Source organism: Oreochromis aureus, linkage group 3 (genome assembly GCF_013358895.1).
Source record: "Oreochromis aureus strain Israel breed Guangdong linkage group 3, ZZ_aureus, whole genome shotgun sequence".
Lineage (NCBI taxonomy): Eukaryota > Metazoa > Chordata > Actinopteri > Cichliformes > Cichlidae > Oreochromis > Oreochromis aureus.
This window is the reverse complement of record NC_052944.1, coordinates 60,034,625-60,178,803: the sequence shown is the minus strand read 5'-3', so window position 1 is coordinate 60,178,803 and position 144,179 is coordinate 60,034,625. Positions and strand designations below refer to the sequence as shown.

Sequence of the window (144,179 nt, the reverse complement as noted above, 5' to 3'; positions counted from 1 at the left end):
TATGATTTGGCACATATACTATAATCAGCAGATATACTATAACATAACAGAAATTCTACGACTTAGTAGTAATACTATAACATAACAGAAATTTTAATTGGGCACAAATACCATGATTTGGCACAAATACCATGATTTGGCAAAAAAATACCATGATTTGGCAAAAAAACTATGATATGGCAGAAATACTATGATTGGGTACAAATACTATGATTTGGCACAAGTACTATGACTTAGTACAAATACTATGATTTGGCACAAATACTATGATTTAGCAGAAATACTATGTTTTAACATAAATAATATCTTTTGACAGAAATTTCTGCTAAAAGGTACTATTTCTGCTTTTTAGCAGAAATACTGTAATTTTGCATAAATACTATGATTTGGGATAAATACTATGATTTGGCAGATATACTATATTCAGCACATATACTATAACAAATCAGAAATACCTCCACCTACTAGTAATACTATAACATATCAGAAATATCATGATTTGACACAAAAACCATGATTTGGATCAAATACCATGATTTGGCAAAAATACTATGATTTCCCAGAATTACTATGATTGAGCAGAAGTACAAAGATGTAGTAGAAGTACTTTGATTTAGCAGAAATACTATTATGGAGGAGTAATACTTCAACATGGGAGAAATATTGATACTGACACACAAACATACACATACACAGAGCACAAAGGGAACAGTGGCTGTTAAGAGTCTGGGCTTGGTATACCTAGGTCAGTTAAATTAGCTGCACCTGCTGTAATCAGCACTTACACACACAGACAGAGAGAGGTATAAGTTTTCTGCAGTGTATTTCTCACATTCAGGATTCACCTCGAACAAATGGCCATAATTTCCTAACCGTAGGGGCTAGAACAGTCATTCTGACATTGTTTTGTTCAGAAGAGATGGGGGAATCTGCAGGTCTTCATAATTCAGAGATAAAATATAAATTATTGAAGATATATGACTTGTAATACACTGTAACTGAGAAGAGACAAAGCAAAACTGCCTTGACCTGCCCTCAAACAACGTTTTGTAACTCTAAATCTATATGGAGCATCAAAATCATTCTTTCACCGTAAGAAACAGCAGGCTTTGGTGAACAGTCATGGAAATTTTCAGGTCTCTGTAGAAATCCATCAAAAAGATATGATGAGAGAAAAAAGTGCCTCATTTCTAGAGTTTGAAATCTGAAGAAATCTGAGCGAGAGACAAATTTCCTATCCTCAAACAAGTGTAATTCATGGCCAAACGGTAATAGGTGAGAAAACAATTCTTGAATTGTGAGCATCAGGGATATCTGAAGATATATTGGCACAAGCCTCATGTCTGAACTTTGTTTCGTTAAGGAGATATGACGGTTTGAAAATGCCTGTCAGCAAAAACATACCCTCTTAGATGAACCTTGGCTAGATGTAGAACAAGCACTTTGCAATAATCTAGAGATTTCAGATCTACCATTTATCAGCTCAAACATCCATGCTTCAAAAGCATCAACATCAGCTCCTCTCTGACAGCATGGTGGGAGTTTCTGAAGCTGACTGAGTCTTCATTAATCCCATGCAAACGTACACCTATCTGGAACAACCCTGACATATTACAAAACAATAATATGATAAACTTTTCAGATTGGAGTAGTAAAGGAATCAAATATTTAGAACATATACTAGAAGGAACAGAATTTATTTCATTTGACAGACTAGTTACACAATATGGGATCAACAAGAAAAGATTTTAGAATATCAACAAATTAAATCCATAGTAAAAAGAGATTTAAACCGGGTCAAGTTGAACTACAAACACCACCAAGTGTGGTTCAATTTCTTTCTCTTAAAACCCCAAATTACTATCCAAAATATACAGAATGCTTTCTAAAACAGATGAATCAATACCACTTCCTATTGCAAAATGGGAAGCGGATTTATCAGTTAACTTTGACCAAAACTTCTGGTCTCAGATTTGCTTAAAAACTTTTCATCTAATTAGAAATCCCAGTCTTCAATTAATTCAATACAAAATACTACATAGAGTGCACTATACAGGTCATCGGATGTTCAAGATGGGCTTTACGTCTACCAACAACTGCTCACACTGCCAAACCAATTCACCGGACAATTATATCCACGCACTTTGGTTCTGTCCACCAGTTCAGAAGTTTTGGCGTGAGATATGTGAAGACTTATCAAAGTGTCTGAAATGTAACATTCCAACTTCCCTTTAGTATGTTTGTTGGGCAGCTTAGATAATGTCACTCCGGAAAAGAATATAGCCCATATGGTTTTCACTGCACTATGCATAGCCAAGAAAACAGTCCTCATGAACTGGAAAATAAAAATAATCTTAATTCTAACCAATATAGAAATTATCTATTAGATCACATTAGTCTTGATACAGCCTCTGCCACCACATCAGATCAATTGCTCTGGGCTCCTTTGATCAGCTCCATCACCTAGTGGGGTGGGGGTCTTAGTTTGGTCCCACCTTCACTGTTGTGATTGGTGTGGGGTAGGGACAGGCTTAGGGCATCGGGGGTTCCCCGGGAGCATCTTCCTTGGGGGCTCAACCGGGGTAGCGGTCATGGCCAATTAGGGGCTCTGTTGGCTCTTAGGTGACGGTTTCCTCGTGGCTGCGTGCAGCAGGGCTAGGGAGGGTCTGTGCTGACGGACGTGGGTTACTGACCTGGTAGCCTGGCTGCCCCTGGGTGGGTCCGGGATGGGCGTGAGGTTCTGGGGCACTCCGTCTCTGGGCTGGGGCCCTGGCAAAGCCTCAGGGGCTTGGGTCCTGGTTGGTGTGTTGCCGGGATTGTGGGCGGGTGGGTGTATGGGGCCCAGTCCTGGCGCAGGGTGCCGCCTGTGCATCGAACCACCTGGGGGCTCTTCAACTGGTGGGGAGGTTGTCACATCCTGCAGGAGCCTTCCTCTCTTCAGGAACTCTCTCTGCAGGAGGGGAGATACAGGAGAGGTGGAGGAAGATCTCAGCCTGGGCGTCTATTGTCTTGTGTAGTCTGGAAGATGAGTGGATGATGGGGTGGGTGCAGTTTTCTCTGTGGTGGGGTCAGGTGGACTGTCCCGGGCTCTGTGGGGCCGGGAGGCGCTGCTCCACTGGGCCCCGGTCTGGATGGGCCTGGGCCCCTTTCCCTGGCGGGTTGCAGAGTATGGGGGTGCCTACTGGGGTCAGCGGGGAGCTGACCCCAGGGAGGGGTCACTTGGCCCTCCCTTCCTTCCCTCCCCATCTCCAGCTGCCTCCCTCTTCCCGCTCCACCACAATCACCCACACATGCAGGGCCTTGGGGTAGGGGTGTGTCACCAGGGTGCAGAGGAGACATCCCCCTCTGTCCCCTTCTGGCTGCCTCTGCCTCAATTTTATCCCACAACTTGGACATTCACATTACTCACACTCTCATTACACATACATATAGGATCTTGGGGTGGGCACGCTACACGGATTCCAATCACCATCAGGGTGTACACCTCACCCCCTGGCGTTGCTGCCCACCTCTCAATTTTAAATACACGTAGACATTGAGGGCTAGCAGGAGGGGCTATACGCTTACCTGCTGCTCTGGCAGGTAGCTCCATGCCCTCCTGGGTTTTAAATGCACCTTAGAACACACATACATCAACACTACATATGAGCGGGTGGAGGGAGGTTTGGAGTCTTCCTACACCCCCGTTCTCTGCGGCCTGCTGGAGCGGGGGGGCTAGGAGGAGGAGTTGGCCGTCCGACTGGGGTCTGGAATGTGGGGCCTCCCTGCTGCTGCGGAGTCGGGGCGGTCTGCTTCTCCCCACCGCAGGGAAAAAGGGTAACACCACCTGGGTCTGGGCGCAGTTTCCCCTCCAGGGCAAGGGTACCTAGACCCGGGGCTTAGAGTACGCTTGGGGAGTGTGATTGTGTGTACAGTGTCTCTCTATGTCTGTCTCCACGTTGGGTGAGTGTTGAGAGCATGAGGGTGGGAATAGATGTTTGTATCTGTGTGTGCCTGTTTGTCTGTGTCTATATGTCAGGTTGGGTATCAGACCCCACCTCTCTGGGGACATCTCAGGCCCTCCAAGGTTTGAGGCCCATCTCCCCCACCACTTCCCTGCCGGTGGCAGACGCCCTCAGACATCGGTGCATTGGTGGTTCTTTGTGTCCGGGGTGGGCGCCCAGGTACCCACCGGCTCACTCCTTGGAGGCTGCTTATCGGGCATGGAGCCTGGGGCTCGCTCGGGCCACTGGGATGGGGTGCCCTCGGCCTGGGGCTCGGTCACTCAGGCGCAGCTGGCTGCCGGCGGAGCTCACGGGCACGTCACTGCAACCCCCAGGCTTCTGCTCCGCGGCTGCTGAGTGACCCCTCATCTGGGACTCTCCTCAGCTCTTTCTGGGATAGTGGCGCTGCTGCCCTCTGTTGGTCTTCCTTGGTCTCTTGTGTTCTGGGGCCTCTGGATGTCTGGAGTTTTGATCTCCTCCATACCTGCTTCATGCCCTGGAGGTCGGGGCTGTGGCCCCCCACACCCTCTAGCAGATCATTACATGAAGGAACTTTTTTAAAAACAAAGCGTTCATGCTCACAGGTGTACACACGGGTGATCACACACACAAACCACACCCTTTTGAGCTCCTACCTCAAAGCACACTGTGCGCTGTCGATCTCATGTGCTGCACCATAATGTTTAATATTTAGTATTTACTGTCATATTCCCATATATCATTGTGATCTTGTTTATTACTCTTGTCTTCTTCTGCTTGCTTTTTTCTTTCTCAACAGGTGATCCAGGTGATCGATATGTATTTTTTTTTTTTTGTCTGCTTATTCTGTTGGTCTTTGTTTTTGCCCTTTTTCCCGTCCCTCTTCTCAGGTTTTTTTTTTTTTTTTTTTTTTTTTTTTTCTTTCCTCTTTCTTTCTCCCTTTCTTTCCACCAGTCAAGTCTGTCCCGTATTCAGCAAGTGAAAATAAAATAAACAATAAAAAGTGAATCAGATGGACCATTACGGCAAGGCTGGGATGGTCCATTTGGTAAAGTAAACCGTTGGGCATCTTTCTTTCGCCTTTAGACAATAATTCTGATGGCAAAAGAACCAAACGGGACAGGTTAAAAAAAAAAAAAAAAAAAAAAAAAAAAAAAGAAAATGCCTGTCATTAGAGAAATCCAGCGCTGATTTTGAACAAACTCTCCATTGACTTTCTATGGAGAGTTTTCAGACTTTGTGTTGCTCTGAGGAGATTTGCAAAAAATATGTAACTCCCACAACAATGATAGTGACATTTCCTGAAAGCCAGCAAAAATACCTACGTTTTGATGTATAATTTGTGGGGGTTGAGTGGAAATTGAGCGAGTAGCAAGAAGTTGTTCAGACATGAAGAGAAAATTCAGAACAGACCAGCCCTCACTCTGAGTTAATTGCATAGCAACCATAGCAACGCATGTATTTTCTGAAAAATCACAATTTTGCAACTGAAAACTTAAAGAGGTATAAGATTAAAACGGTAGAAGATCTGAAAAAGCTGAATCAGACAGGAATAGCCCAATAATCTGAGAACATTTTAAAGTTTGAATGGAGTTTCTAGGTGAAAGTATGAGGAAGTAGTTAAGTTTCAAAAACAAGCAAGTTTTAGCAGAATTGTGGAAGTTTTCCATTCATTTCAATGGGACAAATTAAAGGAAAAAAGTGTAATATTTTAAAAAGTATAATAGTAATAAACAGCAAAAGTCATAGCAGGAATTAGCAGAACGAGCAGAACAGTTTAGAGTTTGATCGGAGAAAATCGGCTGAAAACTGAGGGAGTAGTTAAGTGCCGAAAAACGTACGGAAGCAACTAGGTTATGGTGGAATAAAGAATAAAGAGAAACAGGAACTCAATAGTGTGGAAGCCCTTTTAGGGCATCCACACAATAAAGAGAAACAGGAACTCAATAGTGTGGATGCTTAATCAGCATCCACACAATAACACAAACACTAAATCCTCCTTCTCTTGTGCTGTTTTGTAGCAGTGTATACACCTGAGACTGTCACCTGTCTGTCTGTCCTGCACTCTCTCTGTTTCTTTCTCTCTGATTGTGGAATAAAAGTATGAACGTGTATTTATAAGTTACACTTGTGTTTGAATCCTGCAGCTTATCACACATTTGATTTCCATGTGTGACAACTGCAAGTGTCCAGAGTGAGGACAGACTGAGGGACCCACTGCTGCACATCATCTGTGAGGCTTTGCACCCCTGATGATCCACCAGGACAAACTCAGCAGTGTGTGAGGAAGAGGAGGAGGAAGAGCCAGCAGCAGCTGACAGATGGAGAGAATAGACAGACTGTTCCCTGTTTGTGAAGGACTGCTAGGAAAGTTTAGAATAACTAATTGTCTGTCCTGAATCAGTCTTATTAGGTAATGTTCAAATAATGTTATCATCCCAGTGTTTTCAGTGTGGGAGAAAGTACTCAGGGCCTTCAAGTTACACACTATGAAAGGCAGCAACAAGTTTAATATTCAGAAACCTAAAGTATGTATCAGCAGCAGAATGGAGCTAAAAATAAATGTTTGTTTCAGTTCTATGAAGCTTTGAGTATTTTGGATTAGTAGCACTGCTGTGTTTGTTGCATCATATTGCTGTAATTGTTTATATGCTTTATATATTCTGAGCTAAGTTGATCTATAGTGTTACATCATATTCTATAAGGATGTTATGTGTTTGTATACTTTCTGCCCAGTTTGACCCATTTAGCAGAAGTCAGCCTGTTTAAGGCTCTGATATCTATTCTGTATGACTTAAAGCAGTTATGACATGGTCTGATTTTCTCACCCAATAAATTAATATTTAATATATCAGTCTACTCTTCATTCTATCAGAAACAGTTATCACAGCTCGTACATTTTCTTTTTACACATATATATATAAGCATTGAGCCAAATTTAGTAATGCCAACATATTAAAAGAACAATGTTTGTCTCTTATATATAATACATCTGTATATACACTGTCAGAGATGCTTGTCTTTGAGTGAAGATTTAAGGTGATAGGAAATATAAATAACTGCTACTTGCATCTTTGACCCAGAGTTCAAGTTTATATGTATATATATATATATATATATATATATATATATATATATATATATATATATATATATATATATACATATGGACAATACATATAATATTGTCCATATTATATTAACATTACCACAGTGAGATGACTTTAGTGTCATGAACAACATTAGCTAATTATTATTTACTAACTAATCTTGAAATGACTGTTCAGTACAGAAATGAAGCCCAACTATCATGTTTTACAGTCCTGTGGTCTCAACTAATCAAAGTGATGTCATGACAAAAATGAATGACCAACAAAACATTTTTTCTCCTTCATTTCTGTCACACAAAGCTGTATGAAATGTTTCTCGCGGTTAGTATCATGGTTGCTAGGCAACCTGAACAGTGCGACGAAGGCTAGACCGTCCCATTTCACAAGGTCGTGTCCAAATTCATGGGCTGCATCCTCCTGAGGGCCCGGCCTTTGCGGTCTACGTGGGCTGGGTCCTCAGAAGGTCGGGTAGGCCGGAAGTAAACGGCTGTGAAATTGGACGGTCTAGCCTTCTGATTAACGTCACCGCTGTCTCGGTGGAGTTTAATCAACTCAGCTGTCTGCTCCTTGCTATGTAAAATAAAACAGTACACTGGCATAAATTCTCGACCATCTCACACTTCTGTTTAATCAGTTTTCTGTTTGACGTTTATTCAGCTGTGTGAAAACCACCCGGGGGATTAATAAAGTTTTATTTTATCTAATCTAATCTAATATCTTTAATCTCAGCCAAACCGATTTACTCACGAACAAATAAAACACTGAAAAAAGCCAAACAATATCATTTTTAGGTTGTCTAAGTGACTTATATATTACGTTTAACCTGAGTAGCGAAAGTCTGCGGTGATCTGAAAATGATGTGCCGGGAGTTGTGCCGTTCTCGGTGGCTTCAGTGACCCTCGAGCTCTCGGTTAGCTATCAAGCTGGTGGGTAACAGACGTCTCCCAAAACGTCGAAGCACTTTTGCAAATATGCAATACCTTGATAAACCGAGCAGATATTTGAAGTTTACACAGCTACATTCTCGCCTGAAAATATGTTAAAAGTTTATTTTGTGACCCAGAAAGATTAATAAAAGTAATTTTAAAACTTAGTAGCGGCCGCCATTGCCGGAAACTGGAGTTTGGCTGGGCCGTGCTATGAATTCTGGGATATGGTGGGCCACGAAGGACACACCCGACCCATCCTTCAAATTTGGGGAAAAGGAGGACGCATTTGTCGGCTCCATTCGGAGGAGTCTACGAATTTGGACAGCTTTCGGCGCGTCGCTGTGACGTAATCGGTCTACAAATGCGGCCTCAGGAGGATGCAGCCCATGAATTTGGACACGACCATAGTACGCACCGTACGTAGTACGCGTAGTGTGCGTACTTCAAGCGTGCATACCCTGAATTGGGACACAGCCCCCATACCCATTTCCCAGTGTGTACACTCACATGCATCAGGGGGGATTCCACCACACATGCCTAGGCTCCACAGCAAGCAGCTGTACCTCCACTAAAACAAAATCAAAGATACCTATAAATCATTACATAAAACACCAAAGAACTCAGTAAATGAGTTATAAAAGAAACAAGAACAACCACACACACTCTAAAATGCAACAACAATTTGTTTAATGATGATGAATGGACAACACCTCCCACCCCCTGCATGAGACTGTACGAGCACTGAGCAGCTCATTCAGCAGTAGACCTTTACACCCAAAGTGCAGGAAGGAGCAGCTGTCAGACTCTATAAAACAGATTTAATTTTTCACTCTACAACACTGATTATCCTACTCATCACCAGTTTAATTTTTCTCTGTACACTGTATATTTCATTAGGATCACCCCCCACCCCCCCCACATACTTGTGTACATATCTCTGTACATTTTTTTTATCTGTTTGTATAATTGCTTATGTATATAGGACTACCTTGTGTCTTTTTTCTATATTCCTCTTACTATAAGAACTGTGTAACACCCATATATCTCATTCATGGAATAATAAAGGTTTATTCTATGCTATTCTATTCTACTTAAATTGTTTCAAAACTCTGAGGCCTTGTATGTTAGCAGTCTTTTAGGGGCATGACATTTTTAATAGAAATGAAGAATACAACAGTGGACTCTGTCTGCTGTTTCGCTTTTTAGTGGGTAGGCCTCTGTCCATTTGGTGAAATAATCAAGAATGACACAAATGTACTGATTACCACAGTCTGTTAAGGCTAATTTACGTACAAGGTCAAACCCAACCACTTCAAAGGGATCTGTTACCTTCTACCTCTATTGGAGTGTATCATCTTTTTCCCTTAATATTGACCCATTTACGCTGGCATTGTGGACACCAAAGTACAGTGGAACCCCGACTTACGAAATTAATTCGTTCCAGAGGGTCTTTCGTAAGTCAAAATTTTCATAAGTCGAAGCACCTTTTTCCATCGCCTTTTGAGTGAGGCAATGCTGGCTGGAGACGAAGTTCTTGGTGGAGGCTGAAGAAAGCATATGTATGCATGCATACATACGTACGTGTACATGTACATAACATTATGGAATTTAATTCTAAACATTAAAACTAAAACTTACATTTACGTTAATTAATGTACGTACGTACACTGTGCAATGATATTTTTTAAATATTTTTTTAAACTCGCACATATTTATGCCTTATGCCAGCCCCATTATGAATGAACGATAGGCTAATTGCAAAGAAAAAGCACACGAAATGAGAAGGGTCTGGCTGCAGCCACTGGGGAGCTCCACAGTAACCGGAAACATGTGACCTCCACAGTAGGCAGTAGACCTCCACGACTGTGGAAATCTTGCAAGTGGATCGTAAAGGTTGGGACGGAGTCTTTCATGTATAAATTTGCCATTAATAATTATATAATTTTAGGAATCATCTAGTTTGCTTACACTGATTACGTTGGCACTTTGTTAGCGTTACAACAACGGTCATACCTCCGAAGTATCTAAACTTTAGTAAACAATGTGTACTTTTGACACCTCTGGTTAGCATTTAGTGATCAGTTTTAAACGTATTTGATTTTTGCTTGTTATGAACAAATTCACTTCACTACTTTTCACTATCTGTAACACCAAAGCACGTTGTTCCATTTACTGCATATTGCACTTTATTCATGTCTTTCATTCCACCTGCAAAAACATTGTAAAGGTCGTCACAAAGAGGTTTATATATGTATAAATACTAATATTCTCTATTCCATTCTGTTCTGCTTTTTTATTGCCCAGACTTTCATTAGCCTTTGTTAAATTGTCTGTTATATGTCAATAGATACGTATGCCACAAATAAAAGCGTATTGTAAATTATGTTTTTGTAAAGAATTTTCTCACCAAATCTCTTACATGCTAACTGTAATGTGTTATTTCTGCTAAAACCTGAACTTAAATGTGTATATGGTGTTTATCTGTTTTTCTCTCTGTTTTAGATGCACATATCAATTTGGAGTTCTGCCTCAAAGCCAGAATTGTAGGAATGCACAACATGTTGCAGAAGACTTTTTCACTGCCCTCTGTGCCCCACTTTCAGCCCTACTGTCAGGGCAAAGATTGAGGAGCATATAAATGGACACATTAAAAATGCTTTGCCTTTCAAAGGTATGTTGGTATTAAATATACCTCATAGTTAAAGTTATAAATATGCTCTTCTTTTCAGCACTTCTGCAGTCTCTTTGTTGACTTAAAAGTTGCTTTTCACATTGTACAGTTCAGTGCATTCATCAGCAAGAGAAAAAAGCGTGTTTTCCTTAAATATTTTTTTTTCCTGTTCACCACATTTCTTGACAGCTCTTGTGATCCACACCATTTTGCTTTCATTATTGAGGATGGCTTGGATGTTTTTGTTAATGTGTACAATCTGATTGTTAGATAAACTGATTGCATTCTATACAACTACATTTAAATTACATGTTGTTGTTTTTTTTTATGTGTGCCTATGCCAAGAGGCACACATATTACTATTCGTCGGATTTATTATTATGTGTGCCTATGACAAGAGGCACACATATTACTATTCGTCGGATTTATTATGTGTGCCTATGCCAAGAGGCACACATATTACTATTCCTCGGATTTATTATTCTTATTATTATGTGTGCCTATGCCAAGAGGCACACATATTACTATTCCTCGGATTTATTATTATTATTATTATTATGTGTGCCTATGCCAAGAGGCACACATATTACTATTCCTCGGATTTATTATTATTATTATTATTATTATTATGTGTGCCTATGACAAGAGGCACACATATTACTATTCGTCGGATTTATTATTATTATTATTCTCCAGTTTCCGCCTGAAATTTTGCAGCGAATCTCGCCCCGCAGTTTTGAGACAAGCTTCATATATGTTACCTCATTTTGTGCGGCCGGATCTGGAATGGTGTGCTATGACTTTTGGTCTTTATGAATTTTATAGTTTTTTAAATATTAATATTTTAGTGAAAATTTTCCCGCGCTCCTCTGCCGAACAGTTTTGACATTAGGGTTACATATGTTAGATCATTTTGTGCGGCTGGAGCTGGACTATTATGTCATGACTTTTGGTGTTCATGACTTTTATAGTTTTTAAATATTAATATTTTAGTGCAAATTTAGGCCAATTCATCTTTTGGCGCCAAATAAACAGACTTCATTTGTGGTGTGTTGGCTCTCTCTAGTGGTATGCCGGGAGTGGTACAGCCTGTCTACCCTTATTTGGATTACCGTAATGATGACAATTTCAACGGTGCGCACAGCGTCGCTGCTTTCAGGAGCCATTGGAATTTTTAAGGTTGCGCAAATCATTCAAAAGTTACAGTAATGCTTGGTGGAAAACTCAATATCCCACAATTCATAGCACGCCTCTACACAGCGTGAACAATGGCGGCCACCACTTCGTTTTATATGTGTTTTTTTATTCGTGTTTCTAGGTCACAAAATAAGCTTTTAAGATATTTTCAGGCGAGAATGTAGGTGTGTAAACTTCAAATATCTGCTTGTTTTATCAAGACATCCCATATTTAGTGACAGTGCTCTGACTACGTCGGTCCTGCCTGACAGCTAGCCGGCTACCTAGCTAGCTGCCGCACTTGGCTGCAAATGGATAGCGAGGGACTCTCTGTCGTTTCACCTCCCGGTCTCGCAAATGCTCGCATAGAATCGGAGTTACAGCTGGATGTGGAAAAATAACTGAGTTGTTTGGTGGTGGAGCTACAACAGAGGGCAGCTACCCACGGTGTGTGACAGAAAGGATATGCCGCCAACGAGACATATGAGGCCGGGCAGGCGATTGCTAACGCGGTGGTCAATCATGGATCAGGGAAAGCGAAGGCAGGAGCGTGAGGTGAACTGAATTTCAGGTAAGAAGTTATGAACTGCACTCTATTTGGGTCAGATATAAACCGAGTTTAGGTGTAGTTTATTTAGCAGCAGTTCTCTTATGTGTTGCTGATAGTCGGCTAGCTAGCTAGCGCCGCTAGCATAGTTAGCTCTCGCGCCGCTAGCAACCCTTCGTGAAAAAGCACCCAGGCTTGGCTTATATTGAGGCGGGTGAAACTCGTGTCAGCACCGGTCGCTCTCTATTTGGGTCAGATATAAACCAAGTTTAGGTGTAGTTTATTTAGCAGCAGTTCTCTTATGTGTTGCTGATAGTCGGCTAGCTAGCTAGCGCCGCTAGCATAGTTAGCTCAGCGCCGCTAGCAACCCTTCGTGAAAAAGCACCCAGGCTTGGCTTATATTGAGGCGGGTGAAACTCGTGTCAGCACCCGGTCGCTCTCTATTTGGGTCAGATATAAACCGAGTTTAGGTGTAATTTATTTTCGTTGACCTTTACAATCGTAATGCCACGGGAGTTTATATACAGCTGTGTGCGCACTAAGTTACTGACGTTGGACTTTATTTTATTCATTAGGGTTAGTTCATAGAGTTGCCGTGCCGTATAAACGGAATCGTCCCACATTCAGAGAAAACATTATGATTTATTCTGTCGTTAAGAAGCCTCCCTGTCATTCTCTCGCGTGTTGAAACGTCAATCATGAAACTGATCAATGATCGGCTGTTCGCTCTTATTTATCGCGCTAAACAACAGCAGCACGTTTAAGCTTGATCAGCTGTTGTTAGAATTCTTTTGATTTTAATTTCTAGTATCAGCTGATGTTTGCTGGAGCATGAAGATGAAATCAGGAGATGTCCTTACTGAATCATCAGAGCTGAACTGGTGATGGAGAAACAGGTTTACACTTTAGGTGACATGAATGAGTTGAAGGAAGTTATGAGTTGTTTCTGAGAGACAAAGACCAAGCTCCTTTTTGTGTAGCTGACAGCTGGTAACTGTGCAGGGGCGGATCTAGCAAAGCTTTTGGGGGAGCTAGGGCATTAACAGAGAAAGGTGGACACAAAGATATACTTTTCTTTCTTACTCTCATATAAAATATTTAGCTTTTATTAAATAGTTATCTGAATCTCACAAGCAAAGTTTGTATAATAATACACAGGATTGGCTGTAGACCATTGTTTATAATTCAGAACACTGTGTAAAAATAACAAAAACAAAAAGTGAATGCATGTGTGAAAAGTGGTCTATAATGTAATGCTTCAAAGCGTGTTCATGCAAACATTGTCGGGTCTGCCGTGGTACAATGGGACTTCTGCTCATGAACCTGTGTGCACAGCGTCTGCAAATCGGCGCTGTACAAAGTAACTTCATCTTTACACAAAACTGTAAGCTGTCATCTGTGAAGCGTGAGCGGTGTTTGTTTTTACCATAGTTCATGGTGGAGAATGGCTGCTCTTCTGAGTTTTGCTCTCTGTAGCCGTATGAATGGCAAACTACAGTGATTAGCAGCGGCATAGGCACACATAAAATTTCTTCTGAAATTTTCGCTTTCTAGTTATTATGTGTGCCTATGCCAAGAGGCACACATATTACTATTCCTCGGATTTATTATTATTATTATTATTATTATTATTATTATTCTCCAGTTTCCGCCTGAAATTTTGCAGCGAAACTCGGCCCGCAGTTTTGAGACAAGCTTCATATATGTTACCTCATTTTGTGCGGCTGGATCAGGAATGGTGTGCTATGACTTTTGGTGTTTATAACTATTATAGTTTTTTAAATATTAATATTTTAGTGAAAATTTTCCCGCGCCTCTCTGCCTAACAGTTTTGACAATAGGGTTACATATGTTAGATCATTTTGTGCGGCTGGAGCTGGACTAGTATGGTATACACTTTTGGTGTTCATGACTTTTATAGTTTTTGAAATATTTACATTTTAGTGCAAATTTAGGCCAATTTCCATAGAAACAGACTTTATTTGTGGTGGGTTGGCTCTCTCTAGTGGTATACCGGGAGTAGTACGGCCGAAATCTGTATGCTTGTTTTTAAACTCAATATCCCATAATGCATAGCACGCCTCTGCCGAGTTCAACAATGGCGGACACCTCTTCGTTTTAAACGTCTTTTATTCGTGTTTCTAGGTCACAAAATGAACTTTTAAGATATTTTCAGGCGAGAATGTAGGTGTGTAAACTTCAAATATCTGCTCGTTTTGTCAAAACATCCCATATTATATCTGACGATGTTGCCGGCTAACTAGCTAGCGTGGCTAGCGCCGCTAGCTAGCGACCCTTCGAGCACCCGGGCTTGCCTTCAGTGAGACTGCTGACCATCACCTGTTCGCTCGCCAACAGACTGTCTTAGGTGGACTTATTTTTCGTTTATATGGGCCGATGATGCTGGTCGATGTGGAAATAATAATTGAGTTGTTTGGTCTTGGCTAACGCGCAGCTACAACAGAGAGCAGCTATCTACCGGTGTGTGTCAGAAAAACATGCGGGAACGAGACATACGAGGCGGCGAGGGGACCGCCGATTGACCGGTGGTAGACCGTGGATCAGGGAAACCTAAGGCAGGAGCGTGAGGTGAACTGAATTTCAGGTAAGAAGTTATGAATTGCACAGGAGTTTCTATAGAGCTGTGTGCGCGCTAAGTTACTGACGTTGAACTTTATTTTATTCATAACGGTTAGTCCGTAGAGTTGCCGTACAAACGGAATCGTCCCACATTCAGAGAAAATATTACGATTTATTCTGTCGTTATGAAGCCTCCCCTGTCATTCTCTGGCCTGTTGCAACTTCAATCGTGAAACTGATCAACGATCGGCTTTTCGCTCTTGTTTATCGCGCTAAACAACAGCAGCACGTTTAAGCTTGATCAGCTGTTGTTAGAATTCATTTGATTTTAATTTTGCGGCTGGTCCAAACCAGGAGATGTCCTTACTGAATCATCAGAGCTGAACTGGTGATGGAGAAACAGGTTTACCCTTTACAGGGGCTCGCAGAAAATCGCTAGCCCGACGTCCCGGGGCTAGCGATTTTTCCAATCGGGCTACCAAAATCCATCTCAGCCCCTGCCCTCGGGCTATCATGGGAGGGAAAGATATGTCAATGCTTTTGCATTCTTTCGCAAATGTAGCTGAGTAATTATGTCATCGGCATCGATGAGCCACTGTCAATATGTGACACATTGAAATCGCGTTTGAATTTGCGCTTGTTTTTTGCTTTCACTTTCACTTTGCGCTGTGTGTAGAGAGCGACAGCACTAATTGGTAAGTCACAGATTAATTGCACACCAATTCCTCTGACATCGTCTTATCAATCGTTAGCTTACTATCAAACATGACAAGTGAAATCTCCTGCAGCAAGCTTAAACGTGATAGAGGTTGATTATGCAGAGAATTGCTGATCGTTATGTAAGTATGCATGTAAGAGCAGATGGATTTAAGCAGGTATTTTAGTTCTGCAGAGCCAAACAAGAGAGGTCAGGGTGAAGAAGGGGCAGCCAAAGAAAAGCCAACCACAAAACGGAAAAGTTATGACAAATCAGACTATGAGGGAAAAAAAAGCGCAGCTTTATGGTTTCATGGACTAAAGAATTTATGTGGCTGGAATACGACGAGCTAAATAACCTCATGTTCTGCGGGTGTGTTGTGAGTTTCCCTCGATTTCTGAGTCGACAAGCGCCTTTGTTACTGGGACCAGTCATTTTAAGAAAGACCCCATCAGAACCCATGACAAATGCAAGAAATGCATTATTGCCCAGTCTGCAATATCTTTCCCAGAACAAACACCAATTGCAAAAAGCATACTAAAATAAACCAAGCATAACAAGAAGTCCTGAAAAATCTGTTTAGAACAGCCTACTATGTTGCAAAGAGTGAACTACCACTGGCAAAATTTAGCAGTCTTTGCAAACTTCAAAAAGCAAATGGCCTAGATCTTGGTTGCACTTGCCTCTTACCTGTGATTTCAGTGGAAATGTCAAAAATAAGGATCTGACACAGACTGATTCCTGTTGTACAGTTCTTACAAGTTCATAGAAATTTGTTCAATTAGAACCAAATATTTGAGTTGATGATTGAAATTGTTGTTGTAATTTGTGTTTTAAATATTTTTAGATTGATGTTTTGTTTCCTTTACAATATTATACATTAAAGTATAATATTGTAAAGGAAACAAAACATCAATCAAAAAATTGTCCTCTTTTTTTTTTTTATTCGGGCTACTTAAATTTATTACCAAAACTGAAGAGTGCCTCCCGAAGGGCTACCAGGGATTTTGAAATTTTATGAGCCCTGCTTTAGGTGACATGAATGAGTTGAAGGAAGTTATGAACTGTTTCTCAGAGACAAATAAACACCAAGCTCCTGTTTTTGTGTAGCTGACAGCTGGTAACTGTGCAGGGGCGGATCTAGCAAAGCTTTTGCCAGGGGGGGCCAGGTAGGCCATTAACAGGAAAGGGGACACAAAGATATACTTTTCTTTTTCTTACTCTCGTATAAAATATTTAGCTTTTTATTAAATAGTTATCTGCATCTTACAACCAAAGTTTGTATAATAATACACAAGATTGGCTGTAGACCATTGTTAATCATTTACTGTGTAAAAATAACAAAAACAAAAGTAGTAAATGCAAAAGTGCATAAATATTTATTTTACGTGTTTGATGTGTGTGGCGGGCGTGGTCTGCAGTGCCGCTGCAGGGAGGTGGACCCACAGGCGTAAAGTCTGTGCTCTTTCGGCTGTTTTTGGGTGTGTGTCGGGCTGTCAGTTGAAAAGCTACAGCCGGCTGTGTGGGTACACCAAGCATGTGTGAAAAGTGGTCCATAACGTAATGCTTCAAAGAGTGTTCATGCAAACATTGTCGGGTCTGCCGTGGTACAATGGGACTTCTGCTCATGAACCTGTGTGCACAGCATCTGCAAATCGGGGCTGTGCAAAGTCACTTCATCTTTACCCAAAACTGTAAGCTGTCATCTGTGAGGCGCGAGCGGTGTTTGTTTTACCATAGTTCATGGTGGAGAATGGCTGCTCTTCTGAGTTTTGCTCTCTGTAGCCGTATGAATGGCAAACTACACTGATTCGCAGCGGCATAGGCACACATAAAATTTCTCCTGAAATTTTCGCTTTCTAGTTATTATTATTATTATTCTCCAGTTTCCGCCTGAAATTTTGCAGCGAATCTCGCCTCGCAGTTTTGAGACAAGCTTCATATATGTTACCTCATTTTGTGCGGCCGGATCTGGAATGGTGTGCTATGACTTTTGGTGTTTATGAATTTTATAGTTTTTAAATATTAATATTTTAGTGAAAATTTTCCCGCGCTCCTCTGCCAAACAGTTTTGACATTAGGGTTACATATGTTAGATCATTTTGTGCGGCTGGAGCTGGACTATTATGTTATGACTTTTGGTGTTTATAACTTTTATAGTTTTTTAATATTAATATTTTAGTGCAAATTTAGGCCAATTCATCTTTTGGCGCCAAATAAACAGACTTCATTTGTGGTGTGTTGGCTCTCTCTAGTGGTATGCCGGGAGTGGTACAGCCTGTGTACCCTTATTTGGATTACCGTAATGATGACAATTTCAACGGTGCGCACAGCGTCGCTGCTTTCAGGAGCCCTTGGAATTTTTAAGGTTCATAAATCATTCAAAAGTTACGGTAATGCTTGGTGGGAAACTCAATATCCCACAATTCATAGCACGCCTCTACAGAGTGAACAATGGCGGCCACCACTTCGTTTTATATGTCTTTTATTCGTGTTTCTAGGTCACAAAATAAGCTTTTAAGATATTTTCAGGCGAGAATGTAGGTGTGTAAACTTCAAATATCTGCTTGTTTTATCAAGACATCCCATATTTAGCGACAGTGCTCTGACTACGTCGGTCCTGCCTGACAGCTAGCCGGCTACCTAGCTGGCTACCTAGCTAGCTGCCGCACTTGGCTGCAAATGGATAGCGAGGGGACTCTCTCTGTCGTTTCACCTCCCTGGTCTCTCGCAAATGCTCGCATAGAATCGGAGTTACAGCTGGATGTGGAAAAAATAACTGAGTTGTTTGGTGGTGGAGCTACAACAGAGGGCAGCTACCCACCGGTGTGTGACAGAAAGGACATGCCGCCAACGAGACATATGAGGCCGGGCAGGCGATTGCTAACGCGGTGGTCAATCATGGATCAGGGAAAGCGAAGGCAGGAGCGTGAGGTGAACTGAATTTCAGGTAAGAAGTTATGAACTGCACTCTATTTGGGTCAGATATAAACCGAGTTTAGGTGTAGTTTATTTAGCAGCAGTTCTCTTATGTGTTGCTGATAGCTGGCTAGCTAGCTAGCGCCGCTAGCATAGTTAGCTCGCGCCGCTAGCAACCCTTCGTGAAAAAGCACCCAGGCTTGGCTTATATTGAGGCGGGTGAAACTCGTGTCAGCACCGGTCGCTCTCTATTTGGGTCAGATATAAACCGAGTTTAGGTGTAGTTTATTTAGCAGCAGTTCTCTTATGTGTTGCTGATAGTCGGCTAGCTAGCTAGCGCCGCTAGCATAGTTAGCTCTCGCCGCTAGCAACCCTTCGTGAAAAAGCACCCAGGCTTGGCTTATATTGAGGCGGGTGAAACTCGTGTCAGCACCCGGTCGCTCTCTATTTGGGTCAGATATAAACCGAGTTTAGGTGTAATTTATTTTCGTTGACCTTTTACAATCGTAATGCCACGGGAGTTTATATACAGCTGTGTGCGTACTAAGTTACTGACGTTGGACTTTATTTTATTCATTAGGGTTAGTTCATAGAGTTGCCGTGCCGTATAAACGGAATCGTCCCACATTCAGAGAAAACATTATGATTTATTCTGTCGTTACGAAGCCTCCCTGTCATTCTCTCGCGTGTTGAAACGTCAATCATGAAACTGATCAATGATCGGCTGTTCGCTCTTATTTATCGCGCTAAACAACAGCAGCACGTTTAAGCTTGATCAGCTGTTGTTAGAATTCTTTTGATTTTAATTTCTAGTATCAGCTGATGTTTGCTGGAGCATGAAGATGAAATCAGGAGATGTCCTTACTGAATCATCAGAGCTGAACTGGTGATGGAGAAACAGGTTTACACTTTAGGTGACATGAATGAGTTGAAGGGAAGTTATGAGTTGTTTCTGAGAGACAAAGACCAAGCTCCTTTTTTTGTGTAGCTGACAGCTGGTAACTGTGCAGGGGCGGATCTAGCAAAGCTTTTTGGGGGAAGCTAGGGCATTAACAGAGAAAGGTGGACACAAAGATATACTTTTCTTTCTTACTCTCATATAAAATATTTAGCTTTTATTAAATAGTTATCTGAATCTCACAACCAAAGTTTGTATAATAATACACAGGATTGGCTGTAGACCATTGTTCATAATTCAGAACACTGTGTAAAAATAACAAAAAACAAAAAGTGAATGCATGTGTGAAAAGTGGTCTATAATGTAATGCTTCAAAGTGTGTTCATGCAAACATTGTCGGGTCTGCCGTGGTACAATGGGACTTCTGCTCATGAACCTGTGTGCACAGCGCCTGCAAATCGGCGCTGTACAAAGTAACTTCATCTTTACACAAAACTGTAAGCTGTCATCTGTGAAGCGTGAGCGGTGTTTGTTTTACCATAGTTCATGGTGGAGAATGGCTGCTCTTCTGAGTTTTGCTCTCTGTAGCCGTATGAATGGCAAACTACAGTGATTAGCAGCGCATAGGCACACATAAAATTTCTTCTGAAATTTTCGCTTTCTAGTTATTATTATTATTATTATTCTCCAGTTTCCGCCTGAAATTTTGCAGCGAAGCTAATCTCGCCCGCAGTTTTGAGACAAGCTTCATATATGTTACCTCATTTTGTGCGGCCGGATCTGGAATGGTGTGCTATGACTTTTGGTCTTTATGAATTTTATAGTTTTTAAATATTAATATTTTAGTGAAAATTTTCCCGCGCTCCTCTGCCGAACAGTTTTGACATTAGGGTTACATATGTTAGATCATTTTGTGCGGCTGGAGCTGGACTATTATGTCATGACTTTTGGTGTTCATGACTTTTATAGTTTTTTAAATATTAATATTTTAGTGCAAATTTAGGCCAATTCATCTTTTGGCGCCAAATAAACAGACTTCATTTGTGGTGTGTTGGCTCTCTAGTGGTATGCCGGGAGTGGTACAGCCTGTCTACCCTTATTTGGATTACCGTAATGATGACAATTTCAACGGTGCGCACAGCGTCGCTGCTTTCAGGAGCCATTGGAATTTTTAAGGTTGCGCAAATCATTCAAAAGTTACGGTAATGCTTGGTGGAAAACTCAATATCCCACAATTCATAGCATGCGCCTCTACAGAGTGAACAATGGCGGCCACCACTTCGTTTTATATGTCTTTTATTCGTGTTTCTAGGTCACAAAATAAGCTTTTAAGATATTTTCAGGCGAGAATGTAGGTGTGTAAACTTCAAATATCTGCTTGTTTTATCAAGACATCCCATATTTAGCGACAGTGCTCTGACTACGTCGGTCCTGCCTGACAGCTAGCCGGCTACCTAGCTAGCTGCCGCACTTGGCTGCAAATGGATAGCGAGGGACTCTCTGTCGTTTCACCTCCCGGTCTCGCAAATGCTCGCATAGAATCAGAGTTACAGCTGGATGTGGAAAAATAACTGAGTTGTTTGGTGGTGGAGCTACAACAGAGGGCAGCTACCCACCGGTGTGTGACAGAAAGGATATGCCGCCAACGAGACATATGAGGCCGGGCAGGCGATTGCTAACGCGGTGGTCAATCATGGATCAGGAAAGCGAAGGCAGGAGCGTGAGGTGAACTGAATTTCAGGTAAGAAGTTATGAACTGCACTCTATTTGGGTCAGATATAAACCGAGTTTAGGTGTAGTTTATTTAGCAGCAGTTCTCTTATGTGTTGCTGATAGTCGGCTAGCTAGCTAGCGCCGCTAGCATAGTTAGCTCGCGCCGCTAGCAACCCTTCGTGAAAAAGCACCCAGGCTTGGCTTATATTGAGGCGGGTGAAACTCGTGTCAGCACCGGTCGCTCTCTATTTGGGTCAGATATAAACCGAGTTTAGGTGTAGTTTATTTAGCAGCAGTTCTCTTATGTGTTGCTGATAGCCGGCTAGCTAGCTAGCGCCGCTAGCATAGTTAGCTCGCGCCGCTAGCAACCCTTCGTGAAAAAGCACCCAGGCTTGGCTTATATTGAGGCGGGTGAAACTCGTGTCAGCACCGGTCGCTCTCTATTTGGGTCAGATATAAACCGAGTTTAGGTGTAATTTATTTTCGTTGACCTTTACAATCGTAATGCCACGGGAGTTTATATACAGCTGTGTGCGCACTAAGTTACTGACGTTGGACTTTATTTTATTCATTAGGGTTAGTTCATAGAGTTGCCGTGCCGCATAAACGGAATCGTCCCACATTCAGAGAAAACATTATGATTTATTCTGTCGTTACGAAGCCTCCCTGTCATTCTCTCGCGTGTTGAAACGTCAATCATGAAACTGATCAATGATCGGCTGTTCGCTCTTATTTATCGCGCTAAACAACAGCAGCACGTTTAAGCTTGATCAGCTGTTGTTAGAATTCTTTTGCTTTTAATTTCTAGTATCAGCTGATGTTTGCTGGAGCATGAAGATGAAATCAGGAGATGTCCTTACTGAATCATCAGAGCTGAACTGGTGATGGAGAAACAGGTTTACACTTTAGGTGACATGAATGAGTTGAAGGAAGTTATGAGTTGTTTCTGAGAGACAAAGACCAAGCTCCTTTTTTGTGTAGCTGACAGCTGGTAACTGTGCAGGGGCGGATCTAGCAAAGCTTTTAGGGGGGAGCTAGGGCATTAACAGAGAAAGGTGGACACAAAGATATACTTTTCTTTCTTACTCTCATATAAAATATTTAGCTTTTATTAAATAGTTATCTGAATCTCACAACCAAAGTTTGTATAATAATACACAGGATTGGCTGTAGACCATTGTTCATAATTCAGAACACTGTGTAAAAATAACAAAAACAAAAAGTGAATGCATGTGTGAAAAGTGGTCTATAATGTAATGCTTCAAAGTGTGTTCATGCAAACATTGTCGGGTCTGCCGTGGTACAATGGGACTTCTGCTCATGAACCTGTGTGCACAGCGTCTGCAAATCGGCGCTGTACAAAGTAACTTCATCTTTACACAAAACTGTAAGCTGTCATCTGTGAAGCGTGAGCGGTGTTTGTTTTACCATAGTTCATGGTGGAGAATGGCTGCTCTTCTGAGTTTTGCTCTCTGTAGCCGTATGAATGGCAAACTACAGTGATTAGCAGCGGCATAGGCACACATAAAATTTCTTCTGAAATTTTCGCTTTCTAGTTATTATTATTATTATTATTTTCCTTTTTCCGCCTGAAATTTTGCAGTGTATCTCGACCCGCAGTTTTGAGACAAGCTTCATATATGTTACCTCATTTTGTGCGGCTGGATCTGGAATGGTGTGCTATGACTTTTGGTGTTTATGAATATTATAGTTTTTAAATATTAATATTTTAGTGAAAATTTTCCGTGCTCCTCTGCCAAACAGTTTTGACAATAGGGGTACATATGTTACATCATTTTGTGCGGCTGGAGCTGGGCTAGTATGGTGTGACTTTTGGTGTTTATAACTTTTATAGTTTTTGAAATATTTAGATTTTAGTGCAAATTTAGGCCAATTTCTAGGCTCCTGAGAAAGATTCTGCTTTTGGCACCATAGAAACAGACTTCATTTGTGGTGTGTTGGCTCTCTCTAGTGGTATACCGGGAGTAGTACGGCCTAAAGGGTGCCATGCTTGGTGAAAACTACATATCCCACAATTCATAGCATGCCTCTACCGAGTCAAACAATGGCGGACACCACTTCCGTTTTATATGTCTTTTATTCGTGTTTCTAGGTCACAAAATACACTTTTAAGATATTTTCAGGCGAGAATGTAGGTGTGTAAACTTCAAATATCTGCTCGTTTTATCAAGACATCCCATATTAGCGACAATTCTCTTAAGTGTTGCTGATAGTCGGTCCTAGCTAGCGCCGCTAGGCTTAGCTAGCTAGCTAGCGCCTTCGTGTGAAAAACCACCCAGGCTTGGCTGATAGTGAGGTGGCTAAAATTTGTTTAATCGCCCGATCGCTCGGCAAGGGTCTGTGTCTTAGGTGGACTTATTTTTCGTTTATATGGGCCGATGATGCTGGTCGATATGGAAAAAATAACTGAGTTGTTTGGTGGTGGAGCTACAACAGAGGGCAGCTATCCACCGGTGTGTGACAGAAAGGACATGCCATGAACGAGACATACAAGGCGGTGAGGCTACCGCGGATCGACCGCTGTTTGCTAACGCGGAGGTCAATCGTGGATGAGGAAAAGCGAAGGCAGGAGCGTGAGGTGAACTGAATTTCAGGTAAGAAGTTATGACCTGCACTCTATTTGGGTCAGATATAAACCGAGTTTAGGTGTAGTTTATTTAGCAACAGCTCTCTTACGTGTTGCTGATAGCTGGCTGGCTAGCTAGCTAGCGCCGCTAGCTTAGCGCCGCTTAGCTTAGCGTGACTAGCGACCCTTCGTGAAAAACCACCCAGGCTTGGCTGATAGTGAGGTGGCTAAAATTTGTTTTTAATCGCCCGATCGCTCGGCAAGGGTCTGTGTCTTAGCTGGACTTATTTTTCGTTTATATGGGCCGATGATGCTGGTCGATGTGGAAAAAATAACTGAGTTGTTTGGTGGTGGAGCTACAGAGGGCAGCTATCCACCGGTGTGTGACAGAAAGGACATGCCGCGAACGAGACATACAAGGCGGTGAGGCTACCGCCGATCGACCGGTGTTTGCTAACGCGGAGGTCAATCGTGGATCAGGGAAAGCGAAGGCAGGAGCGTGAGGTGAACTGAATTTCAGGTAAGAAGTTATGACCTGCACTCTATTTGGGTCAGATATAAACCGAGTTTAGGTGTAGTTTATTTTCGCTGTGCTGACTTTTTTCAATCACTTACAATAACTTCGTACTGCGTGCTAGCTAGCACTACGGAGTTTGTATACAGCTGTGTGCGGGCTAAGTTACCGATGTTACCGATGTTGAACTTTATGACAGCCTCCCTGTCATTCTCTCGCCTGTTCAAACTTCAGTCATGAAACTGATCAATGATCGGCTTTTCTCTCTTGTTTGTTTATCGCTAAACAACAGCAGCACGTTTAAGCTTGATCAGCTGTTGTTAGAATTCTTTTGATTTTAATTTCTAGTATCAGCTGATGTTTGCTGGAGCATGAAGATGAAATCAGGAGATGTCCTTACTGAATCATCAGAGCTGAACTGGTGATGGAGAAACAGGTTTACCCTTAGGTGACATGAATGAGTTGAAGGAAGTTATGAACTGTTTCTGACAGACAAATATACACCAAGCTCTTTTTTGTGTAGCTGACAGCTGGTAACTGTGCAGGGGCGGATCTAGCAAAGCTTTTGCCAGGGGGCCAGGTAGGGCATTAACAGAGAAAGGTGGACACAAAGATATACTTTTCTTTCTTACTCTCATATAAAATATTTAGCTTTTATTAAATAGTTATCTGAATCTTACAACCAAAGTTTGTATAATAATACACAAGATTGGCTGTAGACCATTGTTCATCATTCAGAACACTGTGTAAAAATAACAAAAAACAAAAAGTGAATGCAAAAGTGCATAAATATTTATTTTACGTGTTTGATGTGTGTGGCGGGCGTGGTCTGCAGTGCCGCTGCAGGGAGGTGGACCCACCTGAGCGGCACCTGCAATCACGCCTCTCGGCGTAGTCTGTGCGCTCTCGGCTGTTTTTGGGTGTGTGTCGGGCTGTGAGTTGAAAAGCTACAGCCGGCTGTTTGGGTACACCAACCATGTGTGAAAAGTGGTCCATAACGTAATGCTTCAAAGCGTGTTCATGCAAACATTGTCGGATCTGCCGTGGTACAATGGGACTTCTGCTCATGAACCTGTGTGCACAGCGTCTGCAAATCGGGCGCTGTCTGAAGTAACTTCATCTTTACACAAAACTGTAAGCTGTTATCTGTGAAGCGTGAGCGGTGTTTGTTTTTACCATAGTTCATGGTGGAGAATGGGTGCTCTTCTGAGTTTTGCTCTCTGTAGCTGTATGAATGGCAAACTACACTGAATAGCAGCGGCATAGGCACACATAAAATTTCTTCTGAAATTTTCGCTTTCTAGTTATTATTGTGTGGATGCTGGAGGCATCCACACTATTGAGTTCCTGTTTCTCTTTATTGTGTGGATGCTTTAGGCATCCACACTATTGAGTTCCTGTTTCTCTTTATTCTTTATACTTTATTATTCTAGTTGCCACTTTTTGCACTTTTTTTGGCACTTTTCTACTTCCACAATTTTCAGCCGATTTTCACCGTTCAAATTTTAAACTATTCTGCTATTTCTGCTAATGATGGCTATGACTTTTGGTATTTTTAACTGTTATACTTTTTAAAATATTAAGCTTTTTTCCTTTAATTTGTCCCATTGAAATGAATGGGAAACTTCCGCAATTCTGCTAAAACTTGCTTGTTTTTGAAACTTAACTACTTTTTCCTACTTTCACGTAGAACAACCATTCAAACTTTAAAATGTTCACAAATTATTGGGCTATTCATGAATGATTCAGCTTTTTCATATCTGTTACAGTTTTATTTTTATCCCTCTTAAAGTTTTGAGTTGCAAAATTGTGATTTTTCAGAAAATACATGCGTTGTTATGGTTGCTATGCACTTGGCTTCCAGTGTGCCACTGTAGGTTTCATGAGTCTTCTCTTCATGTCCGAACAACTTCTTGCTACTTGCTCAATTTTCACTCAACTTCCACAAATTATACATCAAAACGTAGGCATTTTTGCTGGCTTTCCGAAAATGTCACCATCATTGTTGTGAGATTTATAGAATTTTGGCAAATCTCCTCAGACCAACACAAACTCTGAAAACTCTCAATAGAAAGTCAATGGAGAGTTTGTTCAAAATCACCGCTTGATTTCTGTAATGAGAGGCATATTCGAATCGTCATATCTCCTTAATGAGCGAAGTTAAAACATGAGGCTTGTCCCAGTATATCTTCAGACACTCCTGACGCTCACAATTCAAGAATTTTTTTCTCACCTATTACCGTTCTGAGATGAGTTACACTTGTTTGAGGGTAGGAAATTCGTCCTTTCGCTCAGATTTCTTCAGATTTCAAACTCTGGAAATGAGGCACTTTTTTCTCTCGTCATATCTTTTTGATGGATTTCCACAGAGACCTGAAAATTTCCATGACTGTTCACCAAAGCCTGCTGTCTCTTACGGTGAAAGAATGATATCGATACTCAAATAGATTTAGAGTTAGAAAGCGTTGTTTGAGGGCAAGTCAAGGCAGTTTTCGCTTGCCTCTACTCAGTTATGGTGCATTACAAGTCAAATATCTTTAATAATTCATATTTTAATGATAAATTGTAAACACTTGAAGATTCCCCATCTCTTCTGAACAAAACGGTGTAAGAATGACCGTTCTGGCCCCTACGGTTAGGAAATTATGGCCATTTGTTTGAGAGGAATCCTCACTATGAGAAATACACTGCAGAAATCCTGTCTCTCTCTGTGCTGAGTGTGTAAAAACGGCTGCACCTGTTTTTGGGGAAAAAGTACACAGCCTCTCTGATTGGTGGATTCAAATTTAGCAGCTCCCAGGCTGCTTGACTGACCTAGAAACTTGCTTGTCTCTCCCTGTGTGTGTGTGTGTGTGTGTGTGTGTGTGACAGACAGAGAGAGAGAAAGGAGGGCGAGAGAGAGTTTTTATGGGAGCATCTTATTATATGATTTAAATTCAATATATTTAGACTGGTTGACTGAATTTGATCCTGTGTGTGTCTCTCTGTGCATGTGTGTTTCCATATGTGTCCATATTTGTGATTGTGTCACTGTTATACTTTTTTTTGCTGATTTTTTTCATTTAACAATTACATTTGAGGGACCCTTAGCATGTTCAGGATTCTTTCAGCTGTCCATTTTGCTTTTCAATTTTTCTATTTAAGTTATTACTATTGTGTTGAGTCATAGCATTTCTGCTGCTTTTCAGTATTTGTGCTAAATACAGCATTTCTGCAAAATCATACTATGTCTGCTATTTTATCAGATTTGTGCTAAATACAGCATTTCTGCTAAATCATACTCTTTCTGCTATTTCATAAGATTTGTGCTAAATATAGTGTTTCTGCTATTTCTGCCAAATTTAGTATTTTTGATTAATTAGGGTTTTTCTACCAAATCATAGTACAGTTTTACTGCTTTTTATAGGATTTTTAGAGGATATTTATATTGCTTAATATAGTATTTCTGCTTTTTATAGGATTTGTGCTTAATATAGTTTTTCTAAAAATGTAGTATTTATGCTTAATCATACTATTTCTATATATTTCTGCCAGGTCCCCAGGCAGCTAATCCTCTGTGAGGACTGATACATACAAATACATATCAGGGCCTGCACGGCTTCCCAGCCAGCCAATCATATCTGGGGTCTGCCCTTTCTTCTCTCGTCATATCTCAGCGACAGATGTACAAAGAGCAATGCAAATCACAGTCAAAGTACACCAAAGTCCGCTGATTCACCCAGTACAAGAATTATGCTTCTAGTCCACCTAGTTTTTGAGTTACACGACGTTTTGTAACTGCAAAAAACGGCGTTTTTGCCTCTCACCGCAATCTGATTCTGACTGCTCATCACCCTGTTTTCCAGGCGCCGCTCTCTTTCCCAGTGGCGCAGCTGGTAATGACACAGGTCTGCAACCCAAAGGTCGTGGGTTCAATTACACCTTGGGCAACATGTTTTTTTCCTACAAATTAATACACTATCACACACCACTAATTCATATTCATTATTTATTACAATTCTGCAACCTTTTATGATTTTAGCAGCTTTTGTAATATGGACCTCAGATTCTTGTTAACACTCCATGGCACAAATACTGTTCCCTTTAGGCTCTGTGTATGTGTGTGTGTGTATCAATATTTCTCCCATTTTAAAGTATTACTCCTCCATAAATGTGTGTGTGTGTGTGTGTGTGTGTGTGTGTGTGTGTGTGTGTGTGAGAGAGAGAGAGAGAGAGAGAGAGAGAGCGAGAGAGAGCCTTTTGATGGGAGCATCTTATTATATCACTTAAATTCAATATATTTAGACTGGTTGACTGAATTTGATCCTGTGTGTGTCTCTCTGTGCATGTGTGTTTCCATATGTGCCCATATTTGTGATTGTGTGACTGTTATACTTTTTTTGCTGATTTTTTTTTTTTTTTCAATTAACAATTAGATTTGAGGGACCCTTAGCATGTTCAGGATTTTTCCAGCTGTCCATTTTGCTTTTCCAATTTTTCTATAAGTTATTACTGTTGTGCTAAGTCATAGCATTTCTGCTGCTTTTCAGTAGTTGTGCTAAATACAGCATTTCTGCTAAATCATACTATTTCTGCTATTTTATGAGATTTGTGCCAAATACAGCATTTCTGCTAAATCATACTATTTCTGCTATTTCATAAGATTTGTACTAAATATAGTGTTTCTGCCAAATATAGTATTTCTGCTTAATTATAGTATTTCTGCCATTTTATAGTATTTGTGCTAAAACATAGTATTTCTACTAAATGTAGTATTTATGCTTAATCATACTATTTGTATATATTTCTGCCAGGTCCCCAGGCAGCTAATCCTCTGTGAGGACTGATACATATAAAATTTACATATCAGGGCCTGCACGGCTTCCCAGCCAGCCAATCATATCTGAGGTCTGCCCTTTCTTCTCTCGTCATATCTCAGCGACAGATGTACAAAGAGCAATGCAAATCACAGCCAAAGTACACGAAAGTACGCTGATTCACCCAGTACAAGTATTATGCTTCTAGTCCACCTAGTTTTTGAGTTACACGACGTTTTGTAACTCCAAAAAACAGCGTTTTTCGCCTCTCACCGCAATCTAATTCTGACTGCTCATCACCCTGTTTTCCAGGTGCTCGCTCTCTTTCCAGGTGGCGCAGTTGGTAATGACACAGGTCTGCAACCCAAAGGTCGTGGGTTCAATTACACCTTGGGCAACATGTGTTTTTTCCTACAAATTAATACACTATCACAGACCACTAATTCATATTCATCATTTATTACAATTCTGCAAACTTTTATGATTTTAGCAGCTTTTCTAATATGGACCTCAGATTCTTCTTAACACTCCATGGCACAAATACTGTTCCCTTTAGGCTCTGTGTGTGTGTGTGTGTGTATCAATATTTCTCCCATTTTAAAGTATTACTCCTCCATAATTGTATTTCTGTTAAATCAGAGTACTTTTACTACATCTTAGTACTTCTGCTCAATCATAGTATTTCTGCTAAATCATAGTATTTTGCCAAATTATGGTTTTGTGCCAAATCATAACATTTGTTTTATGTTATAGTATTACTACTAAGTGGAGGAATTTCTGTCATGTTACAGTATATGTGCTGATTACAGTATTTCTGCTAAATCATAGTATTTCTACTATATTATTTTTCTTTCTAAATATAGCATTTCTGCTATATAATTGTATTACTGCTATGTTATAATATTTGTGCTAAACCAGAGTATTTCTGCTGAAACATAGTATTTCTGCCGAATGATAGTATTTCTGTCAAATTACAGTATTTGTGCTAAAACATAGTATTTTTTTTTAAATTTCAATATTAATAGTAAATTACAGTGTCTCTGGTAAATCGCAGCATTTCTGCTATGTTGTACTGTTTTTCTAAATCATAGTATTTCTGTAATGTTTAAGAATGTTTGGCTAAATATATTCTTTCTGTTATCTTATACTATTTCTCCTAAATTCTTGTATTTTTGAGAAGTTATCATGTTTCTGGTAAGTTACAATATTTCTGCTAAGTTCTGCTATGCTATTGTATTTCTGCCAAGTATTATGTTTCCTCTAAGATATTACAGTTCTGCTAAGTTACTACATTTTAGCAAAGTTCCTTTGCTTCTGCAAAGTTTTTACAATTTCTGCAACTTTTCAGCTTTTTCAGCTATTTTCAGCAGATAGGTTCAGCTTTAAGCATCCACACTGCATTTTCGCAGGAAATGCAAATTTTTCTAGTTCTTTATACTTTATTCTAGTTGCCACTTTTTGCACTTTTTTTGGCACTTTTCTACTTCCACAATTTTCAGCCGATTTTCACCGTTCAAATTTTAAACTATTCTGCTATTTCTGCTAATGATGGCTATGACTTTTGGTATTTTTAACTGTTATACTTTTTAAAATATTAAGCTTTTTATGCTTTTTTTTGTCCCATTGAAATGAATGGAAAACTTCCAAAATTCTGCTAAAACTTGCTTGATTTTGAAACTTAAGTACTTTGTCCTACTTTCACCTAGAACAACCATTCAAACTTTAAAATGTTCACAAATTATTGGGCTATTCATGAATGATTCAGCTTTTTCATATCTGTTACCATTTTCATCTTATCCCTGTTTAAGTTTTCAGTTTCATCTTTGTGATTTTCACAAAATACATGCGTTGTTATGGTTGCTATGCACTTGGCTTCCAGTGTGCCACTGTAGGTTTCGTAGTCTTCTCTTCATGTTCGAACAACTTCTTCCTACTTGCTCAATTTTCACTTAACTTCCACAAATTATACATCAAAACGTAGGTATTTTTGCTGGCTTTCAGAAAATGTCACTATCATTGTTGTGGGATTTATAGAATTTTGGCAAATCTCCTCAGACCAACACAAAGTCAGAAAACTCTCCATAGAAAGTCAATGGAGAGTTTGTTCAAAATCACCGCTGGATTTCTCTAATGAGAGGCATTTTCGAATCGTCATATCTCCTTAACGAAGCGAAGTTAAGACATGAGGCTTGTGCCAATATATCTTCAGACACTCCTGACGCTCACAATTCAAGAATTTTTTCTCATCTATTACCATTTGGCCATGAATTGGGTTTGTTTGAGGGTAGGAAATTTGTCCCTCGCTCAGATTTCTTCAGATTTCAAACTCTGGAAATGAGGCACTTTTTTTCTCTCGTCATATCTTTTTGATGGATTTCCACAGAGACCTGAAAATTTCCATGATTGTTCACCAAAGCCTGCTGTCTCTTACGGTGAAAGAATGATATCGATACTCCAAATAGATTTAGAGTTAGAAAGCGTTGTTTGAGGGCAAGCCAAGGCAGTTTTCGCTTGCCTCTACTCAGTTATGGTGCATTAGAAGTCAAATATCTTCAATAATTCATATTTTAATGATAAAGTGTCAACACTTTAAGATTCCCCATCTCTTCTGAACAAAACAGTGTAAGAATGACTGTTCTAGCCCCTACGGTTAGGAAATTATGGCCATTTGTTTGAGAGGAATCCTCACTATGAGAAATTCACTGCAGAAATCCTGTCTCTGTGCTCTGTGTGTGTAAAACGGCTGCACCTGTTTTGGCGGGAAAAAGTACACAGCCTCTCTGATTGGTGGATTCAAATTTAGCAGCTCCCAGGCTGCTTGACTGACCTAGAAACTTGATTTTCTCTCCTGTGTGTGTGTGTGTGTGTGTGTGTGTGTGTGTGTGTGTGTGTGTGTGTGTGTGTGTGAGAGAGAGAGAGAGAGAGAGGCGAGAGAGAGTTTTTATTGGAGCATCTTATTGTATGATTTAAATTCAATATATTTAGACTGGTTGACTGAATTTGATCCTGTGTGTCTCTCTGTGTTTGTGGGACTTTTGCAGCTGTTCATTTTGCTTTTCCAATTTTTCTATTTAAGTTATTACTATTGTGCTAAGTCATAGCATTTGTGCTGCTTTTCAGTATTTGTGCTAAATACAGCATTTCTGCTAAATCATACTATTTCTGCTATTTTATAAGATTTGTGCTAAGTACAGCATTTGTGCTAAATCATACTATTTCTGCTATTTTATAGGATTTGTACTTAATATAATATTTCTGCTTAATTATAGTATTTGTGCTAAAACATAGTATTTCTACTAAACGCAGTATTTCTGGGTAATCATAGTATTTCTATGTATTCCTGCCAGCTCCTCAGGAAGCCAATCCTCTGTGAGGACTGTAATTTTCAAATTGACATATCAAGTCATGCACGGCTTCCCAGCCAGCCAATCATATCTGAGTCCTGGCACATTCAAATTTGCATATTGGGACCTTCATGGCTTCCCAGCCAGCCAATCATATCTGAGTCCTGGCACATTTAAATTTCATATTGTTCCTTCATGGCTTCCCAGCCAGCCAATCATATCTGAGTCGTGGCACATTTAAATTTGCATATTGGGACCTTCATGGCTTCTAAGCCCACCAATCATCTATGTCATATATCTCTAATATTTCATATTTTTATTTTAAATGTCTTCTGAATAAAATGGTCTAAGAATGACTGTTTTAGTCCCTACGGTTAGGAAATTATGGTCATTTGTTTGAGGGGAGTCGTCATTATGAGAAATAGACTGCAAAAGTCCTCTGTCTCTCTGTGCTGCGTGCACCTGTTTTGGCGGGAAAAAGTGCACAGGCTCTCTGATTGGTGGATTCAAATTCAGCAGCTCCCAGGCTGCTTGACTGAGCTAGAAACTTACTTCTCTCTCCCTGTGTGTGTGTGTGTGTGTGTGTGTGTGTGTGTGTGTGTGTGTGTGTGTGTGTGTGTGTGTGACAGAGAGAGAGAGGGAGAGAGAGAGAGAGAGAGAGAGAGAATGCCTTTTTATGGGATGATCTCATTGTAAGATTCAAATTCAATATATTTAGACTGGTTGACTGAATTGGATCTTGTGTGTGTGTGTGTGTGTGTGTGTGTGTGTGTGTGTGTGTGTGTGAGAGAGAGAGAGAGAGAGAGAGAGAGAGAGAGAGAAAGCCTTTTTATGGGATGATCTCATTGTAAGATTCAAATTCAATATATTTAGACTGGTTGACTGAATTGGATCTTGTGTGTGTGTGTGTCTGTGTGTGTGTGACACAGAGAGAGAGAGAGAGAGAGGGCGAGAGAAAGCCTTTTCATGGGATGATGTCATTGTAAGATTCAAATTCAATATATTTAGACTGGTTGACTGAATTGGATCTGTGTGTGTGTGTGTGTGTGTGACAGAGAGAGAGAGAGTGAGAGAGAAAGCCTTTTTATGGGATGATCTCATTGTAAGATTCAAATTCAATATATTTAGACTGGTTGACTGAATTGGATCTTGTGTGTGTGTGTGTGTGTGTGTGTGTGTGTGTGTGTGTGTGTGACAGAGAGAGAGAGAGAGAGAGAGAGAGAAAGTCTTTTATGGGATGATCTCATTGTAAGATTTAAATTCAATATATTTAGACTGGTTGACTGAATTGGATCTTGTGTGTGTGTGTGTGTGTGTGTGTGTGTGTGTGTGTGTGACAGAGAGAGAGAGAGAGGGCGAGAGAGCCTTTTTATGGAAGCATCTTATTGTATGATTTAAATTCAATATATTTAAACTGGTTGACTGAATTTGGTCCTGTGTGTGTCTCTCTGTGCATGTGTGTTTCCATATGTGTACATATTTCTGATTGTGTGACTGTTATACTTTTTTTTGCTGATTTTTTTCATTTAACAATTATATTTGAGGGACCCTTAGCATGTTCAGCATTTTTTCAGCTGTCCATTTTGCTTTTCCAATTTTTCTATTTCAGTTATTACTATTGTGCTAAGTCATAGCATTTCTGCTGCTTTTCAGTATTTGTGCTAAATACAGCATTTGTGCTAAATCATACTATTTCTGCTATTTTATAGGATTTGAGGTAAATATAATGTTTCTGTGTAACTATAGTATTTCTACCAAATCATAGTATTACTGCTAAAACTAAAAGTATTTCCGCCAAATCTTGATAGTTCTGCTATGTTATTGTACTTGTAATTAATTATAGTATTTGTGCCCTAGCATAGTATTTCTGCCAAATCTTAGTATTATTTCTAAATCATAGTTTTTGAGCAAAATCATATTATTTGAGCATATTCATTCTATTTGTGCCATAGAATAGTATATTTGCTGAATCACAGCATTTCTGCTATGTTGTAGTATTTGTCCTAAATCACAGTATTTCTGCAGTGTTTAGGTATTTTTGTTTAAATAAAGTATCTCTGTAATCTTGTACCATATTTGCTAAATTTCTGTATTTCTGAGAAGTTATCATGTTTCTGCTAAGTTACAATATTTCTGCTAAGTTCTGCTAGGTTATTTTATTTCTGCCAAGTATTATGTTTTCTTTACGTTATTGCAGTTCTGCTAAGTAATTACATTTTTGCTAAGTTCTTATGCTTCTGCAAAGTTATTACAATTTTTTGCAAAGGTTTTACAACTTCTGCAACTTTTCAGCTTTTTCAGCTAGTTTCAGCTGACAGCTTCAGCTTTACAGCATCCACACTGCATTTTCGCAGGAAATGCAAATTTTTCTAGTTATTATTATTATTCTCCAGTTTCCGCCTGAAATTTTGCAGCGAATCTCGCCTCGCAGTTTTGAGACAAGCTTCATATATGTTACCTCATTTTGTGCGGCCGGATCTGGAATGGTGTGCTATGACTTTTGGTGTTTATGAATTTTATAGTTTTTAAATATTAATATTTTAGTGAAAATTTCCCGCGCTCCTCTGCCAAACAGTTTTGACATTAGGGTTACATATGTTAGATCATTTTGTGCGGCTGGAGCTGGACTATTATGTTATGACTTTTGGTGTTTATAACTTTTATAGTTTTTAAATATTAATATTTTAGTGCAAATTTAGGCCAATTCATCTTTTGGCGCCAAATAAACAGACTTCATTTGTGGTGTCTTGGCTCTCTCTAGTGGTATGCCGGGAGTGGTACAGCCTGTGTACCCTTATTTGGATTACCGTAATGATGACAATTTCAACGGTGCGCAGCGTCGCTGCTTTCAGGAGCCCTTGGAATTTTTAAGGTTGCGCAAATCATTCAAAAGTTACGGTAATGCTTGGTGGGAAACTCAATATCCCACAATTCATAGCACGCCTCTACAGAGTGAACAATGGCGGCCACCACTTCGTTTTATATGTCTTTTATTCGTGTTTCTAGGTCACAAAATAAGCTTTTAAGATATTTTCAGGCGAGAATGTAGGTGTGTAAACTTCAAATATCTGCTTGTTTTATCAAGACATCCCATATTTAGCGACAGTGCTCTGACTACGCCGGTCCTGCCTGACAGCTAGCCGGCTACCTAGCTGGCTACCTAGCTAGCTGCCGCACTTGGCTGCAAATGGATAGCGAGGGACTCTCTCTGTCGTTTCACCTCCTGGTCTCTCGCAAATGCTCGCATAGAATCGGAGTTACAGCTGGATGTGGAAAAAATAACTGAGTTGTTTGGTGGTGGAGCTACAACAGAGGGCAGCTACCCACCGGTGTGTGACAGAAAGGACATGCCGCCAACGAGACATATGAGGCCGGGCAGGCGATTGCTAACGCGGTGGTCAATCATGGATCAGGGAAAGCGAAGGCAGGAGCGTGAGGTGAACTGAATTTCAGGTAAGAAGTTATGAACTGCACTCTATTTGGGTCAGATATAAACAGAGTTTAGGTGTAGTTTATTTTCGTTGTGCTGACTTTTTACAATCGTACTGCGTGCTAGCTAGCACGAGGGAGTTTATATACAGCTGTGTGCGCGCTAAGTTACTGACGTTGGACTTTATTTTATTCATAATGGTTAGTTCGTAGAGTTGCCGCCGTACAAACGGAATCGTGCCACATTCAGAGAAAATATTACGATTTATTCTGTCGTTACTGAAGCCTCCCCTGTCATTCTCTCGCCTGTTGAAACTTCAGTCATGAAACTGATCAATGATCGGCTTTTTCTCTTGTTTGTTTATCGCGCTAAACAACAGCAGCACGTTTAAGCTTGATCAGCTGTTGTTAGAATCATGGATCAGGGAAAGCGAAGGCAGGAGCGTGAGGTGAACTGAATTTCAGGGTAGGAAGTTATGACCTGCACTCTATTTGGGTCAGATATAAACAGAGTTTAGGTGTACTTTATTTTCGTTGTGCTGACTTTTTACAATCGTACTGCGTGCTAGCTAGCACGACGGGAGTTTATATACAGCTGTGTGCGCGCTAAGTTACTGACGTTGGACTTTATTTTATTCATAATGGTTAGTTCGTAGAGTTGCCGTACAAACGGAATCGTGCCACATTCAGAGAAAATATTACGATTTATTCTGTCGTTATGAAGCCTCCCCTGTCATTCTCTCGCCTGTTGAAACTTCAGTCATGAAACTGATCAATGATCGGCTTTTTCGCTCTTGTTTGTTTATCGCGCTAAACAACAGCAGCACGTTTAAGCTTGATCAGCTGTTGTTAGAATTCATTTGCTTTTAATTTCTAGTATCAGCTGATGTTTGCTGCAGCCACAGCTGTAAAAACGGCTGTTCCAAGCCAGATATCCTTACTGAATCATCAGAGCTGAACAGGTGATGGAGAAACAGGTTTACCCTTAGGTGACATGAATGAGTTGAAGGAAGTTATGAACTGTTTCTGAGAGACAAACACCAAGCTCATTTTTTTTTGTGTAGCTGACAGCTGGTAACTGTGCAGGGGCGGATCTAGCAAAGCTTTTGCCAGGGGCCAGGTAGGGCATTAACAGAGAAAGGTGGACACAAAGATATACTTTTCTTTCTTACTCTCATACAGGAGTGCAGAATTATTAGGCAAGTTGTATTTTTGAGGAATAATTTTATTATTGAACAACAACCATGTTCTCAATGAACCCAAAAACTCATTAATATCAAAGCTGAATGTTTTGGAAGTAGTTTATAGTTTTAGCTATTTTAGGGGATATCTGTGTGTGCAGGTGACACTTCCTGTGCATAATTATTAGGCAACTTAACAAAAAACAAATATATACCCATTTCAATTATTTATTTTTACCAGTGAAACCAATATAACATCTCCACATTCACAAATATACATTTCTGACATTCAAAAACAAATCGGCGACCAATATAACCACCTTTCTTTGCAAGGACGCTCAAAAGCCTGCCATCCATGGATTCTGTCAGTGTTTTGATCTGTTCACCATCAACATTGCATGCAGCAGCAACCACAGCCTCCCAGACACTGTTCAGAGAGGTGTACTGTTTTCCCTCCTTGTAAATCTCACATTTGATGATGGACCACAGGTTCTCAATGGGGTTCAGATCAGGTGAACAAGGAGGCCATGTCATTAGTTTTTCCTTCTTTTATACCCTTTCTTGCCAGCCACGCTGTGGAGTACTTGGACGCGTGTGATGGAGCATTGTCCTGCATGAAAATCATGTTTTTCTTGAAGGATGCAGACTTCTTCCTGTACCACTGCTTGAAGGTGTCTTCCAGAAACTGGCAGTAGGACTGGGAGTTGAGCTTGACTCCATCCTCAACCCGAAAAGGCCCCACAAGCTCATCTTTGATGATACCAGCCCAAACCAGTACTCCACCTCCACCTTGCTGGCGTCTGAGTCGGACTGGAGCTCTCTGCCCTTTACCAATCCAGCCACGGGCCCATCCATCTGGCCCATCAAGACTCACTCTCATTTCATCAGTCCATAAAACCTTAGAAAAATCAGTCTTGAGATATTTCTTGGCCCAGTCTTGACGTTTCAGCTTGTGTGTCTTGTTCAGTGGTGGTCGTCTTTCAGCCTTTCTTACCTTGGCCGTGTCTCTGAGTATTGCACACCTTGTGCTTTTGGGCACTCCAGTGATGTTGCAGCTCTGAAATATGGCCAAACTGGTGGCAAGTGGCATCTTGGCAGCTGCACGCTTGACTTTTCTCAGTTCATGGGCAGTTATTTTGCGCCTTGGTTTTTCCACACGCTTCTTGCGACCCTGTTGACTATTTTGAATGAAACGCTTGATTGTTCGATGGTCACGCTTCAGAAGCTTTGCAATTTTAAGACTGCTGCATGCCTCTGCAAGATATCTCACTATTTTTGACTTTTCTGAGCCTGTCAAGTCCTTCTTTTGACCCATTTTGCCAAAGGAAAGGAGGTTGCCTAATAATTATGCACACCTGATATAGGGTGTTGATGTCATTAGACCACACCCTTCTCATTACAGAGATGCACATCACCTAATATGCTTAATTGGTAGTAGGCTTTCGAGCCTATACAGCTTGGAGTAAGACAACATGCATGAAGAGGATGATGTGGACAAAATACTGATTTGCCTAATAATTCTGCACTCCCTGTAAACACCAAGCTCCTTTTTTTGTGTAGCTGACAGCTGGTAACTGTGCAGGGGCGGATCTAGCAAAGCTTTTGCCAGGGGGCCAGGTAGGGCATTAACAGAGAAAGGTGGACATAAAGATATACTTTTCTTTCTTACTCTCATATAAAATATTTAGCTTTTATTAAATAGTTATCTGAATCTCACAACCAAAGTTTGTATAATAATACACAAGATTGGCTGTAGACCATTGTTCATAATTCAGAACACTGTGTAAAAATAACAAAAAACAAAAAGTGAATGCATGTGTGAAAAGTGGTCTATAATGTAATGCTTCAAAGCGTGTTCATGCAAACATTGTCGGGTCTGCCGTGGTACAATGGGACTTCTGCTCATGAACCTGTGTGCACAGCGTCTGCAAATCGGCGCTGTAATGAAGTAACTTCATCTTTACACAAAACTGTAAGCTGTCATCTGTGAAGCGTGAGCGGTGTTTGTTTTTACCATAGTTCATGGTGGAGAATGGCTGCTCTTCTGAGTTTTGCTGTCTGTAGCCATATGAATGGCAACTACAGTGATTAGCAGTGGCATAGGCACACATAAAATTTCTTCTGAAATTTTCGCTTTCTAGTTCTTATTATTATTATTATTATTCTCCATCTTCCGCCTAAATTTCGGCACGTATCACGCCCCGCAGTTTTGAGACAAGCTTCATATATGTTACCTCATTTTGTGCGGCCGGATCTGGAATGGTGTGCTATGACTTTTGGTGTTTATGAATTTTATAGTTTTTTAAATATTAATATTTTAGTGAAAATTTTTTCCGCGCTCCTCTGCCAAACAGTTTTGACATTAGGATTACATATGTTAGATCATTTTGTGCGGCTGGAGCTGGACTATTATGTTGTGACTTTTGGTGTTTATGACTTTTATAGTTTTTAAATATTAATATTTTAGTACAAATTTAGGCCAATTCATCTTTTGGCGCCAAATAAACAGACTTCATTTGTGGTGTCTTGGCTCTCTCTAGTGGTATACCGGGAGTAGTACAGCCGAAAAGATTTATCCTTGTGTTGAAAACTCCATATCCCACAATTCATAGCACGCCTCTACAGAGTGAACAATGGCGGCCACCACTTCGTTTTATATGTCTTTTATTCGTGTTTCTAGGTCACAAAATAAACTTTTAAGATATTTTCAGGCGAGAATGTAGGGTGTGTAAACTTCAAATATCTGCTTGTTTTATCAAGACATCCCATATTTAGCGACAGTGCTCTGACGACGTCGGTCCTGCCTGACAGCTAGCCGGCTACCTAGCTAGCTGCCGCACTTGGCTGCAAATGGATAGCGAGGGACTCTCTCTGTCGTTTCACCTCCCGGTCTCTCGCAAATGCTCGCACAGAATCGGAGTTACAGCTGGATGTGGAAAAAATAACTGAGTTGTTTGGTGGTGCTATAACGCGGAGCTACAACAGTGGGCAGCTATCCACCGGTGTATGACAGAAAGGACATGCCGCGACCGCCGATCGACCGGTGTTTGCTAACGCGGAGGTCAATCGTGGATCAGGGAAAGCGAAGGCAGGAGCGTGAGGTGAACTGAATTTCAGGTAAGAAGTTATGACCTGCACTCTATTTGGGTCAGATATAAACCGAGTTTAGGTGTAGTTTATTTAGCAGCAGTTCTCTTATGTGTTGATGATAGCCGGCTAGCTAGCTAGCGCCGCTAGCATAGTTAGCTAGCGCCGCTAGCATAGTTAGCTAGCACCGCTAGCGACCCTTCGTGAAAAAGCACCCAGGCTTGGCTTATATTGAGGCGGGTGAAACTCGTGTCAGCACCCGGTCGCTCGCCGACAGTATGTGTTTTAGCTGGACTTATTTTTCGTTTATATGGACCGATGATTTATTCATTTATTCATTTTAGTAACGGTATAAACAGTGAAAGGTGGTGGATTGGCCAGATGTAAACTTCAAATATCTGCTCGTGTTACCAAGACATCCCATATTAGCTCTGATGTTTTCGGTGCCTGCAAAGAGCTAGACAGGTAGCTAGCTAACCCGAGCTGGCTGTCTTTTTGACTCAGGGTCATAGCTGGACTTATTTTTCGTTTTATGAGCCGATGAGGGTTTTTTTTTAGTAACGGTACAAACAGTGAAAGGCGGTGGATTGTCCAGATGCTGGTCGATGTGGAAAAAATAACTGAGTTGTTTGGTAGTCGCTGACGCGGAGCTACAACCGAGGGCAGCTATCCACCGTGTGTGTCAGAAAGAACATGCGGGGAACGAGGCGGCGGCGACCGCCGATCGACCGGTGGTAGATCGTGGATCAGGGAAACCGAAGGCAGGAGAAGCAGGCGGCTGCCGGTCGGAGCCTGAGGTGAACTGAATTTCAGGTAAGAAGTTATGACCTGCACTCTATTTGGGTCAGATATAAACCGAGTTTAGGTGTAGTTTATTTTCGTTGTGCTGACTTTTTACAATCAGTTATAATAACTCGTACTGCATGGTAGCTAGCACGATGATGGAGTTTCTATACAGCTGTGTGCGCGCGCTAAGTTACTGATGTTGAACTTTATGACAGCCTCCCTGTCATTCTCTCGCCTGTTCAAACTTCAGTCATGAAACTGATCAATGATTGGCTTTTCTCTCTTGTTTGTTTATCGCGCTAAACAACAGCAGCACGTTTAAGCTTGATCAGCTGTTGTTAGAATTCATTTGATTTTAATTTCTAGTATCAGCTGATGTTTGCGGGAGCCACAGCTGTAGAAGCGGCTGGTCGAAACCAGGAGATGACCTTACTGAATCATCAGAGCTGAACTGGTGATGGAGAAACAGGTTTACCTTTTTTTAGGTGACATGAATGAGTTGAAGGAAGTTATGAACTGTTTCTGAGAGAAATAAACACCAAGCTCCTTTTTTTATTTAGCTGACAGCTGGTAACTGTGCAGGGGCGGATCTAGCAAAGCTTTTGCCAGGGGGCCAGGTAGGGCATTAACAGAGAAAGGTGGACACAAAGATATACTTTTTTCTTTCTTACTCTCATACAGGAGTGCAGAATTATTAGGCAAGTTGTATTTTTGAGGAATAATTTTATTATTGAACAACAACCATGTTCTCAATGAACCCAAAAAAAACACATTAATATCAAAGCTGAATGTTTTCGGAAGTAGTTTTTAGTTTGTGTTTAGTTTTAGCTATTTTAGGGGGATATCTGTGTGTGCAGGTGACTATTACTGTGCATAATTATTAGGCAACTTAACAAAAAAAAAAATATATACCCATTTCAATTATTTATTTTTACCAGTGAAACCAATATAACATCTCCACATTCACAAATATACATTTCTGACATTCAAAAACAAAACAAAAACAAATCAGCGACCAATATAGCCACCTTTCTTTGCAAGGACACTCAAAAGCCTGCCATCCATGGATTCTGTCAGTGTTTTGATCTGTTCACCATCAACATTGCGTGCAGCAGCAACCACAGCCTCCCAGACACTGTTCAGAGAGGTGTACTGTTTTCCCTCCTTGTAAATCTCACATTTGATGATGGACCACAGGTTCTCAATGGGGTTCAGATCAGGTGAACAAGGAGGCCATGTCATTAGTTTTTCTTCTTTTAAACCCTTTCTTGCCAGCCACGCTGTGGAGTACTTGGACGCGTGTGATGGAGCATTGTCCTGCATGAAAATCATGTTTTTCTTGAAGGATGCAGACTTCTTCCTGTACCACTGCTTGAAGAAGGTGTCTTCCAGAAACTGGCAGTAGGACTGGGAGTTGAGCTTGACTCCATCCTCAACCCGAAAAGGCCCCACAAGCTCACCTTTGATGATACCAGCCCAAACCAGTACTCCACCTCCACCTTGCTGGCGTCTGAGTGGGACTGGAGCTCTCTGCCCTTTACCAATCCAGCCACGGGCCCATCCATCTGGCCCATCAAGACTCACTCTCATTTCATCAGTCCATAAAACCTTAGAAAAATCAGTCTTGAGATATTTCTTGGCCCAGTCTTGACGTTTCAGCTTGTGTGTCTTGTTCAGTGGTGGTCGTCTTTCAGCCTTTCTTACCTTGGCCATGTCTCTGAGTATTGCACACCTTGTGCTTTTGGGCACTCCAGTGATGTTGCAGCTCTGAAATATGGCCAAACTGGTGGCAAGTGGCATCTTGGCAGCTGCACGCTTGACTTTTCTCAGTTCATGGGCAGTTATTTTGCGCCTTGGTTTTTCCACACGCTTCTTGCGACCCTGTTGACTATTTTGAATGAAACGCTTGATTGTTCGATGATCACGCTTCAGAAGCTTTGCAATTTTAAGACTGCTGCATGCCTCTGCAAGATATCTCACTATTTTTGACTTTTCTGAGCCTGTCAAGTCCTTCTTTTGACCCATTTTGCCAAAGGAAAGGAAGTTGCCTAATAATTATGCACACCTGATATAGGGTGTTGATGTCATTAGACCATACCCTTCTCATTACAGAGATGCACATCACCTAATATGCTTAATTGGTAGTAGGCTTTCGAGCTATACAGCTTGGAGTAAGACAACATGCATGAAGAGGATGATGTGGACAAAATACTCATTTGCCTAATAATTCTGCACTCCCTGTATAAAATATTTAGCTTTTATTAAATAGTTATCTGAATCTTACAACCAAAGTTTGTATAATAATACACAAGATTGGCTGTAGACCATTGTTCATCATTCAGAACACTATGTAAAAATAACAAAAACAAAAAGTGAATGCGAAAGTGCATACATATTTATTTTATGTGTTTGATGTGTGTCGGGCGTGGTCTGCAGTGCCGCTGCAGGGGGTGGACCCACGGGTGTAAAGTCTGTGCTCTCTTGGCTGTTTTTGGGTGTGTGTTGGGCTATGAGTTGAAAAGCTACGGCTGCCTGTGTGGGTACACCAACCATGTGTGAAAAGTGGTCCATAACGTAATGCTTCAAAGCATGTTCATGCAAACATTGTCGGGGTCTGCCGTGATACAATGGGACTTCTGCTCATGAACCTCTGTGCACAGCGTCTGCAAATCGGGGCTGTACGAAGTCACCTCATCTTTACCCAAAACTGTAAGCTGTCATCTGTGAGGCGCGAGCGGTGTTTGTTTTTATCATAATTCATGGTGGAGAATGGCTGCTCTGCTGAGTTTTGCTCTCTGTAGCCGTATGAATGGCAAACTACACTGATTAGCAGCGGCATAGGCACACATAAAATTTCTTCTGAAATTTTCGCTTTCTAGTCTTTTTTTTCTCTCTCTTACAGACAAAATGATATGCCGGTGCACTTTCACTGCCCTGTCTGTAACATGACAGTCATACAGTGTGGGGATATGGCAAGGCAATTTTTCTCATGTCAGCATTCAGGACTGCTCCCCACTGAACTCTCCGAGGAGCCCCATCTCCCTCTCGATGTCTTGTCTCCAGTATCTAAACCATTTTCTGAATCTTCAGTAGAACATTCATGTGCTCTACCCTCTGTGCTAAATGAAACTGTGGCTTGTGGAAAGTCCTTGAAAATGAAACGCCCTCACTGTGGTTTTAGTCTTCTTAAAAAAAAAATAAAAGGCTCACATGATGAGGAGGCATTCAAACAGGTCAATAGATGTTTGCCTGGCCTGTCATCTGCAGTGTTTTTGTGTAGAGGGACTTCTTCCTCTTTGTTTTTCAGTTTGCAGAGTACATGGAGCTCTTTTTAAAAGCTTGTGCTGACGAGGAGGGACGTCAGTGCGATGTTTGACATTTAATGGACAGATGAAGTCACTGGCTGTTTGTTTGTGTTTTTCAGTGTACAGAATTCCAGTTAAACTTATTATAAAATGTTCACTTGTTTCCATGTCCATACTTATAGTAAAAAATTTAAGTGTAAATGTAACAGCATTGTTTATACTTGTAACTTCAGAGTAAAAAGCTTATTGTTGATATTAACATTAATATATTACCCTGTAATCAATAATATTTTTATACATTTTACGCCTTAACCCTCTGATCTCTATCCTGGCCATTTGTGGCCACTTGACTTCTTTTTTTTTTTTTTTTTGACGACTACACTGCAGTGGACCAAAAGAATGACACAGGTTTGATCTTAAGGATCTAATAGTTGTGTGTGTTTGTGCATGACATTGCAATGCAAATATGTATTTGCAAGATAGAGTAGAATAAATTATGATGCATCAAATATTACATAGGCTGCAGTGAATTTCTGTTGATACAGGCTATTGAGATTTGAGTTTCCCAGTCAAACTTAGCTTTGAAGCACAAGCTAAAAACACTTTTACTCTTGTACATTTCATAACAAGACACCATAGCCAAAATATTAACATTATTAATACTAATATTAATATTAATTATAAGCTGCAGCACATACAGAAACAAACACTGTTAGTAAATGTGTCCTGGAGTTTATGCAGGTGCAGAAAGTGCTGCTGCTGTAAGTAAGCCTAACAGCTTCCAGATCACTTATTTTTCTGGAAAGATGGTAAGAAGGGCATTACTGCTCATTTCTACAATCTCCCAGATCTTGGAATACAAGACTTTGTCCCATGAAAACCACTTCACAGTAGTAGGAGTCCACTAAAACCTACAAATGAAGAGTGATCCTGGAAGAAATGGGGCGCACATAGTGACCTCAACAATTGCAAGACAGCCTTGTCTTGGTTTTCCTAAACTCAGCACAATTCTCTAGCCGGGGTTTTACTGACACAGGTCAGGCAACTATCCAGCGAAGAGCAGTCTCCCTTAAGTTCCCTTCTTCCCTTAAGTAGAGGCCAGTTAATGGGACACAGGTGTTGATCATCTCCCAGGTATGCATGCCAAAGGTAGGAGCCCACAATGAACTCTGCCCAGGCGACAGAGGGAGAGGGGGAGAGAGAGGAAGACAGGAAAGAGAGGATCTGCTGGACCGTGACATAAACACTTAGAACAGATTGCTTAAACGCTGGTGTACCGAAGTGCACCAGCAACACCAAGTAGTCAAAAGAAAAAAAAAGAAAAACAGGATTTAGCTAAATGGTCTTATTTTTCACAGCTCATGCATCGCAGCATCATCTACCATTCATCTTCACAGATTAGTGAGTGACAGGTGTGAGGTCGCGCCTCCTTGATCTGCTGACCATTTAGGCTAAATGAGTTCAGCTCAGAGGTGGGAATTTTTGGTGAGTTTGTTAAAGGTGAAGTCGCCATGGCTGCAGCGGCGTGCATTAGCATGAACCTAGTGGATTATTTACTTAGTCGAACTTTTTCTTCTATGTCTTTGAAGGAAAAAGTGGAAGTTAAGAGATTGGGACCACATCATCCAAATGATTTTCAGATAACACAATGGGAAAAACGACAAAATCATAAATTTTCTGTTACATGATTTCAACAAAAGGACTGGCTAACGGCAAGTGTAAGTAGGAATTCACTTTACTGTTTCCCATTCCTGCCTTTTGGAGGAGACACAGCTTGGACTCAACAAGAAATTGTGGATTTGAAGCATTTGTCTGACAAAGTTAGAAAACACGAATGCAGCACAAGTCACATTGAAAACATTTTAAAGCTATCAGTGTTTGGTAAAGTGAACATTGCCTGTCAACTGGATGAAGGACACCGCATTGCTTTACAGAGACACCACGAGCTGGTAAAACAAAAAGACTTTCACTATCACGGATTATGGACTGTATTCCATTTTGTGGGGCACATGAGCTAGCTTTATGGGGATCAGATGAATTTCTGACTTTGGCAGAGGCAGAGCTGTGTTTTTGTACTGTCTACTGAGCGGGATTTGATTCAAAAATCACCAGACTTCTATGACAATGATTAACATGTTTGCAACACAGAAAACTCGACAATGCGATCTTCTCTTTCAATAAGGTAGGTCTGACCCCCCTGTCTCTCTCCCGCCCTTAAAATACGTAACATGCTTCTTTCCTGTTGCCTGTTACTCTTCTTTAGAGATCAATATTTTTTGTTTACCAATCCTTTTACTGGGGACATGCTGGACAGCCATCATTTCACTATTATTGCAAATTTTGTTTTTATAAAAACAAATTTAAAAAAGACACGTACTAATGTGTGCAGAAACAACTAGTCAAAAGATGTGTGAGAGTATGTGTGACTGGCATTCTGGGTATTCCCATATGTAGTTTTGTTAGTTTTTCTATGACAAGGTCTTGTGGCTGTAATGCGGTGTCAAGGATGTGATGCTTCTGCTAGTAGTGTGAACTATATAATGCATTTGTTAGCCCACCCACCCAAAATCATTACTAACCAACACTGAGTAAGGCTGTAGGACTGCTTTCTTCCATTTGGGCAATATCTCTAAAAACATCCTGTGTGACGCTGAAAAACTAGTTCATGCATTTAATACTTTTAGGCTGGCCTACTGCAATTCAGAAAAGCCTCCCAGAAAAGCCTTCACTGCTAGCACTGAATATATAAATGATTCACTAAACTAGCTTCCCAAGTCCCGAATGTGACCACAATAGTGTGCCAAACTGTCAGGGCTCAGGAGGGACTAGGCAGACTGAGATCAAAAGTTCACAGTTTATTAATACACGAAACACCAAGTGCAACTATATACAAGCGAAGGTAGCTTGTAGGGGTCTCCGGGGAACACAGGCACGGTGAGGGAAACACAGGCAGGCTATTTACAGCAATCCTCCAACGCTCGGGCTTAGCTCTTTCACACAGGTCTTACTCTTACAGTAGTGGCGGTCCTCAAGCTGGCAGGTAGGGTCTGACACAGGGAGAAGAGAGCAGGTTAAATCACAGCACAATGGAAACTCAGAGAGAAGCATGAGACTCAGTGAAGACACTGACGAGTGTTACACAATAATCCAGCGACAAGGCATTCCCAGCGGCCGGCTTAAGTAGTGAGAGCATTGATTAGATGATCGTTTGCAGGTGCTGGAGCCAGAGGCAGGAGTCACCCTGACTCCGCCTCGGTAGAGCGCAGGGTGCAAGAGGGGAGCGAGAGGGACAAAAAATAAACAAAAACACTTGTAGCCATACTGAGTCAGCTGAGCAGGCACAGGGACCATGACACAAACCATATAAAACAAAAGATTATTAAACACATTCAAACAATCCCAACACATTTGGTGTCTGACACATCTCTTTTTAGTCATCCCAATGATAAGATCTTCAAACAGACCTTCACTGCAATCTTTTATTACCTCCATTTTATGAGTCATGTGTAAAACAGCAGCAGGACACAGAACAAATATACAAATACAGTATTTGTCTGGCAGAAACCTTCATCATTGAGCCTTTATCTGCACGAACCCATGTGTGCTCTGACTGGGCCACAAATCTCTTAACATTATGGTGATCACGCTTGAATTCTCGTGAAAAATCTAAGGTTTTCATTACGTGTCCAAGGCATTCAACTATTTCATGCTTTTCAGCAGCAGAGAGATCATTTTCCTTCCTATATTGCTTGAAAATGGTGGTCTGCTTAATAATGTGGAACATCCTTCTTTAGTAGTTTTTCCTTTAATTGGGCTCACCTGGCAAACTAATGATCATAGGTGTCCGAGATTGATTTCAGTGATACAAAGAGTCCTGAGACACAATTCCATCCATTGGTTTTATTGAAAAACAGCTTATTTAATCTTTGTGACACTTAAACACAATTTGCATAATAATTTGGAACACGGACTGAAAAGATTTATTTCAGATTCTTTGTTGCGCACGAAAAGAAAATTCTAACCTGAATCAGGGCTCTAGAGTGCGACCAATATGGTCGCAAATTTTTAGTTGTTTTTTTTCAACAATTAAAAAAAATATTTGGTTGCACCAGTGCGACCAACTGTTCGGGTAACAAAAAAAAAAAAAAAAAAATCTCTCTAACTTTCCGTGTGGTCAACAACAGACATACATTATGCCCCTATTGTGGACTAAACCAATCAGAGATAGTCAGGGCGGGACCTCTCTGATTGGCCGTGGTCCAGTTGAAAGTGCAGTTGGAAGAGAGAGGTGAGTTGCTTGAATAAAGTGATATCGATTCATTAAATCCTGAATCGACTTTTAAATATAACTGTGATTTGCCAGAAACGCCAGATTCTCATATTAAAGCTCACAAAACTATTTCAACAACCACCAAACAGCAAATGGGAGCAGGTACACGGATTCCACACAAAGACGTAAACACAGAGCTGACCCGACGCATCAGAATCAGCTTTGTCTTTCTCACCTGATGGCCCATAGACGGACACGCTGTTGGGAGCTCACCGATTCTGATGCGTTGGGTCCGCGCTGTGTTTACGTCTTTTTGCGCTGATTCTGAGCTGCAGGTTTTCTCTCTCCAACCAAAATTCACCAAGCCAGCAGCAAAAGAAGCAGCAAACTACGCTTCACATTTGATTGATGTCGTCATGAATTCCCTCTGACTTTTGCTGTTTTGCTTCCACCACGATAAAAATCACACTTCATGCACAGCTCCCTCTCTCCCTCTCTGTACTTCAAGAACAGTTTCTCGTCTCAAATCTCTGTTTTCTGCATTATTCATTTGCTTATTACCCACCAGTCTACCGTTGTTTACAGCGCTGTCAGCCGCTATCTTTTTCTTTTCTTTTTTTCACTTAAATGACCTCGGACAAGAAAGCCTAATTTCTGCTGTTCAATACTGAAGAAATTTAAACTTCTTAAAATTGTGCAAAATTGCAGAATATTGCAGAATATTTTTAAGGTTATCTGCTATAAAAATCCAGGCCAGAAAAATCTCCTTCATGTTTTTCTGTGTTTTATTCTCAGTTACTTTCACACAAAGGCATCTGCTGTGATGTTCACAATTCTGATGAAGTCTCACATGTATCAGTACTGATAAATGATCAGAATTATAACATTTCTGACTGTCTGAGGCTAAATTGAATTGAATCAGGACTTTGAGAACCGGAATTGAATGGATTATAGAAATCAGTGATGATACCCAGCCCTAGTGAGCAGCCTAGGCCCGACAGAAGTGGATGTAGCTGTGGGTAATAAGAAAAGATGAAAAGTATTGAAAACTATTGATAACTTTTTTGTTAAGTTTAACATTTTCTACAATATTGACAAAGCACTTTAAGCACAAGATTGTTAGTTAATAATTTGAAATGAATATTGTCTGTATGGACAGCAATTTCCCCCCCCAAAAAGTGCACATGTAAATCTGCGGTGTTAAGCGATGCGGTTGAAAAATTTGAGTGCGCCTAACTTTTGTGTAACTTTTTAAAGTTAGGCGCACCGGTGCGCCCATCGCAAAAAGTTAGTCTCAAGCCCTGTGAATTGAAATTAAAATAAATATGTTATCAATTCTGTTTTGCAGTGTGAGTCAGTAAGTGACTGGTGGCTGGCTGCTCCAGCCAATGATGCGATTCACATTCGTATATACACAGCAAATCAAAGTTGTTGACAGGCTATGACAGCGTCCTTATGTGCCGACACCGGTGTTTTAGCCAGCAAAGCGGGGTGGCTGATGTGCAGTGAAGCCACATTAATGACAATGTGTACAACCATTGGAGATGTGAGAAGGACAAATGGAACGATTGACGGAAAAACTGTGGACTTTATACCAGTTTTTAAATTGTGTTGATAGGCCACGTAAAACCAGAGTTATGATAAAAAATATATGTAATGTTTGTTCTTTTCCTGAATACTATTGTTGTTTATATTTACTACGGGAAGAAACGGTAAAAACTGTGTTTTATAAAGGAAAGCGCTTGAAAGCACTCTCCGCCTGTGAGCAAAAACAAAACCAAAAAACCCCCACCCTTTCCTATTGGTGGAAAACTGTACCATGTGGACCAATCAAAAAATGATATGGGAACATGGCATTTAGTTGTTTAGGGCGGGGGGGAAGTTTTAGGAGTGACAACGGTGTTTTGTGATGTGAGAGATTTGCGACGTTTAGCATGTTTGGAGTCTAAAGTTAGTGTGTTGTCTTGTGTATTTAGTGTGTAGTGTAAGCAATAGTTTTGTTGTGTGTGTCAGAACAATGAGGCGACTGCTGAATGTTACAGGTGTTACAGCAGTGATACATCTCCTGTTGTCAGGCCTGCAGGTATCAGGCTGTTGTTCTCCTTTATCTCATAGTGGACAGAAATTATTTTTTGGAGTGGCACAAATAATTTGTGTGGCATCAGATTTGATGCAGAACACCTGATTGTTCTGTAAATAGTTTGAAATGTTTATTTAAAAAAACGCCTTGGCTGCATTTTTTGGTAAACAGCTGCAAAAAACTTTGTTGTTTGCAAAACTCTGTAACTTTTTTGAAGAAGTAGCCGGCATGTATGTAGCCGCTGTCCATGCCAACGTCCACTCTTAAGAGGCAGCAGCAGGGAAAAAGAACCAGCGCAAACGGAAACAGACGGTAAAAGGCAAAGCAGCAGCACTTCTGTTAGCGTAGCGTAGAAAAGCCGTAGTGACCCTGCTGTAAAGCTATTGGCCGCCCACTAAGGCCCTCACTTCCTGCAATGCATAATGAGTGTTTACTATAAAAGAACAATAAAAGGAAGAGATCGTAACAAAGCTGAGTTACGTACCAATTAAACGGCGTCACTCGAGTCATGAAAAGAGTGGCTCATATGAGGCTGAGACAAAAATACGACTGACTGTTTTAACCTGACAGCCTGAGGTGTTCTTCAGTAAACTGGACTAGCCGACAGAAGGACCCGAGGCCCCGTTGCACTTTTTCGGTAAGTTAAACGTTTTTTTTAAGCTAATCCGTAACTACTGTCCTTAGCTAGCTCCTGAGACCTAGCTAGCTAAAATGAGCACTCGGCTGTCAGGGTTCGTTTAGCTGTCCAGGTGAATGAATTTACTAAAGAAATCAAGAGAAAAGCCCCGGGCTGCTCAGTCACTAATTACTGTTACTGTACTTTTATTACAAGTATTATACTGTAAAAGCAACAGGCTGCACTCTGCTTCAGCTCCTGTGCAGAGCTGATTATTAAATATCTTCAAACAGCAGCATGTTTTCAGTCTCTTGCCACATCTGTAAAGACAGTAACACCAAATTTAAAAAAAAAAAAAGAAGCTTGTACTTCAGTAACTCCTTATTAATCAGTAACTATGGATTAAAGTACTGTGTTGTACTGTAGAACTGAAAAAATATAAGAGAAGAGGTTCAGATCCTGGGTGTGTGAGGACAGAGAAGGATCAGCTTTATTTCAGATTTGAGAAATAAACTTTATATTTCAGTTTGTGATCATTCTGTTCTCTTTGTGCTTACAGGAGCTGTCCTCAGATTCAGACCTCAGCACCACCCAGTGACAGCAGACAGATCATCCAACATGTTCACATGTTAACTGCAAAATGAACTGATGAAAACAGTACAAAGATTAAAGTACCACATGTGCTGTAGTGAAAGCTGCAGCTGTTTTATTTATAAAGTTAAAGACAAAAAGTCAAAAGGATTAATCACTCATGTAACTGTGTCACTATATACAGTATCAGCATTAACAGGACCTCAGTTTGGTGTTTCAGAGAGCTGCTGATCTCAGACCTGCACAGCTTCTGTTTTAAACACTTCATGTACTCAGCTGCATGAAGAGCACATTTGATTTTCTCGGACACAATTAAATAAAACCTGATGAAGGTCAAAGGTCATCACTTGTATGTCGATCTACAAACTTGTGATCTGGAATTCTTTAACAGTTTTTTGCAGATAGTGTGTTATTTACCATAAAGTAATTTGAAGTTATTCATACCAGAGTAACCAGAGAGGATAATTTTTAAATATATAACTTTCTACAGGACTGAATATAATATCTTTATGTAAAAGTCCGGAGCCTCTGGGGAGTATCCGAGTATTTATAACATTACACAAACCAAAGGTCTCCATCACAGTGTTCATGAAATGCTGGGTTTATCCATCTCCTGGGGCGGGCCTACGGAGGAGTGCTGAAGATTTCCCTGTGAGGGAGCTGCTGGTGAAGATCATGAGTCCTGCTTGATCAATGCGATAAGCTTCAGTCCTCCTGGTGTTTCTTAAATGATGCCTCTTTCAGTGGGTCAACAGAACTTCTGGCACAGGACATCTGTGATGAAAGAAAGGGAAGAAGTTTCTCCAAACCTCTGGACCCAGAAACCCAGCTTAGTCCGCATGGTCTCCCTCACTAGTTTCTCCCCAGGGTGAATGTAGCTGTTGATATAATATGGACTGTATTATTAAATGAAAAGAACAAATTAGACTACACTACTGAAACGTTCTGCTGCTGTTTTTAAAGTTTCCATGTTACCAGGCTGTAGAGGGCTCTGAAGATTTAAACTGTTTTAGATCCTTTACACCAGGGGTGTCCAAACTTTTTTCACTGAGGGCCACATACATAAAAATATAGGAGGGGCTGGGCCACTTACTAGAAATTAGGTATATAACCTTAACTGTAGTGTATTAAAGTTAGAAAAATCATTTAAAAGTGGTCAAATGTGTTATATTGTTGAATATAATTAAAGACAAAACTGCCTTCATCACAGCTTTCCATAAATGGATCTTTATTAATTTATTCAGAGAAAGCTTTGGTAGCTCATTCTCAGAACAGCAGCCTCAGATTTCTTCTTAGACAGAAGATTTACAGCACAGAGAAAAAACAATAAAGGGGAAAATAGGACGGGTAAATTTCAAGCTTGTTATTTAAGTTATTAGGCTTAGCAACACACCTATTAACGTTCGTTTGAAACGGTTATCAACATTAACAGACTGAACTGGACTTAATAACAGGAGTGCATATAATTTTAGTAAATTATTCTGGTGAGTATCAGCTGCACTGGGTATGTAAATCGGGCCATCCAGCCGTGGTGCTGATCGTACGCCACTCGTGCCAAAAATCCGGACAAATGTCACTTGATCAAGGAGCAGATCTGCATCAGAGGAGATCAGCTGGCTTTACGTGTGCGTGCGCTGTGCACAGCGGTGTGTACTCTGTGTGTTAACAAGAAAACCGCATATAAGAAAGTGGTGCGCAAAAGCAGGGTAGTGACAGAATTGATGCGCATTATTGATATTTGAAGCATGTGTACCTGCACATGCATGCTTATTAACACACGGGTACTGTGGAATATATTTTTTACTCACCTAAAGTGCTCGTGCTCTCGTCCACTCCCCGCAAAAAAAAAAAAATAGCAGCTGTGCGGCGTCTGTGGCATCGGTGCTCGGATCGCATGCGATGGAGTAAAAATCAAAAGCACAGCTTTATCAGACAGGTGCAGTTTAATGTTGGCTGACAAGTCTTCAATGCGTCGCACAACAGTATTTCTGGACATGCTGACGTTGTTAAGTCCTGCAGTTTTTCCGGGCACATTATGTCGGTGACTTTAACGAGGTCGTGCTTTATGAGGTCTCCATCTGAAGAAGGCTTGCCATGTCTTGCGATGAGTTGGGCGACCTCATAGCTGCTATTGGAGCCTTTTCCTGGACAATTTGAGCACGAAAAAAATACTGTTGCTGACCCTGCAGGAGAGCTACCATTTGCTTTAATTTCTGCTCTGGCTCAGCACCAGTGTAGGATGCATAGGCCTGATGTTTGGTTTCATAATGATGTCGTACATTATACTCTTTCATAACTGCCACAGTTTCAGTGCAGATCAAACAGACACACTTCCCCTTGAATTCTTTGAAGAAATATTCACTCTGAAATTTTCTGCACTCACTTTCTACCTTTTGCTTCTTTGGTTCTGCCATGTTTGGTAACTTGGGGTAAATTTCTTCTGTGATTCTCCTTTTTGGTAGAGCAACTGCCTTGATCAACAGTAGCTCCCCCTGGTGTTAAAACTAAGAAGTGCAATACACTCAAGCAAAAGTTGAAGTGCGAGCCATTTTCTATTCTATTTATAAAATTACTTGAGGGCCAATTAAAAATGGACGGCCCGCGGGCCGGACTTTGGACACCCCTGCTTTACACTTACAGTCTTAAATGTTAAAATCTCAAAGGACAGCATTGCATTTTTGATAATAACAGTAACTCTGGGCCTCTGTGGAGTGAGCAGCTGATCTTATCTCTGTCTAAAAATGGAAACAAACCCTAAGAAGTGCTGAATCATTCAATAATACGGACCATTAGAGTAACAGGTGTGTAGCGTCACTAACTAGCTAGCAACAAGCACCCAACACAGTGCGTATGCTAGCGGCTGATCTAGCAAACAAATTAACAACAGAGTGATTTTAGAAGTTGTATCAACTATAAGATGATAAGCTGTGTGTCTTTGTCATAACAGTGGCATGGTTGTAGTTACCTTAATTGAATGACTCGTCAGTCGCAGTAAACCCATCAGCAAATAAACTGGAGCAGCCGGGCTACGTAAAAATGTAAGGGGGCATGTTTGCGGTCACGTCCAGCGGGTGTGTGTGTGTGTGTGTGTGTGGTGTTGGGGGGGGGCTGACATAGTCACTCCACCTCAAGTCACAACGGGACAATGGGAGGAGGTGCTGTCATGTCACCCTCCATGCATGGTTAGGAGCTTCTTTGTCTTGATGTCAGTCGCTTCTATCTCCTCCTTTGGCCAGCTTATTATCCCAGCAGGGTACCTGATCACAGGCAGGGCGTAGGTGTTGATAGTCCAGATCTTGTTTATACCTTTCAGCTGACTTTTCAGGGCTTCCCTGACCCTCTGCAGGTACTTGGTGGTTGCAGTTTTCCTAGCAGCCTCTTCATGTTTCCCATTTGCCTTTGGGATCCTCAGGTACTTGCAGTTGTCCTCTCTGTCTGCAATGTTGCCTTCTGGTAGTTCGATTCCCTCAGTTCTGACTACCTTCCCTCTCTTTGCTATCATCCGACTACATTTATCCAAGACATTCCCATGTCATTGCTGTATATCCTGGTGGTGTGGATCAGTGAATCTATGTCTTGTTCACTCTTAGCATATAGCTTGATGTCATCCATGTACAGGAGGTGGCAGACAACTGCTCTATTCTGTAGTCGGTATCCGTAGCCAGTCTTGTCAATAATCTCATTGGGGGTTTCAGGCCTATGCAGAACAGCAGTGGGGACAGAGCAGGTAGAGACAGAGAGGTAGATCCCCCATTTGATGGTTACTTGTGTTATGGGCTTGAAGTCTAGTACAAGCCTAGCACGAGACTGCAAGACTAGTATTCAGCCTAGTGTTGCAGTGTCAGCTGACTGCTCGATCTACCAGTAGCTGGTGTTTTGCGCCTCTGGTATTCTTGCCAATCAATTTCTGTGCCGCACTCATGTATTGACCCATGTGCCTGTTCATCAACTGCTGGTTTATTCTGCTGCCGTCTATCTCTCTGGTGTATCTCTTAAAGTGGCTGGCCAAGGCTATGAGTCTTTGCTTAGCAGTTTCCAAGGCCTCAGGTATGGACAGCCTGTTGTACTTCTTAGGCACCTTCTTTGTCGCACCTTTCTGCAGCTCCGATAGTTGGCTACCTACCAGTTGGCTAGTTGGCTACCTTGATCTTAGCCTCTAGCCTCCTTCTCTATGAAGGGTACTGCTCCTTGTGACTGTTCCAACTTGTAGCCAAGCATCTCACTGATCACTGCTGCCGTAGTATAGATCAGCTTGTTAGTCTCAGTAATGGTCGCGATAGATACCGTCCGTAGTGCTGCATTCACATCATCTAGTAGAGCTTCGCAAGGAACGAGCATCGCAGATCAAGGTGTGGAAGGCTGCAGGTCCAGATGGCGTCAGCTCCAGGCTCCTGAGATGCTGCGCAGATGAACTGTGTGGCATCCTAAGTTATCTGTTCAACCTGAGCCTGTCACTGGGTAAAGTACCACAGCTGTGGAAGACCTCCTGTGTGGTACCGATACCAAAGACCTCCCATCCCAAGGACCTCAGCAGCTACAGGCCCGTAGTCCTGACATCGCATCTGATGAAGACCCTCGAGAGGTTGATTCTAAACCATCTGCGCCCCCTGGTGAAGTCTTCATTGGATCCGCTGCAGTTTGCTTACCAGGCTGGCATCGGGGTGGAGGACGCCATCATCTACCTCCTGCACCGAGCTCTGACTCGCCTGGAGAAGCCTGGAAGCACTGTGAGGATCATGTTCTTTGATTTCTCCAGTGCTTTCAACACCATCCAGCCACGACTTCTGAGAGACAAGCTGGAGCTATCGGGAGTGGACCACCACATGTCCCAGTGGATACTGGACTACCTCACAGAACGTCCACTGTATGTGAGGTCACAGGGCTGTGTCTCTGATACGCTGGTCTGCAGTATGGGGGCCCCACAGGGAACTGTGCTGGCACCGTTCCTCTTCACCCTCTACACTGCAGACTTCTCCATCAACTCCCCACGCTGCCACCTACAGAAGTTCTCTGACGACTCTGCCATAGTCGGCCTCATCACAGGTGAGGACGACTCAGAGTACAGGCAGTGGACTCTGGACTGTGTTGACTGGTGTCAGCAGAACCACCTGCTGATCAACGCCGGGAAAACCAAGGAGTTGGTGGTGGACTTCCGGAGACGCAGACCCACCACACTGACACCGGTGAACATCCAGGGAGTGGACATTGAGATAGTGGACTCTTATAGGTACCTGGGTGTTCACCTGAATAATAAACTGAACTGGAGCCACAACACTGATGCTCTTTACAGGAAGGGTCAGAGCAGACTCTACCTGCTGAGGCGGCTGAGGTCATTTGGAGTACAGGGAGCGCTTTTAAAGACCTTCTATGACTCTGTGGTGGCATCTGTCATTTTTTACAGTGTGGTATGTTGGAGCAGCAGTTTATCAGCAGCTGAGAGGAAGAGGTTGGATAAACTCATCAGGAAGGCCAGCTCTGTTCTGGGATGCACTCTGGACCCAGTGCAGGTGGTGGGAGACAGAAGGACTCTGGCCAAAATAACATCTCTGATGGAGAGAGTCTCCCACCCCATGCATGGAAATGTTGCTGAACTGCAGAGCTCCTTCAGTGACAGACTGCTGCATCCTAGATGCATGAAGGAGCGTTTCTGCATGTCCTTCCTCCCTGCAGCTGTCAGACTGTACAATCAGAACTGCTCCCAACAAACATAGATGTTTACATCAGCGCTGTAACTGCAATAGGTTAATTAACCGATTCGCACTACAACCTGGTTTGCCTCTTATCTGTAGTTATTTTTATTTAATTTAATAACTGTACAGTACTCTGTATATAGTAACCATTGTCCTTAATGTAAATATGTAAGAAAAATTGTGTATGTTTCTGTTCTGTGTCCTGTGTACTGTTTGTTTGTATATGTGTCTTTTTGGCTGCTGTTACAACCAAATTTCCCCTTGTGGAGGAACCAGGTTTCAAGCTTCCCTATGATTCTCAGTTCTCAGGTCAGTTCCTCTCGCACTCAACGATCCTTCTTTTATCACACGTAGGGGTTGGTACCCAATCTCGGGTGGGGGTGATGATATCTCCCCTTTCACCTGTCATCCTGGCTCATCCTTGCCGTAGCATGTGTGTTGTACCTTGTCAATCTCTAGCTGTGAAAGCAGTCCCTTCTCTCTTCTTCCGAATGTTGGAACACTAAGCTACTAGCTTTTTCATCTTTAACGTAGATGTTGGGTATCAAAGTTTCCATAGGAGATCCCAGTGGTCTAGTAACTTTGCTGTGACAATACAGTACTGTGCAAAGATTTTTGGCAGGTGTGAAAAAATGCTGTAAACAAAGAATGTTTAAGAAATATAAATGATTGTTTATTGGCCCCAAATGGATTCTGCAGCAGGACAATGACCCCAAATATACAGCAATACAATATACAATATACAAAGTCATTAAGAACTACCTTAGTAGTGGAAGTGATGGCATGGCTCCCACAGAGCCCTGAATCAATCAGAATCAGAATCAGAAGACTTTATTTATCCCCAAGGGGCAATTAACAAACAACCGAGCAGCATACGTTGAAACTCAACATCATCGAGTGTTTCTGGGATTGCATGAAGAGACACAAGGATGTGAGGAAGCCTACATCCACAGAAGATCTGTGGTTAGTTCTCCAAGCTGTCTGGAACAACCTACCAGTCGAGTTCCTTCAAAAACTGTGTGGAAGTGTACCTAGAGGAATTGATGCTTTTTTGAAGGCACACCAAATATTAATTTGATTTAGATTTCTCTTTAGTTCATTCAGCGCATTTTGTTGATTGATGAAATTAAATAATTAACACTTCCATTTTGGAAAGCATTCTTTGTTTACAGCATTTTTTCTCACCTGTCTAAAACATTAGCACAGTACTGTATGTGTATGTGTGTGTATGTATATATGTGTGTGAGGTAGTGAAGCACTCATATTAAAAGAAACAGGTTTTCTGAGATAGATGACTTCCTTGAGCAACACCTGCTCTCTTGACCACACAATCAACAACTCACCATAAAACTTCCTTTCTCATGTCCTTGTGATTGCACTAACCAATCCGAAGTTAGAACACCTTTGCCTGTGACATTTGTGGTCAAGTGCTGCAAACTCTACCTCTTTCATCAGAAAGCACACAAAGCTAAATTGATAAAACCAGTGGGGGGTGGGAAGGGTGGAACCAGTCTTCATTGTCACAAAGGTGTCTTTCCTTATAACTTGGTAACCATGAACAATGTATGGATGTGACACATTTTCATTCATTCTTGCATTTACACTATAAAATGTTGGATATGTTTTATGTCCCAATTGTTAAACCTTGTTGTGAAGTCTGGACAGAGCAAACTTCATGTAAAATCGATGTTGCCGCTGGAGTTTACATATATTAATCTGGTGATGAAAAAAATGTGTAACTGTTTTTATGTCTGGTCCTAATGTGTTGCTATGTGTCTTTTATCCTGCAATTCTTGCAACATAAAAGAGCAGAGACAAGCAGCCCAGACTAGAAAACAAAGACACTTTCTACCTAGCAGAGCTATCCACTCAGTCAATATGATCTTTTGTGGTTTATGTTAAAATGTAGGAGGAAACCGACAGAACACAATATAGTACTAAAGTCACATCAAATCATCAAACACCTCTGTGCTAGTAATACAAACGAACAACTGTTGCATTTCCAGCATCAGAAACACACAGTAACTTACAAAGAGGAAGGAAGTTGGTTTAACTGCTCTGTCCAAAACAAGTGTTTAGCTCAGTAAGTTCTTGGGAAGGAAAATGAACCCAGCATCTCTTCAGAAGCTGCTCTGTGAGTATAATCTTTAATTTCCAAACTTAATTAATTATATTTAGATCACATCAGTTAAAGAACCAGACATTTTCTACAGAAATTAAATTTAAAAAGAATACTGATTAGCGTTAGAAAATAAATAATCTACAGTAGAAACAATGAAATAATTTCAGAACATTTTTATTTTTTAATGAAGAAACAATGCAAGTGTAGAATGTACATGTTTGAAAAAGGAGGGGAATGAACACACAAATAGATTAATAATAACAATTCAATTCATCATTTAAGAGTCTGGGATGATAGGTCTTAAAACGGTGTATTCAAGTTTGTCTTTGTTTAAAGATTTATGTCACTATCACTATCATGATAATTTTATTTCTCAAAAGACAATTTATCGCAATCTTTCATATAGAAAATTATGTAATATGAAATGATATAGCGGCTCTATAGTGTAGTGGTTTCTGCGTTCGGCTAAACAATGAAAGGTGCTGGTATAAAAATATATAATAAACAACAGCAATATGACTTAGAAGACTTAGATTTATAAGAAAGTGTGTATCACATTTAATTTTATTTATTCATTTTTGTAATTATTATTATTTTTTTAGAATTATGGTCTTGGATCTTGAATAACTTTAACATTATATTATTAAGGATGAGAGTCCAACTTTTTCATCAGGGATTTATATATGATATAATATTAGTAATCTGTAATTTATACATTTTAATTTTCTTTACTATTATTAGCCATGAAGTCATCTTATGAATTCATCTTTGCCTTTAGTGGAAAATAACTAGGATAAAGTTCTGGCTGACAAGTGATGGAAGCAAAGCTTTTAATGGAGAGCCAACCTCAACAAACAAAAATGAGAATAAGTGAAAACACAAAGAATGAAGGGATCAGCTTGTGCAAAGACTAGAGTTGTGTTTTACCTTCAGTGGGCAGCAAAACATTTCCAATTTTTAATGGCTGTTGCAAATTAAAAAAAAAATTGGTGCATTAAAACTACTCTAACAAGTTGTACTTACTTAATTTTCAATTCAGTTCAATTTTGTTTATATAGTGCCAAATAATCAACAGTTGCCTCAAGATGCTTTATCTTGTAAGGTAAAGACCCTACAATACTACAAAGAAAACAGAAAATCCCAACAATCATATCACCCACTGTGAGCAAGTGCTTTGGAAATGGTGGGAAAGAAATGACACGTGGTGGAAGAGAGCCAGAGATTAATAATAATTAATAATTAAATGCAGAGATGTGCATTCTTAAAAAATGAGTGATACAGGTGAATGTAAAAGAATTTCAGCCAAGTCTTGGCTGAAATTCAACTAAATTTAACTAAAGAATGATTCAGGGTCACCCGATCCAGCCGTAACTATATGTTCTATCAAAGCGGAAAGTTTGAAGCTTAAAAATAGAGTGGGTGTTTTTCTCCTGAATCCAAACTGGAAGCTGGTTCCACAGAAGAGGGGCCTGAAAACTGAAGGCTCTCCCTCCCATTCTACTTTTAAATACTCTAGGAACAACAAGTAGGCCTGCAGAGCGAGAGCAAAGTGCTCTAATAGGGTGATATGGTTTTATGTGGTTAAGATAAGATGGGGCCTGATTATTTAAGACCTTGTATGTGAGGAGCAGGATTTTGAATTCAATTCTGGATTTAACAGGAAGCCAATAAAGGGAAGCCAAAACAGGAGAAATATGCTCTCTCTTTCTAGTCCCTGTCAGTACTCTTGCTGCAGCATTTTGGATTAGCTGAAGGCTTTTCAGCAAGTTTTTAGGACTTCCTTATAATAAAGAATTACAGTAGTCCAGCCTGGAAGTAATAAATGCATGAACTAGTTTTTCAGCGTCACTCTGAGACAGGATATTTCTAACTTTAGAGATATTGTTCAAATGGAAGAAAACAGTCCTACATATTTTGTAATATGTGCTTTGAAGGACATATCATGGTCAAAAATGATTCCAAGATTTCTCACAGTGTTACTGGAGGCCAAGGTAATGCAGAGTAAGCATCTGGTTAGATACCATATTTCTTTTTATACAGTTGCGATCAAAAGTTTAAGACCACTTGAAAAATGGCAAAAAGCATGTATTTTATTGAAAACAACGCTTGAACTAAAACAGGCTGTTTTTATAGCTGATCAAAAGTTTAGGACCACATGCCATTAAAAGGCCAATTCTGTGCAAAAATGTGGATTCATTGTAATTTTCTGTCAGGTAGTCACAGTGTCATGATATTCTGATGGCAAACGCAAAAAAACATTCCCTTTTTGAACGTGGTCGGGTTGTCGAACTGCTTAAGCAGGATCTCTCACAGCGCTCCATCGCTGCTGAGGTTGGACTCAGTAAGACAGTCATTTGGAAATTCTTAATGATCCTGAGGGTTATGGAACAAAAAAAGTCAAGTGGAAGACCCCAACAAGTGGATTAACAAATCCACATCAAGCAACAGAAAGAAGAAAAGTTTGGTACCAGGATAATGAATGAAAATGGACTTCAGAAACACCATCTACAATTCTGTAATGTCCACTTTTGGCAAGACGAACATCAATTTAGCAGAGTAGTTGGAAGAACATTCAGAGGAAATGATTCCTGTAATAAAGGAAAAGAGAAAAGGTGTAGCAGCATACAAAGCCTGTCCTAGCAAATGCAACCTTAAGACCCTTTGAGGTACATGCACCAAAGTCCAGCATATCACCAGGCGATTTGTCAGCGATAACTGGCTCTAGCTGTGCTTTCAGCTGCAGAATGCAGCTACACAGGCAACATCATCGGTCCATACAAGAATTTATTATGAAGGAAAGAAATGGTTTGACAAACATTTACAAAACTACACATGGAATTTACACAGGACTCATCAAAAATATACATTAGCACAAGTCTCACACCAAATGCTGCCACATTTGATTTGTGGCACATACTATGTTAAAAAGTGTGCTGTAAATGTGTTGATGACTGGGAAATCTACTGAGTCTACAGATGTTTTAAGTCACTGTAAAGTGCGGCAAATAGAGGGAAACTATTGTACCAGAAATTTGCTGTAATTTAAACAACTCAAAGCGTAGACTAACCTGAATGTTATTTCTCTTTAGTTCTGACCTCACTTCTGTGGTACACAGCAAACCAAGGTCAGTAAGTTTAACATATGACAATCTAAACCCAATAAAGTGTGTTAAACATCCTTTTCTATATGATGTTAATGGAGTTAATAAGCAAACAATACCAGAATTTTTTCAAAATTACTGCATTATTACTTCTTGCATTGTGGTGTACCTGAAAGTAATGAAAAATCAACAAATCTATGTCTACCTATGTCTACAAATCTAGTCTACCTTATCTATGTCTCCAAGAAGCATTCATCATGGAGTAAAAACTGGAACTGTCCAAGAAGAGCTTTTATGGACAGCCACATGCTATGTGATCTAAGAACTCTTTATCTGAATCATTCTGGACCTGACTGCATACTAAGCTTGTGTGTTTTATGTGATTTTATGTATAGCTTAATTTTCTCAGTCTCTCTAAATCTGCCAATCTTAACAGAAAAGTAAAAATTTAATTCTCCGATACCATATTTTTTAGTTCCCGCTAAGTCTGATATTAGCCTGTTATCTTACTAACTACTAACAGTAATCTTTGATTATTAAACATAAAGTGATTGTGGAATTTAGGAAAACAAATATATTCTATTAGAAGCAAATACTATGTGATTATTGTAATATATTTTTTCTGGTAATATGTTCTTACAAGCCACCAATGAATGGTGGCTTATAAAACACAGCACGGCTTTATGTTTTAATCAGAATACAGAATCAGATTACATTGAATTCTCTATAGCTCGTCTGACTGTGAGTCCCAGCAGCTCTCAGTTTTTTAAAGACGACTTTGTGTCTCTGAGCTGTGAGGAGGACGACAGCTCTGCTGGATGGACTCTGAGGAGAAACACAAGCAAACAACAGAGGACTCAGTGTGGAGATGGGTGGGGAAAGCCAGCTGGTTCTTCCTGCAACATCAGCTACATTGACCCACTTGAAAGTGGAGTTTACTGGTGTGAGTCCAATCAGAGTATCATCAGTAACATGGTTAACCTCACAGTCCTCACAGGTAAGCTGAGTGTGTGGAGTTAGTGTTGATGAAGCTGTGTGTAAATGGATGAAATGCTGTAGTTTGTCTCTGTGTTGAGGTGGATCAGTGATCCTGCAGAGTCCTGTCCTCCCTGTGATGGAGGGAGATGACGTCACTCTGCTCTGTAAAACAAAGACCACTCCCTCCAACCTCCCAGCTGCTTTCTATAAAGATGGCTCCCTCATCAGGAAGCAGCCTACAGGTCACATGACCATCCAGCATGTTTCCAGGTCTGATGAAGGCCTCTACAAGTGTGACATCAGCGGTCATGGAGAGTCTCCATCCAGCTGGATCACTGTCACAGGTGACACACTCACCTGTCTGTGTTTCTGCAGGTTTCAACATTCACAATGTGATGATAACTTAATGACTGTGTTTGCTTAATTTCAGAGAAACCCACCACCACACCTCCACCTACATCCACACCTTCTCCTGGTTGGACCTCTGTTGCTCCATCCCTCTTTCCTCCTGTTTTCTCTGTGTTGTCTTTTGCTGGATCAGCCTGTGTTTTGGTTCTACTGGCATTACTGGCTCTGCTGGTGAGACGACATGTTCGTAAGAAGTCTAAAGGTAAAACCCATTTTTCTGGATTTTAGATATATAGGTTTGTTTTGCAGAATAAAGTTCATTTCATGTTATTGTTTATTCTGTTTAATTTCAGTTGATGAACAAGCTGGAGAAGATGCTGCTGAGGTCACATATAATGATATCAAAATATCAAATCTTCAACAGCTCCCAGTCAAACAAAGCAGAGGTAGTCTTATTCTCTTATGGTGTGCTTGGGGGCTATTGGACGATCATGGAGTTAGGAAAAGGGTTTTTTTTATAAAATGAGTAAAATATACATTTCTATAATGTATAAAAGTTTGCACAGAGTTAGGACCCAAAATTCAGGACACAAGCAGATACAATAATCAAAGGGAGCAATTTTATTGATGCTGAGGCAGAAATTGAAACATAAACAAAGTAGATAAAAGGAATAAAAAAACAAATAAAAATGAACCGAAAATCCACACAGACACAACACACAACCAAGGAACATAAACAAATATACAAAGGACTCAAGGAAGATTGCACTATATGTACACTACCAGTCAAAAATTCCCTTCACTTGCACTTCACTTGTTCTACATTTTGTATACACTAACTGTTTTATAACAACCCAATTTTTCCAGTTATTTATTGCTATTCAAGTCGTTCCAGTCCAATGAATAGTTTGAAATGGTAAGTGGTGAACTGCCAGAGGTTAAAAAAAGGTAAGGTTACCCAAAACTGAAAAATAATGTACATTTCAAAATGATACAAAATAGCCTTTTTCAGTGAACACAAAATGGGTCAGCAATTTAAAGCTGTTCTGCAGCAATGGAGGTTGATCAAGCTGGTTCTAATAATTTCTACAGGTTTAACACTTAAAATGTGAGTCTTTCCTACAGATAAATTGCAAAGAAAGTCAAGGTGTCAGAGTTAACAGCTTGAGTGATAGGGGGCTCATGGGACAACAGCTTCAAGCACAGAACCTGTTTAGCCCACACCCCCGGTAACGGGGGCAAAAGGGAGGAGATCAATGTTTAATCGGTTATTACACAGGGTCAGAAATATAAGTCCCAGCATGTGTGGTATCCACAGAAACCTCTGAATCTCAGCTAAAATCTCATATAAACCATTTCTACAACCACCAAACACAACGAAAACAAGCCATGATTAAAAGAGCAGTTACGTAAATGCGCAAAAGTCCGTCGAATGTTTCCCAAAATTGCACATTTTTGTACAACGTCTGGATATTTATGTATTGACAGTGCTGTAATTTTTCACTGTTCCACTTTACTACATAATTCCTTATGTGTTCATTCACAGGCAGTCAGGGCAATGCGACAGAGGGAGGAATAAAAAACTCAAAGCGAAAAAGTCTCGCTTTGAGCTTACAGTTAGAAAAACTCAAAGTGAGACACAAAGGGAAAAAAAGAAAATAAACACACAATACTGAAGAAAGGAGATATGAAACATGAACATAAAGGCTAAGCATGAATGAAGTAATCCATGATGGAAAAAAACAAAACAAAACATAATCACAATATTACTTACACCTAAATAAAATCAAGGGGGAGTAAACAGGGAAATATCAAGTAAATTCATAATTTGTAAAAAAAAAAAAAAAGAAAAAGAAGAAGAAAAAAGACAGTAATAATATATAGACAACAAAACACTGAATTGTATGACTGAAACTTGTTCCTAGAAGAAAAAAAAAGTACAACTACAAGGAAGAATTAAAGCCTGAGACTCAAGAAAAAAAATTACTATTAGTAAGTAAGTGAAGCTAGTAAGTAAGTAATATTTTATTTATATAACACCTTTCAAGACACAGATTTCAAAGTGCTTCACACCAAAATGATAAAGAAACAAAACAGCAGTCCAAAAATAAATAAATACATACATACATGAATAAAATAAAATAAACATTTTAAACACGGTATAAAAATGAAACAGAACATCAAATGATACCATAAAAGCAAATGCTCAGTATTAACAGAATGACTGAAATCAAAACAGAAATCAAGACCTCAACCTAACAGAAATGAAAAACTAGAACCGAACAAAAACAAAGGAAAAAACACTAATAATAATAACAATAATAATAATAATGATAATAATAATAATAATAATAATGATATATTAACCTAAAGCTCTAGCACCACAATTATGGATCATGGCATAATATGAGAAGATCTGCAAATATGTAAGGATATCTTTGGAAATCAAATGTTAAAAATAATAATAATAAATCGGGTAAATCCAGATTTCAAGAATTCCCAACCCAAATTCCCTAACAGCAAACATGATGGTTATCCCACCCCTCCTCCCAAAGTGCTGTATTTTAAAGAAAATTTTTAATAGACAGTATATTAAAAGGCACTGATAATTGACTCGTTGGTTTTGGACTAATGGTTCAAAGTTTTTTTTAAATATAATGTAGGTTAATTGGAGCCAAGAGATAATATTTGAGTGTCATGCTAGGTTTTAGTTTTAGTGATAGACTTTTAGTGTTTTAGTGACTTAGTCCATCACTCACTGGAATCACGTCTGACTTACTGGCAGCAATACAGATAACCTCCTGCAATGGTTGTAGGGATCAAATTCACCCCATACTCCCGAAGCACCCCCAACATTACAACTACATTACATTACAACTACATTACAACTACACCCCTTGATAGTTTAATGGTAAATATACTTGCCTTCCACTGCCTAACAGGGTTTCTGTAACAATCAGGGTAAAGCTATACCGAGATATCATCATCCCCACCTGAGATTGGGTACCAAACCCCAAGTATAACTGAGGGTGTGTTGAGCGCAAGAGCAACTGACACGAGATATAGCTTTATAGTTAACTGGAAACCTTACCCCACCTTGGCCGATTAGAAAGACTTAATGAAACTTGCTCGGAATGTCTACTAGAAGAAGTGAATGGAGGATTATGGACTATATTCTACTGTGACCATCACTGAAACCAACCAGCTGATCTACACTCCGACAGGAGATGCTTGGCTACTAGACCAAAGCAGTGCGAAGGGACGTTAGCCAACTATCACAACTGCAGAAGGGTGCCTAAGAAGTAGAGCGAGCTGTCCATACTTGAGGCCTTTGAAACTCCTATGCAAATACTCACAGCCTTGGCCAGTATGTTGAAGAAGTATGCCAGATAGATATAATGCAGGGGAATAAACCAGCAGTATACCACTGAACCATCCAAGGTGTATTATCAGTGGCAGGAAACAATATGAGAGCACCACCACCAAGGCTGGAGATTGAGCAATGGAAGATCATTTGTGAGAAGAACACAACCCATAACAGCAATGCTCAGTGGCTAGTCAATGTAAGAGCAGACCACGGGAACCTCCTTTAACAGTAAGGGAGTAACCATCAAAGTATCAGACCCTCAAGAAAGAGTCTCCAGTATGAAGCGTTGGACAGCACCAGGCCCTGACATGATTCATACCTACTGGCTGAAGAAGCTGAATGCACTACATGAGCATCTGGAACTACAAATGAACCAGCTGCTAATGGATGGGAGACACCCGGAATGGCTAACTGAAGGCGAGACAGTCCTGATCCGAAAGGATTCCCAGAAGAAAACTGTCCCATCCAACCACTGGCCTCTCTCAGTACCACATGGAAGCTCCCGTCAGGCATTATAGCTGCTAAGATGAAAAGACATATGGCTCAATACATGAGTGGGGCACAGAAAGGAATTGGCAGAAACACCAGAGAGGTGAAACACCAACTACTGGTAGATAGAACAGTCACCCAAGACTTTAATACCAGGCTCACCAACCTGTGCATTGCCTGGACTGACTATAAGAAAACCTATCACTCAGAATCAATAGGACATTCAGAGCTTTAATCAGGAATTCAATGGTGATGTGGTGACCAGAACTAGAAGCCAGCTTGAAGGCAACAGCGCAAGTCATTATCAAGTGTGAGACATAGTCTGTCCCCACTGCTGTTCTGCATAGGCCTGAACCCCCTCAGTTAAATCATTGACAAGACTGGCAAGGAATGGCTATGGATACCGACAATTTTTAATGAAACAATTTTGAGCCACCTCCTCTACATGAATGACATCAAGCTGTATGCCAGGAATGAACGAGATATTAATTCACTGATCAACTGATCACTGATCAACATTGTAGCACAGGTAGAGCAGGTCACCTACTGATCGGAAGGCTGGTGGTTTGATCCAGTCTGCATTGCCAAGTTTCCTTGGGCAAGATACTAAGGCCAAGTTGCTCTCTGATGCATCCATTAGGGTTTGAATGTAGTTAGACAGCACTAAGTATAGAGAAAGTGCTTGTGAGAATGTGACTGGGTGAATATGACATGTTATATAGAGCGTTTTGAGTACTCCGTTACACCAACTGGGATGTAGGATGTCTATTGGAATGTGATTTGGACTGGAGATGTGTATTCGGATGGTAATGGAGAGAAGGAAATTTGGAAGGGTGGAATTTGGCACCTCCAGCCCCAACTCATGTCTTTCCTTGATAAGGCTCACCAGAGAAGAAGTGGTTTGAGTCTCTCTCCAGCCATAAGGAGATTAAGGTGGTATATTTGCATGGCTTCAACATCACCCACTCGCCACGTGACTATGATGGATTCTTGCCATTAGGCGAGTAATTTTGAGCTACAAGGAGGAAATAATACAAGAGTTTTGTCTCCCAGTGAAAATTGCCTGAGTCTTTTGTACTCTTTTGTTCAGATGCTGCTGACGAGGTTGTCATGGAAGAATTTGGTGGAAGAAATTCTCCCATGACAACCTCCCCATTTTGTGTAGCTTTGCTCTCTGGCCCAGAACTATTGAATCTCATTTTTAGCTGGCCTTGGATCTTTCTAACAGTTTTCTTTTATTAAGTCCATTTCCCCTTGTGGCTTCCTGCCAAACTCAAAGGGAGAAAATACCCATAGAAGCCTGGGGCACCTCCTGCACTGCAAACAACGAAGGGTCTAACCAGCATTCATCCTAATGAACTTACGAATCTGGACAAACTTACGAAAACCTACAAATAATTCATACAATTCTTTTAGTGAATGACGTGCCCTGTCAATCAGTATCTCTTTCAGGATGCCGAATTGGGAGATGACCTGAAACAGCACCTGTGCCACACTCTTTTCAGAAATGGTATGCAGTGGAACTGCTTCGGGACTAGAGCTAATACAAAGCAATATACATATGCACTAGTGAAATGGGCAAGTGAGTTCCATGCCAATGTGCTCAAACGGGACCTCCGTTATTGAACAGGATGCAAAGGCACTCTCGGAATGGCCAGCTGTTTCACCAGCTGACATTCAAAATGGTAGGCAAATGATGTGTCAGGGCACACCGCAACGTCGAGGCTCACTGGCCGATGACTGTGGACCCATTCCTCTGTTCCCACTGGGAGCCCCTCTATGAACTGCTCAAATGTATATATCTTCTCAGATCCGTCCTTCTCCCATATGCTCTTCCAGTATTGCTCCGTCTCCAGCCTTTGTGTTGCTGTTCTCATATTGTTCCCCTGCCACTGAGAGTGCACCTTGGCTGGTTCCGTGGAGAACAGCTGGTTTATCCTCCAGCCTTGTATCTTTCTGGTGTACCTCTTCAAGCGGCTGGCCAAGGCTGTGAGTCGTTGCTTGGCAGTTTCTAAGGCCTCAGGTATGGACAGCTTGCTATACTTCTTTGGCACCTTCTTTGTCGCACCTTTCTGCAGCTCCGATAGTTGGCTAACCTCCCTCTGTGCTACTTTGATCTTAGCCTCTAGTCTCCTTCTCCATGGAGGGTATTGCCCCTTGTGGCTGTTCAACTTGTAGCCAAGCATCTCACGGATCATTGCTGCCGTAGTGTGGATCAGCTTGTTAGTCTTGGTAATGGCGACTATAGATATCATCTGTAATGCTTGTTACGTCCACATGAAAGAGGTCTAGGGGTGTGTGTGAGGACCGTTAACAAATGGGTGTGGAACAGAATGAAAAGGAAACCAGACAGAGGTGTTTCGCTAATAATAGTTTTTTATTACAGATAAACAACAACATAACATAAAGAGATGGCAATGCTGCTTTATCAATAAAACCAAAAGAAAGAAGAGGTCACAACAACAAAGGACACAACAACCAAACAAAAAAACTTTACACCACGAGGAGGCACTTCCGGGGGCCCACAGGCCCACCCTGTCACTAGCAGCAGCAAGCCCTATTGCCGCTGCTGTTGAGGCCCACAAGCCCATGCTACTCACATGAGGCAGCTACTCTCCCCACTGCTCCTACAACTCCACACCACAGGCAGGACAAACACGCAACCTTTCCATCACCTAGAAAGATAGTGTAGAGTCAACAGAAACACCACCCTCTATCACACAGTTCTTCCCCAGCCCAGATTGCTGACTGGGCCCAGGTGATAAACGAGGCCAATGAACGGCACCTGTGTCCTGGGGAGAGAGAGAGAGAGTAAAAGAGAGACAGAGGGGTGGAGCAAGAAAGGAGGAGGCAGAGAGAGAACACCACACCCACACAATGGCAATTTCAAGAGGCCCTGCTTGGGCCGTAAAACCCCCTCCCATAAATACAAACCAGTGGTTTGTCACAGAAAGTCCTACAAATTTTTTTTTAACCCTTTAAAACTGGTCGGAGCGGGCACGCTCCGTTTTGCGTAACTATTTTTAAATCACTGTAGAACCGGAACCACTTAAGCTAGCGCAATAAAATTTTTTTGCATATGAAACTGGAGGAGTTGTACTTACATCTTATGCCATCAGCTTGTCCTAGGTCACGGTTTCCTTCCACATATAGCTTTGCAAAAATTGCATAAAAAAGCACTTGCAGCAACAAAAACAATATTCCAGAAACACGCTTTGCCGATCCGATCAGCTGTTCGTAACATTTCCTACGTTGGAGTAGATGTCAGTGCGAATTATCGTGTGTCCGCCATTACCTGCCCGAAACTGGAAGTGACGTCATTTTCACAGAAAATGTAGTTTTTTATATTCAGGGCCTTATAAGCCTATGGTGGTGTTTTTAAAAGTTTTGTTTGATTTTATGCTTTTCTGTATTGTTTCTGGGATGCTTAAAACTCAAATTACACTGCTGGAAAGAATTTATTTTGATGCACATGCTGTTTTTTTTTGCAATTTTGCATTATAATATTTATTTTAGTTTTTCCTGCAGTATATAAAAATTGGTGTATCTCAAAAACAAAACCATGAAGAAACTCAAAATAAATTTCCCGTGGTTGAAAACTATTTTGTGCAACTTTTTTGTATTTACAGTTTTGAGGGATAACCCTCTTAAATTTCTCTAACTAGAAATATATGTAAAAAAGCCAAAAATGATTTTCAATTTTTCTATAGTTTATTGCACTTTTTTGGAATTTATGTAGTTACTATGGACTTAATGCATACATATTAACAAATGGCACTGCAGCATGTAAAAATATAAAGATGGGCTCTGGTGGACTTGGTTCTATGGTAGGTCTTAAAGGGTTAATTATATTACTTACCATGCACCATAATAACGGTAAGGCATAGCCTGCCGAATCTGCCAAAACCTTTTCGATGGGTCCAAAACACTGAATGGGGTTGGCCCAGTTCCCTCAAGATAGGGTCCCAAGTGACAGCCAGGTGTTTTGTGAGCCTTCACATATGGAGAACCCAGCGGATAGCTAGAAGGCCTTACTGAAACACTTTCCAGACGCTTTTTCACTAGGTCATGGCTACAGGCATGCTGGTTAGCCAGAGGTGCAGGTTTGAATAGTTGTGTCACACACTCTCTGTCACACTGTAGGTCATCTGGAGGACCCGGAAGATGGTCAACAGGTGGCAGATCAGAATTAGTCGACCTCTGACAGTGACCAGTTGACACCACTGAGCTATTATGCTCCAATTGTCACCTAGGACTGGCAACTTTGTCCGTTTGCGAACCACGATTAACTCTTTTCAAAGCAGATCTTTTTTGCTTTAAGTGGGCTTTCAAACAGTTAGCAACAGGTGGCCAGTTTTGTGGCAGAAGAAACAGAGCTTTGTTTTGGATCTTAAAACCATGCCTGTATCAGCTTTGTTAGCTGGCACACTCCTAGCTCTCGAGACTGACTGTTTACGTTTGTAGGCCTCATAATCTGCTCTTAAATGGCCAGACTTGAAACAGAAGAAACACTTTCTTTCCACCTTGGGACGAGACACAAGTACCTCACACTTTGGGTACTGCCCAGGTGGCACCTCGCTAGCCTTCACTGGGGCATCGCGTCGGTCATACCCACTGACACTAGTTTTATGGACGAGCACAAACTCATCAGCCAGCGTCGCAGCCTGCTCTAGCGAGGAAACCTACTGTTAGGTAAGGTATACTGCAATTCGCTTGGAAATGCAGTTCTTAAATTCTTCTACAAGCATTAATTCACGCATCGATGCCAGGTCAGTAGTTTTGCAGGACACACACCACCGATTAAAAAGCACACTTTTCTCCCTTGCAAAATCTCGGTAGGATTGACCCTGTCCCCTTTCCAACCCCCGGAAGCGCTGCCTAGATGCCTCTGGGACCAGCTCTTAAGCCAGCAGCCATAATTCAGACTGTCCTTAGCTGACAATGAGGAACAAACTTCCTGAGCCTTACCTACTAGTTTGCATTGCAGCAGGATGGCCCACACATCACGTGGCCAGTGCAAGGCTGTGGCTGTTCGCTCAAATGACTCAAAATAATCGTCAACTTCAGTGTCGCAAAACACCGGAACAAGACGACTAATTTTTTTCTACATCAAACTCTGCCTCAGGCCGTGGCATGGAGGCAGTAGTTGGAAGGGAAACCTGTTGGAGTTCCAACTGTCATAGCTTGACAGTCGTCTCTGCTTCCATCTTTTTCAGTTCAACCTCTTTCGCTCTGGCCTGCTCCTTCTCTAAACGCCTAAGCTCCAACTCCTTCTTCAGCTGGAACTCTCTCTCACAATCCTCCCTTTCAAGTTGGAGGCGAGCCAGGCGTACCCGGAGCCTAGCATCCTGCTTTGAACCCACTCATGACTATCAAGAATGGTTGAAAGTGAGGCAGTGTCATTGGCCTGTCCTCAGGCAGCCCCAGAGCAACAGGCATAGACACCGATGGCGCTACATCTTGATCCGGTAGCAGAGGAACAGGCTGAGATGCTGCACCATGCTCAGCCACACAAGGTGAACTGGCAGACACTGGTAAGTCCACTATACCCTTCTCCACCAAGCCAGACACAAGAAGGGCTTTTTGCTCAGCTTTACGCAGCCCTGTGGAGACACCAATCCCATAAAATGATGGCACCTCATGCAAATCCCTCTTTCTACAGGCGTCCAGCTGGACAAGCAACGGGTTTGCCATCAACACGGCAATATCAAAGGCAGCCATTAAAAACAGAAAAAAACAAACAAAAAAACAGCCAATAACACACAGGCCGGCTACCCTAGGCTAACAATAAAAGAGAACCACCTCCAACACACAAATCAAAGGCAGGTGAAATATAGCCACGGGGTTAACCAATGAGTAAAAATACCACTGTATTTTTACCATAAAAATACCCCTCACCCGAGGCCTACCTACCCAAAACCCAGCCTACTTAGCTTCTGGAGTGTACCAGGCTCGAGGCAACTTTGAAGGCAAACCATCAAGTGCTCATTCACATCATCTCGCAGATCTTGTCAGGGTACTTCAAGTAGTTTTGATAACCGGCTACAGGGGATCCAGGTTTCAAGCTTCGCCGTGATCCTATCTTTCAGGTCAGTTCCTCTTGCACTCAACGATCCTTCTTCTATCCCACTTGGGGCTTGGTACCCAAGCTCGGGTGGGGGTGATAATGTCTCCCCCCTGACCTGTCATCCTGGCTCCCCCTTGCCGTAGCATGTGTGTTGTACCTTGTCAATCTCTAGCTGTGAGAGCAGTCCCTTCTTCCCAATGTTGGAACACTGAGCTACTAGTTGTTTCAACCTCAATGTGGATATTGGGTATCAAAGATTCTATAGGTCCCTCATCCTATTCATTTAACCCCTTCTGCCAGGGTTACTTGTGTAGTAGCATTCCAACAACGCCCTGTTTTCACTTCTCATCAGGGTGCTCTTGTTCCTCAATACCTGACCTTGTCGATCTGGGTGACGTCCGAGCCAGCATGCCTTCAAATTTATGTCTCGCTCATGTCTGCAGTAGGCTCGCTTAGCATGGGGGGGTCTAGCCTTAGGACCCTTACTGGATACAAACACCCCCAGGTGGGTGGGTCCAGAAGCTCCTCTTGAGCCTCTCTGTTATTGCCTGGATGGTGTGGAACCCTCTGCCTGATTGCAGAAGTTGGAACAGTTTGTTGCTGGGATGGGACGGGTCCTTTAATATCTGAGCTGCTCTGGAACAAAATCTCCTGGTGTAAAATGTCCTGAAAGGAAGGGAGATCAACGTTCTGCCGTATGGCTCACTCTCTGAAGAGCTTTTTGGTCCTTAACACAGCTGTTCCCATACCAGGATGTGATGTTCTGTGTGAGGATGCTCTTCACAGCGCCTGCATAGAAAGTCCTGAGTATCACTGGAGAGACCCCAAACTTCCTCAGCTGTCGGAGTTGGTACAGGTGCTGCCTAGCCTTTTTGGACTGGACCTGAATGTGAGCAGACCATGTTGGGTCTGAGGAGATGTGGACACAGAGATACTTGAAGGACTGCACTGATGATGGAGCTCGAGATGGAGGGGCTTGTAGACTCTGTGTAGTTACCCTGTTTCTTGCCCATGTGGCTGAGAGTGGTGTGCAGGACATGGGAGATGGCATCCTTTGTGGATCTGCTGGGTTGGTAGGTGAAGTGGAGCAGATCTGTGGTGCTTGGAATCATTAGAACAACACTAGAAGATCACAAAGAAACATGAGTGTAGAATAAAGCCGGGGCTAGGGCTGGGTATCGTCACTGATTTCTAGAATCGATTCGTTTCCGATTCACAAGGTCCCGGATCGATTCAATCCACGATTCGATTCAATTCGATTTGAATCTGGGAAATTTTGACAGTCAGAAATATTATAATTCAGATCAGTACATTTACATATTTTTGTATCTATAAAAAGGAAGCTGACACACGCAAGACTTTATCAAAGGTGTAAGCGTCACAGCAGATGCCTTTGAGTCAAAGTAGCTGAAGATAAAACACAGAAAAACATGAAGGTGGTTTTCCTGGCCTGGGATTTTATAAAAATATTCTGCAGTACATCAAAAACGAAAGAACACCATTAATCAACATATGAACGTTACCTCTGACGTTACAGCGGTTTTATTAGAGACACGGCTAAGCGTTTTGCATTTTGCATAATTTTAAAAAGTTTAAATTTGTTCAGTATTGAACGGAAGAAATTAGGTTTTCTTTTCGGAAGTATGTAAAACAAAAAACAAAAACAAAAAAACAGCGGCCGACAGCGCTGCAAACAACGGTAGACTTGTGCTGAACAAGCAAGCGAATAATGCAGAAAACAGATTTTTAGACGGGAAACTGTTCTTCAAGTACAGAGAGAGAGAGAGAGAGAGAGAGGGCTGTGCATGAAGTGTGATTTTATCGTGGTGGAAGCAAAACAGTAAAAGTCAGAGTGAATTCATGACAATGTTTATGTGAAGCGTAGTTTGGATCTTCTTTTGCTGCTGGTTCGGTCAATATTGTTTGGAGAGAGATCAAACTAACAGCTTTAGAATCAGCGCAAAAAGGGCGTAAACACAAAGCGCGGACCCGCCAAAACATCAGAATCAGTGAGCTGTCGGCTTTCAGCCCCGACCGTGTCCGTGCAGTTGTTGTGCCAGAAAGTGATTGCCATCCGCGGGAGCGCGCGCAGCCGCTTAAAGCTGCAGCGCCCGTCAGGTGAGAAAGGCGACATCTCACTGATTCTGATCCGCGGGTCCGCGCTGTATGTTTACGTCTTTGTGCAGAATCCGTGTACCTGCTCTCATTTACTGTCTTAGCTGTTTGGTGGTTGTTGAAATTTTGTGAGGTTTCACCTGAGATTCTGTCGTTTCGGGCAAAATAAATTTATATTAAAAAATCGATTCAGGATTTTAATGAATCGATTTCACGTTATCCAAGCCAGAATCAATTTTAATCGATGAATCGATTATTAAAACCCACCCCTAGCCGGGGCTACAGTAACGCAGGTTGCACAATGATCCAGTAACAAGAAGCACTGAGCTACTGCCTTAAGTAGTGGCCAGGACAGTCAGGTTAACCCTTTAAGACTGGTGGGAGCGGGCATGCTCCGTTTTGCGTAACAATTTTTAAATCCCTGTAGAACTGCAACCACATAAGCTAGCGCAATATTTTTTATTTTTTTTTGCATATGAAACCTAAGGAGTTGTACTTACATCTTATGCCATCAGCTTGTCCTTGGTCACGGTTTCCCTCCACATATAGCTTTGCAAAAATTGCATAAAAAGCACTTGTAGCTCACAAAAACACAGTATTCCAGAAAAAGGCTTTGCCGATCTGATCAGCTTTTCATAACACTTCCTAGAGAGAGAGCGAGAGAGTGAGAGAGAGAGAGAGAGAGAGAGAAACAATAACAAAAACACATTGCTTCTGAGCAAATTCGCTGGGGAAACACAGGGACCATGACACCAGCTCTCCAGCTATCTAGCTTCCTATTTTTCCACAATTAAAAAGAAATACTGTATCTACTCTAGTCGAAAGAATCCACGCTTCGTACTGATGTCCACAATTCTTTTATTCCTCTCACAATCATGGAGCACCGTGAAAACTAGAAACAAGTAAAATAATATCAATAGCACATATGATATTCATCTCAGCCACTTATTTCTTTTCACAAAGTGCACAAGTGCTTAACAAATAACAGCATAATGTTTTTACCGTGTACGCCTTGTAAACCAGTAGTAGAAAAGTTGTACATTCTGAAAAGTCCGCCGTGTTACCGTTCTGTCTTGTCTCTCCCGCGCACAACTTCCGGTTCCCGCGACTCACAGGAAGTGACTACTTCACAATAATTTTTAACAGAAACATTTCTTATAAGAAAGATGTATCACTGGATTCATAGATTATCTTTTCCCACTGCAAATGTACACAAACATGAGTACCAAATAAAGAAAACAAATAGAAAACAATATCTCAGACGTGCTTCTGGTGTTGTCATGGCAACCCACACAAACATTTCAGCGTCAGCTACAAATACAATTATTAAAACCATGTTCATTTAAAAAAGGTTGTAAAAGTATAACTGTAGTGCAAATTATATGCACAAACCATGAATCAAACACTGTTATATGATTTATTACCATAATTTTATAACTTGATCATTAATTACAATACAAATTTACTCTTAAATTCTGAATCGAACATCCTGATATGTTAACCAGATCCTTTCATGCTGTTGATAAAACGCTTGCAGCTCTGTGGTCAGTCTGTTCCTTTCATATCAGGTCAGTTTTTCTACCACAGCAGGAGTCATGTTAATTTGTTCTAAACCCATGTGATTATCTGAAGACGAAACCAAAAACATTTCTGCAAGAAGCAGCAGTATCTCTGAAAGCAACTCTGCAATCACATGTACTACTTGCACTGATGTCCCCTGTTTGTGTTTTATTGTGCAGAGAGTGATCCAGCTGCAGTCTATTCAGCAGTGAGAACAGAAGATATAATTTATGGAAAAATCATCATCAAAGACAATAAAAGAAAAAAATCAAAGATGAAAGGTACAGCTGCTCTTCTTTAGCTTCATCAAACAATTCTGCAGCCAGAAACTGAAGGCTTGGTTTAAGCTAAATTCCAGATTGAATGTTAGCGTGCTAACATGTGGTTTAGTATGTGTAATGTATGTCGTAGCAACATTCAAATATTTTTGGTAAATTGTACAATGTCATAGGTGTTGCAAATCTTTGCAGTGATTGCTTTAAGAAATTGCGAAGAATTATAAAAAGTGATTAACAAACGAATTATCTTGTGCACAGAAGAAAAAAAACAGTTTCCACCAGAAAAAATGGTTGCTTTTTAAAAAAATATTATCTTATGCCTCCCTTCCCCTAGCACCTACTCAACTCTACTCAGTCATTTTCCATTTGAATTGAGTACCATCTCCAATCCCTTAGGGTCATTACATATATGTATATATATATATATATATATATATATATATATATACATATAGATATATTAGGGGTGCAACGATACACAAAATTCATGGTTCGGTTTGGTTCGATACTTTGGTGTCACGGTTTGATATTTTTTCGATACAAAAAAATGTTCATGCCTTTTTAATTTGTCATTTATTAAAATTATAAATATATATTTTAATTCAAAAGTACAGTTTTTAAATTTAATGTTGCTGAAACAACAAAATAATAAAAAAATAAATAAATCTATCAGATCGAGAAATCAGTCATCTTTGGAAAAGAGAGTTTATTACAGAGAAATGGCTCTTTCCAAAATAAAAGCTATACTATACACTTCTTCTGGGGTATATTCTCAGCAGCATATTAAACATATCAGGTCCCATAAGGAGAATCATGTGCTAACGGCTGTCTAAATGACTCGGGTAAAGTTTGTAGCATGCGTGCTTGTTGTTTTTGTCTGCTTCCACTTGTCTTTGCACTAGGATGATGTCGGCGTAAATGTGCAGTCATATTCGTTGTGTTCCCACTCGTGCTGTCAGCGTTAATCTCGTTAAAATGACACTAACGCCATAACGCGGCAAATCTCCGTTAACGAGTTACAGCGGATCGCCCCGTGCGTGGGGCTGGACGGCGTCAACACGTTAACAAGCTAACTGCGCTAGCGCACTAGTTTCCACCAATGTAATTGAGCATTGCGTGGCACATCTGACATACTGTTTTACTTTTGTCCATGACGCGCTTACCATCAGGGTCATACTTCACACGAAAACCAAGATAGTTCCAAACGCCAGACCTGAATGAGGGTGGGGGAGGTTCAATTTCGGCTAGCGTTGAGGCAGTTGCCATGTTGCAACAAGCTTAGCTTCTGTCTCGCTAGCTTGCGCTGCGCTCAGTGGATCTGCACTCGACAGTGCAGCCTAGGCGGAGTAGTTGAACGCAGATCCACTGAGCGCTCAACACAGACAGCATCGTCAGAAGAAGAGTTGATAAAATAAATAAAAATTTTGTATTGTTCGATACATATGCGTACCGAACCGAAAGCACTGTATCGAACGGTTCAATATCGATACGAGTATTGTTGCACCCCTAATATATATATATATAAGGAGAGCTAAGGTAAAGGAGAGCTCGGTTACATTAAGAGATTTGACTGGGCAATACAGTGTCAGTTAAGAAAATGAACAAATAGGCTGCTGTAAATACATGTAGGGATGGGCCACTGCACACAAGTCACCACCCGCCCCACTTTGAAAATGCCCTCCATGCCATATTACCAGTCCAGGCTTGGATGAATGTATTTTAATCATGATTAATATCTTGCCCACATATATTTAAAGTACAGACTGAAGCAGCAAGGGGTTGAACCACCAACCTTCCAGTTACTAGATGACCTGTTCTACAAGCTGAGCTACAGCTACCCATAACCATGTGGCTAGTTCCCTCGTTACCAGGTTTAAAAAATGTTGGGTATAATTATGTGAAGGAGTCCTGCTCATGACTCATCTGTACTACCGATGAAACCTGGTACCAGGTATTACCACTAATGGGAAACCCTATAAACCAAGTGGAGTAGGTACTAGTGGAAATAATGCTTTACAAATATACTGTATGAGATTGATAGGAATGACCAGTGCTGGGGTCGTGAATTTATAAATCAAGTTATTATTATTATTACTGAATATCATTTATTTTAATGTGTTTTTATTATGTATTTTAATGTCTTGTCTACAAACAGTTGATTACAAAAGTGTTTACAACAGCCTTCCTGGGTGATGCCCTTAAATGCTAAAGAAATGGTGGACACATCTTTGCCCCAAGAAGCTGAAAAAAAGAAGGAAAAATATGTATAAAAAGAAATTAATGTTGTGCATGCATGTTGAGTGATGCTAGAACTGTTTTGTTGCCATGTTTATGTATCTGCACTCTGAAGAAGGCAAAAGCCTCTAAATTAGAGCATGTTTTTGATGGATTTAATCCATTAAAAGAAAGGCATTTTATTAGTCCAGAGACTTTGATAATTTATGTCATTTTTTGCCATTTTTTCATATTTCTTTCTTACTATTTTTCTCTTTGAAAGCACTGGAGATTTGAGGAATACCAATAGCACCCTTGTGTTTTCTTTTTTACATAACATTACTCTTGCAGCTGTTGTACCTGCAGTAATTTAAATGTGTTTCATTCTCCAGAGAGTGATCCAGCAGCAGTGTACTCAGCAGTGAGAACTGAAGATGTCAGTTATGGACAAATAGCCATCAGACCAAAGAGGACTCGAGGTATGGCTACTTTTTCACTTTGGATAGAGAGAAGCTACAGTGGATGTGGACAAACTCTTTGGGCCACACCTTTTAATTTTTCAGTTCAGGTGTATTTTCAGTTTTAGTCTTGGGCTGTAATGGTTCACAAAATTCATGGTTTGTTTTTTCCCCCTTATTTTTCTATGTTGTCACCACTCCAGAAATATCATATAATATTCCACCATTTACAGCTTTTAAAATATCAATTTTTCTCAAAGACATGTGTTACGAAATCAGTTTTACCCCGGTTCTTTATTCGTCGAGGGATCCAGAAATGGCACCGGAACTCAGTAATTATTTTTACAAAATCTTTATTCATCTTTATTTAAGCATGCACTTCTAGAAGGGAAGACGAGGCCGGTGTCCCTCTGAAACAATCTTCACCCCTTTGTTAGTTCCAGGCAGCTTTATAGGAGCGACCCCATCATAAATCCCCCACAGTGTGCTGCAAACTCTGTGTCTGTGTCTATGTACACGAGCACGTGAGTGCCTGTGTGTGCACGTACCCGCGTGTCTATGTGAGTGCTCGTGAGTGACTGTGTGTGGATACCTGGTATGTGCGTGCACGTGAGTGAGTGTGCATATAGGTGTGGGAGTATATCAGTTAAAACACTGTGGGTATGTGTCTCTTCCTAGGGGCCATAAATACCATCTCCCCTCCAGACCACAGTTATCCAGTTACAAATCTACTTCTAAACTCATGACACAGTCAGGCCTTTATTTATATCCAGGGCAGTGTCAGTCTATCTTAACACATTTCTAAACTCTAAAACAAACTAAACATTCCTACATGTCTAAACTCTAAAATAAGCTAAACATTTCTACACATGCCATGTAATGTATTAGAAAAGTAATCACAATTACTTTATTTACCAATGAAAGCGATTTATTACACTACGTGTTACATTAATTTTGTGTTACACAATAAAATGACCTAAATTGCATTCTATTTCTTTTATTTATGTCTTTTTTGTTCTTTAACAGGGACAACACATGTTAGTCAACATCACTATACCAAACAGTTTAAACATTCCACATTAAAGAAAAAATTAACAGCAAAATGGAAAGCTGGAAACCAGCCCACAGAAAGTTCAAAGTGATCACAGGTGTGATTCTATTGTAGAAAAATGTACAAGTGGAAATAGTTGCTTTAACCCTGAATCAGCGCCTTTGGCACCTACTGGCACCTAAGGTTTTGTCTATTGGGTTGGGGTTTACACACACGCTGTCTGTGCAGATGTTTGCAAAGAGGCAAAAGAGCATGATTATGCTCTTGGTTCTATCCTGGATGCAGTTTGCACTTTACAACTGTTCTCGTGTATTTTTGTGAAAAAAAAGTAATGGCTTTATCTCCATTCCCAAAAAAGAAATAGACTGTACTCCATCGTTTTCCTCCTCCCTGCACATCCATCCAGTGTGGCAATAACTGAAGGATTTTTGTAATAGATGTAAGTGTAATGCAATTATTTGATGTAGTACACTAGCTTGTTATATTTCTGCATTACTGTAAAATGTGATGCAATTACATTAACACATTATACTCCAACACTGGTAATGAACTTGGACTGTTGATGTTTTTTTGGCAATAATTAGGTTATAAAATCTTTACAACATCAGACGTCTTGTAACTTTTGGGCCACATCTGACCCACAGAGCATTTTGAAGGGGGCTGCTTTTTAGACTTTGTCAAGCAAATAAGTGCCCAGAATGACCCCTGGTGTGTCTGTCTTTCAGGGTTTGATGCACACTCAAGTTTTTAGCAGGATTAGCAGGAAATATTTCCAGATACTATAAGATTCAAAAGACAGATTGAAAATATCAGTTATTCTTAACTACGTGTTTTCAAACTGTCATTCTCACTTCTTTAAATTTCAGTGTAAAGGCATAGCAGTACCTCTTGATTCTAGTTAACTGTAGTCTAAAGCTGATAAAACCTCTCACCACAGTCTGTTCTTGAGTGGCTAATAATAGCATTCATTTTGTGAGAACGTGTTTGTTTATTGCTCTGTGGTGAAAGGTGTTAGTTTGCATCGAAAGACGATGGTGACCTACATGGTCGTCCACCTTACTTTTTCACAGCTTTGTGTTAGCATGACAGCTGTGGAGATCTTTGCACATACAAACACCCACAACTTCCAGTTGGTCATCCTGTTTTTGAAAGCAGAGGTGTTAAAACAAGAAAAAAAACTGTCAAAAGCTGTTGCAGCTTTTAAAAAGCATCTCCATATAATGCAGCGTTACAAAAATAAAAAAATTTGTATAGCTATATTGCAGTACTATGACAAATGGAAAGATTGTGATCAAAGCATGGCATAAAACATCCGAATCCAGGCACACAATGTAAGTTTAAAAAGGAATAAAAACACTTTATTTTACTGGAATAAAGACAATAAAATACACTAATACATATCAACCCTGTTCAAAGTGCAAAGACACAAAGACCCCAGGAGAGCCGTTATAGCTTTACTATAACCTTACTTTGTCAAATACTATAGGAGAGAGGCTGCCCTGATCAAAAACATTATAAAGAAAGGTCACAGATCTCAAAACTGCATTGTAGCTGCCTGATGGGGGTGTCATAAGCCACTCTGTCTGTTTAATAATGGTCATTAGCAGTGGACATAGATGGCCTCTTTTACGCTTCTTCAAAATCATTTGTCTTCTCAGTCCATAATGTGAACATTTGCATCCTCACAAGAGTGACCTTTGATCTTTAGGGTCAGATATATAGCTAGGTTTTGTCCTTCCAAGGTGGCTCTTTTATGTTGTGCCATGCTTGTGTCTGGCTTGTGTTTGGGAGTTTTGTCCTCAAGATGAACCAGTTTTTTTCTAAACATGTGACTCAATCTGAAGTGCACTGGGATGTCCACTTGGAGGAAATTTTCCCTAGTTTCTCTGATAAACCTGCTACATAAAGAATGACTATGTTGTTTCATTTGTCATTCGTTTTTCCCCTAGTTGGTGGCATCTTTGCTGATTTCACAAATGCCCAGTTGGGATAACCACAAGTTTTAAGACTTTCTTTACACATGTCTTCCTTTTATTTCTTTTCCGTCCTACAGGGTACATTTTCTTGCAGGATCCTGATTGCTTCAGGTTAGTGTTTCAGAGGGTGGTGGGAGTGTACTGGAAATTTCTTTAGTTTATGTATTAATCACATCACTTTAGTAATAGTAGTAACACTTTCTGTACTCAGTATAGAAAGCTCACTCTTGACATCAGTTATAAACAAGTGGAATGTTATCACAAGTGGGGCCCACGTTTTATTGCACCTTCAGAGCAGACTCATTTTCCTCTTGAGGGCTCTGGACATCCTGTTGTAAATGAGGTGACGATTGGTCAGAGCTTTTGTTAGACTGAACAGTTAAGGATCTGATAACAATTGATCTGCTGTGGAATGTTCTTTGTTTAAGAGTGTCTGTGTCTGCGTATATAAGATGTAAAGGCGGTGGCCACAACTCAGAGATCACCCTGGTGTTTGGCTGGAGTGGGTCTTTCCATATTGCAATATGTTTATTAAACCATTTCAAAACACTCACTGGGTATGTTGCAGGTTACTGTTAAAATTTCCATAACAGGAGTCAAAAAGTAGTTACCAGTCTGTGTGTGTGGGGGGGCTTCCAGTAAACTTCAGCGTTGAGGCTATCATCCTCCTCTATGTACACAGTGTGCTGTCTGCACTGAGGGGGATGGAAGTCTCAACACTGACATTTACAGATAGCCCAGTACCTACTCATTGACTCCCATCACCCTCTGGAACACAAAATTGAAGTAATCAGGTCCCTACAACACAGGGCAGAAAATATTCCCTTCAAGGCAGAGGGAATAAGGCATCACAAAATGAAGCTCTGTGAATACTTTCCAGATGCACTGTCAAAATGTGATCAAATCTGACATTTTTTTTTTTTTAATAATTCAAGTATTTATTGGATTTTGCATTTTATAACAGCAAATACAAAAATGCAACAACCAGAAGCAAGAAGCAAACAAACAAAAAACAAAATACAAAACAAAACAAAACAAAAACAGTGAGGTTTTAACATCTGTTGTATTAAGCTCAAATGTCCAAGTCAGGTAGACATGTAGGTGCAAAAATTGTCCCACTGTTCCACCGCAGCTTCCGTCACATGATGTAATTTTCCCAACATCTTTTCGCAACAAACATTCCCAATCATTCTTTCTTTCCACATTTTAAGCGTTGGAGTATGGGAGTCCTTCCAGTGTTCCAAAATGACACGGGCACATGTTACCAATGCAGTACTTAACACTCTAAACTGGTGTTTATTTAATTGCGGCACCTCTCCTTTGTCTCCTAGTAGACATAATTTAGGTGATCTGGGTAAGTTACAAAGTGTCCACCCCTGCAAATAATTCAATACAGTGTTCCAAACTGGAAAAACCAGCGGGCATTCCCAGAGGGCATGTATCAGAGTACCTTTGGCTTGTTGGCATTTCCAACACAAGTCATCTCTACCAATCCTCATTCTATACAGCCTTGAAGGAGTATCTATTAAGAATTTTGTATTGAATAAATTTCCCCCTGGCTTCCCTAATGTATAATCCATTGTTCGACAATATAGAATTCCATGTATCTTCATCTATTGTACACCCTAGATCCCTTTCCCATACTTTTTTCAGGCTCTTATTTATATTATTTTTAATCCATGGGCAAATATTATACCATTTCGCAGCTGTGCATAGTAATGGGGATAGTCGCATGAAATTCTCTATCGGGTTACTTTCACATGTTATTGTAACACCTCCTTTTAAACAGTTTCTTATTTGCAAATACTTCCAAAAATGACCGTTACCCTCTAAACAAAACTTATTTTTAATATCCTCAAACGACATGAAAACACCCCCTTCAAATAGGTCACTAACAATTCTGATACCTCTTCTTAGCCATTGTGTCCAGTAAACAGTCTGCTTACCAATTTTAATTTTAGGATTATACCACAAGGGGACATACTTTTGTACATATGGCACAAGTTTATATTTTTTATGCACCTCCAACCATACCATTTTCGAAAATTTCAAAATAAGGTTTTGCGTCTTAACGTGATTATTTACTTTTTGTGATAAAATATCAATTGGTGTGAATGGAGATGCAAGCTCTTGTTCTATTAAAATCCAATCTATATTGTTTTCCCCTGCCCAATGTTTGCCTAATCTAGCCATTTCAAAAGAGATGCTATAATATTCTATATTGGGCAGGGCTAGTCCCCCTTCTTTTTTGGGTTGGGACAGTCGATTAATGTTAATGCGGGGGTTACCACCCTTCCAAAGAAAGTCTTTTATCATATTATTATAGCTTTGCAACATCCGTCACGGGATACACATAGGCAGCATTCCTGTATAATAGTTGATGAGTGGTGCTACAATCATTTTTAACGTGTTTACTTTTCCCCACAATGCCAAATTTAGTTTACTCCATTTACCCAAGTTTTTAATGATCTTGTTTAATAATTTTCCCACATTGTTAGCCATAATATCCTTAATATTTGGGTTCAATTCAATTCCAAGATTCTTCATTCCCTTGTCCACCCACTTAAAGTTAAAGCCCGATATTAAGTTATGACTACAAGCCCGTGAAACTGGCATCGCCTCTGATTTATGCCAATTAATTTTGTACCCCAAAAACATTGAGTACTTATTAATCACCTCTAATAGTTTTGTGATTGAATTAGTTGGGTCTTGGTTTAATACCAGAACATCATCTGCATACAGGAACAATTTGTGTTCTCTGCCTCCCCCGAATACACCTTTAATCTCTGCATTTTCTCTAATTTGATTAGTTAATGGCTCTAAAAAGATTGTAAAGAGCTTACATTGCATCCTTGACGTGTTGATCTGGAAATACTAAAAAAAGGAGAAAGTACCCCATTCGTAAATACAGCCGCTTCTGGCCCTGAGTATATGGTTCTAAACCATCTGCAAAAGTTGTCACCTATTCCAAACTTTTCCAGGGCTGTGAACAGAAAGTTCCACTCCACCCTATCAAAAGCTTTCTGTGCATCTAAAGATATAGCCAATACAGGATTTGTGTTATTTCTATTCAGCCACAGCAGGTGTAGTAATCTCCTCATATTATCAGTAGCAGATCTATTCTTGATAAACCCTACTTGATCTTGATGAATAATTTGTGGTATTACAACCTCCAACCTTGTTGCTAAAACTTTAGATAGAATTTTGCAGTTCACATTGATTAAACTTATTGGTCTGTAATTACCTGGATCAGTTAAATCCCTTTCGCCTTTTGGAATAAGTGATATTACTGCCTGATTAAAACTTGCAGGGAGTCGTCCAAATTCAAAAGCTTCATGTAATACTTCAGTTAGTAAAGGACATAGCAAATCTATAAATTTATGATAAAATTCTGCTGGGAATCCATCTATTCCTAGTGACTTTCCAGTTTTCATTGCACGGATAGCTTCTTTTACTTCTATCTCAGTTAGGGGAGTTTCCAATTTGTCCCTACCTGTCACGGTCCGGGGTCGGTTCGACCCAGCATTTTGAGTTCCTTATGTTTTGGTTTTGAATGATTGTTCTTTATGTTTTCGCTGGTACTTTGTTGATTTTTATTATGGATCGGTGTTTCAGTTATTCTGGTATGTTTCTGCATTATGACTTAGGTTCGGGTTGTATTTTGTTATTATTGCCGGTGTGGTGCAGCGTCAAGTCTGCCTCTGTCTAGTCCATGTCTTAAGTGTGTTCTGTTTCCTGTTTTACTTTGAAGGTTCATGTCCCTGTCTGATGTCAGTGTTCCAGCTTTGCTCTCCCTGTCTCGTTAGGTCTTATTCCTCCCAGCTGTGTTCTCCTTCTGTCTCTAATTCCTTGATGACTCCCTCTGTGTATTTAGCCCTGTGTTTTCCTGTGCTCACTGTCGCGTCGTCCCTCAAGCTGTGTGTTTCCTTGTGTGCCTCCCGTCAAATGTAAGTTTATATTTCCCAGTTTAGTTTTGTATGCTTTCCCCTGCCAGCAATAAAGCTGAGTTTTGAGTTCATCCTTCGAGTCTGAGTGTCTGCACCTTGGGTCCTACTCCTGCCTGCCACACAGCGTTTCATGACAGAACGACGCGACCACAACATGGACCCAGCAGACTTACCCGGGGAGAGCGACCTGATACGAGTCCAACGCCTAGTCGAATGGATAACCCACACATCTAATACAAGGGCAAAGATTGTGGGGATAAATGCTATTGAAACAATCCTCGAAGGAAATTCCTATCTCCGCCAGGTCAGAGGATGTTTGGATTTATTGGCCAGTTTGCATAAAGCCCGGAAGTGGCACAAGCTCGGGAAATAACGGACCTTGCCCACCAACAACTGACAATAGCCACCCCGAGCAGCCGCATCAGCCTCCCCGCTGGAGGTTTTGCCCGGCCGGTCTGTGGGGAAGAATCGACGGTCGCACCGCCGCGCGTTACCCCACAGCCGCATGGTGGGACTTCAGAACTGCCAGCTGTGCTGTCCTTACCTCACTCAGCTGCCCAGCCTCCTGTAGCTCACTCAGCTGCCCAGCCTCCTGTGGCTCACTCAGCTGCCCAGCCTCCTGTGGCTCACTCAGCTGCCCAGCCTCCTGTGGCTCACTCAGCTGCCCAGCCTCCTGTGGCTCACTCAGCTGCCCAGCCTCCTGTGGCTCACTCAGCTGCCCAGCCTCCTGTGGCTCACTCAGCTGCCCAGCCTCCTGTGGCTCACTCAGCTGCCCAGCCTCCTGTGGCTCACTCAGCTGCCCAGCCTCCTGTAGCTCACTCAGCTGCCCAGCCTCCTGTAGCTCACTCAGCTGCCCAGCCTCCTGTAGCTCTCTTAGCTGCCCAGCCTCCTGTAGCTCTCTTAGCTGCCCAGCCTCCAGAAGCTCTCTTAGCTGCCCAGCCTCCAGAAGCTCTCTTAGCTGCCCAGCCTCCAGAAGCTCTCTTAGCTGCCCAGCCTCCAGAAGCTCTCTTAGCTGCCCAGCCTCCAGAAGCTCTCTTAGCTGCCCAGCCTCCAGAAGCTCTCTTAGCTGCCCAGCCTCCAGAAGCTCTCTTAGCTGCCCAGCCTCCAGAAGCTCTCTTGGCTGCGTCTCCTGTGTCTCCGCTAGCACAGTCATTTACTCCGCCACTAGCTCCATTTTCACCTCAGCTATCACTCCAGCCACTAACTCAGTTGCCCTTAGCCCCATCATCCACACTACCACCTGCTTCTCTTCCACCACAATCCTCACTACACTCAGCCATCCAGGCTACCACTCAGTCAGTCATTCACTCTATAGCCCTGCCATTTATGCACTCTGTAGCTGAGCCATTAGTCGCCTGGCCCGCAGCCAATTCAGCCACCCTTCCACCCGTTACACCTCAATCACAACCGTCACTGCAGTCCCCAGTGCAGTCTCCAGCAGTTCAGCCTTCCCCAGTGCAGTCTCCAGCAGTTCAGCCTTCCCCAGTGCAGTCTCCAGCAGTTCAGCCTTCCCCAGTGCAGTCTCCAGCAGTTCAGCCTTCCCCAGTGCAGTCTTCCACTCAACCACCAGCTCCACTTTCTCCTCAACCGTCACTACTACCTTTAGCTCAGTCTCCTGTACAGTCGCCTCTAGTTCATTCCCCTGTGAAGCCATCAACTCCACCACCCACTCCTCTTTCACCACCACCAGTAGCTCAGCTTGCACCTGACCCATTGGCCCAGTTCTCCGTAGCAGTTCGGTTTTCTGGCCAGCGTAACATTGAGCCAGGGGTCCCAATTCCCTCTGGCTCTACATCAGCTCCTGCTGGAAGCTCTGATGAGCCCATCCAGCACTCCGCGGCTCCCATGCCGCCACCTGCCTTCTCCGCTGGAGGGTCCGAGGGGCCCATTCAGCCTCCGTCTCATGTCTCCGCTGGAGGGTCCGAGGGGCCCGTTCAGCCTCCTGTCTCCGCTGGGGGTCCGAGGCCCGTTCAGCCTCCTGTCTCCGCTGGGGGTCCGAGGGGCCCGTTCAGCAGCCTGTCTCCGCTGGGGGGTCCGAGGGGCCCGTTCAGCAGCCTGTCTCCGCTGGGGGGTCCGAGGGGCCCGTTCAGCAGCCTGTCTCCGCTGGGGGGTCCGAGGGGCCCGTTCAGCCATCACCACCTGCAGCGCCGCCGCCTTGGGCGCCTCCGTCTCCGGCTTCCACGCCGCCGCCTTGGGCACCTCCGTCTCCGGCTTCCACGCCGCCGCCTTGGGCACCTCCGTCTCCGGCTTCCACGCCGCCGCCAGCTGCAGCCTCAGGGCCTTCATCGCCGCCGCCAGCTGCAGCCTCAGAGCCTTCATCGCCGCCGCCAGCTGCAGCCTCAGAGCCTTCATCACCGCCGCCAGCTGCAGCCTTAACCTCGGCTTGAGCCTCGCCTGCAGCACCACTGCCATCGGGTTCGGCCTCTGTGTCTTCATCCACGCCCGGTCCGGCCTCTGTGTCTTCATCCACGCCCGGTCCGGCCTCTGTGTCTTCATCCACGCCCGGTCCGGCCTCTGTGTCTTCATCCACGCCCGGTCCGGCCTTCGAGCCTTCAGCCACGCCCGGTCCGGCCTTCGAGCCTTCAGCCTCGCCGCCCGGTCCAGCCTCTGCTTCGGCTTCAACGCCGCCTGGTCCTGTGGCTGCCACGCCCCGCCTGTTCCTGCCTGCGTCAGCTGGAGGCCCGAGGAGCCCGTCCAGCCACCTGCTGCAGCCTCACCTGCATCGGGCCGGCCGCCTGGCGCAGCCTCTATCTTGCCTGGAGCTGCGGGGCCTCTCCGTTCTCAAGTCACCAACTGCCGCCTCGGCGCCGCCGGCCGCTTTCCAGGCCTCTGAGTCGGCATCATGGCCGTCGAGGGCGGCCCCGAACTGCTTCCACGTCGCCGCCGCCGCCGCCCCGCACGGCCGGCCCCAACTGCTTCCACGCCGCCGCCGTCCGCACGGCCGGCCCCGAACTGCTTCCACGCCGCCGCCGCCGCCGCCGTCCGCACGGCCGCCCCTGAGCTGCTTCTACGTCATCGCGCCGTTGGTTTCTGCACGGCCGGCCTCCTGACCGGCTCTGTCGCCTGTGCCACCCACCTGGTCGGCCCCCGACCGTTGGACTTATGAACTTTTGTGCCAGCGACCTCCGGTCGGCCCCTGAACTGTTTTTCTGTTGCCGCCATTGCCGTCCGCACGGTTGGGCCCCTGACTTCCTGCTGAGCTGTTCTTTGTGCGCCAGTGTTTTTGTGCACGTGTCGTTTCTGGGCTCCTGGTGCTCCTGTTTTGTTTCGCTCGGGCCCTCCTTCCTGGGCCCCGCCACCCGCCCTGGTCGGGTTGTTTTCTGTTTTTGGTCGTTTTTGTTTTTCTTGTGTTGGGCTGTCTGGGGCCATAGCCCTTGCGGGGGTACTGTCACGGTCCGGGTCGGTTCGACCCAGCATTTTGAGTTCCTTATGTTTTGGTTTTGAATGATTGTTCTTTATGTTTTCTCTGGTGCTTTGTTGATTTTTATTATGGATCGGTGTTTCAGTTATTCTGGTATGTTTCTGCATTATGACTTAGGTTCGGGTTGTATTTTGTTATTATTGCGGTGTGGTGCAGCGTCAAGTCTGCCTCTGTCTAGTCCATGTCTTAAGTGTGTTCTGTTTCCTGTTTTACTTTGAAGGTTCATGTCCCTGTCTGATGTCAGTGTTCCAGCTTTGCTCTCCTGTCTCGTTAGGTCTTATTCCTCCCAGCTGTGTTCTCCTTCTGTCTCTAATTCCTTGATGACTCCCTCTGTGTATTTAGCCCTGTGTTTTCCTGTGCTCACTGTCGCGTCGTCCCTCAAGCTGTGTGTTTCCTTGTGTGCCTCCCCGTCAAATGTAAGTTTATATTTCCCAGTTTAGTTTTGTATGCTTTCCCCCTGCCAGCAATAAAGCTGAGTTTTGAGTTCATCCTTCGAGTCTGAGTGTCTGCACCTTGGGTCCTACTCCTGCCTGCCACACAGCGTTTCATGACACTACCCTCTTGTGAAATTTTTGGTATTTTCATTTTATCAAAGTATGCACTCAGCAGATCCATACTTAATTTGTTATCGGACGTGTATAAATCTTGATAAAATATTTTAAAAATTGTGTTGATCTCTGAAGAGGATGTAACTAATTTATCATCCTTTTTAATTGCCGTAATAACATTCTGATTGACCATTTGCTTAAGATGTCTTGCTAAAAGCCTGCCTGTCTTCTCACCATTCTCATAGAAATTAGTTTTAAGACGAAAGAGGGTCTACTCTGCTTTTTTGTTATAAATTTCATGAAGATCATATTTATGCTGACAAATCTCTTTAAATTTATTATCATCAAATTTTCCTGCTAATTGTTTTACCAATTTACTTATATTTTCCTCCAAAACTTTTATCTTTTCCTTATTTTCTCTATTTTTCTTAGAACTATAGCCTATACACTTTCCACGAATAAATGCCTTCAAAACATCCCATACAATGGCCAGCCTGTCCGTAGATCCAACATTCACCTCTAAAAAATATTTTATATCCTCTTTTAGGGTTGATACAAATTTTTCGTCCTGCAATATGCTTGAGTGTAGTCTCCACCTACCCGTTCTGTTCTTTTCAACATTTAGATTTATGTGCAATTCTACCGGTGCGTGGTCTGTTAAAGCAATCACACCTATGTCACAGTTTACTACTAAATGGACACATGATTTAGAAATCAAAAAATAATCTATTCGGGAATATGTTTTATGCGAGTGAGAGTAAAAGATGTATTCTCTTTCCATAGGGTGAACAAGCCTCCAAATATCTACCACACTGAGAGCTTCTTTTAAAGCATCTAACGCTGTCCCAGTTCTAGTACTTGAGGTTGCATTAATGGCACTTCTATCAATGTATTCGTCCATCACATTATTAAAGTCTCCACCTAACAAGATCTGGCCCTTCATGTTCCCCAGCATGTGGTTAACCTCATCCATAAAATTAGGTTCATCCCTGTTTGGGGCGTAAATATTGCACAGAACAACCTGAACTCCATTAATGAGAGCCTGCAGAGCTAACACTCGCCCGTCTTCCCGGCTTTCCTTCAATAATACAAAGTTTAGTCTTTTATTAATAAGTATAGGGCTGCCACAAACGATTATTTTGATAGTCGACTAGTCACCGATTATTTTGGCGATTAGTCGACTAATCAGACCATGCATCCATTGGACGTACAACATACAGCTTATTGCACCAGCATGCATCTGCTCTTATATAACTATCATTAGCTTACAACTTTAAGTGTTTAAGGTATGTGCCAACTAAAAAATAAAGATAAGATGATAGTTTATTAAATTTTAATGAAATTTGCAGATTGTTTCGGTGAAGTTTAATAAACTCAGCCGTCTGCTCCTTGCTATCTAAAATATAACAGGACACCGAAGTATATTCTCTAGCATCTCACACTTCTGATAATCAGTTGTCTGCTTGACGTTTATTCAGCTGTGTAAAAACTATAACTTTAATCTCAGCCAAACCGATTTACTCAGGAACAAATAAAATACTGAAAAAAGCCAAACAATATCATTTTTAAGTTATCTAAGTGACTTGTATATCATGTTTAACCTGAGTAGCGAAAGACGGCGGTGGGTTTGAAAACGATTTGCCGGGAGTCCCGTGTTCTCACCGGCTCTAGTGAGCCTTGAACCCTGGCTAGCTATCGAGCTGGTGGGTAACAGACGTCTCCGAAAACGTCGGAGCGCTTTTGAAAATATGTGGTGTCTTCATAAACTGAGCAGATATTTGAGGTTTACACAGCTACATTCTCGCCTGAAAATATGTTAAACGTTTATTTTGTGACCCAGAAAGAATAATAAGAGTAATATTAAAACTAACTAGTGGCCGCCATTGTTGGAAACTGAGCAGGGACAGAAATTCTGGGACAGAGCTTCTTCTTCTTCTTCAGGGTTTAACGGCAGCTGGCATCCTTGTATATGCAGTGCTGCCATCCTCTGTTTCAGTCTGTTATTACACTCTTAAATCCTACTACTTATTACTGCGTCTTTTGGGATATTACAAAGCTTCAAATGACACGTCGACTATTAAATTGGTCGTTGACGATTTTGATAGTCGACATAATCGTGACTAGTCGACTAATTGTGGCAGCTCTAAATAAGTATCATGACTCTTGCTTGATATTGAGTTATGAAATACTTTCCCAACCCAACCCCTTTTTAACTTCAATGCTTCACTTTCATTCGCAAAATGCGTCTCCTGGATGTATGCAATATCAGCATTATGAGACTTGAGGTAGCTAAGCACTTTTTTTCTTTTGACTGGTGTGCCACAGCCATTTATATTCCATGACACAATATTAACGTCCACATTCCCCATGACTATGCCATGGTAAGGTATCTATAAGCCTGATATCTTCCAGCCCATAAACATTAAACATATGCTGACAACCCTGCTTGAACCAGAACATAAGTTTAAACAAAGACAGTACCTCACCTATAGAATCTCTACCAAAATAAAAAATAAAAAATAACGAACATAACAAAAGAAATAGCACTGTCCAAAAAAGGAACATGACAGCGCAAAAGCCCCGATGGCAAAACCGTCTCTGGTCCGTGATGGTCCCGTGGACAGTGAACTGCTGTCCTAGGGTGACCAACCGTCCTCTTTTCCCCGGACATGTCCACTTTTCATGTTCTGTCCAGGGCGTCCGGGGGGAATTTCGAGATGGATGAAAATGTCTGGGTTTTCCTATAGGCCTACAGAGGATCCATATGTGGAACGTCATCCCCGAACTGCTGTGTTGTAAGTGGTTGCTCCCCTCTCACAGACGGGACAGAGCGCGAAGCGGCACACTCAAAAGATGCCAAAAGATGCCAAAGCACAAGTGCATCTTCTCAGACAAACTGCAAAAGAAATTTCCCTCGTACCAGACCGGTCGGAATAAATGGGAGGAGTAGTGCACTGTGTGCAGACCTGGCACATACGTTTGTGTGTCTAACAAAGGTGCTCGAGATCTTGTTGCTCACATGCACACAGAAAAACATAAAAAGGCTGCGCGAGGCGAAAATTCATCTAGTAAGTTGATTGAGTTCTTTGTTACACCTGGGAAAAACGAGGATGCTGTTGTATCTGGAGCAGAAGGTGTACTGGCATTTCATACTATGAAGCATCACAAAAAGCTAGATCCATGGATTGCACTAGTGTGTTGCTAAAAAAAAAAAAAAGCATTTCCAGACTTTAACACAGCTAAAAAGTTCAGCAGTGCCCGCACCAAGACTGAAGCTATTTTCACTCTTGAACCTAATGAAATCCAGTACTGTGGCATTTCTCAGACTTCAGTAACCATGGAACAGAGAAAATATTCCCAATCATAATTTGACTGGAAGAATGGTGGCGTGCAAACAATATTAATTGAGGTTAGAAACACCAAATGAAACAGCAGAAACCATTGCACAATACCTTGCTGGTACCTCACTGGTAATTTTTCTTATACAGATGAGCCATTATTTCTGTAACATTATTTAATTCCATAGGTTTTTAAGTTTTGGGTTTTTTTTGCACTTGTTGACTTGTAAAAGCCTATATGACATTTTTTATTTCACCATTCATTAACCACACAGAGATGGCATCTTTTAAATATGTTAACATTTTCTTTAAACAAACAGTATTATTAAAATTCTTCATGACTGGGCCAAGTGTCCTCTTTTTTGGAAATCAAAATATGGTCACCCTATGCTGTCCTCCTGCTGTCCCGGCGACACCCCAGGGAGCCCGCCCCCGTCTTATGAAATTATTAACGATGCGCTCCCATACACGTAATTTAGCTTGCTAATTTCTCTGCCTCCTCAAGTCTGTCAAAGCTCTTCTGCTGACCTTTCCATGTTAATTGAAGTTTTGCTGCATGTGCCAGGGTGTGCTTTATCTGATGCTGCCATAACTTCTTCATTGTTGGGGAGAAAAGCTTCCTCTGCGCCGCGCGCTCCGCGGTCATATCTTCGTAAAATGACAAGCGGCAGTTCTCCCACAGTATTCCTTTCTTCTGCTTAGCGGTCACGAGAACTTTTTGTCGTCAGTGTAACGGAGAAATCTCACCAGCACGGTTCGAGGTGGTTGACCAGGTCGCGGGCATGGTCTCGTACTTCTGTGGCATCTTTCCAGCTCATATTCCTCCCCTTGTAGACCTAGCCTATCCGCGAGTATCTTCGTCAAATAATCATTTATGCTGCCACCACTTTCCAGACCCTCTTCCAGACCAATAAGCCAAATATTCTTTCTGCGGTTTCTGTTTTCCTGGTCGTCTACTCAGGCCCATAGTTGTTCAAGCTTTTTAGCATTTTTGCCATTATCTTCTGTTATGCTCCTCATTTTGTCTTCCACATCTGAGATGTGGCCCTCAGCTTCGGTCATCTGTATTTTGATTGCACTTATAGCTTTTTTAAATTCCACCACGTCTGACTTGATGTGAGATACATCGCCCGCAACACTAGTTAGGATAGCTCCAAGCTTAGTCATTTCGGCAAACAGGGCGCTTATACTCATCTTTGGCCCTTCTTCTTGGCTAGCAGGGCTAACATTGGCACTGCTAGCATTAGTTTCCCCCACCGCCATCGTGGAGATTCGGGTTTGCACGCTCTTCTTCTTGGTTCCTGTGGCCATGTCTCTCAATAAATTCGAGGACACTGATCTAGCAAGTCACCACAGTCCAGAAATTAATTATTTGGGAGCGTCTAACTTTTTTTAAAACTAATGTAGTGTCGACGGGGGTCAGAGACTCTCTATGATGCAGCCATTCCCAAACGCTCCATCACGTGACTCCCCCAAATCTGACATTTTTAAATATGTGCTCTGTCACGGTCTGTAGTAGGACTCAGGCACAGAGCGGAGTTCAATACAAGGAACAACATTTATTTACAAAGTCACCAGGTGCAGATATATACATTGGGGGAATAGCGGGGGTCCAAGGTCCAAAGGGAAAGTCCGGGAAGGGAATCAAATACACTCTCACTCCTCTCTTCACACACGTTCACACGTCGGGTCGGTCATGGGTCCAGGGAAACTGTGCACAGGGAAAGGTGGGTTACACTAACGCAGAAAATCACAGGGAAAATTCACAGAGCTAGAGATACTCAAAGCTGAGGTTCACTAACGTGTCTCGCACAATCATCCAGCGGCCTTAAGTGTCCAACCCGTAATTGGAGCCTGAACCCCAAATTTAAAGTGAAACAACACAAAACACTGCAAACCACAACACAATCAAATATAAATTAAAATATGAAAAAAAAGAAGACGCACATTCTCTGTCATATAGGCCTGCATGAATAAACTTTCTGAATCCTTTATCATCCGCAACTGATGTTGTTGTGGATGATTACTATACCTTTGTAATGTGACGTTGTTGTCCCTGGCTCTCTCTCTCTCTCTCCTCCTCCTCCGGCTCTGTTCCTGTGCTACTGCGAGTGTAACTACTGCCCCTGCCCCCTCTGCCCAGCGCAAAGCACAAGGCTCGCGTGCGGAGTGAAGCGGAAAAAAAGTGCGCGAAACTTCACTTCAAAGATCTGGCTCTAAGAGCCATTTCGTTCGCGACCGACACATCACTACGGCCGGGCAGACACAGGGACCATGACATACTGACTAATCACCATGACTAGTTAAATAAATTAGCTCAGCTTCTAACACCTTATAAATGCAGCCGGCCTCTCTGATCGTCCAACCAGGGCCTTCTAACAGCCCTACGCTTTGATTTTAAAAAAACAGAGGTGATCGTGTTTTGAGGTTATAGCACCCAAACTGTATAGTCTTCCTCACTCAATCAGATTAGCTGACTGCTGAATGCTGAAAATTCATTTTTATAGGTGTTACGGGTTCGAAATTGAGGACGAGAGTAAAACAATGATGGTCCAGAAGAGGTCAATCAAACAATTGATTTTTAATGAATGCACGCCACGTGGAGAGGTGCAAACTGCAAAACAGTTGTACATCTCTACCCAAAATACACTCTAGATTGCTTTTATAACATCAGGGTATTGTAACGCCCCTTCTTGCGTTTACAAGCACATAATTTGCATGTACAGAACATTCATGTATTTTAAGAATTAAATGCAAACACAGAGGTTCCTCCTTGTGGCATACTCTTCCGAATATGGTGATGATCTAAGGCCTTTGAGGTCACCATGGACTGGACATCCTTCCGTCACCTGTAACTAAGCAAACTCAAATACCACAAGAAGCTGAATACATTCAGGCCTTTGCTCAGCTACTATTGTACTGTAACAATATACTCAGCCTATAAGCTTTTAAGATTATAGATTTAACTCAACGATTTAAGTGGTTGTAACTGCACCTGTAATAAACATGTTAATATTAGATTCTGATAACCCCTGTAATACAAATTATAACATAATGCCAACAACTTCAATAAATGCTTGGATGAAATGATAATTAATGCAATGATAAGATGATGGTTATGTAAAATAATCCCTGTAATTCCACATAGGTTAGCATTTCTTTAATCCGTCCCCCTTCATTTCTTGCCATAGTTTGAAAACCACACAAGCATGTATGTGTGTATGTATGAATGCTGGAATAAATGACTGTCAGTTGATTATATGTCTGTTTGTGTGTCTGTATGTGTTAAAATGTACACTTATATTCCATGTGCGGTTTTTGTTTGAACTGTAAAGCACTTTGTGACTCTGTGTTTTGAAAAGTGCTACATAAATAAAGTTATCATTATTATTACTGTATCTGTATCTGTACTGTATCTTTCTTACTATGTTTCTCTTTGAAAGTAGTGATGGGTCGGTCGCGAACGAAATGGCTCTTAGAGCCGGATCTTTGAAGTGAACGATGCGAGCTGGCTCCCAATAAGGAGCCGTGGATTTTTTTTCTTTCTCTTGCCCTCTCTCTCACTTTTTTCGCTGCACGTCAGCCTTGTGTTTGCGCTGAGCAGAGAGGGGCACAAACACAGCCTTGCGTTTGCACCCCTCCCCCCTCTGAGCAGAGGGAGGAAGGGCGGTAGTTACACTCGCAACAGCATTAGAAAGGTATGGTAAAGAAAGTGAGTGACACCAAGAAAAGAAGCAAAATCTGGAACCATTTCAAGTTTATTGACAATACATAGGCAGAGTGTAGAGTCTGCAAGAAAAGGATATCATAGAGAGCTGGCGCCACAAACAACAGTTTTCAGGTGCATGGGTACCTGAAAACTGTCCGCCCATCAGTGCAATGGGAAGATAAAACACAGTGAGTTGAGTGTGATATAAGTGACGGTGCCAGTGTGTCTACCCACTGGCACCCACTGGTGGGAGACCAAGGCTTCAATTTATCCACGTCTTACCCAGGTGATGCCATGGAGACTGTGCATTGTGGCAACATCAGTCACCTCTGAGAGAATCTTCTACAAAACAGGACAGATAATTACTAACAGAAGAAACCGGATCAGCTCCTTAAAGCTGAGGCACTTGGTATTTCTAAATGCCAACCTTTCCCTTAATTAAAGATCTGGGCATTCATTTTTTTCTTTTTGTTTTGCATATTTTAATCAATGTTTTAATGTGTTGTGGTTTGCAGTGTCTTGTGTTGTTTCCTTTTAAATTTGTTTAAAAGGAAAAATATGAAAATTTAAATAATTAAAAGTTAAATTGTAAATAGTAGGTTTTTGTATTTTATAATTTATTTTTTAAATTTTATGTGGAGTGAATAAATAAAAGCATATTTATATAATAAACATATATACATAGAAAACACGTTTTTAAACATTACTAATTCATTTTGTGCATAATTTTATATTATTGTTAATAATAAATGAATTAATGCAACAAAACAACCTGAAGAGCCGGATGGGAGCCAAAAGAGCCAGCTCTTTTTAATGAGCTGAGCTGAAAGAGCCGGTTCTCTAAAAAGATCTGGAATTCCCATCACTATTTGAAAGCACTGGATATTTGAGGAATACCAACAGCACTCTCGTGTTTTCTTTTTTACATAACAGTACTCTTGCAGTTGTTGTACCTGCAGTAATTTAAATATGTTTCATTCTCCAGAGAGTGATCCAGCAGCAGTGTACTCAGCAGTGAGAACTGAAGATGTCAGTTATGGACAAATAGCCATCAGACCAAAGAGGACTCGAGGTATGGCTACTTTTTCACTTTGGATAGAGAGAAGCTACAGTGGATGTGGACAAACTCTTTGGGCTACACCTTTTAATTTTTCAAATCAGATGTGTTTTCAATTTCAGTCTAGGGCTGAAAGGGTTCACAAAATACATGTTTTTTTTCTTTTTCTCCTTCTTCTTTTTCTATTTTTCCAACCCTCCAGAAATACCATAAAATATTTTACCATTTACAGCTTTTAAAATATCAATTTTTCTCAAAGGCAAAGAAAGTATTGTACTGAGTTTTACTGAGTTTTCTTGATAATAAAACACAGTGTTATTGTCATCTTTAAGACCTAATTGAAATTTAAACGTTATTGCGAGGTTTTTACTTTGTTGTAGTTTTTAGGAGGAAGAAAAGAGGAAAGCAGGACTTAAAGCTGTGACTCTCATTGTAGTCCAAAACAAAACTGCTCTACTATTTTTATAATCACATCATAAGCAAAAGCCATCAACATAAACATCTTAGACTTTTCCATTGTATAAAATAAACACAAAAATACATTTTCAATTCCCTCTTTGTGAGTTCGTAATGAAAAGATTAGATTTTCCATTTGAAATTAAAATTGAGTATTTGAAATACAGCTAAAGAAATACGGCAGTTTCTTATCAAAAGTTAAAGTATCCCTGTGCAATACAAATGTTTAAATTTTAAATTTAAATTAAAGTTTAAAGTTTGGCATTTTAAAATCCCATCAAAATGAAATGCTGCCAGAAGATTAGTTTGTACAATTTTCTGCAGAGTGATAGGGGCTAGGGGTGCAGGCAGTCTTTATCCTTCAAGCTCAGGTCCTCTACCAGAGGCCTGGGGGCTTGAGGGTCCCATACAGTATTTTTGCTGTTCCTAGGACTGCACTCTTCTGGACAGAGATCTCCAATGTTGTTCCTGGGATCTGCTGGAGCTTCTCGCCCAGTTTTGGGGTCACTGCTCCAAGTGCACCAATTATCAATGGAACCACTGTTGCCTTCACTCTCTACGTCTTCTCAAGCTCCTCTTTTAGTCCTTGGTACTTCTCTAGCTTCTTGTGTCCATTTTTCCTGATTTTGCTGTCTTTCTGTATCACTACATCTATCACTATGGCCATCTTCCTCTGCTTGTCCACCACTATTTTGATTAGCCGTCACTAGTTTGTCTGACTGTATCTGGACCCACAGGATCTTAGCTCAGTCATTTTTTCAACCACCCTGGGGGCGTCCCCTATTTTGACCTCAGGGCCTCCAGGCCATACTGGGCACAGATCTTCCAGCCACTTGGTTATGCTGTTCAATGAATACCCTGCTTGGTAGCATCTTGATCCCTGCTGTTATGTGCTAGATTGTCTCAGGGGTATCACACAATGAGCATGAGGGTTTTTACCGACATCCATACCAATGTTTTGTGACTGCAAAGAGATTTTACATTTTAGTGCACCAACTGCACATGTGCTCCAGACAGTATAGTTAAAGCTGACTTCAAAGCAGTATAACAGGAATGACTACTTAGGGATTAATATGAATGTCTCTGTAGTGATTCATATTAATCCTTGCAACACGGTATAAAAAAGGTCTGTCTGAGTAATTTATAAAGTGGAGAGGAGAGAAATAGAAATGGAAAGCGGTCAGTGTTTCAATTTTAATATAATTTAATTCTGTTAATGAACTGATTGTTTTAGTTCTGTCGGTTCCAGGTTTGAATGTATTGGATCATTTAATAATCAGTTGAAATTTAAGCAGCAAGATACTCTGTGATGTGTTCCCAGGCGGTTCCCAGTAAAGTGTGAAATCAGAACTGGGACTGTGTGTGATGCAGAGAAGTGGTTCTGATTGAACTAAAAAGCTTCTAAACATCTTGTCATTTGAACTGTTTGTGTTTGTGTTTAGAATTGAAACCAGAACCAGACATTATCTACTCTTCACTGAAGTAGTCCACCAGTCCAACCACTGATGTCCAGCGGTTGGTCACTAACTTGGTCCCTAACAACTGCAGAACAGAGTACATGTCTTAAAACGTGTTAAGAAAGATCTTCAAATGATTCTATACTTTTTTTCTCATTTGATTACAATGAACCCGATTTGGACATGTTAAGTATATGTTGTGGTTTTGTTTATATATGTAACCCCCCCCCCCCCTCTTCTGTTACTTATCAACCAGCGCTATTTCTGTCCCTCATTGACTAAAACGCCTCAAAATTCTGACCAATGATGCTTCCAGCCTTTTGGATTAGTATGTTAACCCTTTAGGCATATCTTGCACTGACGTTGCCCCTTCAGCAGACAAGCTAAATGGCGCAAACTAGTAGAAGATCTCCAACATCTTGCTGCACACAGTAAAGGATCTGAGCTTCCTTAGAAAGTAGAGTCTGCTCATCTCCTTTGTAAACAGCATCACTGTTGGTCCTCCAGTCCAGTCTGTCATTCAGGTGAACATCCAAGCTGTCCACTGTGTTGACCTTCTTAAACATGATGTTGATGGGCCTAGTCACTGTTTTTTATTCTTCTACTGGAAGTCCATCACCAACTCTTTTGTCTTGCTGACATTTAAATGGGGGTGATTTCTCTGGACCATTCCACATAGTTCCTGACCAGCTCCCTGTACTCCATATCCTGCCCACCCTTAATATACCCAACCACTGCAGTGTCATCAGAGAACTTCTGAAGGTGGCATGTTTCACTGTTGTACTGGAAATCTGAGTTGTACAAGAGAAATAGGAATGGAGATAGGACCACCCCCTCCGGTGCCCGAGTATCACTAATCACCATATCATACCCGGTCCCCCAGCTGTACACATACCCTGGATTATTTTTGATCTGATGTCTTTCAAAATGTGAATAAAATTTTTTGAGTAGTGTATGCCAGAGATGGGCAGTAGCGCGTTACTTGTAACGTGTTACTGTAATCTGATTACTTTTTTCAGGTAACGAGTAAAGTAAGGGATTACTATTGCAAAAACGGTAATTAGATTACCATTACTTTCCCGTAGGAACGCTGCGTTACTGCGTTACTAAAACCGTGATTTTTTTGCGAGTGTCTCATGACAGTGACGTAAGCGAGTGCGACGTTCGTGACAACAGCTGTGTGCAGATCAACAATGGATAATATATCGAGTGCGGGAGAGAGTATGAGCGTGCAGCGTTTAAAACGTGGAAGTACTGACCTTACTTTGAGTTTGATTCCATAAAAAGTGACAAAGACATTAGTGTCCGTTGTGCGTGGGAAGAAAACTTCTTTTTACAGTGAAAAAAACCCCTTAAACTTCCAAGCAAGCACTGGGAGTGCGCTACCACGTAATGGGAAACTCACAGAGAAACTCACGGATTCTTCAACTGACCGCTGCGGCACACATGCACCAGGGTAAACCTCCGCCTACGCCACTCCTGCTTTACAGGTGAAAATAGAGCAACAGGACCGCTGAGTCTTTGATGTTATTTATTTTCTGCTTTGTTTTACTTGCATCTATTTGACAGAGTGAGTGTAAACATACACAGAAAATTTTATTTTACATGCTGGAATGTGCAGAAAATTTAAACAAAGTTAAACAAATTTCTTCCAGTCAGTGAATGTTGCACATAATTAAATATTTGCTTGATGCATAAAGTTAAAAGGTTAAAACTAATAAAACAAGTTTTAAAAAGAGACTTTTCCATTTGATTACATTTTGTATGATGGATTATGCAGAAAAAGTAGAATTGGGCTGAAAGATCTATCGGTTTATCACCTATTCAGGTTGTAAATCTTGTTTTTAAAAAGTAACTAAGTAACTAAGTAATTAATTACTTCTGAAAATAAGCAATCACTAGTGATGGTGAGATGAAGCCTCGTGATGAACTGAAGCTTTCCATCCAACTGGTCGATTCATGGTTCGAAGCATTGTGATCATTCATTTGCTCTACTGCGCCATCAAGTGGACAATTCAAGTGAAACAGGCTCTGTGATTATAATGATGTGATGTGTAAACCTCTAAACTGAATAAATAAATTGTTTTCGTGGTTATTTATCCCGAATATTGTCTCAGTAAGTTTGATACAAAAGAGAAAGTGGAAACCATCAGGACAGAGTTTTGGTATGATTGTGTAACTGTTCGAGCTGGGTATCGTCACTGATTTCTAGAATCGATTCGAATCGGGGAAATTTGACTCAGACAGTCAGAAATATTATAATTCACATCATGCATCAGTACATTTCCATATTTTTGTATCTATAAAAATAAAGCTGACACTTGCGAGACTTTATCAAAGGTGTAAGCATCACAGCAGATGCCTTTGTGTCAAAGTAGCTGAGGCTAAAACACAGAAAGACGTGAAGGTGATTTTCCTTCCTGGATTTTATAAAAATATTCTGTAGTAGATCACAAACGAAAGAAAACCATTAATCAACATAGGAACATTACCTGATGCTGCTGAAGTGAAGCAGAGCAAAGTTACAGAGGTTTTATTAGAGACACAGCTAAGCATTTTGCAATTTTGCATAATTATAAAAAGTTATAATTTGTTCAGTAGCCTATTGAACAGCAGAAAGTGACCGACAGCGCTGCAAACAATGGTAGACTTGTGCGTAACAAGCAAGCGAATAATGCAGAAAACAGATTTTTAGATGCGAAACTGTTCTTAAAGTACACCGTGTGTGTGTGTGTGTGTGTGTGAGAGAGAGAGAGAGAGAGAGAGGGAGAGAGAGCTGTGCATGAAGTGTGATTTTATCGTGCAAAACAGCAGAAGTCAGAGGGAATTCATGACGATGTTTATGTGAAGCGTAGTTTGGATCTTCTTTTGCTGCTGGTTCAGTCAATATTGTTTGGAGAGAAATAAAACCTGCAGCTTCAGAATCAGCGCCAAAAGGGCGTAAACACGAAGCACGGACCCGCCGACGGATTAGAATCAGTGAGCTGTTGGCTTTCAGCCCCGACCGTGTCCGTGTCGTCTGGTGAGAAAGGCGACATCTCACTGATTCTGATCCGTCGGCGGGTCCGCGCTTTGTGTTTGCGTCTTTGGGCAGAATCCGTGTTCCTGCTCTCATTTACTGTTCTAGCTGTTTGGTGGTTGTTGAAATTTAGTGAGGTTTAAACCTTAGATTCTGGCATTTCGGGCAAAATAAATAAAAAATAAATAATGGATTCAGGATTTTAATTCATCGATATCATGTTATCCAAGCTAGAATCGATTTTTATAGATAATCAAAATCAACCCCTAGTAACTGTGTAATCATGCTTATGTACATTTGGATAATGACACAAACTAGTGTTTGGTGCTTCACTTTTTAATAAACTAAAAGACAGAAATCAGATTATAGGATCTGTAGTGTTGTTTATTTATATTATGGTACTTATCTTTGTGATATTTATTACTGCGTGCATACTTTATTAGAAGAGATGAGATTAAAACAATCTCTTCCTTGCTGGTTCCATCGAAGAAGAAACGCTCAATTAACTATGTAGCACGTACGTAATCAAATTCCACAACACAGTGTGATGGGGGAATCAGCTCTGTTTTGCTGCCCATTTTATTACGAATCTGGTGCAAACCGGCGAGACAGTTCCTGAATCAGTCACATGGTACGGACTGCCCGCGAGGCCTCGAACGTCACTGCATACGTAATCAAAGCAAGCCTCGATACGCGCTTCACAAAACCTCCCCCGAGATTACCCGACACAGGTTTCGAAGCTTCGACACACAGGACACATCACTACTGATTATACCACCCCTTTCCCTTCACCATGACTTAGCAACCACTTGTTCAAACGGAAGTTCCCTTCCACCACTCATTTCACCCCTCATCACCCTCCTGTGACTTGCATACTTCTTACAACTAAGAAGCACATGCTCAACCGTCTCCATAGCATTGCACCCATCACACAACCCAGTCGGATGTTTCCCTATCTTAAAAAGAGTACCAATTAAAAAGCAGTGGCCTGTTCGTATTCTACTGATAATAACCTCCTCCTGTCTCTTTAATCCGCCACTCCTCTTAGCTTCTATTGTGTTTTGCACCCTATATAAATGTCTCCCTTTTGTTTCATTATCCTATGCCATTTGCCAGAAGTTCTTACTTTCTGCCCAAACTATACTTTTCCCTTCAGATTTTGACAGTGTTATATGTACATCTATATCGACTTTTTTAACAGCTGCTTTAGCCAACCTATCTGCTCTCCAATCAGTTATAACATTTTTGACAAATATCTGTGGTCACGTTCCTCTTCTTAGTATCTGTTAATGATCTGTCTACTTTAATGTATTTCAATGTCCATATGGGTCGTAAAGGCCACAACACTGTCTGACTGAAGTCTTTGTCATACACTTTAAAAGTTCTTGCTCTACTATCTCCAATCCATCCAAAACTATTTTTAGAAACCTTTCCTCTTTCCCAACAATTCCCTAACACTTTCTTAACAGGATGGTTTTCGTCATGACCTTTTAAATTTATCCAATAATTAACCATCAGCTGTTGCCTTCTAATATACAGCGGCATTTCTCCTGATTCCACTTGTAGAGCACATATTGGTGTTGTTTTAACTGCCCCTAAGCAAAGTCTCAGTGCTCGAGCTTGGATTACTCTTCTTCTTCTTCTTCTTCTCCTTCATAGGGTTTATTGGCGGTTGGCAAACAGCAAAATGGTGCATTACCGCCACCAACTGGTGTGGGAGTAAGGACCGAAATCACAAAAAAAAGAAAAAGAAATCACTACTCTCTACTTCTCTCTTCTTCTCATTTTTCTCTTTCGAGAATTGGAATCTCGATGTTGATGTTTTGATGCTGTGTCTAGCTTCGGAAAAGCAGATGTTTCGAAACTCTGCTCCGAAGCCTCTTTTGAAACTCCCACGACTGACCACGTGACCACGACTAAATGCGGGTTGGGTGCAATTCACCCCAGTTTGGATAGGTGATGCACCTGCTGTTTGTTGGCAGCGTGAGGCGGCAGAATCATTTTTTACAAACCAGAGTCATTTGTAATTACTGAATTAGTGTTTGTGATAAAGTCGCCTCTGTTTACACGCACGTGTAAAAGAAAATAATACCCGCTATCTCATTATTATTATTATTATTATTAAGAAGGAGAAGAAGAAGATAGACTATCCTTAAGAAAATAAAATAAATAAAATCTCAATAAAACCCTTCTCTGCTTTCAGAGAGACAATAAAGCAGGATAAAGTTTCAGCTCTGACTCCGTCTGCTTTCTTGCTTTTTCTACATAAATTGGTATTTGCTGCATTAGCTGATTCATAATGTACTGCCATGAGAATATATTTATAGTGAAGATGTTATATTGAAGTTGTGGGTCAGCTGATGAATATTAATCATATTTATCATTTTCTTTTCTCTGACACCATCTCAGCAATTTTCCCTCAAGTTTGATCATTTTTAAAAGGTTCCAGAATTTCTTACTCAAATTTACCCCCTTTTCTCTGCTCCTGCGTTATGTTTCTTTAAGGTCTTTTCTTGGCTGCTTTGAATATTTCTCCTCAATTCTGAATATGCCGACTTGTGGGTTTTTTTTAAGGCTCTCACAAAGCTTTTGATTTTCTTCAGTAAGCTGCCAAAATAGATTAGAATGGCCTTAATGCAGCTGGATCCAAGATTTTATATACAGTATATTTCAGCATTTGACCTTGAATTCTGATGACGCCTTGCCTCTCCTCAAACATAAGACAATATGGGCTGTACTTTGTAGTCAGATTTTTTTATCAAGAAATTTATCCCATATCTTGTCAGACACTGGTTTATTGAGGGATCTGAAATCATTTGAGAAAAAAAATTGTCTCTGAAATATGATACTTTTTGTTTGTGTAATAGTTACAAAACTTAACAAAAATAGAAACACTGTACCTCTTGATTGTGACATTTAACTTTTCAACAAGGCCATTTGTTTAGTTATGATGAAGTGAGCAGCTTCAGACACAAACCAGAATTGACCTTGAAAAGTTGAGCAAATTAGTAATCACAGCTCAAGTTACATATTTGCTTGATATATCAGTATCTACATTGTTTCAAAACCCTGAGCCCTGGAATTTTAGCAGTCTTTTAGGGCCATTAAATTTGTAAAAGAAATAAAGGATACAGTTAGTTTTTGTTCACAGTTCAAATGGCCCAGTGGAGCCTGGAGGTGTGGGACCTAACCACCTGACCTGATGTGCCATTCAGAGGACAGTGGGTCAAAGAGGTGGTGTGCAGAGTGCAAGAGGTCACCTGTGATTGCCCTGTTTTTCCTGAGACAGGAGGATCAGGTGACAGCCTTCAGAGGTGGCAGAGGGCAGGCAATGATTTTTTTGGACTGTGTTAATTACCCTCTGCACAGGCTTCCTGTTCTCTATTGTGGCCCTCCACTCACTAAACACTCAGGAAGAAGGAGAGCACACTCTCCACTGAGGAGAGGCCAGCAGCAGCTTCTGGTCCAGGTTATTCATCCTGGAGCTGCTGTTGGCATTTCTACCACTTCTACAGTAAATAATTTGCAATAATTTCTTTTCTTTTTTTTTACAATTCTGAGAATAATTAGGACAGCGTTTCATAGCTGCAGATATTTTGTGTTACTTATTAGCACCACAAAAGACCTGCATTTGAGGCTCATTATGAAGAAATCACTTTGTGGTTTTCTCCCATCCACAGTGTCCACCAGAGTGGCTGACATGAAACTCCTGAAAAATGTAACTGTCCTCTTCAAAATACAAGACAACATTTCTCTTAAACAGTCTACATGAAATAAGCTACTGTACTAAACTTTTATCCTGAATGGTCCCTGATGTAAATCTTTAAATCTTTCTCTTCTGGTTGACTTCTAAACTTCTGGAGTTTAAATTTCAGATGCTCTTTTTACAAATTTGGCATCCATTCATTATCCATTATCTAAAACAGCTTATACTCCACTGCACAACAGACTCAAAAATAAAAACACAGTACAAACCAATTGGAACACCTCAGTCTCTCATGTAACCAGCATAATTTTCCCTAGGGATCAATCGAATATTCTGATTCTGATTTATGTTTTCAGTTGTTCTGTAATCACTGTCTGACCGCTGTCTCCTCACTAAACCCACAAATGTTTACATTTCCTGAGCCAGTATGTAACTACCAATCCACTCCAAGTTTGTCTAAGACAAAAACAGTCTGTGCTGACAGAATGCCACACATCACTTTTTATAAATACATAACTCTTTGTTATTGAATCAATTTACTTTGAAAATCTTCCTGAACAAAAGTAGTGGTGATTTTTTAAAGCTTCATGTGCAGAATTGGACATTTCTTTTCTTACTAGTGTAAGCTGAAAACAAATACCATAAATACCAATAAATGTCATTTTATTTAGGTAACAGTTTATTTGCAAGAAGCAAGAACAGAAGAGCAGTACTGTGCATGACACAGGTCTTAAAATGTGATGATAGAGCCAGGTGCAGGTGTGTCATGAGTTAATCTGGTCGTAGACTGTGGAACTTTGCTGCACATGGTACTAGTGGACTGGAAATTAAAATAAGCACAAAAAAGCTAGCCCTAACGAACTACTGCAAAGTGCGCAGAATGTGGTTAAGTATTTACAATTCATGATTTACAAAGGCTGTTTGCAAAATCCTGTCATCTAACAACAAACAGCAAAGATGCGTGCATAAACAGCCTTATGCAATCTAATCAGAAGAGCCAAACATGTAACTGAATATGGAACATGATCAGTGTTGAAGTCTAAAGTTTATGAACTGGATCAAAAAACAAAAGCAAAGTGAAAACAGTTGATAAACATATGGCACTGATTAAATTCATAATTCATTCATAGGTGACATCATCAACCTCGTTGTCCAATCCCTGCTCACCATTGGGGGATCTGGTTATCATCTAGGGGCAGGAAGGTTAGTTACCTAAAGTTGGAAAAGAGAGGATTTAACTTTATCACAGTTTCAGTTGGAGACAGCTGTTAATCATCTGAATGTTAATAACTAAATGATAACTGTGTGTTACCCATAACGTTAGAAATTCCCTTTGAGGAAAGTGGAGATGAAGTTTGGACAGAACAACAAACACACAGGTAGCCAATCAGAGTAACACCAATCACCTTCACATTTCGTGCAAACATGTTGTGTCACCAGCAGAACCACCAGAGAAACCAGTAGAACCACAACACAGACTGTTCCAACAAACAAGAACACATTGGTAAGAGGAGGAGGTGTGGATGTAGGTGGAGGTTTGGATGTAGGTGGAGGTGAGGTGGTGTGTTCCTCTAAAATAAAGCAAACACAGTCATTAAGTTCTCGTCACGTTGTGAATGTTGAAAGCTGCAGAAACACAGACAGGTGAGTGTGTCACCTGTGACAGTGATCCAGCTGGATGGAGACTCTCCATGACCGCTGATGTCACACTTGTAGAGGCCTTCATCAGACCTGGAAACATGCTGGATGGTCATGTGACCTGTAGGCTCTTTCCCGATGAAGACGCCATCTTTATAGAAAGCAGCTGGGAGGTTGGAGGGAGTGGTCTTTGTTTTACAGAGCAGAGTGACGTCATCTCCCTCCATCACAGGGAGGACAGGACTCTGCAGGATCACTGATCCACCTCAACACAGAGACAAACTACAGCATTTCATCCATTTACACACAGCTTCATCAACACTAACTCCACACACTCAGCTTACCAGTGACTGTCAGGTTAACCACGTTACTGATGGTGCCCTCTCTGGACTCACACCAGTAAACTCCACTTTCCAGTGGGTCGATGTAGCTGATGTTACAGGAAGAACCAGCTGGTTTTCCCCACCCATCTCCACACTGAGTCCTCTGTTGTCTGCTTGTGTTTCTCCTCAGGAACAGTCCAGCAGAGCTGTCGTCCTCCTCACAGCTCAAAGACACAAACTGATCTTTAAACAACTGAATTCTGTTGGGACTCACAGTCAGATGAGCTGTAAGAAAGGAGGGATTTAATTAATTAATTTTCCACAAAACAAAATAGTGGTTCCAATAAAAGTCTGCAGTCACTTTTATTGCTGGAATAAAAAAATATACTCAAGTATGTAGGTATTATAAGCAAAAGTTCCAAATGAGCCCTTGTAGTTGTTAGTGCTTTAATGTCCAGAGAAATTGTCTTCAGCTCCTTATACCAAAAAGCTACCACTATAGAAGAAACATCGTTACATAAGAAATAAAAAGTAGGTATACTTAATGAAATTTGAATATAATTTGAATATAAAATATGAATTCTTATAATTATTGGCTTAATCTTTGAATATCTGTTCCATAGCTTGCCTACATAATAAAAATTGTCATTTTATGTCTCCTTTCTGCAACTGTGACTCAAAGAGAACTGAAAATGTCAGCATGATCAGGTCCATTTCATGGACACCTACATCAGTCATAAGTTCAACACATTTTTCCATAGGACAGCAGACTATGCCTTTGTAATGGTATAGGCGCCACATAAATAAAACTGAATTTAATTGAATTAATGCAAGCAAGCCATATTCAAGAACTACTCACAGAAATGTTGTTAATTTACAGACTTATTGATTTAAAGAAGATATATTCTTTCATAAATAGCTTACAGTACCAAGGCAAAATGTATGCCATGTAAAAGGCTGCAGTGCTGCAGATACATACAGTAAAAACAAATAGTAAAAGAAAGTGTTATTTCTACTGATCCACTGTCTTCTTATATGAGTCTGACTTCAAAAACAACTTCACAAACAAAGTTGAGCCATACATTTAGATGGAAATACAAATTTAAGTTACTTCAGAGTAGGGATGGGTATCGTTTAGGTTTTATCCGATACCAGTACCAAACCGGTACTTTTGAAACGGTGCCGGTGCTTAAACGGTGCTCGAACCGGTGCTTAAAGAATGGAAAGCACAAAAAACCTCTCATGTTCAGCTGTTTTTTTCTAAAAAGATAACAATGTAAGCCTTTTCTGCAGCTATAGGGCATATATGGTATCACTCTTGGCTGGAAGCAGTGCTTAATCAATGGAAAAAACACAAACTTTGTCCAAAAACCTCTCATGTTTAACTGTTTTCCACTTTTTCTTTGGTCATTTTAGCCTTTTTGGCCAGGGTGAAGGGAATATCTGCCATCAAACAAGAAGACAGCTGCATGTAACTACGACGGTGTTTGCTAGTTCACCTTACGTGCATTAATGTAATGACGTGGTTAGCCTACTCAACGTAAATTACACATGAACAACATTGAGCTACTCACGCAGAGAAGAACGGCTGCTGCTGCCATCATCATCCGTCATCATTTCTGCTACACTGCAGGGCTAGGGGCCAGGACTCTACTCTTCGGGTTCTTGGGGGATGTTGCTAACTCCGGGTCCGATAACAGGCACCACACCCGCAGTAGATGTGCACGGTGTGAGGTCTTGCAGCAAGCTATCAAATACGGCGTATTCCTTGGCTTTTAAAAAAACGCTGTGTCGCCAGGTGTTTCATCGGATTCGAGGTGTTACCTCCTTTGACAGTATCACAGAATCAGCTTAAAGCACTTGTTGCAGGCTGCTGAGTTTGCATCTTTTGCTGTGAAGTACAGCCAGACTTTTGACCGCTTCACCTTGGGCGTTTTTAATCTGTAGCTCTTCTCTAAAAGAACGTACGTACCTGGGCCCGCCTACTATCCTCGGAAAGGTGAAATAATTGGCTAGAATCTAAATTGTATGACATCTCAGGAAAGAAAAGCACCGAAATAAAGCACCGAAATGTGCGCTGCTTTTCGGTCTGGTTACTACCGTTTATGTCAGAACCGGTGCCATCATGGCACCAGATACCAGTACCCATCCCTACTTAAGAGGTATAGTCCTAGCCCCCCCCTTATTATTATTATAAAATGGCAGATAGAGGAGGTGGCTGATACCCAGAAATTTTACCAGTGGCTGGACAAAGCTGGACTGAAAGACAGCACGGAGGCTCTAATCATGGCAGCACAGGAACAAGCACTGAGCACAAGATCCATAGAGGCTGGGGTCTATCACACCAGGCAAGACCCCAGGTGCAGGCTGTGTAAAGATGTCCCAGAGACAATCCAGCACATAACAGCAGGGTGCAAGATGCTAGCAGGCAATGCTATGGAACGCCATAACCAAGTGGCCGGCATAGTGTACAGGAACATCTGTGCCGAGTATAACCTGGTCAAAATGGGACAATAGGGTGTCCGAGCTAAGATCCTGTGGGACTTCCAGATACAGACGAACAACATGGTGGTGGCTAACCAACCAGACATAGTGATGGCAGGCAAACATAAGACGGTCATAGTGATAGATTTAGCAGTTACCAATGACAGCAAAATCAGGAAGAAGGAAGAAGCTTGAGAAATACCAAGGGCTCAGAGAAGAACTCAAGAGGATGTGGAGAGTGAAGGTGACGGTGGTCCCCGTGGTAATCGGAGCACTAGGTGCAGTGACTCCCAAGTTAGGCGAGTGGCTACAGCAGATCCCGGGAACAACATCGGAGATCTCTGTCCAGAAGAGCGCAGTCCTGGGAATAGCTAAGATACTGCACAGGACCCTCAAGCTCCCAGGCCTCTGGTAGAGGACCCGAGCTTGAAGGATAGACAGCCTGCAGGAGCGAGCGGGGAATTTGTGTGTTTGCTGCTGTAATTTATAGATCGGGGAAACCAGACAACCTCTGGCTAAGCAGATGGCACATCACAGACCAGATAGTCAGGCCAAGACAGAGTTTTAAATAGTATTGGAGAAAACCAGTCATGTTTTCTGCATTTTCAGCCATTGTGGAAACTGCCGCTGCATTAAAACACATGTGCACACAGTAAACCTGCCTGGAGGACTGTGGCTCTAACACAATGGCAAATCCTGGGTTAACTTATAAAGTTGCTAACCTCATGTGTTGAATTATGTAAAGGTACTCTGCTAGAGTACAAGCATAAAAATATGTTAAAGAAAACTTGAAACTGTGATAGAAGAAGTTTACTGACCCTGCTTTGTTGAACAACTCAGCAGTGAGTTCAGAACTGCAAAGAAAGATAGTTGGGTTAATTTTCACAGAAATAAAGAAAAACAAAAAGGTGGAAAAACATACGCGTGTTTTGTTAGTTGAGGTTTAGGCGACTGACAAGAAGCAGGAAACATACTCCGTGTAGAGCAGGCCAGATGTATGCAGTCAAACACAAATAGGCTAAAAGTCTTCTTCACATCTAAACAGTTTACATTAACCTGTTTTTCTTTTACAGACTTTCCAAACTGAGAACACAAGACAATAGACTGGATATTTTTGTTGTTCCATTTCATCTTAAAGTGTGTAATGAATATGTGGTAGTTGCTATTTTCCTGGCCTTGCACATGATCTAAAATAAACAAAACCACCACCTTAAAACCACTGTGTGGTTTTGCACAAATCAAAGTCTTTTTTTATGGCATACGTATCAAACAATAATGAAAAGTGTGTTAGTAGCTGTGTAAATCTCTTTGAATTCTTCTTCTTTTCACATCTTATGGCTTGGCACTTCTCAAAATGTCACTATCGCTGAATATGTAAAACAAAAAGGTGTGCTTTGTGTTATTTTCATCTTCAGTCTTATTTTGCTAATTGTCACATGACTAGTTAGAGCCATTCTGTGATCACCCACTGAAGCACTGAATGAATGCCCAATAACTAATCAACTAGAGCTTAATTTCCTAATGTAGTAATGTAGTTTAAATCTACTGTAATTTAAAAGGTTTTATTCAAATCTGAGTCTGGACATAAAATATAAACAGTTGACTTACAGAAAAGGCACAGTAGAGCCGCTCCCTCCATCGTGCTAAAATCTTAGCTCTACTTTAGGTAATGCTGCATTGAAAACAGGGATGATTCTGTTAAGGAAATCACTGCATGGGCTCAGGAACACTTTCAGAAAAATGTTCTGAACACAGTTTGCTGTGCCTTCCACTGATGCAGGTTAAATCTCTCTCATACACAGAAGAAGTCATATGTGAACATGATCCAGAAACACTGCCAAAATGGACTGAGTCAAAGTGAAAAACTGTTCTGTCATCAAACAAATTTCATTTTTAAATAATTTTTGTCCCCCTGCCCCCCTTCAAATTAAAAAAGAGATCTACCTTGTAATCAGTCTTCATTAAAAGCCTGTCTCATGGTTTGGGGGTGCATTAATACCTGGAGTTACAGGCTGGATATCTGAAAAAGAAACTGTTGGGATTTAAATATATAATCTGAAAGCTTATCTGCTGATTATATTGTTTTATGTATAAGAGAGGGCCAGCTTTGAGTTTGAGCTAAAAGTACTGACAGGAAACTGCATGCTTTTGCAGAGCACAGGAGCAGAGTGAAACTAAGCAGAGTATTTGATCGAAACTTAAAGTGGGTGTGATGTCTAGAAGTACATAAAAAACCTGGCTTCTTGTTTCTGCTTGAGACTGTGGCTGATGTCGTCTGTTGTGGATAGGCGTAGCTTTGGGTCACGTGGTGTTGGTAGTAGTAATAGTGATTGGCAGAAAAATCTGACAAATAAATGCATATCTGTTAAGCAGCTAGAATCTGCTGTGAGACAGCCTGTATCAGTAACCAGATACTTACTCTGGCTGGCATTACCTTCTCCTTCAGTAAAACTGTGAGGAATCTTGCAATTGTTTTTGTCCTTCAATACACAGAAACATCTTGTCTCAGTGTGATGCTGAAAAACTAGTTCATGCATTTAATACTCCAGGCTGCGCTACTGCAATTCATTATTATCAGCTGTCCTAAAAACTCCCAGAAAAGCCTTCATTGCTAGCACTGAATATATAAATGATTCCTATCACACAGTTGAACAAGTCAACTAATAAGGTACCGTATTTTCCGCACTATAAGGCGCACTTAAAATTCTTTAATGTTCTCAAAAATCGTCACTGCGCCTTATGTATGAATTCTGGTTGTGGTTACTGCACAACAAACCAAGGTCAGCAAATTTCTCGTCTCATAGTTCAAAGTGTTTATTTTTATTCTTGGATGCTACTTGAGTAGCTTTGCATGAATCACAGTTCAAAATAATCCTTTATCTGCTTTGGAGCAGCCCCTTATTTTATTCTCTCTCTGAAACAAGTTTTTTTTTAAATTTCCTGCCCATTTAAGCCAACTCTCACTAAATGGATGCTCCTCAAAACCAGAATGTTTGGACAGCAGGTGGGTGGAGTTTCTCTGTCTGAAATGTCCATATTAGCATTTTATAGGTTATATAGATTTTGTAGAACTGTGGGAAACATACACAGTGAGTAAAACCATGCAAACCACAGTCATGGAAGTAAACAGCAGACAACATGTATGCTTTGGAAAAAGAGCAGGCAGAAAGTCTTTTTTTAAACTTACACACAGCTGGCTTTTACAGAGTTTCTAAACTGAGAGAGCCACTTGACAAAAAAAGAACAACTTAGTTATTGAAATTATTGATTGAAGGCTGCAATGTATTATCAATATATTATCAATGTATTATTCATACAACATTTATTAATAGTAGATCCTTGGTTTTGTGTTTAGATTTTTGAAAACTTAAACAAAATAAAACACATTAATTATGTTAATGACCTTTATCTTTCTGCTGCTGCTTTTGGGGATCACCATAGCAGGTGAGCTTCCTCAAGCTCACCTTATCCCTAGTGTCCTCTTCTTTCCCACCAACCCTCTGCGTGTCCTCCTTCACTACACCCATGAATCTTCAGTGAGATCTTCCTCTTTTCCTGTTGCCTGGAAGCTAAATCTGGAATATCCTTTGTCCAATATATCCACTATCCCTCTTCTGCACATGTCCAGACCATCTCAGCCTTGCCTCTCACTTTTTCTTCAAACTGATTATCCTGAGTGTTCCCTCTGATGCATTCATTTCTATTCTTGTCCATCCTCAGTGAAACTCTTAACATCCTCATCTCTGAAATGAGAGAGGTGGACACTCATTTCCACTAATACCACCCAGCCTGCACTCCCTTCTTCACCACTATTGTGCGCTGTCCATTGTTTTGAATGGTTGACCCCAAGTATTTAAACTCTTCTACATGTTCACTTTTTCACCGTCCTCCCTCTCATTCACATGCATGTATTCTACTTCCTTTCATTCCTCTTCTCTCCAGAGCATACGTCCACATCTCCAGGCTCTCTTCCATCTTCTCGCTGCTCTCACTTCAAATTACAATGTTGTCTGTAAACATCAAAGTCCATAGAGATACCTGCCTGACTTCACCCTTCAATTGGTTGCAGCAAATTGCCACAGCTCCCCGAGTCTGGTTCTGCCAAAGGGTTCTTCCTGTTAAAAGGGAGTTTTTTCTTCCCACTGTCAACTTGGTTATAGGGGTTATCTGATTATTCAGGTTTGCTCTTTTCTCTGTAGTGTCTTTGCCGTGCAACTGTTGTAATTTGGGACTATATGAATAAAATGTAATTGTTTTTGGTATCTTCTTTATTTTTCTGCTGTTACACAGTAAGGTAGATTGTTTCTTTGAACCATTACCGAGGCACTAAATATGCCCACAAATCCGGCTACAGCATCATTTCGTTGTGTATTTATTAGGATTTGGGTCCAGTATGAAAAAAAAAATTCTAACCTTAACCTAAAATAAAAATAAAAAAAGTGGACTTACAAAGTAGTTGCAGTAGAAAGCCTCTGTTCATTGTGCTGTGGTCTTTGACCAGTTCACATCAGGTAACACAACCCTCCTCCTTCCTGACCAATCATAGCTGTCAGTGCTGTGGTTTTCTTTTCAGAGAAAATTAGACTCTTTTTTTTCTTCTTTTGTCTTTGTTCCCATAGAGATGAGATATTATTGAAACAATAGACTGGCACATGACACAAAGACAAACATATTAAGAAGTTGAAATAAAAAATTAAAGGAGATTATTGGTAAAACCAGTATATATTCATATTTAATGCTAAAATGACTCACATCTGCACTAAGATACAGATGTAATAGTTCCTGTTGCATATTGGTAGAAACAAATTTTGTCTTGTGGTAGCTGTCAGTGTTTCAACTGTACATGAGGCCTTTTGTTTCTGCATTCTGACACCTCTGCTCTACTTTTATTTAATTTTAGTATTAAAATGTCCATCTATCATCCATCCACCTTCTGCAGCTTATTCAGGTGCACTTTCTTCAGCTCTCATGTAGTTACAGGAATGCTTTCTTAAACCAACCAAGAGACACATGATGGTGCAAGAAGAACCAGCTGGTTTAACCCACTTTTATGACCTTGTTCTGTGTTTGTAGACAAAGTTTTACAGTTTTTTTTTATGACTGTGAATTATCATCAGTCTGGTGTCATGTCGACTGATTCATGTTTAAATACCAGAAAGTAATATTTGTAGCTTTTAAAAGGCAATAAAACTTTGCAATTATATGCAGTTTTTAAACTTTTCTCACTCTATGACCAAATTTGAGTACTTAGCTCATTCTCTTTGTGCTATAGTTCTCTAATCATGCCACTTCTCCACTCCTCAGCTCCAATCGCCATCTGTAGGTAAATAGTCACTGGAATCTGCCACACCACTCATTGCTCTGTTTCCCTTCAAGGATCTCTTGACCACACGTACCGCCCTGCCTGCCCTTCTACCATCAGCTTTCACAGGAACCTTGCAACTCAGGTCAGTCAAGCATCATGGCACTCGGCTTGCCACCCAGACCTTCACCTCTCCCTCTAAGCCTGAAAGACTCCACCTGCCAAGTAACCCAATTTCCTCCATTAACCTTAATTCCCTCCTGGATAATTTTGGTATCCCCATTAACTACTGTCTCCTCTGTTCACAGTTTGCCACTTTAGGTCACCACACGACGGATGTTGTGTTTAATCCTTCGTTTATGTTTACGAATAAACCTTGTATGAAATTAACTGGCCCATCTCCATATCTGGTTCTGCACTTGAGTCCACAGTCACGTAAAAGTCTCTGGGCCCCTTTGACAGGGTGGCCATCTGCAGCAACCGGTTGGGGTGAGAGAATCAAGATAGGATAAAAGATATGCTGAGGAAGAGAGCCAGAGATTAATAACAAATTTAGAAGATCGTCATTTAGCCTGGAGAAATAGTTTGTTGCTTTATAAGAAAGTCTCAGGTAAAGCTAGAGCATCTTACTATTTATCACTGATTGAAGAAATTAGAACCATAAGAACAACCCTTGATTTCAGTCCAACATTGTTTTGACAAAGTTACAGACCGATTCAGTATTGATTTTAGTGACCTTCCGATGATCTAACTGGGTGTCATTACCTACATTTATTAAAAGTGCCATTACTGCTGAAGGAGGATGAGGAGCAATTAAACACAATGAGCAGGAAAGTGTGGGAGGGATAGGAGGCAATGCTGCTAGTGAGTTGGCTATGTGCTAGCAAATCCCTAAAGACACAGTGAGTGAATACTGTGACTATAAGTTAGAGAGTCAATACATAGAGAGTAATCTTTGCATGAAGCATATGAAGATTACAGTATAAAATAAGAAGTCATCTATAAGCTGATCAGTTACACAAAAACACCATTGTGTATTGGACCAGGAATAGTAAATGATACTCTACCGCAGAGAGTGGACACCAAGTGACAGTAACACCACAGTTTTTTGTTTCTTTGTTTTTTGGTGGTGAATAACTGCCACATGGTATTGGATAAAATACACACTTTAAGAGCAAAAATAATATCATATATCAAAAATCAATAATATCTAGTATCTATAGTCAATATCTAGTTCAGAAACTCATCACTCATGAAGAAAGCAAGAAAACGGCGGAAATGGTTTTTTACCTGCTAGCAAGGGAAGGCTGGTCAGAACCAGGCTCTTGGAGCTGAACGCTCCTCGCCTGTCTCCTAGCCAACTTCAAAGAAACAGCTTTCACTTGCAGCCTTTTATTCAGTGAATACAAGCACCACCCATTGTAACACCCACAAAAGGTCACAAAAGGTTAAAACACTGTGTGTGTGTGTGTGTGTGTGTGTGTGTGTGTGTGTGTGTGTGTGTGTGTGTATGCACATGAGTGCAAATGGATGGGGGTGCGTTTGTGTGACTTCCTGCTGACAAAGGGTCATCTCCCCTCACCCTGTACAGTGCTTACCTTCCCTTAATGGTTTACCATATACAAACACAGGTGAGGACATAAAGGGCAGGAAGTAAAACATCCTCACTAAATAAGGACACACAGAATCTTACTTGCAACGTCTGGAGTTAAAACTATAGCTAATTACCTCCCACACCAAGGGGAATCGAAACAGAAGAATGTCTTTAATCATGCAAATTAAGATAGTTTGGGCATCTGATTGGGATGTCTCCTGGGCAAGGTGTTCTGAGCCTGTCCTAGAGGAAGGAGACACTGAGGTGGACTCAGGACACGCCTAAGAGATTATGTCTCTTGGATGGCCTGGGAAACTGCTAATGTTCCCCCAGATGAGCAGAAGGATGAGCACCTTTATCTTAAATCATTTTTACTTCTATGAGATGTGCTTAATCGGTGACTTACACTGCCACCTCACATGTTCAACCTATCCCTGCATGTGTTTATGTCAGTTACTTCAGGTTTCCCCAGCAGGCTGACAATATGCAAGTTAAGTTAAATGGTGATTCTAAGCTGTGTTAGATCTGGTCAGTGCTATTTCAGGCTTTATTGTGTAATACCCTGAAGTAGGCTGGGATGACCGCCACTGCCCAAGAACTTTGGATAATGTGACAATCCACTCCATGTTGCCCTTCTGTCGGCCTGTTTGTTTTTCTGTTTTGTGCCTCGTTTGCAGGCATTAGAGGAGTAGAGTAGTTCATTTCCAATTAATGACAATGGCAAGAACTGGGCCTAGCATGCCAGTGCTCTATAAAGGCCATCTGAGCTCAGTCACTAACATGTTCTAATCCCAAAACTTAACATACCGACACAATGTGACAAATCATTGGTATGTTATGCATTGGGAGTTAAAAGGGTCTCCAGTCACTGTGTGGTTCTCTCCTCTGAGATAACCTGTGGTTTTTGTAGTGTTTCGTTTGGGTTAGCACTAAACAATGTTGTGTATGCCATTATTCCACCAATGAACCTATCAACACCACTGTTTGTACTGACCACAAAATCCATGTTTTGTGTAAGGCTTCTGTTTTATTTCTTCATTTAAAATGAATAGCTTTTTGAATGATACCATGCGGCCCTGTTTGCGACACTAGACGGAAAAAGGATGCTTAATGTGGGTCAGCTGAGCAAAAAGGTTGAAACCAGTTTGAACCAGGCAAGCTGTACCCTTTTTTTCTCACCACATTTTAGTGGTTAAAGCAGAGAGAGGCTCTCTGATTCAGGTTAAAAAACAGCTCAATCTCATTTCCTCTTAGCTAAACCGATGTCACAAACAGTGGAAAGAACCAAGCAGTTTAAATTTTAGGATAAATATTAAAACAAAGATTCTCATGACAAGAGTAGTTTGGGTCTTTCTGGTTCGTAAAACAAAGAAACATTTCTCATTTCCTCACTTTATAGACTTATGAAAAGGAACATTTCTCATAAAGCTATAGGGGGGCAAAGCTAAACTGCAGTGTCTCACAGAATCAGGAAGGAGGAGTGTCCAACAAGATGTGACTATGACGTTTGACTATGATCAAAATGTCAATAATACCATTAAGAGAAAGAATGGAAGAAATAACACTGCTGTGGCTGCTCTGTAAGTACAACATAATGAATTATTACTACACTAGCTGACATGTTCTGTTGAGTTTGATTCCAATAACATTTAATTTCATTTAAGTTGTTCTGGTACTCCTATAAGCATTTTTCAGCTCCCATGATATTCTTTAACAAAGTCTAAAAAAATTAAAAAAGAAAATTTAAGAAACAACAGTCTTAACCTCTAAAGCCCCAATGCCCCCTGATACGGGGGCAAAAGGCAGGAGATCAGTTAGGCTTGGGGCTTAAGAGGTTAACTATTATTAAGGTCCCCACAAACTCTAAACAAGCTACATTTTAGCTTCATTTTGTGTTTTTAATGTAAAATTTATTTTTTTAATTGACATTTTTAAAAATGATGTTATTAAAACACTTCTGTCAGCTTAGATTGCTTTTAAACTAGAGTGTTTCCAGTTTTGAAAGATGACTTTTAAAGCATGTGTGGAGTGTGGAGTTAAAAGCTTTAAAAGTGGAGTTTAGTGACTTTAAAAATGCTTTTTATGCTTTGTGCATGCCTTCCTGAGTCGAAAACCTGAACCTAACCCGAGTATCATTTCTCTTTAGTTGTGACCTTATTACTGATCTGCACAACAAACCAAGGTCAGTAAACTTCTGTCAAAGTTGGAAACTCAGCAGCTCTAATAAAAGAAAAGTCTGTAAAGTGCTTTAGGAGAGCTCATAGAGGCTTTTCATTGGTGGGATAGATCCGATTTTATCTTGCCTGCAGTTATCTCCATATAAAAATGCATTATTTTTGGATCTTTGTCACATTTTTAATTTTTCATAGTAATGGGATCCAGAAAAGAGAAGTAGTTACACGTTACTGTTGTGCATGTTGTGGTGAAACTCAGAGACATCACATCCTGTCCCACTTTCATGTCATACTGAGACAGTACAACTTTAACTGCTTAACATCCAGAGCCTTTTTTGCAAAAAAACAAAACAAAACAAACAAACATGATATTCTTGGAAGCACTGTGTTTGTTTTGATGCACCCAGATTTGGATATTACAGTTTTTCTCAGTCACTTTGGTGCTTTTCTCACATCACTATTAACATTTGCACAGCAGCGCATTTCTGAAAGCATTTGGTGCAAACTGCAAATCCTAGTGGATAACCTGCAAAAGCAAGTCACTTGCTCAAAATTGATAATCCATTCCTCAAAAGCAAGTATTTATGTCAATGAAACTGCCAGTGTCATCAAAATGAGAAGTCTTGACACCATCTTGATGAACAAGATAGTCAATTGGCTTTGTCATGTTTCCATTATGACAGTGTACAGTATTCTCTCAGTGTTTTCCAATGCAAAAAAGGTCAGAACTCAGTGACACTATCTGTAAGTGCTCAAGACAGCACTATGCACTTTTTGTATAGCTGTGTACAGTAAAATTACAGTAATGTACACTAAACATGAGATATTATGACCTGATATTATGTTGGATTACTGTCCAATACTATACATACCTGTTCTCCCTACAAAATTTTTGACTGATTAAATTCACAGTGTTCTTCCAACATTTGGTTGGATCCTCTGACCAGCCTCATCCATTGTGAGACAGTGATTGACAACATGGTCAACAAGTGTTGCCCTAATTTCATTAGGGATCTGCCTATGTATATGGCATCTTCTCCCTCATCCCCAGTTTTGTCCCCCCCGCATCCTCACCCCTCTTCCACGATGCTGACCTTCCATTTCTGTGTCACAGAATTGTAGAAATGGTTCATACTATGTCCTGCTCGGTTCATATGTGCTTGCCAATTGAGGGTTCTTGGGATCGATCCATGAGTGACTGTGAACAAGTGGCTTGTCATTGGTTACAACTATTACTTCACACACCTCCTCGTCAGTGAAAGCTCAAGTTCACCTGAGAGAAAATGTTCAATTTAGGGGGCATTTCCAGGAAAAAATAATAATGCTGAATGCGTTTGAAAACTAATTCACCAGTTTTGTATGTAATGATTCAAGCAATGAAATAAAGACTATTAGTTTTATTGGGAACGACTATTTAGCATCCAAAAGTACAGTTCATTTTGACTGACATGACATAAGCAAATGATAATGTTGTCGACAGCAGAGAACTGTATGAAAGCAACTGATACATGTCCAAGAGCATTTGCAATTTGTTCAGAGGAAGGAGAAATTGCTACTATATTGTGTACAAATGACTAAATGTTGTAGAGGTTGCACTAATGTTTTTGAGAATTTTCATTCTGATCTGACCTGGCATCTTGATTGTTGTTTTGTCACAGGGAAAGCAGCATGTGCTTGACAAGCACAACTATCCACACTAGTTTGTTGATCAGTAAATGTAATGAGTTGGTCATCTGTAAAAATGCTCTTCAGATTGTCTGTTTTGAGTATTGTTCTGTGCATCATTACAAAGTATGTAAGTTCTCCAGTTTATGTTAACTGTTAAGTTAATTTTAGTACATTTTAAAAATATACATAGTTACTGTATGTGTTATACTGTATGCATCGTGTATGTATCATACACAAATGAGTGTATGATACAATCCATGGTAGCATATAACACAGTAACGTGACAACATGTACCACTGGCATATAATTTGAAATTTAGTCACTATTTTCTAATAATACTGACTGTTAGGAGCATCAAGAAAGTGAAAAGTGATGTTTGTTGGCTCTAAAAGTGAAGCAATCTCGATAGACTCCCATGTTAAAAGGGCCAGTTTTATAATAGTTTCATAATAGAATAGAATAGAATAGAATAGAATAGAATAGAATAATCTCAAGGTGTGAATGCGATTGTCTCAGACACTCTCTTGGCTGAAGTTTGCATGATTTTCTGCATCTTCTTCCAGCAGCTATAAGTAAAGAAGGAGAAATGGACTTATATTGATTTGATAGGCAGAGAGATTGAGCTGGAAAGTGAGAAATTGTGCAGCAGGCACCTGAGTGCATTGAGGCAACCGCTGTTGTGTTTTGAAGATATATAAATAAAACTTGATTAAGTTAAGCCAGCCAGTGGATATAGAGCTCCAATGCTCTCCCATTAAATCAAATGAGTGGGAATGTCAAATGTTCCGAAAAAGCAGCAAACCAATCTGGAAAACCATAAACGAAATGTCAATCCAAGTCAATAATTAACAATTTAGGAACGGTGCTACCTGCACACTGCTATGAGTCGCAAGCTGTCCGACAGAGACGCAGCCAATCACAGTGGTTCGTGGTTTTAAAAGGTTTGCAATTGTTAAGAAATATGGAGGATGTTTTCTCCTCTCCCTCACAGCTCATCTGACAGTGAGCCCCAACCGATCTCAGTTCTTCGAAGGAGACTTTGTGTCTCTGAGCTGTGAGGAGGACAACAGCTCTACGAGATGGAATCTGACAAGAAACACAAAAAAACAACAGAGGACTCAGTGTGGAGATGGGTGGGGAATACCAGCTGGTTCCTCCTGTAACATCAGTTATGTCTTTCCACTGGACAGTGGAGTTTACTGGTGTGAGTCCAGAGAGGGTCCCATCAGTAACATGGTTAACCTGACAGTCACTGGTAAGCTGAGTGTGTGGAGTTAGTGTTGATGAAGCTGTGTGTAAATGGATGAAATGCTGTAGTTTGTCTCTGTGTTGAGGTGGATCAGTGATCCTGCAGAGTCCTGTCCTCCCTGTGATGGAGGGAGATGACGTCACTCTGCTCTGTAAAACAAAGACCACTCCCTCCAACCTCCCAGCTGCTTTCTTCAAAGATGGTGTCTTCATCGGGAAAGAGCCTACAGGTCACATTACCATCAAGCATGTTTCCAGGTCTGATGAAGGCCTCTACAAGTGTGACATCAGCGGTCATGGAGAGTCTCCATCCAGCTGGATCACTGTCACAGATGAGGAACTTCACTCTGATTTCACCTTTTATTTTATTTATGTATTCACCTGAACAGATGGGATTCTCTCTATAGGTAGACCTCCAATCAAAGCTCCACTTCCTGCCTTAAAACCACCCATCTCTTCCTTGAGCACAGTTTCAGTCCAGCCCACATCTGGAGCTCCGCCCTCTGCCTCAACACACCAACAGCTCACGCTGACCCTGGTCCGCTACCTGGTGGTGTCCTGTCCATACTTTATCTCCACTCTCCTCATGGTGTCTTTATATTTATCCAGAACCAATAATCAATAATCAATGACCTAATAACCCAATGATTGGCAGCTGTTAATTGTTTAATTCTTTAAATAGAATAAATCTAACTTTCCTTCCTGACCTTTCTGGACTCCATGAAATGCCTCCTGTAACAGTGATGATCCCACCTACACAGGCTTAACAGGGACTGGACCAGGAGATTGATGATGTCACAACACAGACATCATCTGTCTCATTTTTTACTTTATGTTGCTTTTGTTGAAATACTTCCAGAGCAGGTTCACAAAAGTTTGACTGTAGATTTATCTATTCTTACTGGTCTGCTCATCTCTGATTAACACAGCAGAAGCATGGAAGTCACAAAGTTACTGTATGACCCATTAACACACACTTCTGATCTGACCTTCTGATCCAGAAAAGCTCATGCATAGCTTTGTTTAATTTAAACTGAACTATTGTTCCACACTGTATACCAGAGTTACTCATTAATCTTATTACAGTGTCAGCAGGCTTGCACTTGATCCCTGTGAATCATAGAATTCAGTATTAAGACGCTGTTTGTGTTTAAAGCCTACATGGTGTCAAACCTGCATATATGGTAGAAATAGTGTGTCTGTATTTTTCCTCCAGATCATTAAGGCCTTCATTAAGAAGGCCTTAAAAAATACACTTCTGATCATCCTGCAGTTTAAGCTCAATTCAAAAGTAGGTGCTGTTGCTATTGTTGCACAGTCTCTGGAATCACCTCCCAACCGACGTCAGATAACAGTTTCAGTCTCAGCTAAAGACAAACCTTTTCTGTCTCTGTGTTTTTAGACATCTAATTTCTGGAACTGTGATTGGAGGATTGGGTGATCTTGGGTTATTTCATATACAGACTGGATATATAGTCTCTTTTTTATTTTCTAGACAGAATTATAAAAGCACTTTAGGTTTAAATGTGTTATATATGAAATCTACTTACCAACTTACTATTAGTTTGTTACTGTGTGTACCGGCTAGTCTGGGTTGTGTGCTAACCACAGCATGGTTGGGGAAAATAACATGTTCATAGACTAGATAAATATGTTCATATTTTATAAACACTGTTTGTATATTTCTGTTTTCTTTAAAAAACACAGCAGACAGCTGTAGGTAATAAGCTAAAACTCTAGATTACTATAGATTGAGACTGTTGTGTGCTTTGAAGAGGGCTGTGGAGTTTTTTTGTGGTCCTTTGGTTCCCTCTAGTGACTCCTTGAAGTATAAGCATGCCTTTTTTCCAGCAAAGCGTTTCAGGAAATTTGTCCATTTTAATGTGTAAGAAGTTTGGTTCTCAAAATAAAATCATACCTTAAGCATATAGTGGATCTCTTGTGGTGTTTACCATAATACTGTGAATATCAGTATACAGACATTTTCAATAGGCCCCTCCTACCTTTAGGGCCCCAAAGTGCAGTGGCATGTGACTGGTGCTCATCTAGTAAGAAGTAAATACAGGACTAATATATATATATATATATATATATATATATATATATATATATATATATATATATATATATATATATATATACTGAGATAGTGGACTCTTATAGGTACCTGGGTGTTCACCTGAATAATAAACTGGACTGGAGCCACAACACTGATGCTCTTTACAGGAAGGGTCAGAGCAGACTCTACCTGCTGAGGCGGCTGAGGTCATTTGGAGTACGGGGAGCGCTTTTAAAGATGTTCTATGACTCTGTGGTGGCATCTGTCATTTTTTACAGTGTTGTATGTTGGAGCAGCAGTTTATCGGCAGCTGAGAGGAAGAGGTTGGATAAACTCATCAGGAAGGCCAGCTCTGTTCTGGGATGCACCCTGGACCCAGTGCAGGTGGTGGGAGACAGAAGGACTCTGGCCAAAATAACATCTCTGATGGACAGAGTCTCCCACCCCATGCATGTAAATGTTGCTGAACTGCAGAGCTCCTTCAGTGACAGACTGCTGCATCCTAGATGCATGAAGGAGCGTTTCCGCAGGTCCTTCCTCCCTGCAGCTGTCAGACTGTACAATCAGAACTGCTCCCAACAATCATAGATGTTTACATCTGCGCAATAAGTTAATCAACCGATTCACACTACAACCTGGGTTTGCCTCTTATTTGTATATATTTTTATTTAATTTAATAACTGTACAATACTCTGTTTATAGTAACCATTGTCCTTAATGTAAATATGTAAGAAAAAATTGTGTATGTTTCTGTTCTGTTCTGTGTCCTGTTTGTTTGTATATGTATCTTTCTGGCTGCTGTTACAACCAAATTTCCCCTTGTGGGACAATTAAAGGATTATTCTATTCTATTCTATTCTATTCTATTCTACATATATATATTTCAAGTCCAATAAAATAATTTTGGGCCGAAGATACCATTTTGAATATAGGCTACAAGTAATCAGTCTGCTAATGTGACAGCTATGAAGACTAATAACACTTTGAAAATTAACTATAACTAATTTTGAAGGGGTCATGTGGTGACTCAGCGGATGGCGGGCTGACTACCTGGTTGGTGGATTGATCCGATTTTTCCACTTTATTGAGGTGTGCTGTTCAAGATACTGAACCTTGAATTGCCCACTCACTGTGAATATTACTAGTACTAGTAGTACTTAGGCTTGGATAACAGTGATTGTGATTTTGGGTGAAAGAGAACATGGGAAACAGAAGGTGAGCTATACAGACAATCTGGCAACAGCCAAAGAACGACAGAGGACTAAATACACAAAGGATAACGAGGGGAAAACTGGAACTAATCAGACATAATGATACAGGGAGGAAGCAAAACTAAATAAACTGAACAGTAGGCAAGGGACATGGAGACATGACTGACTAGGGAAACAGAGAGGAAACATGAAACATGGAGACGAGAGTAACTAACTGTGGAACACAAGGAAGATAGTGACAGAAAACTAAAACTAGGAATTAAATATAACAGAAACAGAAAACAATAAAGAGAACCAAACCTGTGAAAAACAAATCAAAGAATATAACTTAAATCAGAATTACACATACTGGGTGACAGACCCAGTACCGTGACAGAGTGTCTCATCCTGAAACTGATTGTTACTTCACTTTCACACTGACTCAGCACAGTCAACGAGAAAAATGGAATGTCATTCCAGATTATATTTATACTGCTTTATATAGAGAAACAGGATTCCCCGATTGTGTTAAGATAAATTGGAGATATTTCCAGTTTGTTTTTAACCACAAAATAAACCAATTTGGATTTAAATTAGTGGTTTTGAAATTGCATTTTTAAAGGTTTATGTCAGTTCTTTCTTTCAGTTCTTGTAATGATGGAGTCTTTGGATTTTCACAGTTCCCCTCTGCCTTTGTTCCCCCTTTGTAGGCACAGTTCTCTGTGGTGATTTGAGTTGTTGCTAAAGCTGCTCTGCTTCCACAAAATGGCACTGAATAGATTCAATTCAACAATCAATCTGCGGAGAATCAAGTGTGAACTCAGAGAAACCAGAACAGCCTTCTGGAAAAGCAAATAATCCTGAATGACCTGAACTGTTGCCATAGGACTCCATTTCCCCTTAAAGTAGGCGGTCACATCCAGTTATTGGTTCAGAATTTCACAAAAAGATATGATGGTCAAAACTGTCATATGGATATTTAAAGTGCTTTGAGAGGTAGAAGGGTAGAAGTCAATGATATTTTAGTTTTATTCTCTTGAAAGGGAGGACTTATTGCCCCTCTATTAATCATTAGGAAAGATATGGGTCCTTACATCGGAGGAATCTCCACTTTTGAGGTCTGAACACTTCTCGCTGCACAGCACACATTATCTAACTATTTATGAGTTTTGTCTTTGGGATAAATCACTGTTTGTCCAATGGTTCATAGGTGCACAAAAAATGAAACACACACACACACACACACACACACACACACACACACACACATTATGCACTTGAACATATAAAATTGATGATCACCTCTTTCATTGAATTTTGGGTGTTTTAATCAACTTTGTTAAATCTGTGGTGTTCCCGGTCAGATGCGACCACCATAGGAAATGAATGGGAACGAGTGTACAAAACCAGAAGGTTAACATGCAACACATTCTCAGTCTCAGTCTACTATTCTTGGATAGCAGAGACTCAATGACAGAGGGTGATTGGCAGCGTACACCCTGGACTGTCAGGGCTAAGAGACACACTTGCACTCACATTCACAACAACAGGCAATTTAACCTCACTAACAGCATTACAGTATTTGGAGGACATGCAAGTTCCACAGAGAGGCCCCAGGCAGATCCAAGAGGACACTTGTTGCTGTCATGCAACAGTGTTAACCACCGTGCTACTACGCTGCCCGTCATGGGAAGGTGCCTTTAAGTAGTGATGCAGAAAATGTATATTTTTTAAAAATACTTTTTTTAATCTGCTGGCAAGTCCTTTACACTGCCATAGTTACAGCTACTAGAAAACAGAATGAAGAGTACCTGTTCAACCTAATTTCAATTTGACTGCTGACAAACCGCCTCTCCTTATGAGGCTGTGGAACAGTAAGCTTTAATGTTTAAATGAATCCATGTCTAAGACTTGAAACGGGGACTGAGGATTAAATAATCAATCTATTTATTTACAGGGAAAACTATTTCTAACAACAGAATGAGGGGTTTGTTACAAAAGGTTACAAAACGTCCAATTTAGACAGATCCCCAAATTCTCTCTAAAGGTAAATCACTCAAAGGATCCAGGTTTCCTGCAGAGAGCAGAACAGAAGCTAAGATCACAGGGCCAAAGTATACAAATGTGCAAATTTCAGAAGTAATAATTCAGTAATTGTTAAAAAGTCTCACCCCAGGTGGATCGAGCTGAGGAGCAGGAAGCAGCAAGAGCCAGACTTTGATCACAAGGTGTGTGCACACACACACACACACACACACACACAGGAAGACAGAAAGGTCAGAAAATGCATTGTTAAATCAATGATTGCAGGGTCTTTACCTTACAGTATAAGTTATTGCAATTTGCTGTTATATAAATAAAACAGAATTGAAATGAAGAACAGTTAGAATGAAATGGGCGACTTAATGCCGGAGCTTCATGACATATTTTTTGTTTTTAACAAATCACCAGAATAACGATTCTCCTCAGCATTAATAAGTTGTGTTTTTGCAGCACTGTCGCAGTTTTTTTTGTTGTTGTTGTTCTTTATGGATGTTTAATCAACAGTTTATCATCATCAGATAAATTGCCTGATTGGAATAGGTGGCACTCATAGAGATTTGTGGAAAATGAATCATCATGAAGTCATTTTGTAGTACAGGACCAAGGTTGTTGTAAAATTACAAACAAACAAAACTCTATAGGAGAAGGCAAAGAGAATATAACAGGAAGGAGCTAGCATGGGAGGCAGACGCTGTAACTGAGACTAAAGACTAAACAAAAAAGTAACAACAATAAAAAATAAAAAATAAAACAAAGTGATAAAGTAAAACTGAAAGTTAAATAACTTGCTAAATACAAAGGCAGGAAACTCGCAGTGAACAGGATACGGGGGAACTCAGGGTGAGGCAAGATTAATGAAGCACAACATAATGAATCAAATCAAATAGCCCTGTCCGCCACATCCAGATGAACAGAATCCATTTTTGCAATTTTCTTACTTGGATGATTGAGCATCTATCAAGACAAATCAAATAGCCAACTCTAAAAAGTAAGAGAAACTACAATTAAATAAAAAGAAAGCAAAGGAACCTTAAAGACTGAAGCGAGACCATAGAGTCAGAATCACACCAACTAGAAAATGTCCAATAAATAAAAGAGGATACTCCTCCACTTCCTGCCCCAAGTGGAGGAGTTTAAGTATCTCAGGGTCATAAGTGATGGGAGCAGGAGATCGATAGACGGATTGGTGCTGTGGTTGCAGTGATGTGGACATTGTACTGGTCCGTCATGGTGAAGAGAGAGCTGAGTATAAAAGCGATGCTCTCGCTTTTATACTAATAAAGTATAAAATAGAGTGACTTTAAATCGATGCTCTTTATTTAAAGTCACTCTACAACTTTAAATCGACCATGCCACTGATATATGCAGTAATATTGTTGCTGAAAACTCATTATAGAAACAACGCTGAACAAAACTTGGAAGAGAAGTTGATCTGGTAGCAGCTTTGAACAGAGTTTAATTGAGAACTTCTACCCTGAAAACTTTAAATGTATATGGTATTACTAGGGGAAAAAAACTGCAGATAACAGCCGATGTTCTGAATTTTTTTGCCTTTTTACTGTGCAAAACCTCAGCTTCTTCTGAAGGGTCAGGTGGGAAGTTTTTTTCAGATATGATGAAATAAACCAACTTCCTGTTGCTGTAAGACCTGAGGTGTCGTTTATCAGCTGATATTTTGACATGTTTTTGAAGGATTTCCAAATGAATATTGTTTCGTGAAAGTGGTTTCCTCTTTATTTTCCCAGATTACAGAAACAAAATTTGTCACTCATACGGTTAATCACAGGATTGAATAACAAAACAAATTAAAAAAACCCAAAAGAAAACAACACACAAAAAAGTGACACAACAGCAAAAATGTTTTTCAATACGTTCAATGAGTAAGTCAAGTTACCTAATCAAATTTTGTTTGATGCTTGAAAAAAATACAGTCATTTGAAAGTTTCAGTGAGCTCACTCTGTAGATGAAAGACAGTACTGGTACATAATGTGTTAAATTTTTTTTTTGTTAAATTTATTGAAAAATAATAAATACAAACATAATAATATATACATATACATACATGTATAATAATAATAAATACGGTCCAGGTAGATAGTAGATAAAGAGGTTTTTAAAAGAAAACACAAACCTCCAAACACACACACGCACACAAAAAATACAAACCTTGAAATGTTTGATTTGACAAAGATTTTATGCTGGGTGCCTTTCATTTCTCCTCAGTTGACGTGAGTCTTCAGTTATTCTTTTTCTGCTCTGAGGTGGGCGGGTATGTCAGAGTGTGCTGATGCTAAAGTGGTTAGAACTGTCATCTCAAAGTGCTGCGATTCTCAGGATAGCAGTTGACTGAGTCACTGTCACCTAGCAACCCGAGAAGAAATGGTTGGCGTATATTCGATGTATGTTCAAAGCTGTCTTTATCATTTTTTCAATGGGCTTTGCCTGAGCAACTTTCCTGCTTTTATTAAAAAGAGTTAATGCTATAAGAATGTAGAATAGAACAGAGTAGAACAGAACAGAATAGAACAGAATAGAACAGAATAGAATAGAATAGGCCATTATTGTTACTGTACATATACAGTGTGTTTGTTAACAGACTGATGGCCTAGAGGAAGAAGCTGTTAGTGAGTCTGGAGGTGTTAGAGCTAATAGACCTGTGGTGCTGACCAGAGAGCACATAAGGTCACCTGTTATGTCCCTGATACAGGAGGAGCTGATGATGGCCCCCAGGGGTGGCAGAGGGCAGCCAATGAGTTTTTGGGCAATGTTGATTACCCTCTGGCCAGCCTTCCTGTTCTCAGTTGTGGCCCCTGCATACCAAACACCCACACAGTAGGAGAGCATGCTCTCTACTCAGGAGCGGGAGAAGGCCAGCAGCAGCATCTGTTCAGGTTATTCTTCCTTAGGACAAGGAGGAAGTGCAGTCGGTGTTGGGCCTTCTTTACCAGGGTATTGGTGTTGCGGGTCCAAGTGAGATTGGCGGAGATGTGGGAGCCCAGAAACCTGAAGGTGGAGACAGATTCCACACATTCTCCATTTATAATGAGAGGGGAGCGGGCCTGTCTGTGCTTCCTGAAGTCCATGATGAGTTCTTTGGTCTGAAATATGTTCAGCTTCAGGATATTTTCTGAGCAACAGCAGGACAAGTTCTCAACTTCTGCCCTGTATGCTGTGTCATCTCCATCAAAGATAAACCCAACTGTCTAGAAGGCTGTGTGATATGATCAAAATCTCATATCCTGATATTCCGAGAATGCATGAAACAGAAAGTGGATGCTAACTTCAAAGATTGACACTTTACAACACAGGTGTCGAAGTCCAGGCCTCGAGGGCCGGTGTCCTGCAGGTTTTGGATGTGACCTTGATCCAACACAGCTGATTCAAATGGCTAAATTACCTCCTCAACATGTCTTGTAGTTCTCCAGAGGCCTGGTAATGAACTACTCATTTGATTCAGGTGTGTTCACCCAGGGTGTTATCTAAAACCTGCAGGACACCGGCCCTCGAGGCCTGGACTTCGACACCCCTGCTTTACAATAAAGCAGCCAGAGACTCGGGTGAACACTGGGGCATTTCATACTATGATGGAATTAGGTATTTTCTGTTCTGCAGTTTGCCCTCTAGTGGTTGCTTTATGTATTTTACTCTGCGAGATCTAGCCAGGGGCAGTTTCACCTTTGTTAATCTGTTGCCATCCATGCCTTCGCAAGTTGATAAACAGCATCATCAGTAAATAATATTGTATGTTATCATTGAAACAACTTGTGTGCGTTATTATTTGTTGTGAAGGAGTGATATAGTTTGTAGTTTGAATCTAATTTGAATGGGTGTATAACCAAAGTCAGGGGTCCCCAATCCCAGTCTACGAGGGCCGGTGTCCCTGCAGGTTTTAGACGTGTCCTTGATCCACCACAGCTGATTTAAATGGATAAATTACCTTTTCAACATGTCTTGAAGTTCTCCAGAGGCCTGGTAATGAGCTAATTATGTGATTCAGGTGTGTTGACCCAGGGTGAGATCTAAAACCTGCAGCCCTCGTGGACTGAGATTGGGGACCCCGCTATAGACAATGAAGAAGAGTTCCTTTTTCAACTAAACATTTGGTACAGATATCAGGAATATCATTGGACATATGATGAAGCATGGCAGGTGTTATATAGGTTCAGTAACTTATTCGATTATTGAATAGTGTAATGTGATTACACAAGCACATTACTTTGAAATGTGTTACAGCCAAAACTTTACACAGACCCTGAAAATCAGCAACATACACCAGCTGTAGAGACATGGTAGCACAGATGTTTGAGATGCACTATATCAATATTGATTCAGAAAGCATATTTAAAATCCAGCTTTGCGATTCTGTCCACTCTTACCCTCTATATTTGGTTGCTTTTCAGTAAAGCAGAACAGAGGTGATAGGCCCAAGTGGGACTTTAGTTTTATTATATTGTATTATAGACAACTCCAAACATATAAAATATGACAGTATTAGAATATATATTTATTTATATACATTTATGGCAAATGGCAATATTTTCCACACTTTAACTGTAAATGTAATTAATTTACAGAACTTGGCAACTGGATAATAAAAACCACATGTGGTCTTCTGATTCATCTACGTGACCAAACCTACACAGGTGTGTCTGCATTTTCTCTGTTTTCCTCACTTTCTTTTCTCATTTTGTCCTCTGTCATCATGGCAAGACCCAAGGGAGGCTAAGACCAAACTCCCTTTGATTTCCAAGAATTGTCCTCTCCTTGTATCTAACATCACTTGTAACACTGAGTTTCCCAATGCTGTGGTTTTCTTAAGAAATGTAAAATTGTAAAAGTATTGCTTTTAGTTGCATTTGATTTACATACACTTTTAAAAAAAATGTTATCTATAGTTAAAGTATGATTATTCTATTTACAGTAAGCCAACTGTTTCTCTCCATCTGAACATGCATACTGTTATCTCTGATTGAGCAGCGTAATAGGGTTAACCATTAACAAGTTAGACAGTGGGGGAAGGATACAGAACAAAAGTGTGACTTAGTTTTTTTGTTTGTTTTTTTTGTTTTGGGGGGGGGGGGTGAAATTACAGATTTACACAGTTGAATTAATTATGCATTAGGAAAAAGTCAGAACACATGGTAAAACATGTGTCTATTAAAACCCCTAAAGTTTCTTTCTACAATAAGAAGCCTGACACATGATAACCAGTCATCTGCCAAGTACAGCTGTGTGGATGTTCGCTAATTTAGTATTAGATCCGTTCACATTTCTGCCTCTGACTCAATAAGTGGACAGCGGAGTTGTGTGACATGTGTTTACCCAAACGTGCGCTTGTGAATTTTTGTGCCGTCATAATTGATTTTCATTACCATTCTATCCTTAAAGAATTATTATTATTTTTATTCCTGACAGCGCAATGAAGAAAAACTGGTGGGCAGAAAATAATTACATTTAAAGTTTGCAGTTAAAAGTAAGGCATGTACCATGGTGTGATTTATAAACTACTTTATATCAGTGATTCATTTATTCATGTGTTCATTTATTTTAAATAATTACCAAAAGAGGAAGTTAAATTCCTTTGTAATGACACATTACAATCAGCCACACTTCTGGGAACCAGCTGAAGTTTCAACAAGTTGCGTGACTCATTCCGAACTCATTTCCTGATGATGCAACGCTGCATTCTCGCAAATTCCGACTTCCAACTAGGAATGTGCCATTAACCAGGTTAAAAAAAGAAAGAAAGAAAAAAACTGTTTTGACCATCCCGTCGTCACAAAGGGGTCACAATTGAGTAGCGAGATTTCACCTGCCAAGCGAGTGCGTTTATCACCTTTAAAGAGGGTGCCGATAAAATGGAACATAACGACACGAACAAAACTCACTCATTTATAAAAATGTGTTTGGTTACAGAGGGAATAACAATGGAAAAAAAAACTGTTGGACTCACCTGCAGACACAGAAATTACTGACAAAAACAGGAGAAATCTGACAGAAGCATCTGTCAGAGGAGAGAGGAGAGGGAGCAGCCTGACCTGAACAGAAAGAAGCAGCTGACATGTCCAACCTACCAGTGCTTATAGTGAGAGAGGTTCATTTTAAAACCAAAACTACTTCATATTACAATCACACCGGAGGGTAGAAGCATGTATAATCCTGACTTTAAAAATGCAGGAAAATGAAAAATTACTTTTAAATGTGACAATTCACCAGTGGATTAACAGGAAGCTCAACTGCACTCTTCCCCGTTCCTAACAGCGTCTCCCCCCATCAGAACAGAAACAAAACATTTTGAAATCTGGTGAAATCTGCTTTAGCTGATTTTGTTAATTTAATTGTGCTGTAGAATAAAGGAAAGTCAGTTATGGGTCGTAATGGATGGATAAAATGTTATTAAATAATCATTTAACAATTAATTATTTCATTAATGTTGCATCATCAAAAAATAAAAATGAAATCACTGAGCCTTTAACCTTTTAAACCGAACGTTAACGTTACTCTGTCAACAGCCTATTTGTAAATTACCGAGCAAACAGAGCTACGTAAACAGAGCGAACATGAGATCACTCGACTGCAGACGTCAATAATGCAGTGCAATGGAATAATCTCCCGCCTCACCTCAGAAACCCAGTTAAGGTACAAAAATTCATTCACACACACATTCACACACTGGTGGAGGCAGCTACAGTTGTAGCCACAGCTGCCCTGGGGCAGACTGACAGAAGCGAGGCTGCCATATCGCGCCATCGGCCCCTCTGGCCATCACCAGTAGGCGGTAGGGTAAAGTGTCTTGCCCAAGGACACAACGACCAGGACAGAGAGAGCAGGGGGATCGAATCGGCAACCTTCCGGTTACAGATGAGCTTCCCAATGAGCTTCCCAATCCCCTAAGCCACGGTCGCCCCAATGCATTCTTGTATCTTCATTGGTGATTTGAGTTGTTGCTAAAGCTGCTCTGCTTCCACTTAATGGCACGGAATGGATTCAATTCAACAATCAAACTGCGGGTAAGTTAGTGTGAGCTCAGAGTAACCAGAACAGCCTGCTTGAAAAGCTTAAGTGTTGCCAAAGGACAATTCATTTCCCCTAAAGTAGGAGGTCCACTCTTTGGTTCAGTACGGTACAAAAAGAAATCATGGTCAAAGCTGTCATACTGATATTTAAATTGCTTTTAGTTTTTTATTCCCTTGAAAGGGAGGAGTTGAAAGGTGGTTGCTGACCTACTGTTAATTACACGAGGGAAGATGTAGGTGCTTACCAGCGGAGGAATCTCCACTGTCAAGGTCTGAGCACTCCTTGCGACACTACACACACTATGTAACTATTTGAGAGTGGGGATGAATCAGTTTTTTTGTATGAAGGTGCAGCTGCCACACCAGGTGCACAAAAAAAGGGGGGGGAGCTTACTCCAGTCACATTTAACATTACTCATTAACTAGTGATGGCCAAATGAAGCTTTCTGAAGCACTGAAGCTTGTATTGAAAAACGGTTCATTACTCGAAGCTTTTCAACACAGTCCTCTCCGGTGACATCTGGTGGCGAAAATTATGAAGAGCAGCTTGAATCTGCAAAATAAAACGGACTGCTTAATTATCACTGCTCACTCCACAGGGTGGAGTTCTCTCTGATATTGGGCCACCGTTGCGTTGCTTTGAACATGTATTTTTTTTTTTCCTCGATTGGGGGGGCTGAAAAAATTGTACTGCTTATTTGCTTAATACATTTTGATCAATAAACTTTCCTTATGTAAACATGCACCATGGTGTGGCCTTTCTTTGCTTATGACTCCTTGATGTTGGTAAATACAATAAGTGAGCAATATATATAATATACATATGATAATGTACAGCACATTATGGAGTATGCTCCTGCTGTGAAGTCCTGCCTCCATCTACTTGTGCATTTAATCACTGGACAGCTGGACAGGTATGTTCATACAAAATATTAGATTAGGCCAATTGTCCTATACATATTTTTGACCTAGGGGTAGGATTGATTGTGAACTGGAAAGGGAAAATGCTTAGGGGGCTGAGTACGGCTGGGTATCATCACTGATGTGTAGAATCATTTTGATTCGATACAGGATCCGATTCAATTTGATTGGAATCTGGAAAGTTTTGCCTCAGACAATCAGAAATATTACAATTCTGATCATTTATCAGTATATATCCATATTTTTGTATCTATTAAAAGAAAGCTGACACTTGTGAGACTTAATTAGAGATGTAAACAGAGAGTTATGAAACCTGCAGCTGCAGAAGCCAGCGGAAAAAAAAAGATCAACACAGCGCGGACCCGCCGACACATCAAAATTTGATTCTGACGCGTCGGGTCCGCGCTCTGTGTTTACTTTTGTATGTTTTAGCTGTTTGGTGTTTGACGAAATTTTGTGAGGTTTAACCTGAGATGCTGGCGCTTCAGGCAAAATAACGTTTAATTTACAAATCGACTCAGGATTTTAATGAATCAATATCACTTTATTCAATTTAGAATGGATTGTAATCAGAAAAGCGATAATCAAAACCCACCCCTAATCATGAACTTGCAAAGTAAAAACATGATCTATGTAAGGTAGCCCTTTTGTTATTTTCATTTAAAAGAGGATTAGTGTTACTGTGCGCTGGCCGAGTCTGTCTCTTTTCTTAGAAATAATTTCTCCTACCCAAGAGAAAATCCTCTCGCATGGAACAGAAGAGGCTGTGGAGTGCAGAAACTACACTGCAAGTTGGTAGATATGCAGGTATACGGTCTTATGGGTCCTGCAGACTATCACCTAAAAACAATAAACAAAATGATTTTCTAAAATGTGTAGCAATGTAATTTACCTATAGTGTCAAATAAATTTTTTTAGTCTTTATTAGCTTTAATTCACATGGAAGTGTTCCTAAAGTCATATGCTGTAATGATATTTACATTATGAAAAGATGATTTTGGACATTTCAAGTTTTTCACTTCTGCAGATAAAGTAAATTGAGCAAAATCAACTCAAAATCCCGCGAATGATTCACTTCCTTATAAACCACTGAATCACTTGTGTTCTAAATGAAGCTTCGGACGTCACTGATCACGTGACTCTGGCCAAACGAAACAGTGCTTCTGCAGTGTGTTGTTTTTTGGGTACGCATCGGAGCGCCAGCTTCAAGCGGGCCATCATTAGTCTAATGGATAGATTTAATCAATAAACCGTTCTTATGTAAACATGCACCATGGTGTGGTATTTCTTTGCCTGTCACTTCTTGATGTTGGTAAATAAAATAGATGCAAAATACATATAATAACATACAAAACATTATGGCGCATGCCTCTGCTGTGAGGTCCTGCCTCCAGGTACTTAGCAATTAACCACTGGACACCTGGATATATATATATACAGTTAAGCCCATAATTATTAATACCCCTGGCAAATTTTGACTTAAAGTTACTTTTATTCAACTAGCAAGTTATTTTTTGACTGGAAATGACACAGGCGTCTCACAAAAGATAATAAGATGATGTACAAGACGCATCATTGTGGAAAAAAAATATTTCTCAGCTTTTATTTACATTTGAGCAAAAAGTATCATGTCCAGAATTATTCATACCCTTCACAAACTGTCACAGTCTCTGGGAAAATCCAAAGTTCCATCCATTCCAAATAGTCAAAGCTGTTCTAAAGCATCCTAATTACCCTGATTAATTGGGAATAGCTGTTTTAATCAACTCAACAGGTGAAAAACAGCAGCTCTCTGCAGGTGGTTTGTGGACATTCATGGCTAAGACAAAGGAACTCAGTGAGGACCTGCAGCTGTGCATTGTGGCTGCTCACAAGTGAGGAAAGGGCTACAAGGCCATATCCAAATGTTTTCAAGTTCCAGTGGCTACAGTGCAAAGTATTATTAAAAATACAAGATGTTCCGCACTGTGGAAAATCTCAGAGGACGTTGTCGGAAGCCAAAAGTGAAACCTGTGTTGGCCAGGAGAATAGTGAGAGAGGTGAAAAAGAATCCAAGGATCACCACCAAGGCCATTCTGGTGAATCTGAGCTCTGCTGGTGGCAATGTCTCAAGGCAGACAGTCCAACGGACACTGTTGGGTTCCACGGATGCAGACCAAGGAAAACGCCACTTCTCCAGGCACTTCTAAGGCATGCCAAAGCTCATTTGGCCTTTGCAAATGCTCATCTGGACAAAGAAGAAGGTTTCTGGTCTTCAGTGTTATGGTCAGATGAAACAAAAATTGAATTATTTGGTCACAATGATGTTGGCATCATTGTGATCATTTGGCATAAAAATGGAGAAGCCTTCAACCCAAAGAACACCATCCCCACTGTCAAACATGGTGGTGGGAACCTAATGCTTTGGGGTGTTTTTAGCCAATGGACCAGGGAACCTAATCACAGTAAACAGCATCATGAAAAAAAGAGCAATACATGAAGATTCTCAACAACAACATCAGGCAGTCTGCAGAAAAACTTGGCCTTGGGAACCAGTGGACAGTTTAGCACGACAATGACCCAAAACATACAGCAAACGTGGTGAAGAAATGGTTAGCAGACAACAACATTAACGTTTTGCAGTGGCCTAGCCAGAGTCCTGACTTGAATCCAATTGAGAATCTGTGGAGGAGCTAAAGATCAGGGTGATGGCAAGAAGACCCTCCAACCTGAAAGATTTGGAGCTCATTGCTAAAGATGAATGGGCAAAAATGCCTGTGGAGACATGCAAAAGCTGGTCTGCAATTATAGGAAGCGTTTGATTGCTGTAATAGCCAATAAAGGCTTTTTCTATTGATTATTGAGAAGGGTATGAATAATTCTGGACCTGATACTTTTTGCTAAAATATAAATAAAACCTGAGAAATATTTTTTTCCACAATGATACCTCTTGTACATCGTCTTATTATCTTTGGGGAGATACCTGTGTCATTTCTGCTCAAAAAAGAACTTGCTTGTTGAACAAAAGTAACTTTAAGTCAAAATTTGGCAGGGGTATGAATAATTATGGGCTTAACTGTATATATATATATATATATATATATATATATATTATATATATAGTGGAATGATCACCTCTTCGCTATCTGTCACCATCAACACACTCCACAAATCCCGTGAATGATTCACTTCCTTATATCCATTTGAATCAGGTACCGAAGCAGTTACGTGCGTAATGAAGCTTCGGACGTCACTGGTCACGTGACTTTTGCCAAACGAAGCAAGCCTCGACACAGTGCTTCTGAACCAGTGTGTTGTTTTTTTCGACACACGCTCCGGAGCGTCAGCTTCACGCGGGCCATCACTATCATTAACCCTTTCAGATCCTGTTACTGACAGCAGAGACTCAGTGATAGAGGGTTATTGGTAGTGTACATCCTGGACTCTCAGTACTAAAAGACACATTTACACTCACATTCACACCTACAGGCAATTTCACCTCACTAACAGCATTTCTTTGGTGAATATGCACATTCCACAGAGAGAGGCCCCAGGAGGATGATGCAATTGAAAAGAGTACACCTCTTCCTGTCAGGCAACAGTGTTAACCACTGTGCTACCATGCTGCCTGTCATGGGAAGGTGCCTCTATTAATTTAGTGATACAGAAAATGTATATTTGAAAAACAACAACAACCCCAAAACTTTGTTCTAATCTGCTGCCAGTTTCTTTACACTGCTGTAAAAACAGCTACTAGAAAAGAGAATGAAGAGCACCCGTTCAACCTAATTTCACTTTGATTATTTAGTGGCAGTAAAAGAGTTTGCACATCTCATTTATGAGGCTGTGGAACAGAAAACTTTAATGTTTAAATGAACCCATGTTAGGACTTACAACACAGACTGAGAATTAAATGATCAATGCATTTATTTAGAGAGAAAACCATTTCTAACAACAGCAAGAGGAGTTTGCAGTTACAAAAGCTACGATTTAGACAGATCCACAAATGCTCTCTCAAGGTAACTCATTCACAGCATCCAGGTTTCTTGCAGAAAGCAGAACAGAAGGTAAGATCACAGAGCCAAAGCATACAATACGTGCAAGTTTCAGAAGTGCCAATTCAATAATTGTTGTAAGTCTAACAATCAGATCACACAATTACCCACAGGTGAGTTAATCACCCCAGGTGCATGGACCTGAAGAGCAGGAAGCAGCAGGACCACCCCTTGAACACAAGGTGTGGTTACCTCACATACACATACAGGAAGACAGAAAGATGGACAAATGCATTGTTAAATGTGTTATTGTAGGGTCTTTACCTCACAACATAAACCATCTTAAAGCAATAGTTATTATGATTTGATGTTATATAAATAAAACTAAAATGAACTGAAGAACAAGAGATAAACTAAAATAAGGGAGTCTGTGCAGGAGGACAATTACATTTTTACTACTTTGTGAGATAAATCACACGAATATAGATTCTCTTCAGCATCAATACCTTGTTTTCTTCTTGCAGATTGTCTTTTTTGTCTTTGTTGCAATTTTTTTAAATGTTTTTTACGTATTTTTAATCCCTATTTAATCATCATTAGATTTCATATACTGTGAAAAGCCCCCCTTTTTTAAATTAGTCAGATGCTGCCAACACCACCCATTTCATGTGAAAGTGCAAGAGAAACACTGAGTTAACTTGTGTGACTGTATATCCTGATTGTCAGTTTCAGAATAAGTTAATCCAGAAAATTTATGAACAGAGCTTAAATGTGAATTCCTACCCTGAGAATTTGACATGTATATATGGTATAGTAGGAAAAAAACTGCATATAACAGCCCATGTTCTGAAATATTGGGAAATGTTTGCCTTGTTACTGTGCAAAACATCAGCTGGTTCTGAAGGGTCAGGTGGGAAGTTTTTTTTTTCAGATATGATGAAACAAAATTCCTAAAGTGTGTACACAGATGATTTTGTTGCTGTAAGACCTGAGGTGTCATTTATCAGCTGATATTGTGACACATTTTTTTAAAGGATTTCAAAATGTGTATTGTTCTCTAAAAGAGGTTTGCTCTTTGTGTTCTCAGATTACAGAATATTTATCAGTTTGTCACTCACATGATTAATCACAGGATTTAAAAAAACAAACAAAAAAGAAAAGAAAACACAAAAAAGGTGACGCATCACCACCAATCGTTTGCAAGACATTCAATGAGTGGGAGAAGTTTTCTGATCAAACTTTGGTTGATGCTTAAAAAAAAATAGTCACAGGGATTTATGGATTTTTTTTTAATTTTAATTACTTGAGAGAAGGCCTCCTCTATGCTATTAGTTTATGTGACAGAAAAAAGGAAAGTCTTCTTGTTTCTCTGTGTTTTGGTAGCAGGATAGAGGTTTTATTATTTTTGTTTTATTTGCACTGTGTATCAAAAAAGAAAAATTAAAATGAACACTGAAGTTGACAAAGCAATCTTCCCTAATATTTCAGCAATTGAAACCACTGATTTTTCTCATATGTTGCGATCTTGACCCAATTTTCACCAAAATAAAACTGATTACGTACTCCCTCTCCATTGGGGAAGACTAATGTTGTTGAGCACCAAATAGATGGTATTTATTTTTCTTTTTATAGTTCTTTTTTCCAGTCGAATTTCTAGTTCTAGTTTAGTTTCCAATCTTCTTTTAATATAGTTGTATTTCTTTATTTGTGTGACTGTATTATTTAGTTTTATACATACTTCCTGATAAAATAAAAATAAATACATAAATAATAGTAACTGAATGTTATTTAAATTACTGAATATTTTCTGTTTGCAAATTTTGTAAATAAAATAATGTATATCTTCCTTGTGTAGACTCTTTTGTTGTGTGAAAATTACCCAAAATGATTATACCACACACAATGAATATATTCATAATAAAAACACCTCCAAATGTTTGATTTGATAAAGATTTCATGTGGGGTGCCTTTTCCTTTCATTTCTCCTCATTTGGCAAATAAATGTGTGGGTGTTCAGTTAACCTGTTTTCTGCTTTGAGGTGAGCAGGTATGTCGGGGTGGGCTGATCTTACAATGGTTAGAATTGCCACGTCAAAGTGAGAAGGGTTCTGCTGCGATTCTTAGGCTACGTCCACACTAGCCCAGATAGATTTGAAAACGGTGTTTTCGTCTGAAAACGCTCCACGTCCACACTAACGTTTTCAATCATTTTCAAATGGTTGCGCATCCACACTGAAATGGCTGAAAACGCTTACATTCCTGTATTGCGCATGCGTGAAATCTAA

General features: G+C 40.7%; 1 protein-coding gene and 1 long non-coding RNA gene across 2 annotated transcripts; one reads left to right on the top strand and one right to left on the bottom strand.

The window, feature by feature from the left end:
* The first annotated feature begins 63,568 nt into the window (after positions 1-63,568).
* On the top strand, positions 63,569-126,630 carry LOC120434019. Its single transcript, XM_039601389.1, has 10 exons — positions 63,569-63,643; positions 63,971-64,022; positions 64,109-64,288; positions 64,380-64,472; positions 77,804-77,905; positions 80,509-80,595; positions 99,550-99,636; positions 118,081-118,151; positions 124,434-124,697; positions 124,777-126,630. The coding sequence occupies exons 1-9, from the start codon at positions 63,569-63,571 to the stop codon at positions 124,440-124,442; spliced, it is 756 nt and encodes a 251-aa protein (XP_039457323.1). The 3' UTR covers positions 124,443-124,697; positions 124,777-126,630.
* On the bottom strand, positions 108,918-109,973 carry LOC120436046. Its single transcript, XR_005610077.1, has 3 exons — positions 109,917-109,973; positions 109,666-109,830; positions 108,918-109,471 (listed from the first exon to the last, which is right to left on the bottom strand). It is a non-coding gene; the product is annotated as an uncharacterized LOC120436046 (long non-coding RNA).
* Positions 126,631-144,179: the final 17,549 nt, after the last annotated feature.

Coding starts and splice junctions, on each gene's coding strand:
- LOC120434019 (XM_039601389.1), top strand. CDS start 63,569: ATGGGTGGGGAAAGCCAGCTGGTTCTTCCTGCAACATCAGCTACATTG. Junction 64,023..64,108: donor CAGCTGGATCACTGTCACAG/GTGACACACTCA, acceptor GCTTAATTTCAG/AGAAACCCACCACCACACCT. Junction 80,596..99,549: donor CAGACCAAAGAGGACTCGAG/GTATGGCTACTT, acceptor TTCATTCTCCAG/AGAGTGATCCAGCAGCAGTG.